Source organism: Cavia porcellus, unplaced genomic scaffold (genome assembly GCF_034190915.1).
Source record: "Cavia porcellus strain 051 isolate PalLab524CR breed Dunkin Hartley unplaced genomic scaffold, mCavPor4.1 scaffold_5, whole genome shotgun sequence".
NCBI classification, from domain to species: domain Eukaryota; kingdom Metazoa; phylum Chordata; class Mammalia; order Rodentia; family Caviidae; genus Cavia; species Cavia porcellus.
Window position 1 is genome coordinate 71,710,704 of NW_026947488.1, and position 144,179 is coordinate 71,854,882.

Here is a 144,179-nt window from a genome sequence, read left to right on the forward strand (position 1 = left end):
TGGCTGTGTCTAGGTGTGTATCATGGAACATGGTAAAGTTTGTGAGGGGTTTGCATTGAACTCAAATGTAGTACTTCAACAACCTGATTCTAGAATTTGGAGAGGAGATAGGGAAAATTTCTTCTTGGAAATAAGTCAATGGTGCAGATTCCAAGTACACTGCTTACCCAGGCTACAGGACTGGCCATTGTGGGAAACCCCTCACTTGCTGAAATTGCTGGCATCTGTAGTGAAGAATCCTATGGGGACTCTCTGTTCATTTTTTTTTTTTCCTAAACGAACAGCTTAGCTGATAATTTTTGAAGGTTTTGAGCTCCGCCCATCAGCGTGCAAAGCTCTGGTGTCATAGTTCAGGGATATGTCCTGGCTAGCCACATGGATGTTGGAGGATCAAAGTTCTGATCAGTGCAGCATTCCAGTGCAATTCATCAGCCACAAAGGTTCCACAAGAAAATGACAAAATGAAGGAGCAAGATGCAGTCTCAGTCCTCCAGCCCATGAAGAACAAACCCAAGAGGCATTAAAATGGTACACTGAAAAATCACACAACTGAATTTTCTGAAATGATAGCAACTGAAGTAAAGAAACATTCAATGAAAGTACTGAGGAAATCAGATCAGAAATAATCTCGCAGCAGGTAAAAAAATGAAATGATAAATATTATGAAATAAATGTTAGGTATATCTAAAGAAGATCTAGATAACAAAAGAGGAGCATAAGAAAATGATGGAAACCTTGAATGAACAATATAAGACAAAATTGGAATGCAGGAAACAGATTCAAAGGGATTCAGGAAATTAAAAACATTGTTGAAAGCCTGCAAAACTGCCTACATGAAGTTGAAGATAGACTGTTTTTGAAGACAGGATTGAAGCTTATGACCATGAAAGAAAAAAATCTCTTAAAAATAGTAAAGACCAGGAATTAACAATTAAACAGCTGCAAGATGATGCAAAAAGAAACAATATATGATTATATTGTCAACAAAAAAGCAGAGGTCAACATAAATGACATAAGAAGACTATTTATAGAAATAATCACAGAATTTTCTAAACATGAGAAAATGATGTGATATATAGATAAGAGAGGCATATAAATCCTAATTAGCCATAACAAAAATAAATTTTAACCCAGACATATAATAATTGGGATCTTAGAATTTCACCATGAGAACATAATACTAAAACTTTCAGGGAAAAATAGATCATGTATGAAGGAAAGCATATCAGAATCACGGCAAACTTCTTAACACAAATTTTCAAGTCAAGAAGAGCTTGGAGTGAAGTAGTAGTAGTTTGATGTTCCATGCAAAACTATTCTTGAAAACTGTTGGAGAAATAAAATATTTCTATGACAAAGTATAACTGAAGAAATTCATGACCAACAAACTAATGCTTCAAAGAGTATTGAAATATACTCTAGAAAGTGACAAAGATACCTGCAATTCTAAGAACAACAGCAAAAGGAAACCACTGAGCATGGCAAACAATTAAACATAAAAAGTAGAAAATCAACAACAGAAAGATAACGTAAGTGAATAGATAGCAGAAACCATCAACCAAGGCAAGAAATTCATCAGAGGAGAAATACAGGGAATCAACAGTGGGAAAATAACATGACAAAGACAAGTCAGTGCATCTCAGTTATTACCATCAATGTAATTGGTCTCAACTCACCAATAAAAAGAAGTAGACTGGCAGACTGGATTAAGAAACAAAATGCAATATTATGCTGTATACAAGAAACATATTTAAACAAAAAAGAAATTCATAGACTAAAAGTCAAAGGATGGAAAGCCATACTCATTGCAACAGGAACCCTCCCAAAACTGGCAGTAGCTACTCTGTTTGTAGGAATCTGAATTTTGAAGAACGATCAAAAGAGATAAAAAGGTCACTACATATTTGTGAGGAGAAAACTTGAAGAGGTAAAGATTACAATTATAAATATGTATGCACCAAGTATGGGAGCATCCAACTATGTAAGACAAAGAATAACAGACATGAAAAATCAAATAAGCAAAAGTACAGCTGTAATAGGGGACTTTAACACTCCATTGTCACAAAGAGAGAGAGAGATCAATCAAATACAAAATTAGCAAAGAAATAATAGAACTAAATCAAACTTATGAACCAATGGACCTTAATAGGTGTGTACCAAGTGTTCCACCCAACATCAGAATACACATTCTTCTCAGCCGCACAGAGGGCCATTCTCTGAAATAGAGCATTACTAGCCCACAGAACATGCTTACGTAAATGCGAAGGATTTCAAATAATCCTATGCATATTATCTGCCATAGTACAGTAAAATTAGAAATTAGTAAAAAGAAAAACTCAGTAAGAATCCCATAAGCATGAGAAAATTATATAACACTCTACTAAATAACTAATGGGTCACAGAAGAAATTAGAGAAGAAATTAAACGATGTCTACTACTGAACAAAAATGCAAATACAACTTACTGGAATCTCTGTGACACAAGAAAGCAGTACTCAGAGGGAAATTTATAGTGATAAACTCCCACATTAGGATAATGGAATGATCACAAATAAACAACCTAATGCTTCACCTCAAACCTCTAGAAAAAGGAGAGCAAGTCAAGCCAAAAGAAAAGAGGAAATTGTAAAGATCTAATGAGAAATCAGTGTGATTGAAACTAAGAAAACAATATAAATTAATGAATCAAAGAGTTTGTTCATTGCAAGAATACATAAAACTGATAGCTAGTCTTACCAAAGAGGAAGGAAAAAAACTCAAATCCACAACAAGAAGATATGAAAAGAGTAGATTCGGGGGCTGGGGATTTAGCTCAGCGGCATAAGCGCCTGCCTTGCAAGCAGGCAGTCGTGAGTTCGATCCCCGGTACCGATAAAAAGGAAAAAGACAAAAAAAAAAAAAAAAAAAAAAAAAAAAAAAAAAAAAAAGAAAAGAGTAGATTCACTATAGATCCTGTGGAAATACAGAAGATCATCAATACCTACTTTGCAAACCTTTACTTTCATAGGTTCAGTAACACAGAAGGAATGGACAGATTCCTAGACACATATGAATTACCAAAACTGAATCAAAAAGATGTAAAACTGCCAAATAATGCAATTTCAATTAATGATATGGAAACTGTAATTAGAACCTTACTGACAAAGAAAAGCACAGGTCTTGATGGATTCACTGCTGAATTCTACAAGAAATTTAGGGAAGACTTAATGCCAACACTCCTCAAACTCTTCAGGAAATTGAAAGGTATGTTATTCTCCCTAATTCATTTCTGGAAACAAGTATTAGCCTAATACCAAAACCAGAGAAAGACCCAATCAAAAGAGAGAATTGCAGGACAATCTCTCTAATGAACACCGGTGCAAAAGTCCTCAATAAAATACTGGCAAATAGAATGCAACAAATCAAGAAGATACCATGATCAAGTGGGATTCATCCCAGGAATGCAGGAATGGTTAAACATACACAAATCAATAAACACAATACACTATATCAACAGAGCCAAAGACAAGAATCACATGATATGTCAATAGATGGAGAAAAATCTCAACAAAAATCCAACACTGATTCATGACAAAACCCTATGGAAAATTGGAAGAGATGGTCTTCATATCAATCTGATAAAAGCCATATATGATAAACCAACAGCCAAAATGGAGAAAAACTGAAAACTTTCAACCCAAAATCAGAAACAAAACAAGGATGTCCATTATCACCACTTCTGTTCAACGTATTTGTGGAAACATTAGCCAGCGCAATTGGACAATTTAGAGAAATAAAAGGAATAAGGATAGGAAAGGAAGACATCAAATTATTATTTGCAGGTGATATGATATCCCACAAGGCAGACCCCCAATTGAATAACTTCTAGTTGTAATAGCCAAATTTAGTAATGTACCTGGGTATAAGGTCAACAGTCAAAAATCAATAGCATTCCTCCACACAAACTCACTGAAAGAAAAATAAGGGAAACAATACTTTTCACTATAGAATCTAAAAAATTGATATAGCTAGGAATCAGTCTAATGAAGGAAGTCAAAGATCCATATATTGAAAATTACATTACTCTGAGAAAAGAAATCAAAGTGGATTTCAGAAAATGGAATGTCATTACTTATTCATGGATAGAGAGAACAAACATTGTGAAAAAGGTCAATCTCTCAAAATTGTTATACAGATTTAATGCAATTCCAATCAAAATAACATTTGCATATGTCACAGACCTAGAGAAATATTTCCTAAATTCACCCGCAACCAGAAGAGACCTAGAATAGCAAAAGCAATCTAGGGCAGCAAAGGAAAGACAAGTGGCATTAGAATCCCCAACTTGAAATTATACTACAATGTTACTATGATCAAATCAGCATGGTACTGGAATAAAAACAGACCCAAAGATCAGTGGAATAGATTAGGAGATATAACCATGACTACAATCACACTTAGCTAACTCATCAAGAAAGATTGCCTCTTTAATAAGTGGTACTGGAAATACTGACCCAACACTAAAACTAGACCCATGTGTATCACCATGCACTAAAGTCAAAATGGATCAAAGATCTAAAGTAAAACAGGAACACTAAATCTGCTAGAAGACAAATTAAGTAAATATTTTGATGACATGGAGTAGGCAAAGAGTTCATAAGCAAAACTCAAACTGCATGGAAAATACTTCCCAGAATCGACAACTGGGATCACGTTCTATTAAAAGTTTTTGCATATCAAAAGAAATCTCTAACAGAATGAAAAGAAAACCCATGAATTGGGAAAATATCTTATCTAACTGTTTGTCATCCAAAGGGCTTCTATATAGGACATATAAAGAATTAAATACATACACACACACACATATATTCAATATATAAATCTCTCTATATATTAAAGATAGTTAAGATTATTATACTACTAATTTCTATCAGGTCATTGAAAGATAAGGTTTATGGTAATATTTTTGATCAGTTTTCATACCTGTATCTTGTAATCTGATCAGCTACTTTGAAGATAACAATATTCAACATATTAGCCACTGTTATTCTTACATTACTTTGTATTGAAATTTTGTTTCATTGTTTATATTGCTTTTTCTCTTTAAAATGAAGAAAAAACCATTCTGTCCAGAAGTCATAATATATACATTTTTATCATCACATTGAACATTCTGCAGGTTAAATAATATGAAACCACATAAGTTCAAACAAATTTTAATATTTGATGGTATATTATGTGTCATTTTTAGGCACAATGCAATAATGTTAGAAATTAATAACAAGAAAAAACTTAGAAAGCTGTACATAAATAGCAAGTTAACCACATGTATGAACAAGACATGAGTCAAAGAAGAGATCAAAGAATTTATCAGGAAAAATCTTCGAAAAATTTCTGGAAATATGCAAATGAATGAAATTCAAAAGTATAAGAAATAAATATAAATTGACAAATGGGATTCTTTGAATAAAAAGCTTTTATACTGCAAAAGAATCAGTTATCACAATATAGAAACAGGCTGCACAATGGGTAAAAAGTATTCTTAATGTATACATCTGAAAGGGAGTTTATAGCCATAAGTTACCAAAAAATCAATTGGTAAAAGAACAAAAAACCCAACTGGCATTGAGTAATAAATCTACATAGTGTTTCTCAAAAGGAAATATGCGAATGGTCATTAACATAGTAAAAATGTTCAACATCACTAGTCATTGAAAGACAGTGAAAATAAATGAAAAGAGACAAATTGCTTAGTCAGGTATTTAGACAACAAGCTATTAGCTAGGTAATTAGGGAAACTAAAACTTAAGGACATTCCTTGATCAAATACTGAAACCTAAAAATGAAGCTAGATGTGCGAAGCAAATACACACAAATGATTTTAAATGAAATTATGTAAGCAAAAATGAAATAACTTTTTAATTTAGATTAACACATAAAATACTTCCTATTGGCCCATTAGATTTCTTCTTTTAATTTGTAGATCATTTAAACTCAACAATGACTTCTCTTCACAGGATTATTATTTTTTAATGTCTCCTTTCCGTTTGAACTATGTGCAGTATAACATTTCTTAGTAGACAAGAAAATGAAAATCGGGCTGTTGTCTTTGACACTCTTTTCCTTTTTAGAATTGACTTCTGGAATGTAGTCTATTTTGGGATTTTCATCAGATCATGATTTTTCAGGTTTCTGTGATTGCTTCTCAAAAAAAAAATCAGTGTCTGAAGGTGATGACTACAATAAAATTAAAATGATTCAGGCTTTTAAGAAAATTATGTGTAAGTGAATCTGAAGCTCTTACATTTGAGGACATAATAGCCCTGCTTTCATCTAAGTGAATTTTCTATTCAGTTTCCTTCGAATCTCAATCTTTTTTTCTCCTTAAACCATGTATTACAACAACCACATTGTTAAGCTTGTGATTCATCTGTACTATTAGAAACTGCAGGAGAAAACTTTTTAAAATGGAAATAATTCACTGAACTCTCAACATTGAATTTTGTCAGAGTTGAATGGTGAAATATATTACCTTAGCATCCTCAACTTGCTTTTTTCCCTAGCTATTTATGTCCCTTACTTTCCGTGGACTCTAGTGTCTTGATAGCTTAGATATGTGCAGTTCATGAAACAATTTTTTTTTATATTTATTCATGTGTGACATGATATGGTACATTTCTACAAAGACGTATTCGATTAAAGAGTATTCCAAGTCATATGTAATGCTAAAGCCAAAAGGATAAGCTATTTCGCAGGGATTCTAAAGAACTTTCATGGCTTCTATAAAGACTCATTTTGCAATAGCATTATTAGATTCATTCTCCATTTAAACTACTATATTTTAATTGAAAATTATCAAAAAGACAATGTTGTGTAGAAGTGAGAAAAATATGGGCAATATGGTCCAATATATACAACTCTTTCTGAAGTAGTTTAAAAAATTTTAATAACCAGAATACATATTTTATTTATATTTGTATATATTTTATGTATTGTATTCACTATTGTATACCTAATTCTTTCTTCTAATAGTCTCAGCAACAGAAAACAACTTAATTCTCTTTGATGATCCTACTATTGATAGTATATCATTTTCTGGATGTACAATTTTATATTTCCTTCTTTAATGATAGAAATTTTTGCCGTAACAGATAATACTGTAATTAAATCTTGTACAGACATTTTGTATACATATATAAATACACTTAAATGTTTTAATTTTTATTATACTTGGTTGTACAAATCTGTTTCCTAAGAATTGTAATAAATTAGTATACAAACAACGATTTCTTTTGCAATTCCAGCTTTATGGTATTAAGGAAACAGATTTATTGTCTTTTTGAGACAGGGTCTTGTTATGCAGTTCAGATTGGCTTTGAACTCACTTTGTATCCCAGGTTGATCCCGACCTGCAAGGATCCTCTTGCTTCAGCCTCCCAACTGCTGGGATTACAGGCCTGTGCCACCATACCTGGCTCCTATAGTTTTTATAATGTTGATTAATTGACATTTATTGCAATTTGGTCACACATAAATTGGTAAATACTATATTTTTATTTATTATTGAAAAGAGTATGCTATCTCAAATTGCTTTATTTGGAGATTCATATAGGTCAATTAGAATAAATTTGTTTACTAAATTTTCAGAATTTTTTCTTCATTGCTTCATTGACAACTTTATCTATCAATAACTAAGAAATTTTTATTGAAATTTCCCTTTATGGAGATTGTAATAGAATTCTTCAGATAATCAGAAAGGTAAGAATATTCTAAAAGAAACTATAAACTATGGCTCTTTTTATACCTTACTATTAGACATCTAGCCTTTTGATTGTGAGAGAAATTTGCTATTTTAATTCATAAATTTTGTTGCATTTGTTTATATTAGCATCAGGGAACTAATGTTATTCTCTAAGAATTGAATATTAAGCTGTATTTTAGAGACATTATTACTATAGTATTTTATTTGAACTATGGAATTAGATATTAAGTAATATGCCTTCTGAGAGGGTTGCAATTTTTAGAAGTTTTATCTAATTGACTCATTTGATGGTGTTTTTTGTCCCAGGGATCGAACTCATGACTGTGCAGTTGCCAGGCAGGTGCTATGCCACTGAGCTAAATCCCCAGCATTTGATATGTTTTAATTTACTAAAGATTTTGATCATCTTTTTTTATTTTTTATTTGGGTCAAATCATAAAGAACTTAGAATATAAAAGTCTATATTTTTTATTTGTACATTATATTTACCATTATATATATAATATATGCATATATTTGTGTAATATATTATGTGTGTATGTTTGAATATGTATATGTATGATATGTAATGTGTTATACATGTATATATATATATATATGTATATGGAGAGAGAGAGAGAGAGAGAGAGAGAGAGAGAGAGAGAGAGAGAGAGAGAAAGAGAAAGAGAGAGACAGAGCCAGAGAAATAGTTTGCATGATTATGGTAGCTGATAAATGGAAAACCCAAAAGTACTGATCATCTAATTTCAGGCAGAAAACTGGCCCCTCTGAGACCCAGGAAGAGTCCGTGTTTCAGTATTAATCTGAGGGAAGGAAAAAAAATAAAAATGTTGATTCCAATCTTGAAGAAGTAAAGTTTTTCAGTAATTTGGTACTGTTGTCTCCGATTTTCAAAGCATAGAGAAATTAGTTTCTAACGTGACATTTAAGATTAACTCATAGAACAATATGTTAAAGTTCTCCGCATTCTTACCAACACTTGGCTGTATTAGGCTTATCAATTTTAGTCAAAATTACGGGTAGAAAATGCAATCTATTGTGGTCTTAAATTTATTTTCAAATATTTATTGACTCCACATTTTTCTATGAATTGTCTATTCATATTGTTTACTTTTGTTTTATTTTAATCTTTATCTTATAGGTTGGTTGTGTGTAGTTTTATTATATGTATTTTTATACTCTTACGATGATAGATACCTCTCCTCAGTAGATGATCTTTGAATTGCTTGGTATGGCATTCTCTGTCATGAATATTTACTTTATGCTTGTATATATTTAACAACATGTTTTTCATTACTAAGTCCTTGTAACAATGTTATCAAAAATTGTTTTTTATTCTGATGTTTTGAGTTGTTCTACAATGTTTTCTTCTAACAATTTACATCAGCATTTTACTCACATTTTTTAGCATTGTTCAATTTGCTTTTGTGATATAAAGATTTATTTGCATCCTTTCTTTAAAAATGTGTCTTTAGGAATAACAACCTCACTGAGAGAGAAACTAGGGATATACCTTTCACGATACCATAAAAGATCAATCTAATGGAGAAAATTTTTAAAAACCTTCTACATTAAAAAAAGACAGTGCCCTAAAAAGGAGATTTAAAGGATATCAGAGAGTGGAATGATATCCCTTGATCTTCTTTAAGTAAAGCAATATAGTGAAAATGACCATATTTCCAAAGTTGTCCTACAGATTTAATGCAATCCTGATCACAATTCTAATAGCATGTCTCACAGAATTAGAGACGCCACAGGTTACCTGTGTATAATCTTGATGATTTACTTTATCCCTTTTCCCAGTATCTTATTGTGGATTTTGTCACACTGGTCATTAGGAGGCTGGATAGTAGCTTTTTGTTGTTGTTTTTGTTGGGTCCTTCTCTGATTTTGGTATCAATAGCATTTATTTCCAGAAATAAGTTTTGGAATATTGGTTCTTTTTCAATTTTATTAAAGATTTTGAGGAGTAATGGCTTTCGGTCTTCTCTAAATTTCTGATAGAACTCAGCTGTGTGTCCAACAGGACTTGGGCTTTCCTTTGTTCATAATTTTCTAATTACATTTTGCATTTCTTGGAGTGATACTGTTTGGCTTTTAATTTTTATTTCTTTTTGATTCAGTATTATTAGTTTATAGGTATTCAGGAATCTATCTTTTTTATCAATGTTTTCCATTTTATTAGAATGCAGGTTCCAGAAGTAGATATTGATGATCTTGTAGATTTCTTCAGTATCTGTTGTGATTTCACCTTTTTAACTCCCAATTGCATGAATTTTAGTCTCTTCCTTTAGTTTTTTTGATAAAGTAGGCTGAGGGTTCGTCAATTTTATATAATCTTTCAATTAACTCCTTGATTCATTGATATTTATATTGTTTTCTTAGCCTAAATTGCATTAATTATTTTCAAATACATTTTATTCATAGATAAAAAGAAAGAAGCAATAAAATTACAAAACATGTCAGTTGGGGTAACAATGGTACATAAATTGTGCATTGTCATCCCCATATTATTCATCCAGAGCATGAGACATCTGCCTTCAGTTATCCAAACGATAGCAGTAGAAATCTTTCTCTTCAGTGAACTCAGAGAAATCAGTAGTATAACTTTCTTAACTATTTTTATGTACATATACATGTTTTTTCTTTCAGCTTATCGCACTAATGGAATAATGTATTTACACATATGTGTCTTATTTATTATATTAAAGAGTGTATTCTCAAGGTGCAACCTCTTTCCTATAATTGTCCAATTTATCATAATTCATGGTCAAGTAGTACTCCATTGTATAAAAATACCACATCTTTTTCATCCATCCCTCAGTCAATGGGTACCAAGATTGAGCTATTATAAACTGTGCTTCTATAAATATGGATAAGTTACATTAATCTTTATTTTGATCATTATAATAACTTTCCTTTTATGAGCGTTGGGTTTGACCTGTTCTTTTTCTAGAATTTTGAGGTGCAGTATTATGTTGCTTCTTTGAGCTCCTTCATCTTCCTGATATGGATATTCACTAGTATAAATTTTCCTCTCACGACTGCTTTGTGTCCCTTAAGTTCTGCTATGTCATATTGGCATTATCATTTAACTGTAGATTCTTTTTAATTTCCTCTTTAACTTCATCTGTGACTCATATGTTGCTCAGTAGAGTGTGATCCAATTTCTACATATTTATGGAGTTTTTGAGGTTTCTTTTGCTGCTGATTTTGTTTCACAGCGCTATGGTTAGATAATATTCGCGAAACAATTTCAATTGTATTGCATTCATTTAAATATTTTCATGGACTCGTATGTGACCTATTTTGAAGTGCATTGCATATGCAGCTGAGAAGGATGTGTATTTTGATGTGGAGTGGGATATTCTATAGACAACTACTAAATCCATTTGTTCAGAGGTTGGTTTAGTTCTGATATTTCTCTACTGACTTTTTTGTCAAATTGATCTATTTATGACAGTGAGGTGTTAAGACCATCCACTACCATTATGATAGTGCTCATTTGATTTTCCATGTCCCTTAACATTTGTTTTATACAGTTTGGCGGTCCTATATTTGGTAAATAGATTTTTATCATTATTTTCTCCTCTTGAAGTTTTCCCTTAACAAGAATGTAATTGTCTTCTTTATCTCTTTTGATCCATTTTGGTTTGAAGGTCACATTGTTTGAAAACAGCATAGCTACCTCAACTTTTTTTGAGGTTACCATTACATGGATTATTGCTTTTCATCCTTAGATGTTCAGGGTAGGTATTTATTTTTTAGTTAAATGTGTTCATAGTCTATTGTTCGATCTTGTTTCTTGATCCATTCTGGCAGTCTGTATCATTTCATTGGTGAATTGAGACCATCTTCATTGATGGCTATAACTGATATATATTGGTTTATCCTTATCATACTATTTTCTTGTTGTTGATATGCTGTCTTTTTCCTTTGTTAAACTGTGTGCCTTGCCCGTTGGTTCATTTTACTGGTATTCTTGGAATTGTGGTCTTCTTTATCTTTTTGTGAAATGTCTTTCAGAGCATTTTGGAGAGCTGATTTGGTGGTCACAAATTTCTTCAGTTGTTTTTTATCATAGAAGTAATTTATTTCTTCATTAATTCTGAAAAAGTGGTTTTTCAGGATACAGTAATCTGGGTTAGGAATTATTTTCTTTCAGGGCTTGGAATACTTCACTCTAAACTCTCCTTGATTTAAGGATTTGTGTTGAGAAGTCAGCTGTAGTTCGGACAGATTTTCTTTTATTGGTGATTTGTTTCTTTTCTCTAACAGCTTTTACTACTGTTTTTTTTTGTGCAGAATTTATGGAATCTTGATTATCATATGCCTTGTGTAGATTTATTTTTGTCAAGGCTAAATGGAGTGCTATATGCTTCACTTATCTGTATGTCAAAAACATTTTCCCCATACTTGGAAGTCTTCCTCCATTACTTCTGTGAAAAAAATTTTTAATGCCATTTTTACTTGCTCCTGATTTTTTTCATTGACTCCAATCTTTCTTACATTATTTTTTGTATCATCTGGAAGCTGTTGGATTGATTTCCATGTTTCTTTGTTATTTTTAAGTGATCTTTCTTTTTATGATCCCTAGTCACAAATCTTGTTTTGTTGATATGAAAGTCTGTCTTCTCTGTCATTTATGTAGTTTTGTTAAGTTCCAATTGAACTCTTAATTTCCTGGATATCTCTCTGAATCTGTTTCATGGATTTCATTTCTGTCCTACATTGGGCATTTAGTGCTTCCAACATTTCCCTATGCTCCTGGGTTTCATTTGTATCTACGCTAGATTTACTAGCGTAGTCCTTCATTGCGATCTTCATCTGTCTTTTTTTAAGCCTGGAATATTATTTATGATCTGATTTTTTCTGTACTCCTGTGCACTTGATTTTGCACTTTTGTGGCTATCACATCAGAAATTTCAGGTGGGTGACAAACACTTTATCTTTTTTTTTTTTTTTTGTCTTTTTCCTTTTTATCGGTACCAGGGATTGAACTCACGACTGCCTGCTTGCAAGGCAGGTGCTTACACCGCTGAGCTAAACCCCCAGCCCCCAAACACTTTATCTTTGACAATGGAGTCAAATACCTTCATTTGAAGAACAGCCTGTTCATTAAATGTGGCTAGAAAACTGGTTAGAAAAACTTCCAAAGACTTAAACTAGACTATATTTCACCATACATTAAACTAAAAATGAATCAAAGTTCTAAATACTAAAACAGAAGCACTAAATCTGTTGAGAAATATAACACATAAAATTCTTGAAGACACAGTTGTAGGCCAAGACTTTATCGATATATCACATTCGTATACGAGCTATCACAGAACATAAACAATTGGTATCTCATATTATTAAAAAGCTTTTGCACAGCAGAAGAAATCACCAATGAGTGAAGAGTAAATCCACCCTGTATGAAAAACCAAATGGGCTTCTGAGATGAATAGACTCTACTCAAAAAAATCACTGTCACAAGGCATTTGAGAGATACAAATTAAAAGAATAATGACATTTCATATAGATTCAGAAGGAAAAGTTATTATCAAGATGTCAGTCAATACAAAAGCTGTGTGCTGTGGGAAAAAAAAGGAAAACTTCTCCAGTGTGAGTTGCAGTGTAGACTGGTGCAAATACTGTGCAAATCAATGTGGGGCTTTCTCAAAAAAACTAAGACTAGAAGTCTCATTGGAGCTGGCTATTCTGTTTCTTGATATCTGTCTAATAGATTTAAAATCATCATACCATAATGATATATGCACACCCATATTTATAGTGGCAGAGTTTGTAATAGCTGTATCTGGAAGCAACACAAATGCCCATGAAATGAGGAATGGATGAAGAAGACTTTTTTATACAGTGGTTTACTACTCAGATATAAAAAAGGACAATCTTGAAATGTTTTTAGGTAAATGTATGCAACTTGAAAATAAATTCCTGAGTGAAATAAATTGAATAAACGTGAGTAAATAACACATTGTTTTTCTCCTGTGAGAAAACAAAAGTTTAAATAAGGACAGAAATATGTAACACATATTGTGAAATAGGAAGAAAACGTCCAAATGTGAAGGAGAACTATGGAGGAGGAGGGGGAACTGAAAGAAAGGAAAATAATGAGAAAACCCAAAACAAAATGGAAGCAAATCTTTTGTAAATAAGGAAAGAAAGAGTGTTTGAAGGAAGGGTAGAAAAATGAGGGAAAAAAAATCAAGACACATCTTTTGTAGATACAAATTTTCTATGATAAATGTAATAATTATGTATAGCTAAAATGTACAAATAAGTTTAATTAATTTTTAAATAGTATATTATCAGCTAATGAGGTCCTGGAGCTTGTAGAAGCTAGAAGAGAAAATGTGGATCCTCTCCTAAGATTTAGGAGAAACTCCTGCCCTTTTTACATCTTAATATCTTTCCTTTAGAATGTAAGAGAAAAATTTTGCTTTTATAATCCACCTAGTCAGTAGTATTTTTTATGCTACACAAGAAAACTCTTAGAAATGAATATTAGAATTGGATATTTTCTTAGTTTATTTTGTGTCTGAGGCAAAATACTCAGCATTCAAACTTAAGGGAGAGAAGGTTTATTTTACATATAGTTTGTAGAGATTTCAGTTCATAATCACTTGGATCCAAGGGCTAGGTGGCTTGGGAGAGAACAGTCATGACAGACAGAAAGTAGCAAGCAACAAATGGGGGCTGAGCCTCTTTTTATCGCTTATGTATTGTATCCAGAATGCTGGGATTAAGGTAGTACAAATACGATCAGTGGACAATTTATCAATCACACAACTTTATTTTTTATATGAATTAAATTTAATCAAAATTGAACATTTCTTGTTAAGTGAAGAACACCTAATTAAGATGCCAGTATAAAAGGGTAGAAGAAAATATTTGCAAAATTTAACTGGAATTAATAATTAGATTATACAAGAACTTCCTATAAATAAAAAATAAGAAGAGAAAAACCTCAATATAAAAATGAACACAAGAAAGGGACAGATAATTTTTAGCCATTACAAAAGCTAACTGGAAATTCATGGCCTCCTTGGAAACTAATTATATAACATTATGTAATACATATGAGGAGATGCTTAAAATAATTAGTAATCAAACGATGAAAATTAAAAATGTGAGACCCTAATTTGTACCAACTAGCCCAGTGAAAATATGATGTTTGATGATGCCAGGTCTTTTTGAGATTGTAGGAACATGTATATATTGCTATAGGGAGAGGGAAACTAGACTAGTCTTTCTGGAGAAAGCAGTCTGTTCCTACTGAGAAAGATGTAGTATGCGCATTGCCTATGACCCATCAGCTCTCTCATCATAAGGAGATTGCTCGTTACAGTGTTGCTTGTCTTGGCAAGGAGTTGAAAATGAACCTGGCTCCCCTTACCAGGGTGGTAGAGAAGTAAGACATGGTAGGGCACAGCAGGGGGTATTTTGCAATAATTATACCCAGCCAAATTACTATGACATAGCACTGTAGACAGATCTTGAAAATGTAACTTTCAATAAAAGAAGGAAGTTAGAGAAAGTGCTACAAAATACAATGCTACTCACAAAAATAAAATACAAGAATTGGGTATGAACCTGTAATCTCATCACTTAAGGAAACTGAGGCAGGATGATCACAAGTTCAAGGCCAGCTTGGACAACTTAATGAAACATTGTTTCAAAATACAAATTAAAAAGGGATGGGAACGTAGCTCAGTGTAAAGCCCTGGAGTTCAATCTTCAGTGTTAAAAAAAGGTGCAACCACACAAAACAACATGAATTTTACTGGAACTCATATAAGCCAAAAAAAAAAAATATATATATATATATATATATATATGGTTGCTCCTTGGCTCCTGATAAGACCATTGTTAGTTTGATAAAATAATAAATTTAAAATGCATTTGAAACAACTAGGCTCCTAAAACTTACAGCTTAGCATGCAGCAGCTTGTAGAGTTTGGCTGTTTTTGGAGTTTGTTGACAGGCAGGTGCGACTGGTTCATTTCTGTGCTCAAGATCAAGAGAAAGGATCGTGCTGCATTTTACTAGTTCAGAAAACATTAAAAAATCAAAGTACCGTTGCTACTGAATCTAAGTAAAAACCACAACCACAACCAAAACCAAAACAAAAACAAAACAACAACAAAAAAAAACGTAAGGCAAACCATCACAAGTTAGGGATCATTTGTACATGAAAAAGGTTGAAATATATTTGTCTAAGTGAGGAGAAGGATGAGATGGGCGAATGGGGATAAGGGTATACAGTTTTTTTTGCAAATTAATGCACAATTAAGCAAATTAAAAAATGTGTGGGACTCGTAACAGTTGACTTGAGTTCAATTCAATGGACACTTCGCAAATAAATTTCTTAGATTAGTCACGTCAGTTTTGATGAATTTTCTCCTTGCTAAGATTGAAAAAACCACCATCATTTCCAAATTTTTTCCAGCCGATCTCCATCAAATCACACAACTTTAATTGCAGTATCACACACCCTAGATTCAGCCAGCTATGAAAAAGCTGAAGACTGCTTGAGGCTTTGAAGGTACATCTAGACACAAACCATAACATTCTGTCCCCGGATCCCCAAAGACTCATGCAAATTCTTTATGAAAAAGGCATTTAGAGAGTTTCCAAAATCCAACAGTTTCAGCATTCCTAAAAAGTCCAAGACCAAAATATCCTCTGAGATTTAAGGTAAACTCTTACCTGCAAGCCCCTGTGCAAATGAAAAGAGAAGGAAACACTTCCAGCATTAAATAGCAAAAGCCAGACACTTCCATTCCAAAAACTGCAAACAGAGGATACAAAGGAATGAGACCCAAGCAAATCCAAAATCCAGGAGGGCAAATATTAAATTCTAACGTTTCATGTCTAGCATCTGAGGCAATCAGTGGCAAGGTGTGGACTGCAAAGATTTTGGGTGTCTCCACTGCTATAGCACTTCTGGTGATTGTAACTGCCGTAGCATTTCTCTTGAACCTGCTCTGATCTCTCTTTCACTTTTCCTCAAATCATCCACTTTCCTGGTTTGTCCAGACTTCTGGGATCTCCACTACACTTTTGGCTTCACATTCACAGCTTCACACATTTTCCTCTCAGGAGCCCACTACCTGGTCTCAAAGGCCTTCATCTGAAATCTGGGTGGAATACTTCATGAATCCATAGTACTTTCATTCTTCGATACACATAAAACCAGTGCCACAAACATGATGCCAAAGTCTGCTGCCAGGTTGAGTAATAGCAGTGCTTTTCTTTCTCATGGTTGTAGGGGTCAAGTGGTCTGTATCACTGAGCACTCTGAACCCAGTTCCAAAGAAAAATCCTCTAGGATGCCACCATGGTGCTCTTGAGGTTTCTTTTCAAATCTAAGTCTTTCACTTTTGTAATTTGAAATCTGTGGAAGGTGGAGTTCTGCTTCTTCTTGTGATGCCCTCATGCTTGTCTTTTAAATCCTGTTTTTCAGCAATCAAGATCTTCACTGCTCTATCTTTGGAGTCCATAACTTTACTAAAGCTTCTTTTCTGGAAAAACACAATATTTTAAGTCATTCTGTGCACCCTTTGCTCTTGATTCTCAACATAGTTCTGGTTAAAGCCCCCAACATTAGCCATTACACTTTCTCAATATTTGACTGCCTTGAAATTTCTTTTAACAGATGAATTAATTTGCTGCTCTTAATCTCAGTTTGTTGCAAGGTCTCTGAACACAAGCAAAATGCAGACAAATTGCTGCCAAGAAATAACACAAATCATCTGTGTTCCAGCAAATAACACAATCTTACTTCCCAGCAGAAACCTCCTGAGCCTAATATTTAGCAGCTTTCTAGTCTTCTGAGATCAGACCAGGATCCACCAAGTAGCATAGCCTAAGGCTTTCACTGGCTGCTCGTTCAGCTGGCATTTTCAAGCATTTCCAAATTCTTCCCAGTAACTAATTCCAAATGCTTCTTAACCACATTGTCAAGTATAATCACAGCAATGACTCCACTTCTCTGGTACCAAATTCTTTCTTAGCTATTTTTCTTGTTGCTGGAGGTCACAAAATATGTGACCCCCAAATTTAAAGAGAGGAAGATTTATTTAGCTCACCATTTGTAGAGATTTCACTCCATAATTGGTTGATCCCAATGTAGGATGGCATGGCAGAAGAGAACAGTCATAGTGGGTAGATTGTAGCAAAGAAGGAGAGGGGTCTGAGATTCTTTCTGTCCCTTGTATAGTGTATCTAGATTGGTGGGACTAGGGCTATGCTAAACCACTGCACTGATTTAGAAATCGTATACCTTTAATATCATCATCACACATGTTAGATTCAGCTACCTCTGAAAAAGCCAAGACTGCATGAGGCTTTGGGGGACAAACAGTAGCAGGTATTAAGAGATTTACATAGTTCAGCTACTTTCTCTTGCAATTTTTTTTGACAAATTAGATCTAATGTTTAAGAGAATGGTCCTTAGTTTTCTAGTTAATTGAGATAACTTTGGTCGGTTTTTAACTCTTTTTAATGTATTAATCATTATTATAGAAAGTATGACACAAAATTCTGTTTTTTATTTTATTTACTGCCTTAAAACTAATTTTGATCTTTGTAAGTATACAACAAATATATGTAATCACGTAATTGTGTGCATGTGTATATTAATCATGCTAAACTTTTAAAAGATCAATTGTGTCTTTGACATCTCCCTTTGGAACATTTCATTATTTCAACAGTTTGCACTGTCTCTTTTTCATTTTGTATATCTATATCTAGGTTCGTCTATTCAGTTGTGTTTTGGCAATTATACATTTCCTACTACAGTATTTATTATGCTTAGACGTTTTTAATTTTGGCACAACATGCTTTCTTTTACTATTCCTTCTCTTCAGAAACACCATTTTCTCCTCTCTGACATTTGGCTACATTATCTTTTTCCATTTACCTTTTATTAAGATAGCATATAGATGATCATAAAATATCTTCTTGGAGTTTTAATTGCTATTTTAATGAATTCATAGTTTAAATTCAAGAAATTAGTTTAGCATATAATTAAAATATATGCTATGATTAAAATATAGCATATGATTAAATATTTTAATCACTATATAGAAAATCTGTCAATATTAATTTTCTTTTATTTTGTCTTTCTTTTTCAGTGTTGAATATCCAATCAAAAGCATCATGCATGTTAGACAAGCACTCTACGACTGAGCATATTTAAACACATGCTGTCTTTCAATCAAGATTATTCTTGAAAATATGTACATTTTTTGCTCAGTTTTTATGTTTCTCATAGTTTTGATTGGTCTTGTAAATTGTATTACTTAAAATTTTTGCTTTCTTCATATTTTCTGATGGTATGAAATATATGTTGGTTAATCTAGATCAGCTTCACAGAGGCTCTTCTCATTTTAATCCTTATTTCTATTTTCTTTTGTTTTGATTCTGATGTATCTTCAGTAAATAATTATTTCTTCCTTTCTTATAGCATTTAACTATATTTTACATTTAATTATATTTGTCCACTTATTCAAAATGTTGAACAGAATGTTGATACTTTGAATCTTTGTTTTGTTGTAGTTTTTCAACAGAAAGCACTAAATGCTCAATTGTTAAGGTAACTCTATGGCAAATTATTGTATGTGTTACCTGATTATGAAAGTTCTTGATCTATGGATGTAGCTTAGTGATAGAGGATTTGTAGATCACATTCACTTAAAAGAAAATTCTTATCTAATTTTTAAATTGTGACTGTTTTTTACTTGGCTTTATTTTAATTACAACTGGTATTAAATTTTATCAAATATGTTTAAATGTTGTTTCATTGAGATAGCAATAATAATTTTATTTAGGCTATTCAGTATACTCAAATACTAGTTTTTCTAAGTTTTTTCAACTTTAGAACAATTCCTTCATTGTTGACTCCAGAAATGTGCACCTTGTAATATGATATTAATTGTTTTACTTTATTTACTGCTACTTTAGTTTGCCACTGAAATGTTTCATACAATTCCTTTTAATTTGAGTTCTTATTTCCTATGCAGTTAGTTTTGTTGTGTTATTTTTATGAATATTGTTCATTTTAGAAAATTATAATATATCAGCATTAGTTTTTCATAGTATATTTTAGTGTTTGAAATTTTTAACATATATCTTTGGTAATTCTTAAATTTGTTTTGTATTTTTTCCTCTATTTACTTACTCAGGAAATATACATTGCTATTAATCTTGTTTTCAACTTGATTGGATTGAGCATTACCAAGAAAATTAACAAGCATACTTTCAGATGTGTAGTTTTGTTATTTTTTCAGAGATGATTGACATGTGAGTCAGCATATGAGTATAAGAAGATCTTCTTTAAATGTGGGTAGCACCATCCAGTAAGTTGGTGAACCAGATTACAAAAAGGTACAAGAAGTTGAAAACTCATAAAGATGTGCATGTTTAATCCTTCTTGACTTGGTGCATTAATTTTGCTGTTTCCATCACTCATCAATAGTATGTTCCAGATTCTTTTGGCTTGGAACACATTTTTTCATCTGTAGTTCACCAGAGGGCTCCTAGATCTTCAGCCTCAGACTGATGTTATGTTGTTGAAGGTACTTGGATTGATACCTATTGATTTCTCCATCTCTCTAGCCTACACGTACTCACTGTTGGACTGTTCAGTCTCTAATGAGCTTATAATTGTACATGCAAGTACATATGGCTGGTAAGTTACTGATTATTATCTTATTGTTTTTATAATATTGTCAATAATATGTAACATTTCTCAACATATACATTACATCACATTGTTGCTTTCTTCTGTTAAAAACAATTAGTATCTATTTTCTTAATAAATTTCAAGTATATTCAAGATACAATACTATGCTATTCACTACAGTCACCAAACCAAGAGTATGCATTTTCTTTAGATGAGGGGAAACATTGGATGAATTTCATTACGAAGTGGGAGATCTCTAGATTGCTGTGGATTATGAGTTTCCTTCTTTACAAGATCTTAGATCATCAATTGTATACCCTGATTCTCACTAGACTCTTGATTTTTCTAAAATTCCAGTGACTATTTCTTGAAAGCATAGCATCTCTTCACTACCACTCATTAGTACCACGTTCTCTGCTTCTATAAAGCTTCATAAGACATGAATTTCATACATCCAACTAGGGAACCAAGACATGGTTATTCCAAGGGTATGTTTGTACGTGAGGGAGTGCTGTCTTACTGTGAAAGATTTTGTGCTTTGTCTATGTTCACAAAGGTGTACAACTTGCTCTGGATGTTGTACATCACCTAGCAAATATTTTTTCTCTTCATATATATATATATATATATATATATATATATATATATGTGTGTGTGTGTGTGTGTGTGTGTGTGTGTACAATAGAGAGACAGAGACAGAGAGAAAGAGAGAGAGAGAGAGAGAGAGAGAGAGAGAGAGAGAGAGAGAGAGAGAAAGTGCTTTTATATATGCTAGGTAAGCATGATACCACTGAGCTTTATTCCTAATCCCTGACAACAGAATGTTTTTTGCTTAAGTTACACAGCTATTTCTCTCTTGATATCCTGTGTCCTGCTCATTGTCATTAATCACAGAGAAAATGAATAACCCAGTACATTTTTAGGTACTCAAAAATTTTCATTTTTTGCCTTTGCTTTGATCAAAAAAATGTTTATTACATATACTCTATTTGAAATTCTTTAAAGTTTGAAACACCATATAATAAGTTAATTATCATCGGTTTCCTGGTAGAATTAAATCTATTGTGTTAGGATACTGATGATGATATCATTTAAATATCTTGTTAAGGTTCATATAAGAAAGCAATTCAACCAAACTGAATCCATCTGATTTTTCTTAACCACCTGCTGTTTTGGTCTGATCATGAATATGTATTTATTTATTCATTTTGGTACCAGGAATCAAACTCAGGACTTTGTGCTTGCCAAGGAGGTGCTGTGCCACTGAGCTATATCCCCAAACCCGATCACAAACATTTTAAAGGTCAGAATAAGTACAAGATATGATACGAATTGGTCTCCTATTTTAAAACAAAAAAGGAAGACCCATGGAGCAACGTAAAGCAATGAACAACTCAAAAAACAAAGAACATAAGCTCCACTCTGTTTTTGAATTTTTCCATTAAGCCAAAAAGTCAACAAATATATCATGCAGGAAGCACAAAATTAAGAAATAGATTTCTATTATGCACACATTGTTAGCAGTGTCTGCCTTCAACTGAACAAACTAGAACCAGAGTACTTCTTGTGGCATAAACTTATCAAGTTCCTGAAGTTTCTTAACTATGGTTTATGATCTTGGCTTTATTTCTTCAGTGGCATCTCGGTTGTGTTATTGGCCATGATTTACTCTTGGCCCTTTGATTTACGTTTCTACAATTCAGTGTCGTATTTGAATCTCTGTGTATGGAGAGAAATTTCTGTGGCTGACATCTTTTCCTCCCTCTGTGGTACCATAGATGATGTTAGAGCATGAATATTCTCTTTATACTGATATACAAACTATGGTTTGAACCTAGTTATTCATCACAAACTTACAAATATTCATATATCTTCATGCAATTCTTTTTCCCATTCTGCTCATTTACCTGCTTGTCTTCTTAATGATTTTCTAACTGGACCTTGTCAGTCATCTCTCTCCATCCAGGACAGGAAGCTGCTCTAACAATGTGGATACAATTAGAGCTTCTTGAGATTTAGTATATGAGAACAGAATGTATTACCAAGGCATCACTAAACATATTTCAACTATTGTCAGAATATAGCCCAGGTGCATCTGAGATAAGGAATGCATTTCTAAAAGTGCACCATTACTTTATATTTTAAAAAGCATGCTTTTCAAAGATTAACAGGGAATAACTGCATCTGCAGTGGTCCTAGGGATAAAACAATTCAACTTCATTTCAAGCTCCTCAACTTCTTTTTTTAAATTTTTATTAAAAAAATTAAAAGAAAGAAGGAGATTAAGATAAGCTCCTCAACTTCTAAAGGATATGTACACTGACTTTAAGTGATACTGTAGTCATACAAGCCTTCTCTTACATAAACTTATCTTTTAACACCAAAAAGAGCACCTTCCTATGAGATAGATCCCTATAGTCTTCAAGTAGCTTCAGAAACACTAGTGATTTTGCATCAACAGTTACAGTAACTGGGGAAGAATTATTGCTTCCTTAACTTTGTGGTTCTGTTGCTCGACAGAAAAAATAGCTAAAAAAATCAAAGCCAGATGGCCCTAGAGGAAATGCCTCTAACACTCCTGCTGTTGTTAAGACACCCTAGGAAAAGCTTTTTTATGGCTGGTCACCATGGCCTTGCTTTACTAGCCATCTGCTCTCTAGATCCTGCATAAGAGCACTCTTGATCTCTGTTAACTTGAACTGAGCAGCAGGAGTACATTTTTCTGGCTCTATGGGGACTAGTATTTTTGAAAAATGACTTTTGGGGCATAAATGAGGAAAAACTAGACAATAATATTTGAATATACCCGTAGACTAATAAGACTTTCGTTAAAACATAGGGAGGAATTTGAAACAAATTGGAGTATCATTCTTAAATCAGCATACTTATCTCCTATTTCTTCATTAGAGGTGATCTGTTGTCATACAGAAACCTGAAAGGTTATGAAAATTAATTTCCTTCTCCAGGGATCTACAAGAAACCATTGGTTATAATTTTACTCAACCACTCTCAAAAAAGTGATCAGGTAAGTGAATGACAGTCTATATATGATCCACCAATTCTTTCATTTCAATAAGGTTAATAGCATTGTAAAGAAATTACCACATCTAGTAAGCTTAGGGGTGTTTGGTATTCTCACTCTCTGAGGTGAGGCAAGAATCTGATTTACAGGTTCTGCTGAATTTTGTCCTATAAACTCTGGTTTATTTAAGTTTCCAAAGTTTGTAAAAACAGGCTTGTAAATATTTAAAATTTAGATATCAGAAGTTTAATTTAATTTGCTCCAGATTACCCCTAGATGTTTTGCAAATTCCTGGTACAGTAATGGCTTGTTGCAAGCTAGTTTTGAGGTAGCATAGGTTTCTCTAAGCACTTGATATGAAAAAATCTAATACACACAAAAAGCACGATATTTTCTGCAATGATATTGCAAACACACACACAGAAAAGGAATTTGCTTTGAGAGCTTCTACTGCTTTCCACAAATGGGTAAGAACATTGTTGTCTTATGTTACATAAGAATTCTCCTATAAAATTTCAGCATTTAAAGTAGCTTTGAGAAGTTAGGAAAAACTGAAATAGAGGGACACTATATAAAACTTAACAGAATATTCCTAAGGTTTACTTCTAAAATTTACAGTAGGAAACTGGATAATTTGACAACATAAATTGTTCTTTGTACTTTCAAATTCAGCAAATCGTCTTAGGATATTTCCACAAGCAATGGAATTTAAGCATAAACAAGTAGATACTTATGTAAATTTGGTACAGTTGGCATCAGATTGCCAAAAAGAGTGGCTGAAATAACAAGAACTGCAACTATGAAGCACATTAAAATGTTCAGATTCTTTAGATGGAAGACAGGGGTATGGTTCCAGACACCATAGAAATTTTATTTGTTTTTGGAAAAAATCTATGAAAATCACAATTCATATAATTAGCAAATACTACAACCACAAAAATAGGTATTATTTTTGCACTATAATGTTATATTGAAAAATTTAGAACCTGTTCTGTTGCAGTACAATTGATATTAAAAATGATTGAAAGGAGAATCAAGAGTTTTTAATATTAGTGGATGTGTTTTAGCTGCTTGGAACTCTGATTTGAAGTAGAACTAAAGCAATATCACAAATAAGCTGGAAAAACTTTTGAAGGAAAGTTTTTATAATTTGAATATTGAGCTACATTGCATTAACATAATATTGTGATGCATACATACCCATACACACATTTTATTTTCATTAACTCAGTGAAATTGCCTCTCTTCAAAAATTACCTTTAACTACCAGGTTCCTGGGTTCAAGTCTCAAATCTTTGGATTTTTTAAACTTCTCTGAAGATTAGTTGATTTATCTATAAATGTTTTATCATAACAGTACTTAGTACATAATGGTACTAGAAATTTAAGTAAGTTAATATATATTTAATAAAATTGTTCCATATATAAAACTCTGAAATTTTCTTTTCCTGAATTAATATTTCATTTACTTTGGCTGTTACCCTACTCTTCTATAAAACTACAAAGTAATACGCACTTGGCATGGATATCTACTAATATTTCCAATTATACACAGTGCTGAAATTATTCTAGCTTGATTTATTATGTAGCTCAGATTTTGATAGTTACATATAGTGCATATAATTTGAATATAAGTTGGCTATATCCAATCACAAATTAGCAATAAAAGGCATTTATTTACTGATTAACACTATACAAATTAAAAGTATATTTTTCTATTATACATTGATAACCACAATTTTAATTTTACTTTATGTATGTTTATTTTATATATATGAAATTTTTATGTTTGCTTATTATATATATATATATACATATATACATTTGTATGTATATTTGTTTAATCGACCCTGTTTTGAATACTGACACAGCCATAGGTTTTATCTTCCTGTAAATATGATCTACACAGTGGTAAAGACCAGGTCACTATTATAGGAATATATAGTGGAATATGGAAAACTAGTATCTCACTTTAGTAGCACTTACTTTTCCTAGAGGAAATGTTAAACAGCACTCAAGATATGATCTGATGGATCCAATTGATTCTCTGTAAATTATAGTAGGGCTTTATAATTACTATGACTTCTAGGAGAACTTGTAATTTGGATTCCTGGGGCCTTGGTTTCTGTCCCTTCTATAAATTACTGAACAGATTATTTGGTGAAACAATCATTGATGTTTATATACTGACTGGTTCTACAAAGCAAAACTAATAAACTTTCTAGGATGAAAGGAATTAGAAAAAGAAGACTGCCAAGAGGGTGTGTTTTTGACAAGAGTAAAAGGAACTAGAATGTGCATATGTTGAAGGCAATAACATACAGACCCTCTTCGTGGTTTCACAGGAAAAGGTGGCAAGCCGACCACAGCATGATAGCAACTATGTATAAAGAATAATGCATTCTCAACTTCAGTGTGATAGTGTTTATATTTTTAGGCACAGTGTGATTTTTAACTTTGTTGAGTTGATAATTAAAATTAAGGTAGGTGCATGAATAATGCATGATTAATGAAAATGCTATATGTAACAGGACACGACTAGTCAGGTACTGGAGAATTAAAAAAATTATTCTCATTTTTCAGATATTTATTACCTTCAGTGAAAAGTATTAAAAATAGCTTTTAGAGGCTAATCTAAGACTGTCTCTTGAAATATTTAGGGGTGGTTAAATTTCATCAACTCATGTATTCTTAGGACCTTCTCAGAGTAAAAAAGCAGTACTTAAGCACAGATCAAAACTAAATCCTGAGGTTATTTCATTTACTCTAAAGTGAAGAAGTATTTTAGAAGATATTGAATCATTTTAATGTCATTAATAAATTCTAGGTTGGTATAAACATATTTTTTGAAACTAAAAAATCTTCAGGTTAAAATTTTATTCTTTACTAAAAATGTATTGAACCATTGGAGTGATTTATATGAAACCAAACCCAGAAAATTACAGTTTACACAAGTCAAGTCCTTTCTGATCTATGGATGCCATAGCAAAAAAAAAAAAATTACTATAAAATGCTACAGAGCCCTCAAGTGGGTGGTTATGCAGGATTATTGTATCAACACTTCACCTGTTCCAACTGGATAAATAAATTAGTTTTGCTAAACTAAATATTTGGTACAGATACCATTGAACTAAGTGACATTAACAAAAAGAGTGATGATGATCTTGGTATCAATTCCACTGAAAAATGAAATATTTTGCTTGTATTATTTCATTTTATATAAAATATACAATTCATTTTGTGGACAGGAATGCTCAATGATTTGGCTTTTTACTTTGGAAAGGCTATGCACAAAGAGCCAAGAATTTCCCATCAAATAGATTTAACATCTCTTTATTGTGGTTGAGCTGCTACCACCTATAGACAGGACAATAAATCCTAAACTAGTCTGAAAACATTTATTTTTCCTGGACAGAAATGACAGCACAGACCCAACCCCTTGTCACTGGTGATACATCCCTCTATCTTTGTGATTGTAATGGAAAGTATCATACTCCTGGGCTTGAAGTTATATTACAAAGTTACAGTGATTAAAAACAGCATGGTACTGGCACAAAAACAGATGTAAGAATCAATGGAACAGAATAGAGCATAGAGAAACACTTTCAAGAATGGTCAATTATTTGATCTTTGACAAAGGTTTCAAAAAACACTGAAAAAAGATAGCCCCTTTAATAAATTGTGCTGGGGAAAATGGCTATCCCCATGAAGAAGATTAAATCTAGGCCCATATGTCTCACCTTCTACTAAATTAAAATAAAAAAGGATCAACTATCTAAATGTTTAAACAAAAAACCTATTGGAACATAAAATAGGAAATACTCTTGAAGCCACTGATGTAGTAAAGGACTTTCTGAACACAACTCCAATTGTACAGAATATCCACAAATGTGAACATATGAAATTAAAAAAAAATCCTGCACAGCAAAAGAAGCAACAAACAGAGTGAAAAGATCACCATCAAAAAAGAGTACACATGCCAGATATTCCTCAGAATTAATTCCTCAGGATTAATATCTAGAATATATAAAGAACTCAGTAAAATTTGACCCCTCAAATTAAAGACACAATCAAAAAATGGGCAAGTGAAATGAATGGACATGTCACAGAAGTAAAAATGATAAATAAATATATGAAGAAATGTTCAACATTGCTGACCATTTGAAAAATTCACATTTAAAGAAAACATTGAGAGGGCTGGGGATTTACCTCAGTGACCTAAACTCATGGCTGTCAAGCATGAGGTCGAGTTTGAACCTCAGTTTGAAACAAACAAACAGAGAAACAAAACCCGCTGAGATTCTAACATGACCACAATCAAGAAAACGAGTAACATAAATTTTGCAAGACATGTGTGGAAATCTTTCTTTTCTTATATTGTTGATGGTTATGTAAACTAGAACAACCTTGTTGGAAATCAGCGTGAAGATTTCTCAAAAAACTTAAAACTGGGGCTGGGGATTTAGCTGAGTGGCAAACGTGCCTGCCTGGCTTTTGTGAGATTGTTAGTTCAATCCTGGGTACGAACAAATTTTTAAAAATAAAAATAAAGAAGAAGTTTGGGAAGATGGTGGAACAGTAAGCAGCAAAGTAAACAGTACTCTGAGAGAAACAGCCCAGATGCTGGAATATAGCAATCTAGAGAAGACAAAAAGCAAAGAAATGGGTCCCCTTGACCCAGCAAAAAACTGTGAGAACTGAAGCACACACAAGAGAATTTAAAAAAAAGAAAAGAAAAGAAAGAAATGAAACAACAACTTAAAGAGAAGGTGGTAGCTGGTGGTGCTTTCACCAGAACTGGTTGCACTTTGAGAGAAATGCTATTGGATCCCAGAGACACATGATCACAGTGAAACTGGTGGCTGGCAAACCTGAAGGCCATGGTGTTGGGATGTGGTGGCAGAAGGGAACCATGGAACAGAGACTGCACCAGCTGGTGGTGAGTGTGGGGGTCTCAGTCCTTCAGCAGGAGTGATCGATTCGCCAGGCAGCATTTTGGGATCAGGCAGGATAAGCCCGGAACCAGAACAGCAGCCAGCTTTATCAGCCACTCCTGGCTCACAGCAGACTGGTGGAAATTGCTTGGACTGAGTCCTGCCACTGTGCGCTGTCCAATAGCTATCACCAAGCTTTCCCTAAAGCTCTTCCTAACCATCCCACCGACTGACACATATTAACATGGCGAAGACTCCTTGTGGTTAACCAGCTCAGAAGGGAAGCAAGAGACCAGCCTGCCCTGCCCCTGCTTACATTCCTGTAGTCACAAGCAGACGGGCAATTAGCAGCAAACCACAGAAATCCCTTACCAACATGCTTCAGAGTAATTGTAACCAATACAGGAAGTGCCGGTGATCCCGTTGTCCACTTGTCCAGAAGAAACCAAAAATGGTCTCTGGCCTCTAACCCAAGTAGTACTGGCCCAGGAGATGTAGCACTGAAGAGACTGTGAGTTGTACACCTGCAGTTTCTCAAGTAACAATAACCAAAACAAAGAAACAATGTCATGAAGTTATAGAAGAACTTAGAACAGAAATACTATTACAAGTAAAACAAGATATAAAAACCAAAATAAATGAATTGCTAACACCTCTAAATAAGACAGAGATGAAAGAATAGAGGAGCATAGATAAAGGAGGGAAACATTCAGTGAAGAATATAAAAAATTAGAATACATGAAACAGATTCAAAGAGATTACCAGGAAATTAAAAACTCCACTGAAAGCTGGCAAAATTGCTTAAAAGAACCTAAAGATAGACTATCAAACCTTGAAGACAGGTTTGCAGATTGCAATTACACAAGGAAAGAGTTTTAAAAATAACAAGGAATCAGGAAGGCTAGATTACAAGAGGAACTATAACTTAAGAATAAAAATATGAGTGAAGAACCAGGGATAAACACAAATGAAATACAAAGTCTATTTACAGAAATAATTAAAGAAAATTCCCTAAACATAGGAAAAGGAAATGAAATTCAGATAAATGTGGCATACAGAACTCCAACGAGCTATAATCAAAATAGATCTATACCCAGACACATAATAATCAAGATCCCAGAAATTCAACACAAGAACAGAATATTAAAAGCTGTCAGAGAAAACAAACAGATCACCTAATAAAGGAAAACCTATCAGAATCACGACAGACTTCTCAACACAAACCATCAAATCAAGAAGAGCTTGGAGTGATATATTCCAAGTCCTGAGAGAAAATAACCTCCAAACCAGATTGATGTACCCTGAAAAATTATCTCTCAAAATTAATGGAGAAATAAGATGCTTCCATGACAAAGAGGAACTAGGGGAGTTCGCAACCACCAATCCAACCCCTCAAAATATAATGAAGGACATTTTAGAGTGAGAGAAAAAAGACCATGGTTTCAGGAACAGCAGCAGAGAGGATTCATTGAATGGGGCAGTCAGGGAATGAAGGGGGAAAGTAGACAACCAATGGCAGGAAAATAGCATGGCAGAGATGAGGCAGAGAAGGTTGGTCATAATCACTAACATAGATGTCCTCAATTCACCAATAAAAAGAAACACAGACAGAGTGGATCAGGGGATAATGTCCATTAATATACTCTATACAAGGAATATAATTACCCTGGAAAATGGCTTATAAACTGAAATTCAATGATGATAAAACAACTTTTTATGTAACAGGGAACCAGAAAAAATGGGGATAGTTTTTCCATCAGCTGCAGATTGATTAGAAAGCCATGATACTTTTATACAATGGAAAACTACTCAGCTTTAAAGAAAGAAAACCTTGAGGCTATTTTAGGTAAATGGATACAAATTGAGATCATGCTCAGGGGTAAAAAGGTTTCAGAATCACTTAGGTGAATAGCAAGTTGCCTCTCTAATTTAAAAACTAAAGGAGTTAGTGGGATAAGAAATGTAAAATGAACCCTGTGAAAGTGAAAGGGGAGGAACTGTCTAATAAAGGGAAGACAGTGGCCATTGTTAATCTTGTATCATGATTTGAAACCCATATTGTTTTCATTGTTCAGTTTAGTTGGTTTTATTCTGATCCAGTTGTCTACTTGTAGTAGATTTGATGGCATGGACAGCTATTCCAAAGATAACAAGATATAGTATGATCGCCATTTTTGATTTTCTATTAACTTGATTTGACGCCCTGAATTGCTTTCACTGTCTTGTTTTGACTGATTTTATTCTATTCTGTTTTGTTTGATAGTATCAAATCTGAGGTCATAAGCAACTATTTTTGAAGACAATAAGATTCACTGTGATACCAGTTCTGGTTAGGCTATTACCTTCTTTCGAAGTTCTGTAGTGTCTCTGGTATTTTTTTTTCTTTTGGTGTCTTTCTGTAATGTTTTGTTCAATTTTATTATGCCTGATATGGGCAATTCTTTTGAAGATAACAAGATGCACTATGGTAACCACTGTATTTTGTTTGTTAAGTCATGCACTATGTCCATCTCTTTGTTTTGACTTATTCTATTTTTTTATGTCTTGTTTGGTTTTGTTCTCTTCAAAAATATTAAAAACAATAAAAATAAAAACTTAAACTGGAAATTGCATTTGGCTCAGCTATTTCCCCTTTCTCTCTAGATTTCTTTCCGAAAGGGTAATACACATATTACTTTGATACATGTATATCCATGTTTATAGAAACACAACTTATAATAAGTAAATCTTAGAAGTAGCCTATTTTTCCAACAAAAGATGAATGGGTAAAGATGTTACTTACAATGGAGTGGTACCCTGCCATACAGAAAGATGAGTCATTTGTAGGAAAATTGATGTACCTTCAGACTATAATGTTACATGAAATGCATTGGATGCATAAGCTCAAATACTGCTGTTTCTGCTTGTAATGAGAAACTCAAAATATAAACAAAGAGCAATATAAAAGGCATATAATAGGAATTACAGACATAGGTCTTTCTTAAATAGAAAGTGGATAAAGGAGGGAAAAGTAGGAGAGGGAAAGTAGATTAAAAAATAAAATGCATTATCTACATAGATATACCTGCTCCCATAAGAAATGTACAATTTGTACTAAAAATATGTACTAATGAACAAAAATTTTTAAATGTTATTACTTTTATTATATTGGATAGAAGGTCTTTAACTCAGCAAATTGTCAAATATCCTTAGAACATATTGAGGCACACCTCACCTTTTCACAAATGTTTAAAACAGTTAAGCAGATACAGGTAATCCAATCTATCCACTTTTGATTGAGAGAGAAGAGACATGGGGTTTGTGTATGGGCGGGTAATAAAAGACTAATTTTATCTAGAGTTAATGAATCTTTAAAACAAGGTATGGTTTCTGCATCTTAAAAGGCTTCCATGTTTTTTTCAAGGATGGAGATGAGGGTTAATTAACTCCTCAACATAGGAGTGAACCCAGTCTGAACTCTGGAGCACAGTGGCCTGCTGGAGCAGAATGACATTGCTGGTGAGACTAGAGCGCCCCCGGATAAAACAAAGAAGAAGGCAAGGCCAGCGAGCGAGGAGTGATGAGGGATACTGATGGTGAAAGTTTAAAGTGGAAACACAGAATTTATCAGTCAGCAAATATGCAGATTTTAGACAGCAAAGTGGAATTTGACCTCATTTTGTCTTTTGAATTAAAATGTCGTTGTTATTGTGGACCAAAGGCTGATTCAGGAAAGACCCACATAACAGTTGTGCAGACTGAAAACCACTGGAAAAGCAAGATGTAGAACATAGTATTCTGAGACTCAAGTAGAGGGTATTGGAAAAGCATGGGGTATGAATTTAAAGCCAGATAGCAATGGATATTCCAGGACTCAGTTGAGGAAGTTTAATCTGCTTTCTTTTCCATTGTTGCCACTTTAGTTTTTTATATCCTGGTCTAGAGTCCTGTACTGTGTATAGAGAATAAAAAATAAATCTGAGAAAAAATAAAGCTATTCTTATATGATAAATCATGTAATTCTTGTACTACTGATCCTTTAATTTGCATGCTTTTATAAGGGTGTTATCACTGTAAAGATTGGTGAGCAAATCGATGTCAGTTTAATCATGAGCTTAATTCCTTCATTGTCATAAGCTCAGAGTGCGATCTTCCCTGAAAGCCTGCTAGCTGATTTAGCAATGTATTTTTTAAAAGGAATTGATTACCATCTTTTAAATGTGTAAAATTAACAATGCTGAGTTTTTTTTATCTTAATTCAAACTGTTCCTCAATTCATTTTTTCAATATCAAAGATAGTATACTATATAAGTTTACATTATCATTCACCAATTAATAATCAAAGAAGGTAAATTTCAGAAAGAAAAATAGTACATACGGTGAAGGATATTCCAGACAGAGCTTTATTCTTGCACTGTTAATCATATGCAAATATGTACTAGAACTGTTGATACATTTGTCTCCATAATGCCTTTTCTGCTTGTTAAAGTGAAGTTTAAGAAGCTCCTGAAGGAGTAATATGCTGGATATAGTAGGTTAGGGAGTAAAAGTTTGGTTCTATATGCTTAATTAGTTTCTAATTTCTCTGTACTCACATCACGAGTCTCTACAGAAAATAATATTGACCATACATATAGTACAAGTGGGTGCTGGCATTTTAGATGCCAAGGGAACTCACTAAATTATTTACTAAGTCTAATGTACTACTAATTCAAATTAAACTTTACCTCCAGTATAATTACAAATTGAGTGAATAAATAGTACCATATAATTATTATAGGCTTATTATCAGAATTAAGTGAAATAAAGTACCCAGCAAAATGTTGGTTAATAAATAATTCAACACTGGACATATCACCTTATTCAATTTAAGAAACAGGAGTTCCTATCATAATTTATATTAAAGAAAGAAATAAAAGTACTGTACATACTGATGTAAATAAAAACAAAGCAAACAAACGACAATAATAACAAAAAAATTGGACTCATTCTCTCGAGTTCTAATTCCAAAATTAAAGCAATCTTTGAGATTTTCTTATTAGTCTCCAAATTCAAGACAAAATAAATGTATACTACTTTTGTGGTATTCATTTTTGGAGGTAGAGATTTTTGTTCAGTTGAAAATCATGAAATCGTAACTGACTTCAAGATCAATTACCAATTGTTAAAATAAATGTCTAGTTTTTTTTCTCTTAATTTTAAAAGCAAGTTCTGCTAAACTTGCAGCCCAATAAGATCATGCCTGAGATTAAATTTATTTTGTTTAATAAATGATTTTATTTCTGAGCCTGCTTTTGATACCTGGATTCTAGTAGATGCTCAATAACTTGCTTTAGTAATACTATTATAAGTTACTGACATGTATGTAGATATGTGTAGATGCACATCTACATTTTCTGAAATGAATATTTAGGCTCCCAAGTGTTTTTCTGGTCTTAGAACTATGAGATACTAGGTGGACAATTACACTTCAACCTTTGTTGTATGTTATACAAAGCAGCCATTTATAAAGTGTTTAGTAGGTTTTAACTTAGTATTCTTGTGTCTACTCTTTCAAGGAAAATGAAAAAATATCATTTCAATGAAAATGAATACTTAATGACACAAAACTAGATTCAGCTGAAATATTAGGAAAAAAACCCCGACAAATTTGAGTATATAACTAATATTTACTAATATTTATCCACTAAATACTATGTATAAATATAAAAACTACAAGACACATCAACCAATTTTAAACTGGCTTTACAGAAAAGATAACTCACAATAGACAATATATTTTGATGCAAACACATTGTTCCACATAGACTGTTCATTTATAACACTTCAATGATTCTAGACACGCTTAGGTAGCCCAGAACAACTATTGTTTATAAGACCTGGCTGACCCAGATGAGTGACACTAGGAACAATGCTGAAACCTTAACCAATCGACACACAGCACGTTCCCCCAGCAGTCCACCCTTCATTCTTGTAGGATTATGGTAAGAAATCAAAGAGATACTGAACAACCTTGAAGTAAGTCATCTGTCTTTTCTATATATAAAATGCTTTCTCAAGGTTTAGTTAGGCACATTTTCACATAATAATTCCCAGTGTACACCAAGCGTCTTATGATCTGATGGAAAATAAAACAAAATGAAATTGAAAAACTGTATGTGATGGTTTGGAAAGAGGTTCAGGGTAGTCATGGTGGCCTAGTATTGTTTAGGCACTGGGTTCAATACTTAGTTCTCAGTATAGAAAATAAATAAATAAATAAATAAATAATGCATGTCTGTTAACTTACAAGTGTTTTATCTAATAAAATAATAAAGTAATATATTCAAAAATGTAATGTATTACTGTTTGCATGTTTAATAATTACAAGTGCAATCATTAAATATTTATAATGTATAAATTGATATGCACACATTTTAGAACTTTACAGCTAATCTGCATGTGAGAAATGTTTCTTACTATGTTATTCATGAGGATAAACTTGGATGAAACAACTCATAGTTTCTAGAAGTTATATTTAACAAAAAAGCTACTCTTCCAATAGTTTTATCATTGAATTAAATATTTTTCCAAACTGAATGAAATTGTACCTATAATGACTTATTAGAATAAATACTATCCATTAATATTTCAGTATTAGTAATTAATATCATTGCAATGATTTATATTCTATTAATTAATGACATTTTTCTAAATATTAATTTTATCTCTCTTTTTTTCAAGAATAGTTTTTAGAATATGGATAGCAATACATAATTTTCACATGGAGACTGATAGACAAATGTACAATACAGTATATGAAAAGCAGTCAACATATGACAGCAGGTATTTATTCATTTATTAATTTTTCATTATAGCTGCTGACCTTGAACACACTTTGTAGTCCAGGCTGGTCTCAAAGTCGTAGCAGTCCTGCCTCAGTACCCTAAGTGCTTGATATGGACCATCAAGCTTGATTATAGCCGATATTTAAAGTCTTAAGTGTCTTAAAACTTTAAACCATCCTTCGTATATCTTAATACTCAACACGATTTTTTATCCTGCTTTCTATTATTTCCTACGTTACTTTGCAACCAAATATATTATTTCAGGAAATACTCAATATTTTGTACTCTTCCACATCATTTTGTACTCTTCCACATCATTTTCTTCAGGGAGTTAGGTCACATGAGGAAGGATGGAAAAGATTACACAGCACATGTGACATGAACCACATCCTGAACCGAGGATGGGAATTTGACCAGTTGCACAAAGGTCTCTACTGCCAGGCAAAATGGCTTGGAACTGACTTTCAAGGGCTTCAATTTTGTGAACGCTGCTTACTTCGTTTCTTTGGTTCAGAGGTCATTCTGAAATTAAAAAGACAGCTCAATCCAGCAGTTAGTAGATGGACCATAAGCAAAACAATCATATCTGCTATTTCTGGTTTCCATTTTGAGGGAGGCAAATGCTAAAAAATTAGTTCTAGGAAATTCTTTCCATAGTTCAAAATTAGCTTAAAGATTTAATAGTAAGTAGAAAATCAAACATCACTTCCTCACTTGCTACAAACAAAAGAAAACAAATCTTGTAGCCAGGACAGCAGGAACCTGGCTTTGTAAAACTGCAATCAAAGCTGCTCTGTTGATCAGCCAGCAATGGATCTCGAGTGGTAATCTGGGAGCATGCCACCACCACGATGCTTTCAACCCTAGTTAGCAAATGCCCCCTTCTAAGATGAAATCTGTCTCCTATGAGGAACCATCAGGGCCATAAGGTTGATAAGCCCCAATGAAAGCGTCTTTCTTGTCCAAATCCAGTTATAAATGAGACACATTTTGGAAACAAATATTGCAAGATGTTGCCTAGTTTAAATAAAATACAAAAAGCTTTTATAATCATATTTATAAACTGAAAAGTTATATATAGCATGGGATGTAAACTTCAATGTAAAAATGTATCGTGGTATACTTTTCATGTTTTCAAATGTAAAATGATGTATAGTTTCACAACTATAAAACTAAGCTGTTGGAAGTACACAGTAAAACACTGATACAGCTGAAGCTCTTGGTAAGAATATAAAGGAATAACAAAAAATTGAAAGAAAAATTAGAATGTAGCAAAAAGTATCAGTCATATTCGTTTTAGTTTACTTTTATACTTATAAAAAAGTAAATGTTATTTTTCTGAATATCTGAAAATATGATAATTCCCTTAATATATGATACAATATAATTTTCCAAAGTTTTAGAAGAATTTAGATTATCTAGAGACATATTTAGCTGAGTCAATTATTTTAAATTAAAATTAATTTATCAAATACTATTTTAGAATCCTATGTGAGATTTAAAAAAATTATAGTGTAGCTAATTTGGTCAGATTAAAAAGTTAGCAGAAGTTTTAAGTAATGATAAATCTAAAAGGAGGAAACATTTCAGTGCACATTGTATATATATATTTATTTTCCTTTCTCCTCCCTCTCAAAGAAATTTAATCACCACAGTCAAAGAATTGTAAAGTATACTTTTGACAAGTGTATCTAATTTAAAGAAAAATAATTAAGTTTTTACAAGTAAGCAAAGTTATTAGTTTTATAACACATGTTATTTATATACAGGATGCTCAATGAAAAAAAGTGATCTGTAGAGTTCTTACCTTTCCTTTTATGTGATGGAGTTTAAAAAGATGAAAGGCAAGCTTTTGTGTTTACATCTGGATTATAAAAGCAGCTCAGTATGAGAAAAGGACATTCCATGAAATACTATGTCAGAAACATTCTCCGTCAGAATTCCAGAAATAGCAAGATGTTAATAGATAATTAAAATGTCTTCAAGGTTTAAACCATAGGGACCTAGGGTTTTAATCATGCAGTATATATTCATCAGAAGTTTTAGCTTTTATCTTGATAAGATTTTGATGCTGTCTTTGGGGGACGAAAGACCAAGCTCTGTGCTTCTGAAATTCTTTGGTTTGATAGGATCTGATATTAGCATGCTTAACTCAAAATGCTATCATTTTATTAGATGGCTGGCAGAAGCCTTCAGCAATGCTGTCTTGCAGAAACATAATGGGCTTCTCCATTTCTGATGAAATTGGAAAGCTGTGGGAACTTCTGTGTCATGCCATAGGAACTGTGTTACCCAGGGTGTAAGAATTTTTTTCATGGAAAGAATTAGACAGAGGATTGCTACTAACCATAGCTTTAATTACAAAAAAAGATTTTATTCCAAATGATTTTTAAAATGTAATATAAATATAAGAGTATACATTTGTTTTGACATTTATTGGATATCTAATTGTCTGAAACATTTGTGTCATGAAAGACATACAACTTCGGAATTCACTAATGTGTATCTCTTTGGATATATGTTTTTCTTTAATCAAGATTCCTAAACAAACCATTATTCTACAGCAATGTAATATTACTTTCGTGTTAAAAGAGGTGTTTCTTAACGATAGATACAAAACTAACTTTGAAATACAAAACTATGTAGCTGTATTAGTGAAAGTGATTGTAAATTCACTAAATATTTTTCTATAGAAATTCATAACTCATGCTTTTGTCATATTAAAATATGATATATAATTTCAAATTATGGTCTCTCTCAATATATTATATTTGGAATAAAATATATTTCACTGAATTTTGGTGAGTAAACACATTCTAAATAAACTAAATATTTGTCAATATTCTGTCTAATGAAAAGGGAATTAAAATCATTGTAAAATAAGATGCTTCCGTAATTGAAACATTTAAAAACTCTAAATTGTATTAAAAATTACTTATCTCATTTATTTGTTACTTTGGATGAAAAACAAGAGGAAGAGAGAAACCACGTCAAAGGAAATGTTCTTATATACAAATGAGTCTCAAGTAATGAAACTGCAGATGCTGTTTATACTCTGGTCTAATTGCTTGAATACACTTGCAGGTAGAGAAAATGGTAACTTATGCCACTTAGGATGCTTGTTTGGTAGCAAAGCAGAATACTGTATCCATTTATAAAGAGAATTTGTAGAGTGCTATTAATCATTGAAGAAAATTAATTGAAGCTTTTAAAATTTTCAAAATGTTTCCATTTATAAAACAACACTAGGAAGTCAAATATAAAATTCTCTAATATACTCTACATAGTCTTTTTGTATATGTATTGTATAGATTTTTCTTCTTTATTATATATCGTTTGATGCATAGAATTATACTATATAAATATATAAGAATAAGAATATATAAGTATAAGAATAAGTACAATTGATCTTTAGATGAGAATGAGTTTAAATTTATCTGAAACTTTTAAAAATATCTAGACACATTAAGAAATTGTTTTTCTACTGACAGTATTAACTTTGAATTCAGTTTCAAATCTTGTCCATATTAAAGCTAAGATAGTAAAATTTATGGAATTTTAAAAACTGAGCTGCCATAGCAAAAGCATCAGGTAAGAGAAGAAGCTTTAAGAGGTAGGTTAATAATTAAATATGTACAATAAAATCAAATTTACCATACACAAAAACAATTTAATAAAAATCAGATTGAGAATAATTCATTTCAGTATTTACTATTTCCATTTTTAGGATTAATGATCGAATTTCATTGTTCCTGTGTGACATGGTTGCTGTATTTTCTTTACATATGTGAATTAGTAGCACTTCTAAAAATCTACTCTGGTTGTGGTGTAGTTTCCAGCACACACACAGTGACCCTGGCTGCCCTTTCCATGATTCTCTTAACAACTAATCTTCTAATTCCATCTCATATAGGAAAATGCTCGTCATCATATATAGTCCCATATCTAATTCCTAGAAATGTTTTAAGCTTTTTTACAAAATTTCACTCAACATGAGGTGAATCCGGATTTTTTCTAAATATATTCAATTGAATTTTTAAATCTTTTAGAAAAAATCATAATGTAAAATTTTTAACTGGAAGGAGAGTTGAAGTTGAATATTCTAAAGCAAATTAATTTAAAATATATTTGTTCGTATGTTTCCACTCCACTGAATTATTGGTCTCAGATGTTTAAGGCTATTTAAAGCCTGAGGCTGTTTTAAAATACACACACACACACACACACACACACACACACACTTCAAAAATATTCAATTGAATAAAGTAATATTGGGAAAATTTCATACTATGGCCAATTATATATCTAAATTTGACTTTTTGTGGCACTGAAAATGAAAACCAATGTTACTGTACATTGAGCTACATCCTAAGCATTTTTATTTAAATCCTTTTAAATTTGAGACTGGGTCTTGCTAAACCGCCCGGGCTGACTTGGAGTTTACAATCATCCTGTCTCACCCTACCCAATAGCTGGGATCAAAGACATATGCTACCAACTTTGACTTACATTTAAAGTGATTACTATACTAAGATTTAAAAATTGTAGCACAGTACATTTACAAATAAACAATCACAAAATATATTTTCTCATAAAATTATTGAGACACTTTATATTAGCAATTTACTATAATTCTAAATATATTTTTCTAATGTTAATGAAAATAAAATTAGATTATTACCCATCAACTCTTTACCTGAAATCAAGATTAAGGAAAAAGCTTGAATATTTAAAGAACAATCTGTTTGTATCAATCAGAAGTAATTTTTGTTTTGCCTTTTTGAGAAATGATCTAAATAATCATTTAGAAATAGAGATTATAATTAAAACACTATGCAATTTAATGTTAATCAGAAATTGCATGAGGTACAGTAGTAGGTAAAAAATTCAAATGACTTCCACATAACAGAAGTAAAACTAGAACAGTCTTTTAATAAAGGCCATTTTTCCTAGTAGGAAAAGATTGTTAGTTGTAAAAAGAAACCTTTTAAACTAATATGATGAGGTGCATGCAAAAATTAATATTATGCTCTAATGTTCTCTCTAGTGAGTAGCCTAGGTTGATTTATTCATTTAGGTAATTATGTTCAGCAATATTAGTAATTCACTGTTAAATTGAATTTGGAGAACACACAATAAATTGAAACTGTAGTCATATTTCTTTCTTACTGTGTAACAAACAGAGATGTATTGATGTAAGTTCTAGTATACCACATAAGTTAAATTCCCTAGACTGCAATTTGATCAAAAAGCTTTAGACATTTACTTGAGCTATATTAGATGGCTGCCATTGGATGGCAGTAAAATTCTACATCAATCACTTTAAGCAAAGTGAAGCTGGAAAAATAATGGGGCTTTTCTTTTATTATTTAACAGCAGAATGCTGATTTAAAAGAGAAAGCTCAGGGGGCTGTGTATAATGTAGCAATAGCAACTAATTTTATAACTGTTTTCTTTTCTCCTTCATTTAAAGGGAGATGCAATTCTGGAATAATCGTTTACAATGTTTAGTCACTCCAAGAGAGATGATAGTCTTGACTTTCTTTGATGTAATAAAATTCTTTTTATATTTTTAAAAGGAATTACTAAAGGCAAATTAACAAAGCAGTATTATTTGAACCTATCTTTTGTTTTCTGACTTTAAAGCATACATACACTTTTGTTAAGTCCTTTAAAGACTGCTTTATTGAAATCACAATGTGTAACGTTTATTTAAACATTGAAGCAAGAATAAACATTGCTAAACTGGTTTAGGAAGAGTTTCTGCTTGTTTTCAAAGAGATTTTGAAGTCTGTTCTTGCCTATTACTGAAAACAGATATTTTCTCTTGAGATTTTGAAGACATTAGGGAATATTTCTGACCTTGTATTAGGGTATATTTAGTGAAGAAAATTTCACAGAAGGACAAGTCTGAAGAAAAGCCTTGAGTTTGTTATGTTCATTACATGAAATCAACAGGAATAGATAGCACAGAGAGCAAGTAAAATGAGGTAGAGGCTAGATGCTCTGTCACATAAAGAAATGTGTTTTCTTTGTTTCCATTCATTTAGATTTTTATTTGCTTAGAAGCTGGTATCTTAAATTACAATTTATTTGGCAATAAAGGGAACCAATTGTTCCTAGGAAATATTTAGGTGGTCTACCACAATCTGAAGACTATTAATCAGGATTTCCTGGGATCAAACCGCAGACTTCACTATTTATCCTTTTGCTCACTTTATGTGTGAAGACTATTAAAAGTTTATAGTCTTCCAAAGATCATATTAGGCATTAAAATTCAGGCATCTTATTCTTGCCACAAAGATTGTTAGAAGAAAAGAAAATAAATGGGTTATCATGAATCCATTCTCATCATGAGGAGTATAAAAGCATGCACAGTGGAACAATATTCATTTATTTTTATGACAATGCTTGAGAAGAGGAAAGAGGAAGTGAAATAAACCTAGAGATACATAGTATTATTACTTCAATGCACAGGGAATTAAAAAAAATGGAGTGAATTACCTCTGCATGCTACAAGGCATATACTGAATGTATGTGTGTTTTGAAGGGTATGATCTTTGCAGATCTTACTTTTTGAGTTAATAAATTGATATCTGAGGAAACCTTTGAGTCAGTATTTATTTAAACATGTTCAGCAGCATTTTCAAAGTTCATACTACAACAATTGGCCAGAATAAAAACAGACATTTACACATTGTTCTAAGTGTGCCATTTCCAAAGAACACATGGATAAATAAATATAAAAGTTAAATAACAAGTATTTTCAGACATAGCAATTAAAAGGTAACATAACCAATTAAACATTTCAAGTTCACATATTTTACAATTATATGACAAAACTCTTTGTTTTGATAGAATACAAAATTGATTGGTATCCTAATCTTAAAACTGATTTGATCACTTATGTATATAGATTCTAACAATAAATGGATTATAACCTAAATTTAAAGAAAGTATTTGAAATATGTGCTGCTTATTGAAGGTAAATTTTGCCACATTACTGTCTTTTAATTCATCAACAGTTATCTTTGGAGGTATAATATTATTACATGAAGATATCTAGTTTAAGCACTGACAAGTGTCTCCTTACATTTAAAGATGAAAATTCTTTAAAATATCTTTTTATAAGTCTACAAATATGACAGAAAACCATATATTCATCCAGTTCCCTTTATAAAATAGAACTATTTTTAAAATATTGAAACGGTGCACAAAATTGCTTAAGTCTCTTAGACCACTCACAGTACGATTCACACTGTTTGGATGCATAATCATTCTATGCTCTTAGCCTGTACATAAGTGCACTGACTCTAGAGCTAAAATTCTTCAACTGTAATATTGCCCCGACACTAACTGTGCGACCTTGGGGAGTTTGTGTATTCAATCTGCATCTTCATTACCTTCTCTTTGCCTTAGTGAGATAAAGAAATTGTATACATTAATATAATATTATAGAAAAGCGTGATAGCTAAATGTAAATATTGCAATAGTTATGTGCCAAGAAAAGAAAAACACCAACTCTCTGCCATCAAGAAACCTATAAACTAGATAAGGAGATAGATTAGTGTTATGAGGTATTTGCATGATAGACCCAAGAAATACAAAGCTATTTAGTCCAGGATGCTCACAGACGTAAATAGGAGATATAATCATAATGCAATGCAGTTAAGTAAGTGAAAGAGCAGTTCCCTGGCTAAAATACAGCCCATAGATGGAAACAAACAGTTCAAACTACATGTGCACCATTAACAGAGGCTGGGTAACAGAGGCGCAAACCCAAAGAGGCACATTTTAACTGGGTCTGAAAGAACAGGATTCAGTGAAGGGAGGAAGAATATAAGAACAAATAAAAAATCTCAACAAAAATATCAAACACAAGTAACTATGTGTAATTCTCCACAATCAGGCATACAATGTGTATAAAAAATTAAATGTGATTCTTGCATTCTAAGAGATTTAATTTAATAAGAAAGAAGGAATCTCTACTGCTATATACAAGTATATATATATACATATATATATATGATTTTATGCTCAACAATAATTTGACTTCTATCTTGTATTTGCTATGCAGATTTTCCAATCAGGAAAATAAAACTGAGTATTTATAAAGCATTGCACCTAAATTTTAAATCTAAAAGAAAAACCAATAAAACATTACATGAATTATTCACCTCTTACAGATAGAAAAATTGTCTGTAGTAACACCAACTTTTAAGGCAGACACACCAACAATAATACATTTGATCCCCCATATTATCAATAAGACTGTGAAATTTTAAAATTTAACATTATAAAATGATTAAAAATTTGTATTAAACTTTTTACCAACAAACTATAAAATAGATATTGGGCCGGACAGACAGGTTGTATATAAGTTTATCACTCTGTTAAATTAAAAGTGTTACAAAACCAAAAATAAAGAACCAAAATAATAAAATTCTATTACCAAGGTTAAAACTAGAGTGAGAGAAAAACCATATTTGAAAAACAAAACAAAGAATAAGTGAAAGAATGAAACCTGCAAAGGCAAAATGAAATTTCTGTTTTGGTTGAAGAAATGTGTCATTTATATTAAACACACAATGAAAAATACCCCAAGCATTCTAAAATACCCCAGTACTGTAAGAAAATACCTTGGAAAAAGGAAGCAAATAAAGTAAGTTAAGAAAAAATAAAGAGAAAAATAGGAAACTGTTAAATGAATACATTAGCCTTAAAGAGAGCAATAATGATGCAGCATTCATTACAATAAGAACCAGAATAGCTATGACAATAAAGATTAAGATGCGACTAACTAAATATCAAATGTTTTGATATAGAAAAGGAAATTATTCAAGTGGAAAATGAAGGAAGTTAAGTTTATAAGGAAAGAGACAAACCTTACAGAATGACTTTTTGATATTTAGACTTTATAGAGTTTGCCCTTTGGCTGATGTGTGTGAAAAATATGTGCATTTACTTGCCATCAAAAAATTTCAATGCCATAATTTAGGAAAGCATTTTGAAGTAAAATTCAGTAGTTAGTATCACATGCTGACATTTTTGAAGAACACAGTGTCCATACACTAAGTATGCATATTGGTTATTTTGAATGCATAGAAAGTGCACTAAAAATAATTGCAGATTTCAAACTAATATGTTTATGATGAAAAACATTTTAAAAAATATAATCTTGATTAAACTGGAAAATTTACTCAAGCATGCAGCATAAATGCACAGGAATAGTTGAAGACATAGTATATACAGAAGTCCCATGAATCACCGATCTGGAACTTAAAAAAGCAAGAAGGCAGTGAATAAGGTAGATAAAAAAATACTTATTTTCATGATAAAAGATACCAGTTTTAAAAAGACAAATAGATTCAGTGTGAAATTTCAAAACAACTATAAAAAATCAATATTACAGAGAAAAGCAAACTAATACACACATACAGTAATACACACACATACAAAAGACAAGAACCACAATAACATCTAATATTTTATGTGCAAATTTGGATTGAGAAAGAAATGATGCATTATCTTCAAAGTTCTGAAGAACTATTATGAATTTAAATTTGCATGTTTTTGTAACTCTCTGTATATATGTATCTTTTTCTGTATTGGTAGTACATAGTGTCAACTTACGAAGTTTAACTTAGCGAGTGGTCAGGGCCTCACTTGAGCCCGTGCAAAAAGAGGGCAGAGAGATGATGTGGATGGTACACATATCATGGTGGGAGGTAGACAAAATAAAAGAGTAAAGAAGTTTTCTCTCTCTTTCTCTTTTGCTCTGTTGCTTTTGTGTCTTCTGCCACTTTGAAGCATTGCCTATGCCATGCCACCTTGCCTTTGAGTCAGATAATTATAGTCTGAAATCTCCACAAACTATGAGCTAAATAAACCTGCCTTTCCTTTATTTTGGCATTGAGTATTTTGTCTCAGCAATCAGAGAAAAGTAACCAAGACAGAATTTGGTACTAGGAAGGTGAGGTGGTTGCTGCCTATAACTGATGATGTGGTTTGAGAGCCTTGAGAATGGCTTATGGGAAAGGTTTGGAAAGATTTGAAGATATCACCTGAAAGAGCAACACTGGAGAACCTTAGGCTGCTCTGTCTGGGAGAGTCTTGTCAGAGCTCAGAAGACCATACTGGGGGCTTTCTACTGGGAAGCAGGACCGCAGTGGCTGTTGGACTCCAGAAAATGTGCTGTTATGGCTTGGCAGAAAGTTTGTCTGCATTTTGTTTGTGTCCAGAGACTTTGTCTGAGACCAAGATTAAGGGCAGTGGACTAATTAATCTGACAGAAGAAATTTCAACACATTCTAACAATGAGGCAGTGGAAAACTATTACTGGGGGATATGTTTTAGCCAGATTTATGTTGTAAATCAAGAACAAAGAGCCTAGTAGGATGATTTAAAATGTGTTAGGCCAGAAGGGAAGCGCCAGTAAACTATGGACTGCAGAGTTAGATCTGGGGAGATCTCAAATGCTGAGAAGGAACAGGAGAACATAAAATATGTCCTGAGGGCTTTACAAGAAGCAGCAAGTCACCACACTTTGCAGCCTCAAAAGTAAAAAATTTTGCTTTGGAAAGAAAGCCACGAATATCACATTCCAGGATGGTGTTGGCTGCACCATGTTCCACAATGGTACCAACATAAAAAATTTGTTCCTCAGAATTGGATTCAGAGTCCCTTCATTTCAGAAGTGCCTTGGAGACCAGACAGTGTGTCCCCAAGAAGGCAGTGTCTGAATCTGTGAATTTGAAGTGAAAGGTACACTGGAGACCCCAGAAGTCTGGAAAAGCCAGGAATGCGGATTATCTAATGAAAGTTTCTAGGAAGGAGCAAAGCAGGTCTAAGGGAGAAGCCATGGGAGATATAACCACACGAAGACACGAAGATGTTAATGACATAATCCTAAAGTGTTGTATGTACAGCTTTATGATGATTCTGATCACAGATCAATAGACCTACTGACAAGAATGAGGGCAGTAAAGCTCAGATTCATAATTTCAGTTGGGAGAAATGACTATGAATAATTTTACAAGAGGCTATTTATGTTATATTCATGAAATCATCCTCACTTTGCCCATGTCTTATGACACAGTGTGAGGCTGAATTTAAACACTAATTTATCTAATGGAGGAAATTTCGTAACAGCCCAGAGGTCACACTGTGATATGAATACCACTGACTACTTTCAGACTGATCAATAGTGAGATCTAGCAGCAAAAAGGAGAGAAGACAAATTTTAAAAACTTAAGTCACACCCAAAAGAAAACCAATAAAAAGCTCGTGCCAAAGGAGATGTAGTTGCTGAAGAGATTAGCAGCATTAAAAAGAAAGCAAATACACTAAATAAGGATTAGAAGAACATAGAGAGGGTCTCAGAAAGCAACAAAATGCCACAAACTTAGGCTTAAGGGTGCAAAAATGCTAAACTTTTAAGTGAGAAACAAGTCTGTGGGACTCTTCATCAAACAATAGCCTCATGGGATTTCTTTGTACTCAGTCATCCAGGCTTTCAGAGGCTGCTGCTACCATGTACAAGTGGACCCAGCTTCTGCTTGTAATGACAGAGGACCTTGGCATCATCCATGTGATGAAGTATTTTCCCTGGTACACATCATGCAACAGTTGTAGGGTAATAGAAATATACACCCAGATTCAACGGAATGCAGGGTATGTCTCTGGAAGACAATGTATGAATTTGAAGTTTAAAATACAGTAGAAACTTTAAGAAGTTTAGAGGTAAAAGAAATCTGGAAGGCCTACTGAGGAAAGCCACAGGTTGTAAGATGAGCCAACTTAAGAGGGAGGCCACGCAAGCTGAAAACTGAAAAGTATTGTGAGAAAAGCACAAAACCCTTCAGAACTCACATTTCACTACCACAAGCCACAGAGCCATATATGAACCTAGAGGATGTTATCTTTGTTGAGCTGAATTTCTGTAGTGATTCGATCGTATTCTTTTTCTATACTCCTGGCCTTCCTCTTGGAATGATGCTTACCCTGTGCTATTGTAGGTAAGTAATTTGCTTTTTTAGCTTTATGGTATTCCTTCAGTTTTAGAGTATGTCCTGAGTGTCAGAGGAGATGTAGGCTTGTACTTTTAAGAAATGTTGGAACAACTGAGACTTTGTGGAGTAAATTAGTGAATTTTCAGCTGTATGCAGCTCAGTTACAACAGGCTAGGCAGAATTATGTCTGTGTGATTGTCTGTGTTTGGGATTAAGTATGACAAATGATGTATTTATATATCAAGTTGACAAGGGGTGGAATGTAATATTCAATTGTCAACTTCACTGGATTAAAAGACTTCACTCTATGTGTTATTGGATCAATGAAACTCTACTAATTAATAATTAATCTGATGACTTTCATATTCTATTAGGAGGTAGGGTCCAGTCAAACGTTAGTCACATGGGGCATGGCTTTAGAGAGTATATCTCTTGTTTTTACTCTTCCTCTGTGCTCTACTTCTTGACTGCCATAAAGTGAATAGTTTGTCCCAGCATGCACTTCTTCTGTGATGTTTCTGCATGGAAGCCAACCAGCCAAGGACTGAATGCTCTGAAATCATGAGCCAAATAGCCAAATCCTATTTCAATTGTGGATCTCAATATTTTTTTTTCAGTAATTGGAAAACTGACCAATACAACCATAAATGATAGAAAAAAATGAGGTATTTTCAGGAAAATATTTGAAAAACATGAGACAAATTATCATACATAATTTTGAAAAAGTCAGAAAACATAACAGAAAACTACAACCAAAATTTTCAAAAGGGCAAATTCAAATATGACCAAGGCACAGAATAATGGGTCTGAAATAAAAACAATGTGTAGAACTCAATAAATGCAAGGATAATGCAATTGTAAATCAGTAAAACACTACTTTAATACTATTTGTAAAAATAAATTTAAAATTTTTGATGAATGATAAAATAACACTTTTTATAAAACAATATTATACATGAATATTTATAAGCATATTTATTTATATATATATTATATAAACACATATTGTTTGTTTTTTTATCTTGTGAATAAAACATAGGGGCTAGGGATTTAGCTCAGTGGCACAGACACCTTCCTGGCAAGCATGAGGTTGTGAATTCGATCTCCCATACAAAAAGAAAAATATATATATAAAAAAAAAGGTTTCACACAGTACACTAGGAGCATAATAATAATAATACATTGCACATTACTTGTCTTAAAGTAGTTATTCAGGTATGGGCACTAAAATTTTTTCTAATCAATATTAGCATAAACTTTCCTTTTCAAAGAACTAAGACATTTATAGTATAACTAACTGCATTTTATTCCCTTTTGCTTTCCATTCTTCCCCCTTTCCCTCATCTTAATTCTTATTTCCTTGGAACAGTTTCTTCCCATTGCACAATGTCCATTTTACATTTTAGATGTTATTTACTTTTTAGTTTCTCACACAAGGGAATCCATAAAATGTTTACATGTGAGAGTCTGATTTACTTCACTTACGAGTATGGTTTCAAGTTGCATCCATTTTGCTATGAAGGTCTCAAGTTTATCCTCTTTGTGACTGAACAGTGCTCCACTGTATAAACACACCACGTCTTTTTACCCATTCTTCAGCTGAGCATTTAGGTTGCTCCCAATTTTTAGCTATTAGGAATTCTGCTGCTATAAACATGGGTGCATATATTTCACTGCAGTAGAATGTTTTGATTATTCTGGTAAGATATCCAGAACGGGAATAGCTATGTCAAGTGGGATCTCTAACTCTAGTGTTTGGAGGAATCTCTACACTAATTTCCACAGTGGCTGCACCAGTCTGCACTGCCACCAACAATAGAAAATGGTCCCTGTTTTCCACAGGCCCCCTACCCCTAGCATTTGTTAGTGATTGATTTATTGACAATAGCCACACAGTGTTTTATACATGTCTTTTAGGTCCAGTTTGTCTAGGGAGAAATGTAGATTAAATCTTAGATATTTTGTCTTAAGTGACCAATAGTGTTTTAGAGGTATTGAGTAGTGAATGCTATTCTGTTAATAAATTACATAATTTGAAATTAATGCTAGGACAAAACAATGTCAAAGCATTTCACATTGGTCCCAAATTTTCATGTCTGAAAAAGAAACATTAGAAACTATCAAATTCTCCCTAGCCTTCCATGAATCTCTGAAATAGATAAAATTTCCAAATTATTTCTTGGTCCTACAGGTCTAACAAAAAAATTGATCAACATATATCGAATTTAAATTGTTCATGTATTCTTACTTAAACTATTCAATACACACAGAATCAAGAAACAGGAAATAAATTTAAAAGTACACAGATTTGTAGCTATGCATACTGGTTTTTTGTGGCTTGACATCATCATTTTGTTTTAGCTGTAATGGGAAAATCATATAAGCTTTCTAAAAACTCTAGATTTTCCTAAGAAGAATGTAAATATTAAAAAACTCCAGCATTGCTATAGTTATGCAAAACAAAGTACTTTTGATGGTTTGTGAAATTTAAGCTTGGAAATTTGTCATGTTTTCCCCAGTGGTCTAAGTGACAAAGGCTAATTATTATAACATTTGAAAATAAATAGTTATGTCTAAAACAAATTGATTTTTTTTCCAATTTGAATTATAACGATGAACTGCTTCTTGGCTTCAACATTCAAGTATTTAAATTTTTATATATAACATTTGCAAGTAGCAAGTTAAGCAGGCAGTGAATGAAAAGTATTATTTTTCAAGAATGAAAAATATTGTTTTTAAAAAAGTGACAAGGGTTTGGTGCTGAAGACCAACTTGCTGAGACAGAGCAGGCAATAACTAATATTAATAAATTGGCACAAGAATAAATCAGGAATCTGTCCTAGGCCCACTAGACTTGTGGCGAGACCTGCAGCTTCCTTAAGGACAGGTTATTCTTTCAGGCCATGAATGAGAGTGAGGCTAGCGAACTGTGTGAACTTCTGAGCCCTCAAAGCAAGATAACACGGCAGCTGAGGACTTGACTCAGGAGAATTCTTTCTGTTCAATCACTGCAGTTTCCAGACAGTCAGGTTCCTACTTAACCATGATCTGCTCCTGTGTGCTTTTCCAAAAATGCATTGTTTTTCAATTCTTGAACCTTGACCTCGTCAGTAGTTCACACCCACCACTTCCAGGCACAGGTCAGCTTGCCCCCTAATCAAGTTGTGCACTTAACAAAGGCCAAGGACACCTGTGCTTGAGGTCTTAATCCTTTACAGGCTTTGACGACTGTGGTGCCCCTTGTAAGTGAAATACACACTTTGTCTGCATTTTTTATTCTGTCGTTGTACCTCTGAGCAGATCAGTGGTCCTATGCCAGGCTCCTGATAGTTTGGACCTAAGTGCAATTCTTCAGGACTGGATGAAAATGAAAGTTGCACTTATGTTCATGTTTTATAACAATAATATCAGTACACGTGAGCCTGCAGACAATGTACACATATAATATGCTTTGTGCATCTAGTATTATGAATATATAAAATCTTTTTTTTAGTGTGAACTAATAATCTCTTTATATCTTAAGTTTTGTATTTTCTTCACGTATTTACATTTTTACATGTGTGTTATTTAACAAAAATTTACTTCTGTGTAGAATGTATATTAGTATATGCTAACATTTTTGTCAATGTAAATGTTACTTAGCATAATTCTTTGAATAATGGATCAAAAAATGTCAATAAGTTTCTATAAAACTTTTTTATATTTCACTTTACATTTGTCTTTCATGAATATATATTTTCTCTGTCAGTCCATCATGTCATGATTATATTAGTTTTTAACCAAATTTTAATTTACACTAGACCAAATCCTTGTTTGTATTCTTACTATACACATCTTGGAAATGTTTGCACTTTTATTCCTCTAAAATTTAAGGTAATTTTTTTTTTTGGTCTTTTTCATTTTTATCGGTACCGGGGTTCGAACTCACTACCGCCTGCTTGCAAGGCAGGTGCTTATGTCGCTGAGTTAAACCTCCAGCTCCTTAAGGTAATTTTTTTAATTGTGCAAATATCTTTTATTTCCATTGGAATTTTCATATACATGAATCTTATCTTGTATCTCTCCCCAGAACTAAGTACAATATTTTTGTTGAAAATATTAGTACTTAAAAATAGAAGCATGGTTCTCCTAAATACTTGTTTGATTGAAATGAACCAAAAGCAAATCAAACTGGAAAAACATTTGTACCAGAGGTTGTTCCAAGAAATGAGTGTAAATTACCACCATAAAGTTTGAAAATAATAGTAGAACTGAGTTACTGACACTACCTGGTTGTGGTGGCAAGCATCTGTAGCATCAGGACTCGAGGAAGACAGGAGGAAGACACTGTAGGTTTCAGGCCAGCCTGGGTTACAGTGTATGTTTGAAGCCAGCATAAACTCCATAATGACAGATTCTGTCTCAAATACAACACAAAACGAAACGAAACAGTGCAAAACAAAATGAAACGAAACACCAAAACTTGCAGTAAAATATAGCTACATTTTATTAAATGTTCAGTCTTAAAGGCTGCTGTGTGAATTAGACACATTATTTCCTAATCTTATTAGAATAATAGGAGGTGGATATATTAACAAGGAATATGGGTTAAGTGTGTTTGTGTTTAAGGAAATTTGTGTGCATATATTTGCAGAGAAGACATCAGGTTTCATGTGTAACTTTTGTGCTGTGAAATAGTCATACAGGGCAGAAGTGGGTGTCTCACTTCAGAAGCCTTACATTTTCATTCCGTTAAAGTTCTTACTGTAATAGTTGTTTTTGTAGAATGATTATATCATAGACACTTAAACAAGAGAAGGGATTGTGTGTGTGTGTGTGTGTATGATAGATAACTATGCTACTAATCTCTATTAGTTCATCAAAAAGAATTATTTGTGCTTTCACGGTTAATTATTTTTTCATGACTGTATCTTGTAATTGGAACAACTACTTTGAAGATAGAAATACGCAATATATTAACCATTGTTAATCTTCGGTTATTTTGTTTCCAAATTCTGTATCATTGTTTTTATTCTTTCCTCACTTTAAAATTAAAAAAAGAATTCGGAATTTTTATCAATCCTACATCCTTGCAGTTAACCAGCAACAAATGTGAAAAATCTAAAGGGAATCTCTAAGTTACAAAAATTTGAATTACCAAAAAACACATTGATTTAAAAAGTACTGAAACCATCTTTTAAGAAGGACTGAAATTCATTTTAGATAAAAGAGCTGTATCTATAACTTCGGGTAGGAAAACAGGGAACTTGTTTGAAGATGTGAAGAGAAAAGTGGAGAAATTTCAAGTAATGTGACCAAAAAAAGACATCTTTTAGGTGTCTTCATTATTTTTTCTTCTTATAATGTTTTCTTTGATCCCATATTTCATAAAAATTCTTCCTATTTAATGGAAGTTTCACTGAATTGGAAGCCATCGTTTTGTAGTATTTTCAAATGTCATAAGAAGAGTTCATTTATTATGTTTGAATTGCAATTTTGATAATTACAATTTTTTCAGACATTCATGTTAGGCTTTCTTCCAGCGCTTAATCTGTCTTGTTTCAATTTAATTTTATAAAGTTGCTGAATCTTAGAAAAACTTAAACATTAACTTGATTTCAGAAATATTTGTTTAATATCAGAATATTTTGAATCTTGATTGAATAAATTTTGGATGTTTTGCAATTTCGGAGAAAGTAAAATATGCAAAATTGTAAAGGACAATAATCTCTGAAGTTTTAAATCAAAGAAAATTGCCCTAATAAGAAACAGACAAATGCCTCTGATTAGAAAAATATTTCACTTAATGAAATGTCAAAAGTTGTCTTTTCTTCACGATGAGTATGAGGATGATAAGGGACTATTACTTTCTAACTTGACGTAGAAATCAAGAATAGTAGAAATAATAGTAACAATAATTTATCGTTTTATCAAACAACAGCAGCAAAACTCGAGAGTGCATTGGGCTTTTACTCTGCAGAGGAGAGCTAAAGAATCTAGAGGATTGAATTGAGTATCAGAAAAAAACCACACTGATGCTTCTGTCAACAGTGCCTGAATGGTTCCAAAACATGACAATGGAAACAGATTCTCCTTTGCCAGCATCTCTTCTCTGCATCTCTTCTCTGACCTCAGCTAACTCGGCGTTGACCAGTTAGCAGATGTGTCCTCCTCAGCAGCAAAGTCATATAAATTTGAATAGTGACATGGGATTTTTTTACTTTAACATCCATAATCATTTTGTCTGCATGTTTGTTTTGTTCTGTTATATGAAAATGTTCATTAGAACAATTAGAACTTTGGGTTACTAGTGAAAGGGTCCAAGTGAAGGGGACAGAAAAGTATTTGATTACGCATACTCATAGTGCAATATGTAACACATTTCTTCAGTTAAAAAATACTGCCTGGTTGGGAGAAATAGTTTTGAAAACAAAACAAGAAAGAAGCTCTCCAAATATATATGTATAAATGCTCCTGAAAAATCATCACTCACTCCATATGATTTCATTTAGCATATATAATCTGTTTTGTGGATACGACAGGGTATGTGGAACAGTTCCTTACCTAAGATTTATAGCAATATGGGAAGAGTGGAAGTGACTTCTGGTTGTATTTTTTAAAAAAATTTTTTGTTGTATTTTCCTATAGCATTTTTCAAAGATTCAAAAGTAAAAAAATTCAAAACACCATTTACAGTGTCATACAAATTATCCAATCTCCAGATAAAATACAAGATTTTTTACCAAAAAATCCAAGACTCATTATTTAGGTAAGTTTAAAATTATTTAAATGATAGGGGACTAGAAGAGTGGTTAACATGTTCATAGATTAGAAAATAATACTTCTAAGGACAATTTCTTCTCAATTTATCTATAGAATCAATGCATTCTAAATCAATATCTCTTCACTCATTCTATGGTATAATTTATTTTTAGATATGTCCCCAAAGCTTTGTGTGTTCAGTGAGATGGGAATTTTGGAAGATGAGTGGATTATGGTAGCACTACATCTGATTGGCTAGTAGAAGCTGATTGGAGATGGGGTACTGGGGGTGTCCCCTGCAAGGTTGTATCCCATTCAGCTCTTCCCTTCTTTCTCTCTGCTTTCTGGCCACGGTGACGTGGACAGCTTTCCTGTTCCCAGACCTTGCTGCTACACTGTTTTTTTTTTTTTTTTAAGTTGGACATGGATGGAAAGTTCTGAACTATGAACCAAAGTAAACCTCTCCTTCTTTAAATTGTGGGTGTCACATGTGTTGTTCCAGCAGCAAAAACAGTGATAAAAATAACCCACAAATTCTCAGTTTACCTCACTATTGAATATATATAACCCAAAAAAGCCTGTGTATAGATCTTAGAAATGGTCTATTTGTAATAGCAATATTTGTGGTAATAAAGATCTCAAGGTAAAGTAGCAGCCCAGCATGAAGAGAATGAATAAATTAAATGAGTAGATGAATTCTTCAGAAAAAATATGCATCATTTGGAAAAGTGAATTATAAATATTCTCAACAATATGAATATTAAAGGAGATACTAAAACCAAGTGCTGACAAAAATAAATAGAATGACTGATATAGAATAGATATACAGTGAAATACAATTTATATACTTTTAAGAGCATATACAAAATTAAATAATTTTCAAAACATGGAGTGATAGGCTAAGTATACTGCTCTTGAGAATTTAAAAATATTAGAACAGAGTAAATTGTTTCTGGGATTTGGAATTATACCACTTTAATGACCTTAAAGAGAATTGCAGAAAAGTGTCATGTCTACCATGATTCAATTCTCTCTATCTCTGGCCCCCTAAATTCACATTTTTCCCATGTACAGAATGCTTTCATCCCATTCCAACATCCTCAGATTTCTCAACCCTGTATAGTATCAACAGTAAATCCAAAATGTCATCAAAATATACCAGTCATCTTTTAAATTTTCTAAATCACATGTTTAAGGCCATCTAAGTTAGGTATGAGTGAGAATCTGGATATGATCCAATCTGAGTCAATATCATTCCCCATTTTTGGACCTGTGCAACTACAAGTTATCTATTCCAAAATTCCACAATGGGGCAAACAGAATACACAGTGTTATTTCAAAAGCAAGTAAATTGGGTAGGATGAAGGAGTCACCAGTTCAAGTAAAATAAAAATACAGCTGCAAAAATCTACTTTTAAGGCATGAGAATAATCCTTCATGGATGAAGGTTTTTCCTTTAAGGCTCATGACAACTCTGTCAGTGTGGCTGTCGCCTTGGCACCAACCCTAGGGGTCCGTGGGCCACTCATCCGAGCTTGGTCTGAGCTTCTCACCTCAGCTCCACCAGCTGCGGAGCCTTCTTTCCACAGAATTCTGCCATTGGAGCCTGCCTACCTTTCGGCCTGCTTGCTTGCTTTTTTCTCTCACCCTCCCATTATTGAGCCACCTTCATTTTAATAGTCCTTAGTTTAAAAATAATCTTTATCCAAACAATGTCACATACATAGATTGGAAGTCTTGGATACAAGTTATACTGTGTGGTGCAAGAAGGGATGGAGTAACATTTCAAATCAGTATGCACTTACCAGTTAAACACTTTTAATATGGGCAGTATATTAAAAACAAAGACTAACTTTTCCTCTATGTCACTGTGTATTTTGTAACATCAATGCACTTAGGAAATGCTTAGCTATTCAAAAAATCAGAAATTTCTTGTGACCTGTATTTAAAATTTTGCTAGACATTTGTTAAATAACAATATTCAGCTGATTTTTTTAAAAAAAAGTTACATCAGTAAAAAAATAATAATGTCATATCAAAGGATTTTACAGCCTTTAAAATGTGAATCTAGAATCTGCTTAACAAATTTTATTTGCTCCTATTAGCAAAATTCTAATTATATTGAAAACAAATAAGCCTGGGTATGATGTAAAATATTTTTATAGTAAAAATTGGTTGTAACTATTGGTAATCACAGATAAATATTGTTTATAAGCCTGTATTGGAATTAGTTCAATTTACTCCTATGGTCAATTACATAGCCAAATACATTCTTGAGGGGACTTGTGTAATGGGCCATCATTCATTCAAGAACAAATTTGTTTCCTATACTTGCAATTTGATAATAAGTAATAAACATGCAATATATCAACTTACAAAGTCAATTATATAATCACGAAGAGTGCCAACAGCAACAACTGAAATATTCTGTACTGTATTTACTTTCATATACTTCACATTCCCTAAGGCACCAGGCCTGGCATTTTTCCTACTTTCTCAATTTTCTTTGCATAATTTTCCACTTGGTGGAATGCCATTGTCAACAACAACACTCTTCAACTTCTGGGGGCTTGGTAAGAGCAGTTGAAGAGATGAGAACTGTGTTTAATTAAATTCTGGTTGCTGAATGTAAATGCAAAAGTGCTTAATTATTCAACATTGCTGGTGATGAAAGTCACAGAAGAGGCTCCAGAAGAAATTTGGTTCTCATGATCGCTGAGATACAAGCTTGAAAAAAATGTCACTTTCCTTTTTAATTCCTTTAAATTAAAAAGTGTTCAGAAAGGATTGCCAGAGGAAGAATGCATACACCATGAAAAATCATGCTAAATAATTAAAGCCACAGAAAAGATATATAATGCAACAACATATACAAATGTGTAATGTTATTTTATTATTATGTCTAGGATATATGTTAGGAAAACATCTACAGGATTTAGAATTCATATATATTTAATGTAAATATTTGAATATAACCAAAAGAACAAGAAGCAAGGTTAATTTAAATTTGAAGACAAGAAACTATTCCACATTAAAATTTGATTTTATGTTTCTTTCAAAAGTTGTTTACTTTTTAAATTTAAATTTCAAATTTATGTTAAACATAGATTGCAAGTATATGGAATTCATTCATTCAGTACTTATAATCACTACAGCAATTTGTGATTTTTTGAGTAAATATTAACTAAACATCCACTCTAAAAATTTGTTACTAAGTTAGTAACAAATATTAGTACATTATATTACACATCTACTATAGTATTAAATCATATTTCTTCAATTTTATACAATGATATTGGAATCTTTTGTTTTCTTACATGATTATATTGATTTTACTGGCAATATTTCTGTTAACATTTGGATAAGGTAGCATTTCAACTTTTGTCTCAGAGCAGGTAATCAGAAATTGATGAAATTTTATACAGATGTGAATATCCACAGATGTAGATATAGGAAAATCTTCATTTGCCTCCCAGTATTTATTCACTATACAAATCTCCTAGCACGTTCTTATATGTTATGTAAATAAGATGTGGAATTCCAATAGTGTATCAGTGTTATACAGCAGATGGTACACTGAGATTTACCACACCATTACGTTTAATGGGATTGAATTCATTCGGATTTCTTGATGTTCTCTCTGTCCTTCTCATAGCAGCAATGTTGCCAATGGTCCTGTTTATATATGATTTGAGAGAATGTTTAAAGAACATTTATTATAGAAATACGAGTATTTTATGTCAAAATTTAACGTGTATATGTATTGTATTTTGAGGATTTATAAGCCCTGAGAAGAAAAGTATATTTATTGAATATTCAACACAAGTATTTGCAATCATAACACTATAATATATTTTATAAAATAGAAATGCTCACTAAGTATTGTATGCTAGGCAGGAAAATTCATTTAAAAACCAAAAATAAAGTTTCAGTCTAGGTAATCATGAATAAAGTTATTTTAAAAATCTTTAAAAAGAGAATACAAATACTTAGGAAAGTATGCATCTTAGTTACATTACCTAAGGATGTTCATAACTATTTCTGTTAACAAAAATCTATATAGAGCTTAGTTCACAATCTTCTTTGGATTCATGAATAATATCCATCAAAGAGTTTTATTGATGAAGGATCAAATTAGAGATAACTGAAAATGACCATGTGAGCCATATGGATAATCTTTGAACTTGCTATATTTAGAATCCCAGTGAGTGTTGATATAGCTTTAATCAGTAACAGAAGGTCCCATGGATGGACATAAAATAGAACAAGAATAGTGAGCCCAATATTATGATGGTAATCTAAATCAATTTTTCTCAAAGAATCATCAAAATCATCTATGAAATATTCTTAAAATGAAGATGTCTGGTCTTTGTTCTAGACTCACTAGTGCCAAATCATCTACAGGAGTAGAACTTGAGTATCAAAACACTGAAAACAGACAAGCAAGGAAACAAGCATAAAAATGTGTGGTATTGATTACTGATCATTATACACACACACACAAAGATAAGGTCAATATGCATGCTCAATGTCAAAAATAGACTGCTTGATTTACATTAGACTTTTTCCCTCTCTAACTCTGTGATGATGAACTTGTTACTCTGACTTAGTTTCCTTAACAGGAAATGAGATTAACTTCACTATGTCACAAGATTTTTATCAGGATTATATGAGCTAATATTTGTAAAGCAATTAGTACTTAGCACATAGTGAACACACATACAAGTTTCAAAAATAACAAAAAATGAAAATATTTATTACTGGAATTGTCAGGTCATCATAATTTACAGGATTTTTATTAGAAAAGAAAATGATTTAGAAAACATTCAAACATTGACTATAGCATAAAATATTATTTACTATTCCAAAATAATTAATAGAAAACAATTTATTCCAGACATTTGCTTTCATCATCATTAAAACTGTGCAATAAATATTTGTAACATTTTCATAATCAGTTTCTGATGCTACTCTGGATAAAACATTCTTTAAGTCTTTTTCATCAGTGCCATGTAGTATCTAGTGATACGCACTCTTATGAATAGCAAAAATTCACTATTATTCACTAAAATAAGATAAAGTGTAAATGCAATTTCTTGGTGCATGCATGTGCATGCTATTTCCAGCAAATCATCTCAGTAATACAACTCAGCAGTCACTTTAAAGTGGCACTGCAGAGTATTCCAGGCACTTTGTTTTCAGTTCATTTGTGGGACATTCGACTCATTTGGCAGCAGTACTGAAGTCACATTCATTTAGAGGCACTTCAGAGGCATGCACACAACATCCCCTAATTGCATTGCAATGGCCTGCCCTTGCCATGTGTTTATTGATTCTTTGTTCTTCGAGGCCTTTTCAATTATTATCTGTAAACTCCTTAGATTTACAGTCATTTGTCAACATTGAGAAATACAAAAGCTGAGTGCCGAAGATAGATAGAACATAATTATATTTCTGTTGATTCCTACCTATCTTTTTATAATGAAAGTTAATTTCAGTAATGAGCTACATGTTTAAGGCATGATGATGCCACCATAGTTTTACCCACTTTAATGTTATGATCCTGAAGTTTACATACATCCATCAGAACCAGCTGACGAGTTCTTCTGTATTGGAAGCAGTATTTCTGGGCACTTCCCAATTGTACTTGCAGCATTATTCACGCAAGATTCCAGTAAGTCTAATTACTTCTTCAAATTGGCCTGAAAAACATTTAGACAGTGGGGCTTTCCATTGGCCCAGAAGTCATTTGATCTCTTTATGACTTCCTGGAGCCAACAGCAGCCATTGCAGATTGGCTCTGGCTGTGAAACAGGCAATGGTGCATCTGTTTTTTTGGTTTGTTTTTTAATGAGAAAAACACTTTCTAAGAAGGCAAACTTCGTATCCTTACTTATGTAAGAGTTATGTGCAGCCTTTTAAAATATCTAAATGAGTCTACTTCTGGGAATAACAAAAGTTTGTTGACTCTAATTTGGAAATTAATATCTTGTTCTCATATCCATTTCAATACCATAGTCTTTTAATTTTGGCATATGTACATATATAAAACAACAAAAATTCTAGCTTTTAATCAGACTGACATATGTAGAATTTAACATTAATTTTGGAAAGAATAAATCACATTTAATTAGTGATAAGTACAACTGAAATTTATGGTACAGGATATGATCTTTGTTTTCTTTACTCATCAAAAAAGTCACTCTACTTGGTTTAAATGAACAGATCAATGTGTTAACATCTTTATAAATGAAAATATTCCTAGATTGGAAGTACTTAAAGGAGTAAATATTTAACAAAAATTTATAATTTATTATTGTAAATCTTTATTGAATATATTAACCTCAGACAAAATTAAGACATATTTCTATGAAATTAAGAATGATTCAGTAGGGGCTGGGGATTTAGCTCAGTGGCATAAGCACCTGCCTTGCAAGCAGGCGGTCATGAGTTCGATCCCTGGTACCGATAAAAATGAAAAAGACAAAAAAAAAAAAAAAAAAAAAGAATGATTCAGTAATAGAATTGTAAAGATTTACAAAAATATTTTATGTAATTTTAATTATGTAATTTTTTTCCTAGTCTCACAACATAGAAAATACCATTTCACAAAATTTGTGAAGAACATTTACATAAAGGTTTATTATCAAGTGTGAATTCTATTTTCATTGAGATTTCATATAATAATTTTAATACTTCTTTAAAATACTTTGAAATTATCACTGAACCAGTGATAGGAACTTGGCTGTTCTAGTTTTCAGAGGAGCTTGGGACCTTGCTGTCACTAGGGGAGTTCTGGTCTTTATTTTGAGCATCACTTCCTGGCTCCAGAGAGGAAGATGTTATGTTGGTTCAATCCACTGGAGAAGCTTGTCATGCTGGCTTCCCAATATGAACGCAACAGTTCTCATTGTTGGAGGAACTTGGGACCTTCTTGTTGCTGAGGATGGTTGTGGTACTTTTTAGAATCCTCTGGTCCTTATTTTCAATGTGACTTCCTGGCTCTAGTGCAAATCCTTCAGTCAAATGGATCAGATCTTTCATCTCACAGGTGCAGACTTTTTACCTTCCATCACTGACCTTTGGGTCTTCCCAACACAGATTCATGAAACAGACATGCACGAGCCATTGTCATGGGCTCAAGGCTTCCAATTGGACTCATGGAGGGCATTATTGCAGGCTTTAGGTTTTCAGCTGGGCTCATGCAGCACATTGCCATGGAATCCAGGTCCTCAGTTGAATTCTTTGGGTCTTCCGTGTGTGGACAGATTTCCTGCACATTTTTGTGTTTGACTTTTTGTGTGACTATTATAAAGTAATTCTATAAATTATGTGTACTATATTAAATTGTTTACCTTGCAAACTCTGACTACAACATTACGCGTATAATTGGAATAATATTTTGAAATAGTCCTCAATTTACTCTTATTCATAAACCAATACACCTCCCTCCCTCTTTCCTTTCTTCCTTCTGTCCATCTGTCCTTCTTGTGCAGTATTAGGGACTGAACCTCCTGTGCCTTCCAGCAAAGCAACATTCCTAGCTGTTTCTGAGTTTAACTTGTTTAAAATTTGAGAGCGAATCTTCCTAAATCCATGAGATGGACTTGATTGGGCTCAAACTTGCAACTTCCTGGCTCAGCCAGTCAGAGTGCCAGAATTACAATCATGTGTCACAAGTCCTGGATAAGCTCTTGCTTTTGTACTATATCAACAATTAAGTCTTAAAATTAAAACAGATGGGAGAATGTTAAATAGAGTAAAAAAAAATTATGCTCATTCTATGCTGAAAAGTCATATGAATTGGAAGCATAAGACATAAGAACAGAGGAGAATGAGTAGATAGAGCTTGGTCACCCCTTACTCCCCCCCCACACTTTTTCTTTAGTTCTGAAGAGGAAAATCAGTACTATATTTAAAAGAAAAAACCGAGAAAAACAAAAAGGGAAGTAGTAAGATTTAGGCCCTTTTCCTTTACTATTACCTTCTCCTACTTCTTACTCTCCTAACCTATCTCTGCCTAAATTTGGAGTACAAATCTGGAGCAAGTGAGTTGGTACTGGGGCACAGATGAAGAAAAGAGCCAGTGGAAGACAATTTCATCTGCTCCATGGATGATACTCCGAGGTTCTCTGAGGCTCCTTGGAGACCAGTGTAGAGCAGAGAGCTGGAGACTTCCTGGGTACTGAGGAGGCTAAGGAGTGAGTCTGCTGGCAGTCAAACAAGGATTTGACAAATGCTAGGAACCAAAAGACGCTGTAATTCTGAACTCAAGAATTATACCCGTGAGTACGCACTGGAGAGTTTATCAGGATGAATGACTGGGGAGAAAACTAAAGTGGTCAACACATGCCACTAGGTAGGGACAACAGTAAGCTTTTTTTTTGTTTGTTTTTAACAAGTGCAGTCTCTTACATGTTGGATACTAACTTGACAAAAATAAGTGAAATGGGAAAATCAAAAATTTTGCTTCCAGGAAATATTTTCCTTATTGTATGAATCTAAAGCTACATCATTTCCTGAGATACTGAAAAGTCAAGAGGAAGTTCAAGCAGTTCAAGTATATAATAAAGAAGTTATTTTTTTCTTTACATATCTGACAGGGCACAAGTGAATATAAAGTTTTTGAAATCTCTATCTACTTGGCTTGTAGAAAATTTTATTTCCTTTTAAAAGCAGTGTCTACTTAATTTTTCTTCACTTTTATTACTATAGATTTGATTCTAAATGTCCTCCAAGGTTCCTGTTGATAGGATTATTTCCAAAAGATGAGAAGTATAAAACAAAAGAGGCCTTTATTCTGAGAACACAGAGAGAGATAACTGGCACTCCCGACTGCTGGAGTCTGGAGATCTCTCTGGCAGACACGTGGTGTTGGGGATATGTAAGTAGCCTCGGTTTGGGGTGGAACCTAAGGGGGCATCAGGGATGCACGGGTAGCCCATTGGTCCTAGTTTGGCACCATAGGTAAAATTCCCAGGGGCGGGAAGATGGCGTCACAGGTAAATTCCTAGGGGCGGGGGACATAGGAGCTTCCTGGTTCTGGTTGAGGCTTTCCTGGCTACAGAGTCCTGTCTGGGCCAAAACCCTTTCACTTGTGCTAAAGGCTTGGTCCCTAGCTGGCACTCCTGGGAAGGATTAGAGCTTTTGAGAGGCAGAAGCTGCTGGCAGGTATCAGGACACCAGCACAGACCACTCCAGGGGGATAAGGGACCTTGGTACTCCAGTCTTTCTCTCTTTGCTTCCTTACTATGAAGTGAACAGTTCTGCTTCACCTAAAACTTCCTTCAATTATGTGCTTTGTCACTCAAAGCAGGTCAACTAACTGTCGTACAAAACTTCTGAATCAATGTCAAAATACATGTTTCCTCTTATAATTTGATTATATGTCAGATATGTTTGCAGTGACAAAAACTAACACACTCAACCTCTGTACTATAAAACTTGATGAAGTGTAATTGGAAAGTGAAGCACAGAACAGAGTCACATGAAATATCAAATATTATAGAAGATGCAATACCATATAAAAAGTACCATATAAAAATTGTATATAAAATATTCATTTGACATGGTATTTTTGTTTAACTTTTCTTATCTGAATTAAAATAGAAAAAACCTTGAGCATTTAAAACTACAGTGGGAAAAATTTGGAGTATTGAAAAAATAAAGTTAAAGTTTTAAACCTTATTATTTGAAATGAAAGCAAGTATGTTTTTCTCAATGCAAAGGGCGGATGAGATGTTTAATTTGGAACATCTGTCATTTGTGAAAATTCTAATACATAATTTGAAATAAAACTGTATGTACTTGATGTACTGTATGTACATCTTGGTATTTTTTAAAGCATAATTTCTGTTCTGGGGATTAAAGGATTTTTCAGTCCATTTTATAAATATCATTTCAGAATAACACATTTTTAAACAGTTATGTGAATATATAGGTTAAGCAACATTCTAAATACAGCAAACTTTAGGAGAATAAACCATGATTTTACCATATGCTATGTTATTATTAGATTCAACTGCAGCTTTAGATAAAAGAAATATTCAAATATAAAATATTTTGAGGTTGATTAACTATAGCAGTATCCTAGAGACTCGACATCTTATTCCTTTTGTTCAGCAGGTGTATTCATGTGTCAGACAAGTGTAAGACAATTTAACTCTGATTGTGTTGATTAGATTGTTTAAATATGAGTTTTATATTATAAAGATAAGTTTTATGTATGTTGGCTGGGTACCTGTTTCTAAAAATTTCTGAGTCTTTCTTTCTTTTACATTGCTTGCATGTTTATTATGATTTAGAATAAGATATCAAGGTATTTCCCTAAAAATGTGAACAGATTAAAAAATAAGTTCTCCACCTCGCTTATGATAAATAAAGTAATATTTTGAGTCAACAAAATCAATATTCTTCTCATTTTGTTGTGAACTAAAAATGATTTCTATGCACAGTTTTTATTTGGGAAATGCATTTGTATTCATTTTTAAATTATATGAAGAGTAAATTCTTTTTTCATTAATAATAATAATTGCTATTAAAACTGAGATTCAGGATTATTTAATGAATTTCTATGTAATAATCTATTTATTATTCACAGAACAGTAAATCTGTGAGACAATTATGATGATTATTTCCTTGACTTACTCCTTTGTTTAATTGTGGTCTTCACTTTCTGTTTTTAATACAGTTTCAGAGCATTCTAGAGAGCTAGTTTGGTGGTCATGGATTTCTTTAGTTATTCTTTGTCATGGAAATGTCTTATTTCTCCATTGATTTTTGAAGGATTGTTTTGTGGGGTACATCAGTCAGGGCTGAAAATTGGAGTGAGGGCTTGAAATACTTCACTCCAAGCTCTCCTTGATTTGAGGATTTGCAATGAGAAGGCTGCTGTGATTCTGATGGGCTTTCCATTATGGGTAATTTTTTCTTTTTTCTAGTTGCTTTTAATATTTTATTCTTGTGCTGAATCTCCTGGGATCTTGATTATTATATGCCAGGGTGTGATTGGTATTTTTGATCCTGGGTATTTGGGTGTTCTATATGTTTTTTTAAATTTTCATGTCTAATTCTTTATCCATGTTTTTGAAGTGTTTGCTTATTATTTCTGTGAAGAGGTTTTCGATGGTTTTTGTGCTGTCTCTCACTTTCTCACAGACTCTGATCAATCTTACGTTGCCTTTTTTTGCTTTACTTTGTAACTGTTGGATTGATATTTTTGTGGTCTCTTGCTATACTTGAGATATCTTTGTTTTCCTTGTTGCTACTCACATTCCTGGCTGCTAGGTCTGATATTTTATCCTTGGTTTCAGTCAATCTGTTGTGTATACTGTTGATTTCTGTTTGGATCTGTTTCATTGATTTGATTTCTTTTTTATGTTGGGCATTCATTCATAGTTTCTATCATTTTCTTGAGCTCCTCTATTTTTTGTATCTCTGTATGCTTTAATGTCTTTCATTTTGATCATCATCTCTTTTTTGCACCTTAGAAATTATTTTTGATAGTTTCTTCCATTTATTTTTGCACTTCTGCTGCTATAATTTCAGAATGTTCTAATGGTTGCCTTCTAATTTCCTTTATCTTTTTTTTTTTTTTTTTTTGGCTCTGAACTAATCCTGTGTGGGCTGGGTCTTTGGGGTTGAAGTTTGTTTCCTCATTTTGTCATTATTTTCCATTTTTATTTATTTTGTTTTCTGTGTTGATACTTGAAGATTTCTTATTTTAGATAAGCTTTATCTCTAGTATCCAATTTTTCCTCAGGATGTCTTCTAGATGTAGATGATTTTTGTCTCTTGTTTCTACCCCAAGAACCTACCTTCCCAGTGTATTGAGTGTGATACTGCTATTTGACTAAAGTCCCATTCTTTTGGTAATGGACTATGACAATGGTTATGACCCCTTACAATTGCAGTGTTGTCCTAGAGGTGAAAAAAGTTATTATAACAGATATGATGTGGTTAATGTAGCACAGTTAGCAAGAGCATTAACTGAAGCACAGCCTGGATACTGGCAAACTGTGGTAACTATTATCCTGATATCAAAAATTATAGCAGCAGGTTCTACATTTATATAATATAGTCCAGTCTGTACCAGGAATGTACATGCTATGAGTTTCAATTCATTGAATGATTTTACCTTGTGTAGGGGGAGGTTAAGAGAGACAGGTGGTGGGATTGAGAGATGAATAAGGTTAAATAAAAATGAGAGGTAGAATTGAGAAATGAGCAAGGCTAAAAGGTAAAGGGTGATCATCCGAGTTCTGGGTAATTGTAGGATACAATAAGGAAAGGTTGGGAGAGAAAACCCCAGAGTATTGGTATGATTCTTAAGGAGAAGAGACAATGCTTATTCACAAAATCAAATGAGGTAATTGACAAAAGGGAGGAAGAGTTGGAGTAGAAGTGAACCAAAAGAAAATTTAGAGATCTAAGTCATGAAAGAAAGAGAAAAGAAGAGGTACCAAAAAAAAAAAAAAACCCAAAAACAAACAAACAAACAAACAAAAAAAACAGAGAACAAAAATAAGCAAACAGAGAAAAAATGAACAGGCAAATAAACATAGAGAAAGAAAAGCAAAATGGGACAAAATAGAACAGGATAAACAAAGAAAAAAAAAAAAAAAAGGAAGGTGGTGCTAACAGCCTGCTTCTATTTCACAGGTCTTTATGCCGAAGTGCTACAGTGGTTTGCCTAACTTACCAACTTTTGTATCACATCGTCACTGCTGCTTTAGACTTGTCCTGGTCACTAGTCCCACTTTCCCATCATGTGAAGCCCAGTCAGAGACTACTGTGTCACACAACCAGCCCTCCCAGGCCCACTGAATGGAGAGCAGAGTCACCCATCATCTATCTGGCCAGCCTGGGTTCTCCGAATGAAGAGAAGTGTCACTTGGTTATATTAGTGGCTTTCCTGAGCCCTCCAGATTGAGGGAGAGTTTTAATAGGTATTTACATAGATTGGGCTTCTTATTTTTCTTTAGAAGGAGTAGGAAAGAATAAAAGAGAGATAATGACGGTGCATTCATTGCTCTGTTTTCTATCAACTTCACATGTCAAAGGAAAGTTTTGATGTGACTCATTACCACTAGTTTCTGTTCCAGTTTCTGTACCTGGCATTACAATTCCAATATTCCTAGGTAGAAAAACCATTTTTACACTATTTAAATTAAACTAAGTTTTAAAAATAATCCCATAAGTATATGTATATGTGCAAGCAGAAATGCCATTTGTATGAGCATTCCTGTACACATACAACAAACTCACTGTTAGAGAAATAAGAGAAGACAGCTCTTCACAATAGCATCCAAAAAAATGAAATACTTAGGAATCAATCTAACAAAGGACATAAAAGATCTATTCAGTGAAATTATAATACTCTGAGGAGAGAAATTAAAGAGGATCCCAGAAAAAAGAAAAACATTGCTTGTTCATGAATAGGAAGAACAAACATTTTGAAAATGGCCATTTTCCCAAAATGTTATAGAGATTTCATGCAATTCCAATCAAAATATCATTAGTGTACCTCACAGATCTAGAGAAATCATTCCTAAAATTCATCTGGAACCAGAAGAGACCTAAAATAGCAAAGACAATTCTGGGCAACAAAGACAAGGCAGGAGGCATCACAATCCCTGACTTGAAACTATACTGTAAAGCTACTGGAATAAAAACAAACCTGAAGATCTATAAAACAGATTACAAAATACAGCCACAACTACAAACACACTCAGCTACCTTATTTTTGATAAAGGGACCAAACACTTTCACTGGAAGAAAGATAGCATCTTTAATAAGTGATGCTGGAAAAACTGGCTCTCCATTTGCAAAGACTAAAACTAGATAAACATGTCTATCACCATGCACAAAACTAAAGTCAAAATAGATCAAAGGTCTAAATATTAAAACATAAACACTAAATCTGCTAGAAGGCCAAAGTAGGTAAAAATCTTGAGGCCATAAGGGTACAAAGAGAATTCATTGACAAAAATAAAACTGCATGGAAAATACTTCCCAAAATCCATAACTGGAATTTCGTCTTATTAAAAAGTTTTTGCATGTCAAAAGAAATCTCCAACAGAGTGAAAAGAAAACCCACAATTTGGGAAAAAATCTTAGTCAACTGTTCCTCAGACAGATAACTTCTTTCTAGAACATGTAAAGATTAAAAAAAAATTAGACCCTTGAAAGACCCAATCCAAAAATGGGCATCTTAGATGAATACATATTTCTTAAAAGAAGAAATACAAATGGCAAATAAATACATGAAAAAAGTGTTCAGCATCATTGCTCATTAGAGAAATGCAAGTTAAAACCACACTGAGATTTCATCTCACTCCAGAAAGAATGGCCAGGATAAATAAAATACCAACAACAAATGCTGGAGAGGCTGCAGAGTAAAAGGAACTCTTTTTCCATGGCTGGTGGGAGTGTAGACTAGTGTAACCACCATGGAAATCAGTTGGGTGGTTCTGCAAAAAGCTGGGACTGGAAGTACCATTTGACCTATCATAACAGTACATTATAACAACACACTTTGTAATAGCCAGATCTTGGAAACAACCTAAGGGTTCATCATGTTAGGAACGGATAAAAATATGTGGTATTTTTATATAACGGAGTACTATTCTGCTATAAAGAAGGATCACATTGATGCTTTTATAGTTAAGTGGGTACCAAATTGTTTCCCTAGTTAAGAAACTGAAAAAGTAAATAAGATACAAAATCTTCCATAAATATTATGAAAGGGTAAGATACTTCTCAAAGGGAAAAAATCACTTAGGGAAAAGGAAAAAAAAAAAAGGAAGGGAGAAGAAAAAAAGATATGAATTTGTATCTACACACTTAAGATAGCTAAGATGATTGTGCTACTAATTCTATTAGTTCTTGAAACAAAACAGTTAACATTCATAGAACTGGATCAATTTTGCATATTTGTATCTGGTAACATGAGGAACTCCTTTGAAGATTGCTATGCTTAGTTATGTTTCAACCACCTTGTATTGAAAGCCTATATAGTCATTGTTTTGAACTCTTTGGTATTGTCTTTTTTGTTTCTTGTTTTTCTAGCAATTTGTTTTGTTTTGTTTTTCCCTCTAATGCAGAAAGTATAGATGTACATGTAGAGCCTTATACATGTCTAGAACTTCTAAACAGTGTATGAGAATTGATTGTAACATGCGTGAAGGTATGAGCAGCTATTTATGGCATCCCTTGCTGATTTCTTATTGTCAAGCTGTGAAATCCAGTAATGCTTGTATTCTTTGTGTAGAGTGGTTTTAGTCTATTTTGTATTACTTAATTTCAACATACACGAAGGTAAGGACAGCTACTTTGAAGAGAATAAGAGACATTACGGTAACTATTGTTGATTTTCCTTTTGTCTGGTTCTGAAGGCCTATACTGCCATTATTCTGTTTTGATCAGTTTTATACTATTTTGTTTTGTATGAATTCATTGGGTATAAAGATATGGACAACTGTTTAGAAGAAAACAAGAGACATTATGTTAGCTACTGTTGATCTCCTATTGTCTTGCTTTGAAATCCTGTGTCACTTGCATTGTTTTCTTCTGATCTGCTATGTTCTACTTTGTTATATTTTGTGTTTATCCTCTTTAAAATGAAAAACATTTCATTTTTATAGAAAAACAGAATATTTTATTAAGTATAATTTATCAAATTAATGTTGAATCCACTGGGAGTCACAGGAAGTTTGTATAGCATAGATGACAGGTGTCACATACAAAAAAAAGTACAATAAAGAGCAGAAAATTGAAAAATAACTCTAATAATATATATTAAATAATTGGAAAAAAATTAATGCTAGTTCAAAACATATCCAATTCAAAGATTCTTTTTTTCATAGTGCTTGTGTTTAAGTCTTTGTTTGACAAACTATAACCTTAGATAATAAAACCATAGGATTTTGAGAATTCTTTATAGTTAATCATTATATATTAATTATGAAATTACTAGAATTCCCAAAAGTATGAATAACCAGGTGCAAATGAAAATGTCAACTCTACTCTGACTCCCAATAGATTCAGCATAGTATACTCCTTCATTCATTTATTCCTCCATCCATTTATCCATTAAGTACTTACTATGAGTCAAGTACTTACAATTTAGGGTTATAAACCACAATGGTGAATATGACAAGCATGACTTTTGCTTGTATGCAGTTTGTATATAAGTGAAGTACAGAAATAAACAAGCATTCTAATGAAAAAAACTAGCTTCAGATTCTTTTCAATAACCAAGATGCTGTGGTAGATATACATGACTAAGATAGGGGAATATTTTTTAAATGTTTCAATAAAAATTTCAGCCCTTCTTCCTTTGGGAGATGAGTTTCAAACTGAGATTTAAGGGATGAGAAATGTGGTTTGCAAAATTACAGAAAAATAAAATGAAAAGAATTACATTTTGAATTGAGAATGAGCCTTTACTATATTGTGTGTGTATTTATGTTTGGTGAACAAGGGGGATAAAGTTGATGTGAGCCTAGAAAGTAGAACGTAGCAGGATACCAGACACTGCCAGTTGTGGGAGGGAGTTTGCCTTATTCTAAGTCAGAAGAAACATCTTTGAAGAATTTCAAATACTCTTTTGACACTGCCTGAGTTAAAGCTACATAAAAGTATTAGAATGAGGAAAATATTTGTGGGAGAATAACATAATACAGTAATGCCTTGGTTCATGAATGCTTCTGTTTTCAAACAATTTGGTTCACAAACAAAAGCCTTCAGCTAAATTTGACTTCCATTCACCAATTCTACATCGGGTGACAAACATTACTATGACCATCTTTGCCACACAAACACAAATACAAACATCTTCCTCAAAACTGTAAAACAGATTAAATTGATAAATCAAGGTACCACTGTATATTATTTGTCTTAGTTAACCCTTGTTAATATCTGAGATTCCAGTATTGAGAAAGTAGCCTATATGACTCAAATACAGATACAGACCAAGCTGTAAAGAAGACACAGAAGTAATATCTGAACAGGATTTTAGGTAGACCGAGCAATAAAGATAGACAGCTCTTAATGAGTCAGTGAAGCTGAGGGAAATAGGAGATTTTTTAAAAAAAAACAAAGAACAGCATATAGGCAGAGAAGTTTCCCATGACTTTTTGAAATCCCAAAGTCAGAGTGTGGAGTTAAATGAAGGAAAATGGTTTTTCCTACTTCCATTTCAGCTCTGAAAAGGTAATATCAAAGCAGGGCGTATGCAGCTGTAGGGATCAAACATGGCACAGAACAAGTGAGTATCAGGCAGTGTGAAATAGACAGGGCCTGAGGAATATTTAGAGCTGCACTTATACAGTGGGGCATTGGTGGGGAGCCAATGTGTTGATGTACACACTGGAAAAATGAAAGAAGCAAAACTTAGGGCCACAGGTCTTGCCCTTGCTATCTTGATGAGACAATCTTGGCACAGTGCAGAAGGCACGGTGTAAACCACCTCATCTTACTTAATGGAAGATGGTACTCAAAAATAACAAAACAGTTCAACCAAGTCTTGAAGCATCCAGAAGAAGCCACAAAATGTTGTGATCACTCAGAAGGTATTCCACAAAATCCTAGAAATCCAGCCTTCTTATACTCAAATCCAGGGAAGATCCAGGGGTCTCTGGAGTCAGTCCAGCTATAATGTATCTCTTCTGGATCATGGTGGCAAATCTGTAAAAGAAAGCATTTTCCTGAAAAAATATTGAGCAACAGTGTGGGATACTAGTAAGCAGTCAGCTAAAATCTCTACCATGACTCTGCTCCTATCTGGCGGGGTCAGGGCTCCTGAAGATTAGATTTATCAGAGTTCATCATGAACCTTCAATTATGTCATACATTGGAGCCATCCTTAAGTGTAAATTTGCAGTAATGCCGCAACACTTAGATTTAATCATTAGTTCATCAATTTCAGTTCACTGACTGCCCTTATGTAATATCATGCATTTAAAATTGCAACTTTATTAAAATATTGGTACTACTATTAATGAAATGTTCTGTAATAAAAAGTACTCTGAACCCAACTAAGAAATCATATCCTCTGTGCCTGATGCAGTCATTGCTGCAACTGTCTCTATAACCTGGGGCAAGTCATTTAATTTCTCTGGGCAGTAATTGTTTCTCAAAAATGAGGAGACTGGACTAAATCATTACTAAGGTCAAGTTTGATTTTTGATGTCTGTCATGTGAGTGCTAACACGGTGCCTGCTGAGATGATGGAGGTTAAATTTGCATTAATCAAGAAACAATGATAATAAGTGTAGAACCATTTAGCAAGTCCAGGCCAATTGCCTGGCACAAAGTAAGTCATTTTATATAGGTTGTTTTTAATCATCTAAATAAACACAAAAGTAAATGGTGGTTCAAAGGGGCTATAATTGCTTCTTGCTACACAGTTGGTAAGTGGAAAAGCCAGGCTTCCGACCATGTTTTCTCAAAATTGCTAAATCAGATACTAGGGTATGTCTTACCCATCTCTTTATATTATTTTATTTGCAAGGTGTATCTTCCAGGAATTACTGAAATTCTATATATCTTTTAAATTATTTACTCACTATAAAGCTGTTTTATAGAACTGAGGCAAGGCAGAATATCCCCTGAACCCTTGAAGAACATACTTTTAGTGATTTATTTAGCACCTACTGTCAAAGCAGATATGTTTCTGTAGTCCTCTGTATCTCCTATGCACCCACAATCAAACTTTAAATTTTCTATAGGATCATCAGAAAATGCTCTGGCACTCATGAAGAGTAATATTGTTTAAGAGTATTAAATTCTAAAAGTCTATGTCTCAGTGTCTATCAGTACAGAGAAACCTCAGCTCAGTCCTGGTCCAAAACAACACAGAACACCTTATTGGTGGTGGCTCACGCACTGGGATGAGCTGAAGTTCAGCCACATTACCCCTCAGCTATGATGGCTACTAAAGTCTCGCTGCCCATTAAGACCTCACATTATTCCTGGAGACACAGGCATGGAGGCCTTTTTCAACCTGATAGAATGAAAATTGGAGTCCAGAAAGGCAGAACAGAAGTTCCAAGAGAGAGATCACCTTCCTGGGAACCCACCCTTATACAATAGTGGGCCACTGCAGAGATGAAGCAAGGGCAACTGAGTAGATTTCTGCCCATGGAACGATTCCTTGGAGCTAAACCCTCTTATAAAGAGAAAAGTTCTGAAACAATTCCTATGAGTCCTTTCAAGCCTTGATGCATGTGTTAATCTGCTCAGGTTTCAATAAGAACTTGCTGTACCCTGGGTGACACCATATTTTCTCATGGTTCTGGAATCAAGAAGTCCAAGGCCAAGATGTGGGCAGGCAGGTCTGACTTTGGAAGCCTCTCTCTTGACTTGCAGACAGTCTCTCTCTGTCTTGCTCATTTCTCAGATGGTCTTTTTCCTGTGCTCACAGATGCCTAGTGACATGTTTTCTCTTTTTGTAAGGATATTTTAGGGCCTCGTTTTATCTTGGCCTGATTAAAGGCCTATCTCTGAAAAAGAATCACATTTTGAGGTAATGAGGAATTAGAACTTCGACATACAAATTTGGTTTGGAGAGGACAATTTAGCCCATTGTCCCTATTCATCAAGATAATTATAAACTGTCAAACAGGCAAATTTATTCATAGTGGTTAGTAGAATGCTGTATAAATGAATAGAATAGTATTTTATTTATTTTCACATGTTTCAAATTTTACTGCTAGCATTTAAACAAAAAATGCATGTTGAGTTACTGAAATTGAATAATAAATTCTTTTTTGTTCTCTTGGGTGGTCAGCATCGCATTATCTAAAACGCAAAACTTAAAACACTAGTTAAAAGTGTTCCTGAGATAAAAATTATTAAGTCATATTATCTTTATTTAAAAGTTAGTATTTTAATTAAACAGTCAAACTGAAGCAATGCTACAATGAAGTAGATAACGTTATTTAGCAAGATCACTCTCTTTTTTAGTAAATATATGCAACAATGTTTTTCTTAGGCTTTATAATTTATTAGTGTTAATCAGTCCTAATTGATATATTTAGACATGGATTGAACATGTTCCCATTAAAATTACCTTGATAATTAATCACTTTCAATCTGATGTTCTGACTTCAAGTTTTCATAAAGTGCTTGCTTCAGCAGCATGTATACTAAAATCGTTATCATGAAATAAAATACTATATTCAGTTCATCTATTCAAAAGACCCATGCATCATTAAAACATTTTAACTATTTATTTAAAACACTATGCAGAGTATGTATATTCGTTAGTTTTTACTCACTGCAATTTTAGCAACATACATCTTTGTGTTAACCAATAATTTTGGAGCTTTCCCGTTAGTTGTTCTGCTCTTACATTCCCCGATTCTTCCTTTTTAATTAGGTAGATTTTCTCCTTTTGCACATTACAGTATTACATTAATCAACCTAACTGAATGTTATTCTCCTCTTGACTCTTTAGAAAAACTAGTACATGTTTGCAGTACATGAAGTTTGCGATCCTCTTAGGCAGTGAGTACACATACATACTAAAACTTGTTTATTTTTAATCCCTCTTTTGTTCCCTGTTTCCTTCCACTTCCCTTTCCTCTTTCTCTTCTAATTTCCTTGTCCCTATTTTCATTCTTGCTGATAGTAATCTAAGCTCATGTTTACAGCATATAATTTTTATAAGCATTGTGGTTATTGGAACCCCTCCATTTGCAAAAAATCTCTGTCTCTTTCTACCCATGATTTATTAATCTCTTTGTACTTTGCCTTTTCTCAAATGAAAGATATCATAAGATATAAAGCTTGTTTGCCTGGTTGATTTCACTCCACATTATATTTTCCAATTTATTTTCATTTTCCTACAATTCATTTTCCTACAAATATCTCGAATTTGTCCTTCTGTAAAATCAAGTGGTATTCTCTTTGCATATATATCACATTTTCTTAGTCCTGTAATCTGTTGAAGGGTATACATACTGCTTCCAGGATGTAGTTATTACAAATTTGCTGCTATAAACATTGGTATCCATGTGTCACTATAGAATGATATATTAAGCTCTTTAGGGAAGATGCCTAGAAGAGGAATAGCTGGGTCACATGCCATTTTTTAATTTTGGTTCTTTGAGAAATTCCCATACTGACTTCCATAATGATTATACTAGTTTATATTCTCACCAACAATAGTGATTTTTGTTCTTTTTACACCACAGCCTTATCAGCAATTGTTACTTATTTATTTTTTTCTGGAGGAAGACAACATTTTTGCATTGGTTTATTGTTTTATTTGTTTGTATTTTTTGGCCACTTCTTCCTCCATGAATCTGCTCATTTCCACCTGACTTTTTAAAAATATTTCTACCAAATGACTGGGGAACCCATCATTTTTCAATTACTATAACAAAAACTGTTTTTAACTTGAAATTCACCTTGAACAATTTATTTTTTAACAAAAATTCACTAAGAGGTGAGCTCAGAGTGCAAGAAAATCTTTTCAAGAAACATTTGGGAAAATAACATACTTTTATTTATTAAATACGTTTTTACATGCTTTTTTACTTGAGAGACTTAGAGCATATAATAGCATATGGGAGTAAAGAATATTTTTCAATATAAAATATCACTTCTAACTGTTTTCATAAGATTAAAGCAGCATTTAGCAAATAAAGCTTATGTCAAGATTAAAAGACACAAAGGCATAAGCTCATGGATAGTAATACTTATTTCAACTTTTCATATTACAGGTAAAGAAACTAACGGCAAAGTTGAAGAATGTTGACGGAAATTTCATTTAGGGCTTCCATTTTCGGTAGGGCATTTTAGCCAGGACTATTGAGGAGCAAATAGGTAAGCTTGCAGATAAACACATTTGATGCTAAAATAGTTACTTTAATAGTGAAGAGGGCTGAGGGACTGGTGGGAGGATCTGAAATCAGTAGGAAATTGTATTACATACAGGAAGACAGTGAGTCAATTGAAAAATGGTAGCAAGCTCAATATGATTCTTATAGTTTGGATCTTGAATGACTGCTAAAGACCCCTGTGCTGAAAACTTGGTTCCAAACCCATAGCGCTATTTGAGATTGGGGGAAAAAAAAAGATTTGTAGTCAAGAAAAGAATAGAACAAGGGCCTCACTGGGTTTTCTGTATAATCCTGACTGGAAAGAATTAAAAATTCACTCCAGGAATTCCTGGGAATTCCTGGAACAATTTCAAGGACACAGGGAAAGAGAGAGGGAGGAAGGGAAGAAGAGAGAGATGGAGAGAGAGATAGAAAGACAGAGAGAGAGACAGAGACAGAGAAAGATATACAGACAGAGAGAATAGAGAGCGGCATAAGATAGAACCGAAGCATTGGGATTCAGAAAGAGTGGGGAGAAAACCAATTACAAGAAGCCAGGAAACCAAGACGGCCCTATCTGCATATAAAATGCAGGAAGATTAGTGGGGAGGGGAAGGCTCTTATTCAGTATATATATATATATATATATATATATATATATATATATATATTCACTCTAGTGTCACTATAATGCTAAAACAGATACGCATATGTCTACTTATTAACTCTAAGCTGACCTATGGACAGAATCTCTCTTAACCAATCAACTGCTTGTTCCATAAATAAGGCCCTGACAAGGACAAACAAATAGAAAGAAGTCACACAAAGCCCACCAAAAGACATGCTGATGTAGACAAGGGTGCTCAGTTTAATCCAAGGATAACTCAGAGAACAAATTAGGTTGGAAGGAGTTCTGCCTAGGGGAAAGAGTCTCTAGCACTTAATAAAAGAAGTTGGAAACAAAGGGCCCATGGGATATCCCTCTTTCCAAAGCCCCCTGCCTGCCTTTCTAGAGCAGTTTTTCCTCCTTGCACATAAAGTGTTTTCTATCTCTGTCTCTCTAATTCTTCATTGGTGCTGAGTTTATAATCCCAGTTAATAGCTCATCTGAGTAGAGCAGTGGTGCTCATGACACGGTAGTATATGGAGCCTAGTGGAAGGAAGTTGAGTCACGGGGGCACGACCCTGAAGGACATATCAGGACCCAGGCTCCTTCTTATTTGTATGTTTGCTTCCTGGAAGCCATGACATGAAAAATTCTATGATTTATTGTGCCATCTTAGACCCAAAGCAATAGGAAAAAGTGACTCTGGACTGAATCATCTGAAATCATAGGATCTAATAATCCTTTCCTTTTTATAAGTTTATTTCAGGTATTTTGTTATCCTGTATAGGGAGGTGCACAGTTATTTAATTATATAGAATGGAACAATGCCAACAATTCAGATGAATTGGTAAGAAAGCAATCCTGAAGACATGTGTGAGAAAATAACTGCATTTGAAAATAACTGATTTGAAAAATTGTCATCAAAGAGGTCAAAGACAACTGAGTAGAACTTGATGTTGTTTATCTGTGTTTGTGTATAGGGCAAATAAACTAAATGAATGCCATATTCATATTTCCATATTCATATTTCCTTGGTAGTTATGGCACAAAATTGTTTACAACTAAGAAACAATGGTGGCCTCTGTTTTCAAAAATAAACTCTAATATATATTTTAAATAGACCATATGCAAAGGACTTACACACATGTTGCCTTTTGTACTCCTTTTATGTAGATGGTCTCTAGGGGAGCTTGCAGTCTAGACTGAGAGTTGTTGTGTATCACAGCGCATACCCGCAGTGATGAAGAACGGGGAATAGATCTCTTTGTTTTCTCATATCCTTTATACCAAAGTCATTTGCAAACATAGAAAAGCTCCTTGTTTTTAGTTCCCAGTGGTGATTATAAGGAAGAGAGAGCGTACAGTTTCATAGTGTGCCTTACACATCTTTTAGATGTTCAGAAGACCTTCAGACAGGCAAAAAGCTCAAATTCCAAGCCCAGAGTCTAGCTTGGATATTTTCATGCCTTCTTTCTGTATTCCTCCTTTGCTCAGCCCCCTCATGTTTTCAATCCCAGAAGTGCACATAACAAAGCAAGCCTGAAACATCACCGGGACTAATGATATGTCTAATCCAAATTTTTCCATAACTGCAGAGCACTTTCTGAAAAGGAAATATATCACGATTAACAACCGGCAAATATCATGAAGAAGTAGATTAATTTGGTCTAGAAAAATAAATTCTTTGTGTTTTAAAGTGATTATTCCAAGGTGATTGTTGTAGTCAGGATTTAAAAATGACAACAAGACTATACAGACACTTAGTTTATAGTGTTATTTATAATGGTCACCCAAGAAGTTAAATACAAAGAAAGTGCCAAAAAACTCTTCACACACTGAAGACCTAGAAAATCCTAGTAGGGGCCTGGATCTCATGGTAATACCCTTAAGATCTAGAGCCCATGATAATGCCTTCTATCAGTCCAACTGGAGGCTTAGAGCCCATGACAAGGATGCATGCACGTATGTTTTACAGGTCTACAACTGAGAAGGCCCCAAGGTCAGTGGTGGAAGCTAGAAAGTCTGTGCCAGTGGGATGAAGGACCTGTGTAGTAGGCTGAGTGTTCTGCACTGGAGGCAGGAAACAATGCTCAAAGTAAGTACCTCAGCCACCCTTAGCAACAATGAAGTCCAGAGCACCTGCAATGATGGATATGAGTTCATATCAGGGAGCCAGAGTGACAAGCTTCTCCTGGAGTTTGAACAGCACAACATCTTCCCCTCTGGAGCCAGGAAGTGATACTTAAAGTAAAGACCAGAGCTCCCTCAGAGTGAACTGCACCCATTCTCAGTGATAACAAAGTCCTGAGCTCCTCTGACAATGAGAACAGCCAAGTTCATATCAGGTAAGAAGCTCGACAAGTCCCTCTAGAAGAACTCACAGCAGCAGGAGAAGCAAGAGCACCAAATAGCTAGAACGCTTCCTCTGAACATCTCCCTTTCATGCCGGCAACGATCCTCAGGTGGGCCATCTACACTCCACCCCATGCTGATTCAGTTCAGCTGATGTTTAAATTGACCATTGGTTTTCAATACACCACAGTGATAAAATGTGACAGCTTGCATGAATAAAAAATATTCTCATTTTTGTTTTTTTAACTTTGCCTTTAATTTTTAAATAGATTATTTGATCTGTAGAAATTAGTTTGTAACTTCCAAGAGTCATTCATTACTTCTTGGTAAGTGATGAAGTTATGTTTTTCAAAAGACTACATTGAAACTCTAATCCCAAGTATCTGTGAACATAACCTTGTTTGGAAATACAATTTTTTTGGAAGAGGCTACTAAATTAAGGTCACACTATATTAAGTGGTCCCTAAATGTAATAAGTGTTATCTTTACAAAGAAAGGGAAATTTAAAAACAGAGATACAAACAGAGGAAGACAGTCATGTGAAGACAGAGGTAGAAATGGCAGTGGCAGTTACAAAGAGAATGCCAAGGATTCTTGGCAACATAGAAACTAAGAAGAGGAAAGGAAGAATTTTTCTTCCAAGCTGTCAGAGGAAGCACGGTCCTACCATATCTTCCATCTCATTCATACTTTGAGCTTCCTGAAGTGTGAGGCAGTACATCTTTCTTGCATTAATTCATTCAATTTGTGATAATTTATCACTCTAGGAAACTAATATGACCTTTGAATGCTAATATTTCCCTGATTATAAATTATCTGCTCATTGTTATATCTTTTAACAATTTCTCATTATTAATAATCAAGTTCTAACTTTATATGGAGAAGATACTTAGATATCTTTAAAAAGTTCCAGAAGTCTTAGGGACCTCTGAGCAGAATATGTAAATTTGAAGGAAAGAATATTTCATCTTCTGAATGAAATCAATGCCAGTTGAGCCAAGACAAGTACCTTCACTCCATTGGCCACCTACAGTTGACCTCAGCCTCTTCCTGCAAGCTTCCTGTATTGTCATATTTCCACTATGATCACAATATGAAAACCTATGATCACCATATGACATTGATGATGACAGAGGTGAGATGATAAAGATTACTAGAAACAAGATGATTCATAATTTAAGTGTTAATTAGAATTTAAAATTTACTAAAATACTATATATATTATATATAAAATATGAATAATATATAATATAATATATATATCATTTAAAGTTTTAAATAAACATTATGTTTCTCTTTGCCTTAGTCTGAGTTTTACAGAAATAAGCCTGAGATAAAAGTACATATAAATATTTAACTATGGAACATGAGGTTTAAGAGAAGCAACATGCAGAAGAAAGAACATTTACTATAATTTTTTAAGTCCAATTGGCCCTCTGGGTCTTTTAGTTCTGGAGGTGAAATTTTCCTACATCCACAACAGTTTTAAATAATGTAACCTTCAGCCCTCTTGCTTAGAGTAACCCAGGTACTACCTGACGGCCACCGTTTCTCCTGTAGCACAGCCAGGTAGATGCTGTTTCCTCTCTGCTGGGCTTAAGTGAGTGGCCAGAATTAGCTTGGGGGGGGGGGTCTTCCTTGTACTCTCCAGGGTTATGTTCAGGGACAATCCTTCACATGTATGATCCCTTTTCTTTGATTATCACAATCATTCTACTCCAGTTCTTGCCAGTGAATACTGTTACTTCAGCAGTCTCACAAAGGATTCATGAAACATGCGAACTCTCAGTTTCTGAGTTTTCTAGCATCCATCAAAAACACAAGACACTCTCTATGCCCAACAGACCATGACAAAAGAAATACTGCCACTAACCTTGCGATCATTTGTAAGCAGATCTTCCCCTAGTGGGGCTGAAAATGACTAAACCAGACAGACCAATGTTGAGATATATGTCCTGGTCCGATGTACCCTGCAAGGTGTGCCGATTTTCCCGCCTCAGAGGAACCCTGAGATATTGTTGGTTTTGGTTCTGGAGATTGAACCTAGATCCTCGTACATACTGTGAATGTGCTCTATCACTGCACTATGCCTCCAGCTCCTCAATACCGTTCTTAATTTAGGTTTGATACAATTGTTACTCAATCATATATAAAATGTAATTTCTATAGAAAAAATAATTTTTTCTGTGACAACTGAATTTTGAAGTAAAAATTGGTGTTTTGTGATTAATTGGCAACAAAAATGAAGGTGCTTCAGAAGTAGGAGCAAAGCAAAAGAGAAAATAGCCGAGAAGAAACCATATGTAGCACTGAACACACGCTGTAACTCCTGTTTCTGTAAAAGTATTGCTGATGACATTGCCCACTTAGGCCACCTCTCAGGACCTGGTGTTCCAGCAAAATACATTGTAGGCAGCACGGTGCTAGTGGATTAATTGATCTCTCTTTTTGGCATATCTGAACAATTCAATAATACTTATTTTTCTCAACGCCACTCTTCATCTCCTCTAATTACGCAACATTTCATCTCATTTTTCTAATCCTACCAACACACGGTATTGGTCTTAAATCTTTCTTTGCCCACTTATTTGTCCTGTCACTTACATGAACTTGGATAATGATATTAAGAAAGGTATCATAATCTGAAAAGCCCAACTTTATGTAGTCACAAGATAATTATAAAAGTTACTGTGTTTAACATTTGTCCCTGCATAGTTTCATCCACTGTTTCCAAGCCCTTTGATTTTTCTATTAAATTTTATACTGAGATTGGCTTGCCCTGAAGTTTGAAGGTTTATATCAAGAATATCACTCCATAGTCTTATAAATCAATCAAGTTAGACACCAGTTTATTGATCTGATAGCATAAATTTGACACCAGACCAATCAGAGGCATCTGAAGAGCTTCCATGTTAGAGGAATTAATATGCATGAATTACTAAGTCTGTCAATGTCTCAGTTTACTCATCTGCAAGGGAAGAAGATAATCACGTTTACTTCATAGAGTGTTTGGGAGGACTAATGAATTAATTACTCAAATCATTCAGAACAGAGTCCGATATATAGACATTTAGGAATCAGATGTATATATCAAACAAATGTTGCAGAGGTAGGAAATTTAATTTCTCTAAAACATTTCCTGGTTTTTACATGCCTAATCTCACATAGTTATGGCAAGACACATGGAGGGCCAAACAGTAGTGGTGATTGAACCTACCGTACCAGATAAAAATGCAAAGCCTTGAAATTTTTAAACACTTAGTACAAAATCTCATTAAAGCCAAGGATAAAATTGGTATATAAATTTTCCTCTGAAAAGTTTTCTGAAAGTTTTTCTGACTATTTTTGTGGGGTCAGTCAGTGTCAACCTACTGTCTGATTATATAGGACAAAAACTCAATCGGTTGTAATTTTCCTAATCTCTCCAGTACACATCAGTCTTAGTATTTCTACTGGCAAGTAAGGTGTTAGCATGTGGTAGGTGGTGTGTGTGTGTGTGTGTGTGTGTGTGTGTGTGTGTGTGTGTATAATGGAGATTTAAGAAAGAGACTGAATATGAGTGTAATTGAGGAGGAAAAGAATTGCCACATGTGTCAACTACTTTGGGACAATTTTCATTTTATAGTTCATGAAACTTGAAACTATGTACTGCTAGAATTTTTGTTACTTTAACCAAATATTAATGCAGTAATTTATGTTATATTCAAGATAATGTAGTCATTGCTGGGAAAATGATGCTCAGGATAGAACTTTGCAGTTTTCCTTAGGAGTATAATTTTTATCTTCTGTTTGTTTTAATAGTTAGACAATGTGTAATCTCAACACTTGATAGAATGAAACAAAATCATAAAATCAAGTAAAATGTACATCTCATGTTTTTATAGCATTTAAATGGTGATTCTGTTTTTAACACAGGCCGTATATATTGCTCTTAGATGTGCAAAAATGCAATAACACAACAGAAATACTCATACTAATCGTAGTGATGAAGCCAAGTATTTATCAGTCTATCTAGCCTGTTAATTCCTCTTTTTTTCTTCCCCAATCCTATTTATGCATCATTGCCAGGAGTCGCAGATTTCAGACTTATAAAGTAGCAGAAGAATATAATGAAAAAATAACTAAAACCTGTTTTAATGTCTAGATTTAGTGTCTTTTTGTATTTTACTTTCTTATTTTTATAGGAACTCACTGTCAGCAGAGAGCTATCAGGTCGTAGTGTTTTATCTATAGCGCCGGCAAAAGCTCCTCCTGTCTACTTCTGGCTTGTGAGAGTTTCTTTCCTTTGGGGCAGTGGCTGGTGCCAGAATGAGAGGAAATATCATGCCCTCCGAGAGCGAAGAGCAGCTGGTGTAGTTGCCCTGGTGTTTATGGGATATTATAGACATAAAGACACATTTGGAACTGGTTGGGGAAAGAACTTAATGCTTCTTTCTTTTATCTCTGTAATCCACTTTCCAATCATGGACTACCCTGCCGTTCATGCTAAATATAGCAAATGTAGACTGAAGAAATTTTTTAAAAATTTAAAAAAAAACGTGTTGCCACAAGGTGCTCTGAGAATGCCATGCACGCGCTGGATAAATAGACTATCTTTTATCAAATGAAACAATAAAGAGACAAAAAACTTGTCCAAATTGTTTTGTTTTGTTTTTGAACAATGAAAGCCATTTTTGTAAGAATTAACCAGAGGGAGTTGTACATCTGGAGTGCAGTGAACATATAGTTTGTTTGGGAGAAAACTGGCATGATTGCCAAAAAATTATCCATCTGTAGTTTGATCCAAATATGTCAAGCTGGGAGTGTCAGGAAAAGGGATTTGCTACCAGAAATTTACTAGATGGCGTTTTTGTGATTTAGTTTCAGTGACATCTCTCTTTTCAGTGGGCAAAATTTTAACCGTGTATATTTTATGAAGAGCTTCAGAATGCTGATAAAGTCAAAACAGGGTCTAAGTGTCAGAGTAGTGATGTTTTTGCTGATTTTCTTAAATAACTCAGAATTCAGGCCCATTTTGGAAGTCAGAGAAATTATTCCTTAGTGTTTGTTGTCTGCTTTTTTTATACATTCATTCTTACCATTATCCTTTTCTGTTATTTATTTTTTCTGATCATACATGGCAGAACACTTTCGTGACTATTGCCTACTCTCAAGGAACATCTGCATGACAATTAATATAGGGTATGCAAGCATTATTCACCTAGTAAATAATTTAGCAAACAATTGAAGAGCATGTACAGCCCACAGACCTGGAGAGCCATTAGAATTACAAAAGTGAGTACACAGTTAATATCACAGAATGCACTTCTGCTCTAAATACTTTGAGAATGCTGTAAAAATAAAAATTGCTAAATATTGTATGATTAAGCTCAAAAATAAAAAGCAAACATAATGCTTTCATGTGCTAGAAATAAAGAGGACTCTAATGCCAATGCAGTCAGCTGCATCTGAGATCAAGTTGATTTAAGACTTTCCAGCACAAATTTAACTTTATAGAATTATGTAATGGGCTTTAATGCCTATATGAATGTCAAACAACTTCATGTCTTGAAAGACATGAAGGCTTCTTTAAACTTCAGAAACTATGAGACACATTCTGCTGATTCACATGCAAAATGGCAAAGAAAAATTCCGTCTTCCAGTAGAGATAGAATGTCCTGTTAGAATTAGAATCCAAGCTAATACACATATATTCAGAGATTGGAATTTTTATTCACTGTGTTGATAGTACATGTTGCCTCCTCTTGGGAGTAAACTTGAAAGTCATTACTGCCTTTGCATTAAAAAAAATGTTGCACTTGAGGAAGACAATGTTCAGTGGAAATAATCATACCATTAAAATCACCAAAAATTAGTTACCCCCAAGTCAAGAGATGCAGTTAAGATAAGGCAATTGGGATTCAATAATAATAATTATGCTTACAGTATTTAGAGAAATGTTTTAAATATTTGGACTAATGTTCTAATTTTGCTTTAAAAATATTCAAGATTTCTTAATTCTGCATAATTGGATCTCTTGGCTTACACTGAACTTCAAGTAAAGCAATGCTAAATTATGAAATTTGATAGGAGGATTCATGTATTATTGTTTATTCATATGCTCAAAAATATTTTTCAGTAACTACACTGTGCCAAACAGTACAACATAAAAATATATGTATTATTGACATGAGTGCAAAGCTAAAGCTTTGTAAAGAAGGAAATAAGTGTTTAGAAAAATATGGCCTAATTAACATGGCATACACTTCTCTTGGGCCAACCTAATTTTTATAATTCTGGAAACTTAATGGCCTTATCCTCATTACATTTTTAAAATGTAACATACTAGAAATATTTCTAAGGTACCCAAATGAAGTAAAAATTTATCATAATAGAAATCAGAAGTCAAATTAGCCCCAAATATCAATTTTAAAACCGATGCCCTAGAATACTTGTTCACGTCCATGGAACTCTTGGTAAACAAAGTTATAAGACTCCAAATTTCCTGCTTTTATATTTTTAATTTCACGAGAAATTGATAGGATAGAAATCACATACACCCACTATTGTGTTATACATTAAAAAAAGAAGTTAAAGTAAAGCACACTGATGTTTCGAAAGGGTCCAACTAAAAGAATAGGAAGTTTAGGTTATAAAAGAATGCAATTCAAAAATACATATTAATATAAAATAGTACACAATTCAAAAATAAATATAATAAAAATAAATTTAATATAATACCCAAATGTTAAAATCATTATTGGAAATGGGAAAATAGACTCTTTAAAATAAAATTAAGATGAATAATTAGGGATTTCATACAGTTTGGCTGATACCATAGTGATCTGGATAAAGGAGCACATTAGTAAAGTTAGCAAAAAAGAAGCTAAAAAGTGTGGTTGCTTGCTTTTTAAGAAATGTGTAATGTGCAGCTCTGTTCAACATAAAAAATACTATGACGTAGCTGTAAGATTTCTTTCAGCAAAAGATGGAATCAAGTTACTCCAAGGTCACACTTAAAAAATTATTTTTGAAAATTTGCAGAATGAAGGCCCTGTATTTATACATTTCAAACTTACTGAGACCATTTAAGACTGGTTGAATAATTTTCTTGAAATTGATCTAGTATGTGACAAAATGTTTATTTCATTTTAAAAAATAGTCTGTGATGTTAATGTTTGTGCATATCAAATCCATCAATAGATTGTCATTTCATGTGCAGTTTTTTTTCTGTGTTTTTGTTTAAGTCTTGCTACGGTTTTGATGAAGTCTTGCTGTACAGTTCGGACTAGCTTAGGACTGCCATTATTCCTCCTTAGTCTTCCAAGTGGTTGGGGTTCAAGGCATGTTCTACTGCACCCAGCACTTCTTGTGTATTTTACTAAAAAGTAGCACAGATGAATCTCAGAGTGCTCTGTAAATAGTACAAACATGCCCATCAATTCTGGAAGAAGATAATTGGAAGACTCAGTGGCCCAAATGATACAGATAAATGATTTTAAATAAATGGCCAGTTTTCCTCCTGAGAACAAGGGGAAATATTTATCAACCTATTCATGTATTATTTATTATATTCTTCATGCTTTGTTTACTAGAAAAGTCAAAAGACTTAAGAAGGTCAAACTTGTAATGGTGATTTGAATGGAATGTTACAGCAAAAAAAAAAAAAAAAGTAAAATAGTTCTGGAAAAAAACTCATCAGTGAGAAAATCAATGTAGGTCACACACCAGCCAATATAGGAACCAAAAGTTAAGTTTTTTCATCTTTTTTAAACAGCAGAGTCCAAATGATATGTATAACATGATAAAATAACTCGAGAATGAGCTATATTTTTAATTATAAACATAAAACTTAGGAAAACTAAACTTTTCTAGATACTTTTCAAATCACTATAAAACAGACCAATAGCAAAAGTATCAAAATGAAGAACAATAATGGGAAAATCTGAATGTATAAACACTAACACTATATTCCTTAACATTATAGTGAAGCACACTAAAATAATACTGAATCTACAGTTTGTTGAATTTACCTTACATGTACATTTCAGTAATAGATTTTTGGATGATACTTTCCCAGTTTTCTCTTCTTCTTTTATTAAGTTATGGTGACTGATCATATCTCATGCCTTTTCATTGAAATGTGAAGATATAATAAGTTATTACATTCAAATTAAACTCAACTTATTTCATTGCAATTTAACTTGTGTTGTAGAATGATTCAATCAGTTTTATTAAATTATATTTCGATTCTTAATAGTGTTTGTTATGATCAAATAGTATTTCTCAATTTTATAAAACCATATTGAGTATACATCTCTGTCAACGTTAAAATACCCAGGAAATATTTATTGAATATCAAGCATTTTTCTGGTCAATGCATTGGATTTCTTCTTTTCGTGAAAATATAATGAGATAGATACAAAGGAGCACTATCAGCTTCTAAAGTAAAGTGAGAAAAACTGGACAGAAAAGCACTCAGGTTCATTGAAAAAAAATCTGTTTTCAACTGACAGCAAATTGTGTCCAGAAGATGCATTAGAATGAGGTTGTGCAGTGGTTGTGTTCATCTTGCCTATTCCTTCCTGAGTGTATTGTTTTCTTTTGTCATAGAAACGCTTATACCTGTTCCCGGGGGGGCTAAGAAACACTCTCTTTTTTCACTTTCACAGTCGTAGCTACTTCTCCCGATGAGAGTCACGGGTCAAGAATCATATCCCCAGGGAAATTTGATTTTTCTAGTTCAAGAAATGTATTTTCCCTTCTATTCCATTTCATTTACTATACTTGATTAATACCTACCATCTTTCATCAGAATTAAGACAATGCTAAAGCTAAGATATACTTTCTGTATTATCACTAGGGAAATTAATTGGATGTTCCATAAGATTGAGAACTTTTATTCTCTAAACATTATTAACATCTAAGAATTCTTAGTCACTAACGTGAAAGACTATTAGTTTTTGACTTTCATCACTGATTGATTTTGCACCTTACATAAATGAAAAGGTAAAGCATGAAATATTTTGCATAAAGCTTCATTCATTCAATTTTTGCTTTGAGAGTCAGTAATATTTTGTCATGTAGGTGTTGTTCATTTAATGTCATTACTTTACTGCTTTGCACAGGATACATGTTTCTATTTTTGTTTCTGTTTTGTTTTATCTCATTTTGGTTTTTTAAGATACTAGGGATTGAACCCAGTACATAACACATATTAGCCAAGCACTCTAACACTAGCTCCATCCTCTCTTCTTTTTTCATTTTGAGAAAGGATTTTGCTCAATTGCCTAGGTGGTCTTCAAACTGACAATTCACCTACCTCAGCTGCCTGAGTAATTGGGTTTATAGGAATGCATAAAAATGGACAACAAATCTTGTGACTGTTATTCTCTGTGGTGTCACCTTGTCTTAATCATCATATATATTAGCTTCTCTCAACCCTACTTGTTAATTTTAGAATCACTGAAAACAAGACAATTAGGGCATCATTTTCTTTATTTAAAGAGAAAAAAGAAAAGAAATTAAAAAAAGCAGTAACAGGGTACAAATAATACAAAATTTCAAGAAAAAAATATACAGTAAGAAATCACTAGTTAATAGGTTACACATTGTCATTAGAAACAGTTGTCCAAATTATAAAATTAAAGCATATAAAGTGGACATTCATAAAGTGAGATTGCAGACAGTTCCATTCAATGATCCAACAAAAGTTCAGTAATATGGTTTTCCATCATACACACTCAAACATACATGCAGTTATATCCCTTAGACCACCTTCCTTTCCTCTCTTTTTAACAATAACAATTAGACTTTTTGGGGTTTTTTTACTCCCACAGTTCTTATTACTTTTTTTGAAGAGAATAAAACCTAACGTGACTAAACCAAACAGAGTTGGTTAGAACAGAAGGATGGGCATAGTACATGATGTAAAAATAGAATATCAGGTGATCAAAAATGGTAACCATTGTGCTTCTTGCTATTTTTAAAAAGAGTTGCCTATATCATCAGGTATAATAGAATTGATCAAAACAGTACAGAACAAAACCAATAAAACTTACACTGGACACCTTACAGGACTTCAAAAGAAGATAATAGTCAAACCATAATGGGCATCATAGTAAATCTTATTGCCTTCAAAGTGGTTGCCTATACCCTAAAACTTGATACTATCAAACAAATAGAATATAGTAAAATCAGACAAAACCAGACAGGGAGAGCAATACTGGGGTTCAAGTCAGGTAAATAGGAAAACAAAAAAAGTTACTATAATATATCCTGCTATTTTTAAATTTAGTTTTCCCTTAATTGAAAAAATAGATAAATTTTTTAAAAAGAGTGGAGATTGAGCTAAAAGAGGACATTGTAACAGAACCATACAGGTCAGAACAGAACAATTTAAGCATCATTGTATTTCATCCCCAGATAATCTCACATAATAGTAGTCACCATAGTGCCTCTTTCCTTGAATTATTTGAGTATAATTTCGTATACTATAGCATCAAGCATATCAAGACAGTGTGAAGCCATTCAAGAGAATGCAAGAATTACAGGGTATTTAGAAGCAGTTAACAGAAAATGAACAACAGTTTCTATATTATCTCTTTGCCTATAAATAATTTTATTTATACTATTGCATATAGTAAAATATAGTAAGATACAACATGTTAAAACCAGTGGAAACAGATGTACAACAGCTCAATAGGACTTCAAAACAAGATGATATTAAATCAGCACTAGCTTTTATGATGTGTTGTTTTCTTCAAAATAGCTATTTGTAGTATCACCGATACTAAAATCGAACAACCCAGGTTAAAACCCTTACAATTAATGAGTGAAAACATTATATGGCTTCAAACCAATATGATTGGGAATCATGATTACCACATACTTTCTGTATTCTTATCATTTCTTACACTAGGGAAACTATTCGGTATTTATACATGTGAGTTTGATTTATTTCACTTATGAGTATGGTCTCAACCTGTTTTCATTTATTTATAAATATCTCAATGTGATCATTCTTTATAGCTGAGTAGTATTCCATTGTATAAAAATACCACAACTTTTTATTCATTCCTCAGTTGATAGACACTAAGGTTGTTTCTATGATCTGGCTATTACAAATTGTGCTGCTATAAATATGGGTGCGCATATATCACTGTGGTATGATGCTTTCAGTTCTTCTGGGAATATGCCTAGAAGTGGAATAGCTGGATCAAATGGGGCTTCCAGTCCCAGCTTTCTGAGAAATCTCCAGACTGACCTCCACAATGGTTGTACTAGTCTACACTCCCACCTTGACCTAGCTTTGGCACTTCATATTCTTCTAGGAATCTATCTCTTCTGTGTTATCAAACCTTTGAGATTAGAGGTTTTCGAAATAGGTGTTGATGATCTTCTGTATTTCTTTAGGGTCTGTAGTGATTTCACCACTTTCATTCCTTATTGCATGAATTTGAGCTTTTTCTTCCCTTTTTAAAATAAGGTTGGCTAGGGGCTTGTTGATTTTATTTATTCTTTCAAAGAACCAACTCTTTGATTCCTTGATTTTTTGGATTTTTTTTTTAGTCTCTATTGCATTGATTTCTGCTCTGATTTTTATAATTTCTTCTCTTCTTTTGGCGTTGGGCTTGACTTGCTCTTTTTTTTCTAGATGTTTTAGGTGTAACATCAGGTTATTTATTTGTATTTGTTCTGTTTTCCTGATGTGGGAATTCAGTGCAATAAATTTTCCTATGAGGACAGCTTTCATTGCATCCCACAGATTCCAGTAAGTTGTATTTATGTTTTCATATGTTTGCAGGTATTGTTTCATTTCTTCTTTAATTTCCTCTGTGACCCACTGATTACTCAAGAGTGTGTTATTCAGTTTCCATGTGTTTGTGGGATTTTTGCAGTATCTTTTATCATTAATTTCTAATTTTATAGTGCTATGGTCTGATAGCATGCAAGGGATAATTTCAACCATTTTGCATTTATTTAAATATGTTCTGTGAATTAATATATGGTCTATTTTAGAGAATGACCCATGTACTGCTGAGAAAAATGTGTATTCTGTTGCTGTTGGGTGGAATATTCTCTACATGTCTATTAAGTCCATTTGTTCACAGGTGTGATTCAGTTCTTTTATTTCTTTGCTGATTTTCTGTCTGGTTGATCTGGCAATTGGTGTCAATGGTGTGTTAGATCTCCTGTTAGAATCGTGTTACTACTAATTTGGTTTTTCATTTCTGTTAGTACTTGTTTTATATAACTGGGTGCTCTGGAGTTTGGTGCATATATATTTAAGATAGTTACCTCTTCCTCTTTGAGTTTTCCCCTAACCAGTATGTAGTGACCTTCTTTATCCCTTCTGATCATTATTGGCTTGAAGTTCACATTGTCTGCAAACAGAATAGCTACCCCCACTATTTTTTGGGTTCCTGTTGCATGAAGTATTGTTTTCCATCCTTTGACTTTTAGTCTGTGAGTATCTTATTGGGTTAGATGGGTTTCTTGTAGATAGCATATGGTTGGATTTTGTTTCTTGATCCAATCTGCCAGTCTGTTTCTTTTAATTGGTACATTGAGACCATTTACATTAATGGTTATAACTGTTATATGTTGGTTTATGGTTGACATGTTATCTTTCTGCTGTTGCATCTTTATCTTTCTGCTCTGTTTAATTGTATGCTTTGTTTAGTGTTTTTTTTTTTTCCTAAATGTATCTAGGCTGTCTTTCAGTATTCTTTGCAGGGTTGGCTTGATGGTCATGAAGTTTGGCAGCTGTTCTTTGTCATGGAAGTATCTTATTTTTCCATTGATTTTGAAGGACAGTTTTGCAGGGTACATCAGCCTAGGTTGGAAATCATTTTCCTTTAGGATTTGAAATACATCACTCTATGCTCTTCTTGACTTTATTGTTTGTGATGAGAAGTCTGCTGTGATTCTGATAGGTTTTCCTTTATAGGTGATCTGTCTTTTCTCTTTGACAGCTTTTAATATTCTATTCTTTTGTTCAATTTCTAGGATAGTCATTATTATATGTCTCGGTGTAGTTTTATTTTGGTTATGACTATTTGGAGTTCTATATGCTTCACTGATCTTGATATCAGTTTCTAATCTCATGTTTGGGAAATTTTCAGCTATTACTTCTCTAAATATCCTCTTGACATCCCTTATGTTGTCCCCTTCTTTTTCATTTATCCCTATCAACCTTATGTTGTTCCTCTTTGTGTCCTCTTGCAGGTGTTGAATTGTTATTTCCTGATTTCTTGTTATTTTTAAAAGATCTTTCCTTTCCTGTTCACTGGCTGCAATCTTGTCTTCGAGGTCTGAGATTCTATCTTCACATTCACTGAGGCGGTTTTTACAACTTTCAATGGCATTTTTGATTTCCTGTATATCTCTTTGCATCTGCTTTATATATTGTTTGTTTCTTATATTGTTAATCCAGGGATTCTATCTTTTTGTTTAGTTCCTCCAATTTTTTAACTGTGTCTTCTTTAGATATGTTCAGCATCTCCTTCATTTCTTTTATCATTTCTTCTTTCATCTGAGAGATTATTTCTACTTTGAATTCCTTTAAGGCTTCCCAGAGTTGCTTCTTTATTTCAGTTAATATTATTTCAGGTATTCCAGGTATGTGGCATGTATTTTCTTCTATGCACATGGCTCCTTGGCTTTCCTGGGATGGGCTGGATTTTTGAGATTGCATTTTGGTCTTTTGTTTTATCATTTTCCTATGTTTTTGAGCTTCAAGTGTTTTTCCAAGTGAGGGACAGAGGACTGTCAGGCTGGGATGGGGTTCTGTGGCTTGGCTGGACTCACTGTTCCTGGCAGGAAGCCGAAGCCTGCCCCCAGTCCCACTCACTGATCTGCGGCCGGGCCCCCAGGTGAGGAAGAGAGTTCCCCCACACTGGGACAGTATTTCGTACCTTGTTTCCATTCACTGGAGCTGGCAGGCATTAGGGCATCATTTTGGCAATCATAATTGCTCCCTCATGTCATCAAGTAGGTGACTTCTGTCTGCTTTTTTTTTTTTTTTTTTTTTTTTTTTTGCTTTGATTTTTCTTTACCATTTTACTAATGATGTAGCTGAATACAAAAACAATTCTGGGGTAATAATAAGCTCAGCTTCTCTTTTTGTGCCTATTCAAAGGCAATTCAGAGCACAAAGCAAGTTTTACTTTTCCCCTTGTCCTAAATAAACTTGGAGAAGCAGGCAAGGCAATCGAGGCAGCCTGGTCCTACTTCCTATGTTGTATTGTTTTGAATAACTTCTCATTAAACAGACCTTATTCTTTTCTGTCCTCATCCAATTTATAAAATATTAACTACTTTATCATTACAGCAAAAGAAATTTTGACTAACAACCTTTTCTCAAAAGCAAAATTGTCCATTTTCAATGGATTCAGAGAGGAAGAGATAAATAAGAGTGCTATTTTTTGCTCTAATATTGGGTCAATATAGATACTACTGCACAGACAAAAATCTTCAGTCCTCTTGTTTTTCTCAAGCACAAAAGTCAAGCCAAATTTCACCTTTTATGAGATATCTGTGTGCTTACACTCATCGTATAGAACAATACACTTTAGTTATAGTGGGATCGTCTTCTGTGTTTATTTTCCTCTGTTAGAAAGTGCCTTGGCAGACTAACCCATTAACATTTTCTGCTTTCTCAAAGAAAAGATAATTTACCCGCTTAAAGATATTGGGATCCTGTGTATTGTTTTTCTCCACTTGGTATTCTCGATTTCTCCTTGGAACACTTGAGTGCTTGTAATCAGGAAAAGATGGCACTCGCTACTAACAATTGAACCTCTGCATCCACCATAAGTTCAGCTCCCTGATTACCCACCAGTGAGACCCAGCTCCATGGAAGAGTTTTTCTGTCATAGAGGCCAACCCTTGTACAGCTACTGCTGGTCCCCTTCCCCAAGGAAGCATGTGCTGTGAAGCACAACCCTGAATGAGCTGCGTAGAAAGTTGGGGCTATTTACCCTTGAAATCTGAGACCATCAAATCATACTGTTTGACTTATAATACTCAGACACAGCCATAATACTCAGACAACAATACTGAAATTCACAATAAGCAGTCCTTTTTCTTTTATTGAAGCTATATTTCCTGTGACAAAAATAGTTAAAAGTAACTACTGTGAGTTCTAAAAGACAAAATCTAGGTGATGAAAAAATAGAGTATTCTTTAATAAAATAAAGGTGATATGAGTGTAAAGACTGTCAGCTTTGGGGAAGCTGTGATGCTACATAAATTGGTTTGTTTTTATTTTTTGATTCTGTGCCTTTATCTTTAAGGTCAAGCATAACATATTTGATTTTTATTTTATATGAATTAAAAAATTCTTCCATCAAGGATCAAAGCACTATGTAATCCCCTTGCTATATTTATAGATAATACAGTAAGTCATACAATATAAATTTTTAACCAAAACAAAACATGATATAAGATGGGATTTTCTCCTTAAAAATGTGAACTCAGCTTTTGAGTCATGGGTTTCACTTCTTTAGGGAAGGCCATGTTGTTATGTTATGACTCAGTGGTAATCTCAGTTCTTTAAAAATTGGAACAGTATTATCTGAACACTTACGTGAGAATGTGGAGAGATTAGTCTATTTTTATGTTTTTAAAATGATCCATTTTCCTCCCTTTTATTCAGTAGTTCTAGTATATTATTGGCCTCACAAAATTCATTTTTGTTAATTGAATATTTTTTTCAAGTACTCTCCAACATACCTGATCATCCAAATGATACATCTTCTGAGAATAGTGAGCATCCCTCACTGAACCCATCAACCACCAATGCAGCACCAAAATATGCAGTAAATATGGACTAACTAAAAGAGTCATTAAAAGGAAGACTATTAGATTTTCTAAATGTTTTTCTAAAGCATTTCACTCATGAATATCAATTACTGTAACAACAAAATATGCTGGGCATATAAATAAAGTCAATTTTTATTAAAAATGAGAGTTTCTAATTCTGTTAGTTACTTTTCCCTTGTTGCCAAGACAAAATATCTTGATGCTTAAAATGAAGGAAGGAAAGGTTTATTTAGCTTATAGTCTGTGGTGGTTTCAGTCCACACTGCTGGCTGCAAGGCAGAGTGGCATTGCATGGCTGAGTGTCTACCATTCATGGCAGCTGGGCCAGATATCAAAAGTGACAAGGGCAAAACGGAGGAACGCTCCTCTTTTCCTCCCTTATATTGTAGGTAGGCTATGCCCCTCAGGTGAATGTAGCACTCACACTATCTCTGTGCCCTCCTCTTGTAAAGATTGATGATGTTATTAAGTAAGGACCCTGGTGGCTCACTGAGTTACTTAGTTAAGCTTCTAGGCTTCTCAAATTGATACAGTGTATCATTCATAACAATCCATCCCTTGTCAATTTGGCAACCAGACACATTTCTTTAAACCAGCTTCCAGATACAATGACATGCTTTTTCCTATCATTTCGATTTGGAACAACTTGGAACACTATAACACAGGTTTAACAATTTTTAAGAACCAGCATTAAGTCTATCAACATTATATTACATTAGAATCACGGCATTCTGCCCCTGGCACCCCCAAAAACTCATGTGCATGTAAAACATATTTAATGTAAAACATATTTAGTACATTTCTAAAAGTTACCAAAGTCCTAGTGTTTTCAGCATTGCTGAAAAGTCCAAATTCCAAGTCTACTTTAAGACGTAAGGTAAACTATTAGCTGTAACCACTTATACAAATGAAAACAAAGTTAAAACCTTTAAACATTCAATGGCACAAGATAAACATTTTCCTTCCAAAGGTTACAAACAGGGAGAATACAAGGGATTGTGACAATAGCAAGTCCAAAATCCAGCAGGACAAACATTAAATCCTGTAGCTCCATGTTTGATATCTGTAGCAATCTGGTTGTGAGGTCCAGTGGACTTGAGTGACTCCATCTGCAGGGTATTTACAGTGGTTATAGCTCCTACAGCTTCTCTCTTGGGCTAGTTTTGTCTCCTCCTCAAAGATTTCCTTAGATGATCCATGCTCCTGGTTTTGCCAGACTTCTGGGTTCTCCACTGCACTTTGGCTCACACTCACAGCTTCACATAACTGCTCTATCAAAGACACACTGCCCGGCCTCCCAAGCCTTCTGCAACTGGGGTTGAGGTCTTTTTAACTTTAAAACCCTTGCATTCTGTATGAAGCTAAAACCAGTGCCACACAGATGATGCTGAAGTCTACTGCCCGCTAGAGAAGTAGCCAGGCTTTCTGCTCTCTTGGGTGTAGGGGTGGAGTGCCTGAATCACTGGGCACTCTGATACTGATTCTGAGAAACAAATTCTCTGTGCTGCTGCCATTTTTTAACCTGGTGCAGCCCACCCCATTTTGGAACCATCATTCTGGAAAATAGTGGCTTGCTACCAATCGAGAACATGGTGCTCTATGGGTTTCTCTTCAAGGCAAAGTCTTTCTTTTGCAAATTTGAGACTACAAAGGGTGGAGACTTATAGCTCCTGGTGATACCCTGAGGCCATGTACTATATTGTCCTGTTCTGCCCTCAGCAATGGAGATCTCCTCAGCTCTATCTTTGCAATCCATAGCTTTGCTGGAGCTTCCTTTCAGGCCAAACTCACAACATTTTAAATCATCCTGCTAGCCTTTTGCTTAGTTAGCAATATAAGTCTGGTTAAAAGCTCCCAACAATAGCCTTGCCACTGCCCCAACATTAGACTGCATTGAAATTCCTTGTGCCAGATTAGTCTGTTGACCTTAATTTCAGTCTCAGGGAAAATCTCTGGACATGAGAAAAATACAGACAAACTTTTTGCTAAGCCATGATACACATCATGTGGATTCCCACAGCCAATGCAGTCTTCCCAGCGGAAACCTCCTGAGCCCAGTCTTTACCAGCAGGATTTCTGCCAAACTTCTAGTCCTCTGACCTCTGAGCAGAATCTCCCATATAGAACAGCCTAAGACCTTCCAGCACTACCTTTTCAAGTGACATCTCTGCAGCTTTCAAAACTCCTCCCACAAGCCATTCCCAAAATCTCTTGAGTCACTTGGTCAGGATAGTCATTGTAATGACTCCACTTTGTTGGTATCAAATTCTGTATTGGTTATTCTTCTCTCACTGATGGGATAAAATACTCAACACTCAAAGTTAAGGAAGGAAAGGTTTATTTAGCTGAAAATCTGTGGAGGTTTCAGTCCATAATCTGCTGGATTCAAGGCAGAGTGGCTCAAGGCAGAGAGCAACAGTTCATAGTGGTGGAAAACAGCAAAAGCAACAAGAGCCAAATGGGAGGAATGTGTGAACCTTTTTCTTTTCTTTATAATGGATGTAGACTACCTGCCCAGGGCAGGTAAACCACAACCATTCACACTCATGATCCTAACATTAGACTACGAATCAAGCAAAAAATCTAGAAACCTGCTTCCAAAATGTGACCCCCTGGCTGCATGAGTCTCTGCGGGAACATCCAGACACAAACCATGATACTAATTATTGTCATATAATAACCTGGACCCTTAAAAGTGGACAAATCTCTGTAATATGGTAAGAAAAAATTATATTTATCTGTGCTTTTCCACTTACTGTCTCACACGACAGGCAAAGTAGAGTTATCTTTTCTGTTATATCAAGCTGGACCATGTTAGTGCTGAACATTTGTTGACGTGGGTATTTTGTGGAGGATATTTATCTGTGAATGAAGCAGAAGTAGAGTAATGCAGAGCCTTTCTCCATTTTCTTCTTGAGCCCTTCCAACTTTCCTGTCTTTCAGATCATTTGTAATGCCTATCACCATGCTCAGAGCTGAAAAAAAAAACAAACAAACATGTGGAGCAGAAAAATAAAATATGTCTGTCTCTCTCTAGTGGGTAGCATTATGAGTATCACAAACATTTTTGGAGGCATTGATAATCTGCTTTCTCTACATTTGTTTTCTCTCCCTTTTACCCATTTTAATAGTACAAATTAGGTATGGAGCTCAGTGTTTATATTAACTTCATCATTATTTCTCAGAGGGAACAGTAGACTAACATATAAAGGGACTAGGACTTGTTTTGGGGACAACTAGAAAATAAAGATATAAACATCTTTGGGGACAAGACATAATATTAATTACTGGCATGTACTTCCTGTTCCCTTTGTAATACCCATATCAAGGACTTGTTAACCACTTCCAGGAAAGCCTGGAGGAGCTCTCATCACTCTGCAAGCAGAATTTGGCTGTAACTGCCACTTTCACATTAGAAAATCTTTTCAGCCACAGAAGGGCTCTTTGTGTGCAGAGTTCAGCACACAGGCTTTAGGTTTCCTGTGAGCATCAGCCAGGAAACACTGTGCCTGTGAGGTGACTCCAATCCCTGTACCCCTCCACAGATGATTACAAACACAGATCTGAGACCTGGGACTTTGAGATTTGCAGGATGGCATCAGTGAAGATAATGGCACCTCACAAATAGCAGAGCCCTCTCCAGGCAGCTCAATCCGACAATATGATTTATGTGTCTTTCATTTTTACAAGGTAATGATGAGACTGAAAATAAAAGGTTGCTAAAGAGAGAAGTCGCTGTGCAAAGCTTCTCTTAGGCAGGGGAAACTTTAAAGCAATGCAAATCCTGTTGTTTCCTTTGTTCTGTTAAATTTTGTCTAAAATATCAATGCCCACAAAGGAAGCATGATTGGGAGAGTATAAGTCAAGTTCTCTGTTTTTGCTTTTTCTCAATATTTGTAGGCTACAGATAATGTATTATATACTCAAAATATAGCAGTGAAACCAGGATTCAAGGGTTGTTAATCTCAAACATATTATGGGATTGCAGAGCAACTGAGGTACTGAGTGTCTCCGGTTTAATTACCAGGGCTGGCAGAGGAATCCAATTATGTTGCTGTGTCCTCCATATAACCCTTTCTCATTGTTCACTGCTTGCTTGTTCTACGCATGTTTTGATCACCTTTTTTTTGTTTATTTGTTTGTTGTGTTTTGGTTTCTACTATTCAGTTTTCCTGCTCTAATTAATTGGAGGTTTTATCTTCTTTGGATGAGTAATTCATCATCCTTTTTCCAGCATGGAATGTTTCATGTTAAGAAAATTTTTGTTTAATTTTATCATTCTCTAGTGGAACTGAGACAATGGGATGACTGAATTCCCCCATGTCCTAGACCACTGTGTGGATCTGATGGTAATAGGCAAGCATTATACAACTTAGAGCTCCTGGAATTGTAAGAAAATTTCAGATGAAGAGTATTGTTTTGCTCCACAGAAAAGCATAGTACTATATAAAAGAAAAAACATTAGAATTTCTCCTCCTAAATATATTTTAGCACACCAATATTCATAAAATGTTGGGGCTGAGTAAAAGTGAATTGAAATTTCAATTCACTTTGTTATCCCAATAGTTGGGCAGGGAAGTTATCTATATAGACAAAGGATAACACTTTTATAATAGACCTAAAATCACTGAATTATTTCCATTTGATCTTCCATGATCCCTGTAATCCGCCTTTCCTCCTCTTCCTTAGTATGACTTCCTACTGTACCATCATTATTTCATGTAAAATATTGTCATAATTTCCTGAGAAGTTCCTCTGCTTCTAGTCTCCCCTTGCTCTTCTTACTCCCACCTCTCCCTAAAAGACAAAAATGGTTCCCCAAAACTTACAAACATTCCCCAACACTTACAAAATGTCTTGCTACCTATAAAGAAATCATTCTAGTGCCTCATTTGACATTCAAATCATCTCTGACTGGAAACCAATCTAAACTTTTAATTTATAGTCTCATTTCTTTCATATTCTATACTTCCATCAAACTACATTTTTTATTTAACTTGAGTATGAAGTACATTTTTCCACCATGACTTTTCAAATATTTCCCACATTATATTATCATCTAAGAATTTTTCTTACTTTCATTTTCAGATATTTCAACCTAGCATTTCAGGATTGAGTCTAATTACTACTGTAGTTCCATTCACAAATAATGAGATCTTTACTGTAATAAATTTTGGAGTCCAGAATTTTATATTTATCTTCATTGTACATAAATTTATGCTTAATATACCATATGTCATAAAGAAGGTTTTATTTATTTTTGGTGTCTTTCATTGCCTTAATGATGCATTATTTACATAGGTGTTCATTCATTCATTCATTCATTCATTCAAAAAACAGCCCCTGAGATTCTCTTGACATCAGAGAGAAAAGTCCTAAAGAAGTACCAATGAATATAACATATCCATGCTCTTGGAGCACATATACTCTTGGAGGAAAAAATTAACAAAATAAATCAGAAAATATGTGCAGCCATGGGGAGAAACAAACTGGTAAAGGAAATATAAAAATTGAGGATGTTTGACTATCATTATAGACAAGGTATTCAATGGAGATGACATTTTAAAAAGCAAAAATTGAAAATGCCAGAAAATGTCATGGGACATCTGGGCAAAGGGCACTGCAGGCTGAGTAAATAGCAAGTGCAGAGGACTTGTGAAGTGGAGAGGAAAGTGAGAGGAATGGATAGAGTAGCCAGTAGATGGGGTGAAATTATGAAGTGAGTAAGGTATACATTAGTGGTCATTCATATTGGAGTTAAATGTAAGAAGATTCTTTTGCTATAAATAAAATGAGAGATATTGTAAGGTTTGAAATGAAAAAGGTGAATCATGCTTTAAAGCTCACACTAACTTTCTGAACTTAGAATATACTAAACGGGGCCAAACATTGACACAATGATGGAAATTACAATATTACAAAAACTTTGATCAAGATAATATAGTGGAGGTGGTGAGTTAAGTGGAAAATTGTATAAAACTCATATTCTAGAGAAGGCAGAAAGGCAAACAAACAAAAAACCTATATGTAAACTCCATGGATCCGGAAAACATCGTTATATGAAGTGACCTAAATCACAATGAGATGAAAAAAAAGGAGAAAGGAGAAGAGAAAGATAAGAGGAAAAAAAGAGGATGGAATAATGAGCTTCTCAAACTCTTGTCACACTGCCCCAGAATGCCCCTTCCCCAAGATGGGCACAGTTCATGACATGTTACAACTTCTTTAATTGAATGTTTTTTTTCCTATAATATCTTACCCTCAAATATTAGTATTTTAAAAATCAAATTACTTTGGTTTAATGTAAAATTTAATAATGTTCTGAAATATTTGGATATAAAAATCTTCTGTCATTTCCTGATCATCAGTTCTATCATATGTTGATTAAAAAAAACAAGATTTAATAAATACCTACTGCATAGAGGACATCATTCTGTGAATATAAAGCAAGTCTCACAGGAGATTTACTATGTGATTGGGAAGATTATTTTGTATATGTGTTCTAAATAGGGCTATGAACCAATAATAGTGAATAAAGAGAAAGCAAAAAATAAATAGTAGGCCAGATGTATAACAAATGGCACAGAGCCTGCCTGGCAAGTGTGAATTCAATTCCTAGTACACCCCTCAAAAATTAAAAAAAAAAAAAAAAAATATATATATATATATATATATATATATATATATATTTATAACCAATGGGTTGTGTCTTACAAGGAGAAAAGAAAACTAACCAGAAGTTGCAAATAAGAATTGCTTACTCCATGTTAATAATTTAGAGAAGAATTTATTGAAGAATGAGTAACAATTATTTGCAGAAAGAGGAGATATAGTTAGAATTATACAGAAATAAATGATTGGTAGAGGATCAATGGATTAGAATAAAATAGAACAAATTAAATAGGTAGAGATAGAATACAAATTGGACTGTAAAAAAGTTAACTTTAGTTGCAAAAAGTTGAAAAAAAACAACTGAATACATATGTATGCTTGTGGGATCGGGTGTGACATCGTCAATTGTTAGTCATTGTCCAGTCCATGAAGTCCTATTTTATAGCAGATTACAATCCAGCCATTGAAGATTCTCATGCAAAGAAGTGTGTGACAGATGACCTAGCAGCGTGGCTAGATATTTTGGATAGAGCTGGACAAGAAAAGTTTGAAACCATGAGAGCACAGTACATGAAGACCAGTGAAAGCTTCTTGTTATTCTCTTCAGTCACAGAGGCAATTTTGAAGAACTCTATAAGTTTCAAAGACAGATGCTCAGAATAAAGGATCATGATGAATTTCCAATGGTTTTATTTTATTTTTTTTTATTTTGAATAGAATAGACTAAATAAAACAAAGTAAAACAGAGCCAATCAAAACAATACAGTAAACATGAACAGGACTTCAAAACAATAGAAAATCAACAATGCTTACCATAATGCCTCTTGTTATCTTCAAAGTATCTGCTTATACCATCAGACATAATAAAATGAAACAGAACAAAACAAAACTGAAAAAAAAAAAACCAAACAAAACAGAACAATGAAAACATAGCTTCAAAATAAGACAATAGAAAATTAACAATGGTTACCACCTTCCTTTTCAGACACCTCCTCCACTTTCGCTTTCACAGTATCCATTAGGTATTTTGAAGCTCACTAAATCTCTCAGTCTCTTATACTAGGGAGACAACACAACGTTCATCCATGTAACTCTGAACCATTTCACGCATGAGCATGACCTCAAGTTACATTCATTTACCTACAAAAGCCTCTAGATTATCTTTCTTTTTTGCTGAGTAGCTTTCCATTGTATAAAAATGTCATATTTTTCTTATCCATTCTGTAGCTGATGAGCGAGCTATCCTTGCCTCTTCCTTATTCCCTGTGACATGAAGCATTGATTTTTCTAGTTTGACTTACAGTCTATGATTTTCCTTTCAAGTTAAATGTGTTTCTTGAACAAAGCATATTGATAGATCCCATCTCCCAATCTACTCTGCCCGGTCTGTTTTAATTGGTGAATTGGGCCTTCTGCATTAATGGTTATGGGCAACATGTACTGATTCATCTCTGCTTGCTATTTTCCTGCTGTTGGCTTCCAGGTTTCCCCTCCATTCAAATGCTTGCCCTGATTAACAGTTCCCCTCTGTTCCTGTTCCTGAAATCACGGTCGCTTTTATCTCTCTCTAGAATGTTCTTCAGTATTCTTAGTAGAGCTGCTTTGGTGGTCATGAGTTCCTTCAGGGGTTCTTTGTCATGGAAGTATCTTGTTTCTTCATTGATTCTGAAAGATAGTTCTGCAGTGTACATCAGTCTGGGCTGGAAATTGTTTTCTTTCAGGACTTGAAACATTTCAGTCTAACTTCTCCTTGACTTGATGGTTTGTGCTAAAAGTCGGTCATGATTCTGATGGGTTTTCCTTTGTAGGTGATCTGTTTGTGTTTTCTAAGAGCTTTAATATTGTTTTTGTGCTGAATTTCTGTGATCTTGATTATTATATGCCTCGTGTAGATTTATTTTGGTTATGGCTAATGCAGTTCTACATGCTTCATTTATCTATATGTCAGGTTATTTTTCCATGTTTAGAAAGTTTTCTGCTATTATTTCTGTAAATAGTCTTGTTATTTCATTGGCATTGACCCCTGCTTTTTCACTGATAGCTATCACTCTTACATTATTTTTCTTTGCATCATCTTGCAGCTATTGAGTTATTATTTCCTGGTTCCTTGTTATTTTTAAGAGATCATTCCTTTCATGGTCACTAGCTGCACGACTGTCTGAAAGTCTAAGTTTCTTTTGAGCAGTTTTGCCAACTTTCAATGGAGTTTTTAATTACTTGAACCTCTCTTTGAATCTGTTTCATGCATTCTATGTATCTCTTATATTCAAATTTCTCTCATTTTCCTATGCTTCTCTATTTTTTATCCATGTCTTCCTCAGATACACTCAGAAATTCTTTTATTATGTTTTTTATTTCTTCTTTTACTTAAGATAGAATTTCTGATCTGATTTCTATTATAGCCTCATAAAGTTGTTTCTTTATTTCAGTTGCCATCACTTCAGAAACTTCAGCATGCAACTTCCAATGTCTTCCATATTTATATCTATTGTACTTGCTTTGCTTGAGTTGAGGGCCACAGACTGACTTGATTTTTTGTCTTGATATTTTCCTGGGTTTTTCTGGACAAGCAGGTTGTGGAGCCCTAGGCACTTGCCATGTTGCCTGTCCACCCACAGTGTAGGGAATATGTCAGGCACACGAGCTTCTCTTATTCTAGGTTCCTATGGTGGCACTGGGGTGCAGGGCTGGTTTCTACAGACACAGCTACTTGAGGCTCCCCTCAATTGTGGCAGGTACACAGTAGCTTTGATGCCTGGTTCTCTCCACTGGAACTAGCCATTAGTCTTTGAAGACTGTTGATGGACTCATAGGGGCCTCTATATTCAGTTTCTTCTTTTGTTGTTTACAGTTCTGTGTTAATGTTCATGTTGCATCCAGGAGACACATTGGATATGGACCTGATTTTGTCTGCTGGATGTGGGGGCCGAGACTTGTCTTTTATTAGTGAAGTTCTCCAAAGTCCAACTGCTGACTCCTCACTGCTGCTTCAGATGCTTCCACAATATGGCTCTCACTGATTATTTTGCCCTCCCGAGGTATGTGTGGGTGCATCAGTGCACCAGGCTGTTGTCCTGAGTCTTGGGGTTCCCACCAGTCTTGCATTCTTATAGTTAATCTGCCCTCCAGGATGCAATAATGAGGCCCAGATCACAAGCTCACTCACTTCAAGCCAGCCTGCTCTCTGGGTTGGAATGGAGGGACTCAGAGCATGTACTCATTGTTTTCCAGCCAGGCTTCCCTGTGGGATGGAATCTTCCAATGATTTTATTGGAAATAAACCAGGCCTGGATCATCAAAAGCAGGTGACACAGGAGGAAGGACAACAATTAGCATAATAAGGTAACATACATGGAATTGTTGGCAAAGATTAAGATAAATGTAGGTCAGACTTTCCATGAGCTTGTTTGGGTTACAAGGAAATTTCAAAAGAAAAATGTTCCCTTTCCCCAGAAAAACACGGAAAGAAAAACACAAAAATGGCTGTCATTGGGTGATTTTCTCAGAATCCTTTAAATTTTAGTAACCAGCTGACAGAGAAGGTCCTCATCTCTTCCTTCTCTTCTCATGGTTTACATCACGTTGGGACCTTTCTAGCATTAAACAAATGATCACTGGGTTAACCTCAGATTGACAAGCTAGCTAATTCGTTCCCTAAAGCTAGCACAATGATCTATTCCAGATCAATTTAAAGGGAACACTAAGTCTCATTCAAAGATTATCTGATTTCTTTAAAATACTGTCTACATCCATAGACACATTCTTTTTTTTTTTTAAGGGCTTACATTTTATTAGAGATAAATCAGTTTTGGAACTGAAGTTATTTGCCAAGTCATAGATTGTGAAATATTCATTAACTTCCGGAATCATATTGGCCACTGTTACTCTAAATAGAAGCATAGGAGTTTTTTTTTTCTTTTTAAATGTTAATTTTTACCCATCCTTAAAAATTTTGATGTGAACTTTTAGATAAACTTAAATACACTGGTTAGAACCTACAAAAGTGAAATATCTCAGATCTTCCCTGATGTTACAACTTTTTTCTCCCCAGGGGCCAAAAATATTAAAATGTCGGTTGCATTTGTTTTAAACAATGCTTCTGAAGCCTTTGTTAGTATTCTTCCTCTTGAAAATGCTACTATTCTATGTGGCCACATGTTTGGATTCATTATGAACTTAAGCATTTTGCTGTAGCTGATTTCTCAATTTAACATTTTCTGTAGTTTTCCTAATGGTAAAAATGAGTAATTTCTATTTGTCCTCATTTTCAAGTATCTCTGATTAAGGGATTCAGAAAAATTAAAAGTTTTTTTTTGTTGTTGTAATATAAAACATGGAATTAATTTTCCAGGATCAGAGTTGATTAATGTTTTTGCCATATACTTTCATAGATTATTTCTTACCAAATTTATTAATGAGTATTTTATATGTTTATAAGAAAATATACTTTCACAGCGTACTGTATATAAATAAAGATAAATATTTAGTTTTGACTCATCATTTTAACTGAAAAATAAAGACAGTGGAAGCTACAAAAACTGTGATAGAAATTGGACTTGCTGATCTCATCTTGGTTATTCCCACCTTTGGCCAGCCACATCCCTACTAGAGAAACTTTTCCAGTAGAAAGTAACAGGATGAGACTCTGTCATCACTTTCAGTATCCCTCACTAGGTATTGATTGGTAGGTCAAGTATTGAATGTAAATTTTTGGACTGGCAATTTAGTATAATTGTGGAGGCTTTCTGATTTTTGTTTTTAATTCTGTGGATTTTGCTTACACAATTAAAAAGGTAAATTTTTGAAAATGAGATAGATACTAAGTGGTATCATATAAATGTCACTTTATTGAATGTTACAGTGGTCCTGTGAAATTTATAATGCCAACTTTGTATAGCTTCAGGTGTTAGAATTAAAATTTGTGTGTTGTCACAAAAAGGAAATTATAAAGATCAGAGCACAAATTAATGAAATTGAAGCTGAGAAAACAATACAAAGAATAAATGAATTGAAATTTGACTCCTAAAAAATGAAATAAAATTGATAAACTCCTATCAAACCTTATCAAAAACAGTAAAGATTCAAATTCATGCAATTGGGAGTGAAAAAGGTGAAATCAGAAGTCCTGCAGAAATCCAGAAGATCATCAAGAAATTTCACTTTAATAACATAGAAAATACAGAAGAAGTGGGTAATCCTTAGATACATAAGAAATAACAAAGTTTAATCTAGGAGATACAAAAATTCTAAATAACCTGATATGATCCAATAAAATTGAAAATATAATAAAAATTTAGCAACAAAGAAAAGTCCAGGTCATAATGGATTCACTGCTGAATTCTACAAGAAATTTAGAAAAGGAAGACCATTAGTCCTTCATATGTAACAAAACTGAAAGGGAAGCAGTACTCCCAAAATCATTCCTGAAGGCAAGTATTAACTTAATACTAAAACCAGAGATGAGCCTAACCAAAGAAAAGAACTCACAACCTATCTCTCCATGAACAGAGACACAAAAAGCCTCAAAAAGATACTGGAAAACAGAACACAGTAAGTCTTTAAGCTGATAATACTGTATGACAAAATGGGATTCATCCCAGGTATGCAGATATGGTTCAACAAATACAAATCAATAAATGTAATACACAATATCAACAGATTTAAGAACAAAATCATATCATCATCTCAATAGACACAGGAAAAAAATTCAAAAAAATCCAACATTTAGTCATGAGGTATGCCAAAGATATTTTGATTAGGATTGCATTGTCTGAATAACAATCTGTCTCAGTGAGTGTATATGTGTACAGAAATTAGGTAAACTATGTCTTTTATAATAGCACTGGAATAATTAAATACTTAGGAATCAAACTGACAAATGATAAAAAGATCTGTATTGATAAATACAATACCTTGAAAAAAGAAAATACCAGAAAACAAAAAGATATCACTTGCTCTTCGGTAGTAAGAACCAACAGTTAAAAATGGCTCTACTTTCCAAATTGTTATTCAGACTTAATGCAGTCCTAAACAAAATATCATTGGCATACCTCATAGAACTAGAAAAAAATACCAAAAATTCGTTTGGAACCAGAAGAAACCTATAATAGCAAAACAATTCTAGGCAACAAACGCAAAGCAGGAGGCATCACAATCCCTGACTTGAATTTATATTTCAGAGCTACTGTGGAAAAAGTAGCATAGTACGGAAAAAAACAGACCTAAAGATCAATGAAAAGGTTTAGAAAATGCAGAAACAACTCTAAATATACTCAGACACTGTATCTTTGAAAAAGGGGCCAAACACATTGGCTGGAAGAAAGGCAGCTTCATTAATAAATAGTGCTGAAAATCTGACCTTCCACATGCTGATAATGTACACATGTCCATCACTACACACTAAACTATAATCAAAATAGATTAAAACCTTCTAATGTCCATCACTATATAATAAGCTACAATCAAAACAGATGAAGATCTTCTAAAAGTTAAAACAGAAACACTAAGTCTACTGGAAGTCCAAATAAGGAGAACTCTTGAAGACATAGGTGTAGGCATAGACTTCATGAACCAAATCTAATTGAATGGGGAATACTGACAAGCATAAACAAATTGGATCCCACCTTAAAAGCTTTTGCACAGAAAAAAAAAATCACCATAGAGTGAAAAGACAACCCACTGAGTGGGAAAAATTCATAGTCAGTTTTTCCTCAAACAAAAGACTAATTTCAAAAATTTATAAAGAATTAAAAAAAGCAGACACCCAAATTTAAAGACCCAATCCAAAAATGAACCACTGAGATGAATAGATACTTCTTAGAAGAAGTACAAACAGCAGCTAAATATATGAAAAAATGTTCAACATCACTGGTCTTTTGAGAGATGCAAATTAAAACAACACTGAGATTTCTTCTTCATAACGAATTGTCATTATTAAGAAATAAAACATTAAGAAATGCTGCTGAGGCTGTGGGGGAAAAGGAACACTGCTTCTGTTGGTGGATATGTAGACTGATGCAACGACTGTGGAAATCAGTGTGGAGAATCCTCACTAACCTAGGACTAGAGGTCACCCTCGACCAGATAATCCCCTTCTTGGTATCATCCCAAAAGAATTAAATGCATCATACCACAGTAATATATGTGCAGCCATGTTTATAGTGGCACAGTTTGTATTAGCTAAATGTATAAATAAGCCAAATGCCCATTAACCAAAAAAAAACTATTAAAAATAATGATTCATAGAATGAAGTACTGCTCAGCCATAAAGAGAGATAAATTTGAGACATTTATAGTTAATTGAATGGACTTTGAGACCATACTCTTACGTGAAGTACAACAGATGCATGTGTAGCAATCATATTGTCTCTCTGATGTGAGACTGGAAGTGTAGGTAAGAAACAAAATTCACAGTAGTTATTTGTGCAGTAGGAAGAAATTGTCCAAAAGGAAAAGGAAAGAAAGAAAAGGAAAAGGAAAAATGATAATATGGAAACAAAGCTCAATAAATAAAGAAGGAGAGGTTGAAGGGAAAGGAAGCGGGGGAAGAAAGAGAAACTAAGATATATAACGTACAGGCACAAGTCCCCTATGATGAATGTGATCATGATGTATATGTAAATCGTAACAATGAATTTAATGGTTAAAAAAAGGAAAGCCAAACTATCTCAGCAACAATTTCCCATCTACAGCCTAGAGATTAAGGTCAGAGTTATATTGGTGAGATCATTTTTTAAAATGTGGAAATTTGTAGAAATCAAGTTTCTTACTGTAAGAATTCTTTTCCTGCAGGTGCTCCATCAGACAAATTCAGTAGCTCATGTATATTCTTGGAGAGATAAAGAGACTTTAGAATCATGAGAGAGACATTTGCTTTTTACTCTCAAGGGACTGGAACCCAAAAGTGCCCCAGGCTAGTATTCACGTGGAGAGAATTGTGTTATATTAGGAGAGCTTGATTTATGATAAACTGAAACTTTGGTGATAAACTGAAGCTTTAATCCCACATTGTAATCACTGGGTCTGAATGTACACATGGAGTACTCCTACACTGGTTGTGTAAAGGAAAAAAAATTGTCACAGAACAACCCAGGCTAATTTCTAAAACTGAACAAACAAGGAAGTGCCTATTCCTTTGAGTCAAATGGCTGCAGTGGGACCGGGGATTTAGCTCAGGTGGCACAGCACCTACCTGGCAAGCACAAGGTCCTGAATTTGATTCCCAGTACTCTCCCCACCCCAAAAGATAGCTGCTGTGGAATATGGGCACAGTAAAGGCGAAGGTCATACCAAGACTGTAGACCCAGGCACACCCCCTTACCACTAAACCAGGTAGTTTTCTACTGTGAGAACCTTGTGTAATATACTATTGCAGATTATTTTTTGGGCCAAAATGTCAACTTGAGCTTGTCACATCCTCATCAGAAAAATACACAATATTGGGGGAAAACCATAGGGTGGGGAGAGTAGAAACCCTTCTAGTGTTTGGATGTCTGATGTGAGCAATATCCAGTATCAATCAATAATTGACAATAATTCTGCCTAAGAAAAAGAACCTTTTTCTTGTCTCTTTTAAATTGTCTTCATGCTTTAATTCTTGGAAGAACCAAGAAAACAAAGAGGAAAAGTGGATATAACAGGGGAACAGGGCAATGACTTCACCATTAAATTTGTAAATTTGAACATCAGAGCCCTTTCCATTCATGGACTGTTGTGGGTGCCCTGAGTCAATTTTACCTTCATAATTTGTATTTCGTTTTCATAACGATTTTTCCTCCTATACTGTTTAAGCTTTAGGAGCCATAAAACCAGGTGTTATGATTTAGATCTAATGTATTTTTCAAAAGTTTCGTATTTTCTGAGATGAGGCTTCTGAGGATTGATTTGATTGTGGATACACTATACTCATCCCTAGATTAATTAGTTGATGGGTTCATATTAGAACGCACTATTAGAAGGTTGGAGGAGGCGGGTCACTGGGATGTGACCCGGAAAGGTATATTACTGTTTCAAGATCCTCTATTCTCTTTCTGCTTTTTGGATGCTATAGGTCTAGCTGCTTTATTCTGTGACACTCTGTACTCTTTCTGCATTCAGCCTGCCTACCACTGAATCTCTATAAAAATATGTTTGACAACTACTTGTTAATAAAAAAGTTTATTTTACATCAGTGGAAAATGAGGAAAAGTCCTCTAAACAGGGAAGATAAAACAACAGTTTGTTATATTATTGGCAGTAAAATTTAGCATATCATGTACCAAAAAAGCTTAGCTGAAATTAAAGCAGATAGAAAATCTTCAGGTTTACCGTGTAAGTTGTGTTATTTTATGTAGCTATAATGTTTTTTCTTATTATAATATCTGTGAACATATTATAAACCCCCTACTTCATATAATCAGCTCATCTTTTATGTGAGATATGCCATTGTTTTCTCCTAAGAAAATTGTGCCCTCCAGTCACATTTGTTATACTTCTGGTCCTATTGTAAACCTCTGGAATAGAGTACTATTGAATTCAGTTCCCATTTGGATTTCTTCCAGAGCCATTGCTTTGAGAGCAGCACATGAAATAACAAAATCACCACAGGCTGATTTAATTCTATAGCTAACCTTGTTGTTTCCTGTTGACGATAAGTGTGCACAGCTGAAAGTGTAGTATATAATGCTGATTTTCTATGCATCCATTATATTATATATAATTTAGCATTTATCTTAAGTTACATTCCAAAGCTTCACACATTTCTGTAAACATTGCTTTTAGGACTTATGATAGATAATTGATAACAATAAAGGACTGAAAATAAAGAAGCCAGAATGATAACACTTCTACTAGCGCACACCAGGCAACCTCAAATTTTTCTTTTAGAGTGATCACAATTTTCTGGCAAAGGCAGTAATGTAATATAAGAATTTAATATTCTTATATTACTATGATATCAAATAAGAGAAAGCATTTTTGAAACTGATATAACTTACAGGAAAAGAGACCACTAAGTAGGATTACAGTTTTTTTTTTTTTTATGAAGTATTTCAATATGTAGTTCAGGCTTGCCTTGAATTATGTCACCCAAGCTGGCCTTGAACTCCTATTTATCAGCTTGGCTCAGCCTCCAGATTTCTGGGATTCCAACAATGTAGCACCACACCTGAGAAGTGCCAGGATATCTTTTATAGAAGTGTGTAAGAACACTTTTTGAGATGTGTGATTTCATTTACTAAAGCAGTATTCTGGAATTATACTACTAAAGAAATATCAGAATTAGGCAAAAAAGAATTCCAAAAAAGTTTGATGTTCAAAAAATTTTGCCAATCATGTTTATTTATATAACTTAGACATCAGCCAATACCCCCTATATATTTTGAATTAAACAAAATCATACTTTTCCTTTTCCAGACTCCAAGCTTCTATATTTAGGTTTCAGGGTTTCTAGAAAGTTGTATCTTAGGTATTTGTTCTCACTGAATGGTGTTTTTAATTTCTTTTTTCTTGCTTAATTCTCCTGCTTCTAATGGACATACCTGGCCAGAGAGCCCCCTTTCAGTCCTGCACAGGCTATCCTGTAATCTGTTTTTTCCTCACTTTCATGTAAGGCCTCTTTTCTTTGGTTTCCTTTCTGGCATGACTTCCACAAAGAGTTTGAGATTGAGATACTTGGCTGAAGTTTTTGGGTCATAGGAGGAAATTGTTTTAAGTTATTTCATAGCAACAAGCAAAAGATAAATGATAAACACTATTGTTTTTATTTATTTGTTTCTAAAGTATTTACATTGTGATTTAGACCCCTTCTTTCACTCTACTAATCCATTCTTCCCTTCATCGCACGAGGTTTGCAGCATTCCATGAGACAAATAGATTCATGTTATTGCGCAGAAGGATTTGATCCCTTAAACTACATCTCTTTATTGACTTTTTTCATAAGCAGATATTCATCATTTGTTCTCATAAATAAGGTCATACTACTCCATTTCCAAAATTTTGCATTGTTCCTTAGTCCTTGCCAGTGGATGGAAGATGTTTAGAAAACGATTTTATAACTGATCGCAGCACTTTCCTGAGACTGAAGAATATTTACTGTTTTACCCAGAATATATAAGTTAATATATTCTGTTATACTTACATGAATTTTATTAGCATTCCACATTTGTAAAGTGCATTTAATTTGAGTGATTTGAATTAGGCTAAGCAATCTTGTATTTCTGGGTCCAATCTGAGAAAATCCATTTGCCTATCAGCTTGACAGTCTTCAATTAACAGTAGCAGTTCATTCATTCATTCATTCATTCAATCATTCATTCATTCAGGAGTTAATTTTAATGTATTTTATTCAGTATATATTAAGTATCCAATCTGGAAATTACAATAAACATGCAGACAACTTCTTATGAAAACCATACTTTAATCACACAAACAATGGGAGTTGGTTGATACATTAGATAATTTGCAATATTGATAAGTACTATAAAGGCAAATAAGTAGAATTATGGGGTAGGAATCAGCATTTGGTAAGATACGTAAGTGAGAGGTAATGGTTTGTGTAAAAACCACTATGCAAAAACAACTTATACGGGTTCAAAACAGAAAGAAGGTAATCACACATGAAATACAGTAATCATGTGTGCGGGGGGGGGTGTTTCAGGGGTGAGTGGAGAAGTCAAGTTAAAAAAGAAGCAAGATTCACATCAAGTAAGGTTTAAAAGTAACTAATGACTACATTTTAAGTTAATTTAAATGATTTGAGTGTTTTGAGGAGATGTGATATAGTCTGATTACTGTTTAATAGTGTAGAACAAGGTTATAACACTAAAATCCAGGGATGTGATATTCAGTAAGTAACCTGTTAAACTATTTTGGCTCATGAGATCCTGAAATATGAAATATTCAGGACATATGCATGCAAATCCTAAGTTGTATGGCTAACTTAATGTATCTTTAGCTACCAATAATTTATATTTTCTATGTGACATGTTCTCCACTTTCCTAATAGTTAATTTTACCTTATAGCACTTTTTAAAAAAATAAATGAACTAATACAAGTAAAAACATGTATTTCTTTAAAACACGGAAGGATTACCACGAAGGTAGAAGTCTGAAATTTGACAATGAGTCATACTACTAGCATCTTTTGTAACTTTAAACATTAATTATTTACTAAATTTTACAAGGCTTTCTACTGTATAACAAAGAAAATTTGTCAGATATTATAGTTATAACATTGAACTAGTGGGAAAATTCAAGTTTCTAAGCATACTCTTGTTTGAAAGGTGTGATTAAGTGATCATTCAGAATAGCTAAATAGTCTAATGATCTGTGTCTATATCCTTGAAATGATGCAGGCAGAACTAAAGAGTGTAATCTACTGCATTATCCCTGGTTATTTAGAAGAATTTTGAGCTATTCTTAAAGTTTAATAGAAAGTGTATTTTAAATGTTGGTGTACTAGTTTTTTTTTTTTAAGCCCTTTGTAACTTTCACCGCTGGAAAAATAAATCGGATACACTTTATTTTTACTAAATATAACAAATAACTTTGAACTTTATATGTAAAATAAACTTAAGTGGACTCTAAATATTGAGAGAAAAAGATAGACTTACTAGGAGTGTGCGAACCCCAGAGAAGATGATGGTAGGTTCTTGGCTCTTCTTTTTATTTTGTATATTCTAATGAAACAAACTGAAAACATATAAATGCCAATAGACACACACAAAACACTATTAGCAAGTCTAGTTTTTCATTTTCTTCTTTTCACCAATAAGCTAGGAAAAGGGATAGCGTGGCTATGAAGGATAAAAACACAGAAATTGTACTATGTGAATATGTGTGTGTATATTTGTGTGTGTGTGTGCACTTGCATGTTCAAGTTCACAGAACAATGCTTTCACAAACTTTAAAATCTGCAACGGATTAAACTTTTGTGCAAGTATCAATACATAGTTAATCTCTTTTGTAATTTCCAAGAATAAATACAAGATTAATATTTTTAAATAAAGACATTAATTTTGCAGTTGTCAAGAATCCTAATTGAGTTTTACAAGGCTTTTATTTGTAATTCTTGTGCATTGCTATGGAACTGGAATTAAAACCTTTGCTTGAGAATTTTCTTCCTTCCCCAAAGTAGGCTTCCTGAAAATATAATCTAATTTAATTATGAAATTGAATTACATGTCATATTACCAGCCTTTCATCTTAGAAACAAAATGAAAATGTTTTGTTCATTTACTAAAACTATATTATATAGCAGTTTTCAGTTATTTTCAAACAATTATTCAACTTGGCTTGTTCTGTATTATTGTCATATATGATGGAGAATATAATAAAAGAGAGGTCTAAAACTCAAAAGTTATTGATCAAATAACTGATAATATTAGAAGGCTTTCTGAACACTAGCTTTCTTTGCTTTTCTTCATGGAACCTTGTTGCAACCTTCCTGAAACTTCAGGAGCAAATTTAAATTAAAGCATTAAATAATTTTGATTGTTTATTGTTGTCTCCATTTTCAGTTTTTTTCTGAGACAGAAACAATTAAGATCTAGAAAGAAATTATGAGGCAGTAAAAATATCTTACTTGAAGTAATAAAATTGTGCACCTGGGATTTCAAGTAAGAAATTTAGCCCAAATTTTCACTTAGGGAAAATTTTTAATCCATTTTCCACATAAGACAGTGGCTGCTAAGAGATGTCAAAGTGATTTCAAGAACACTGCAAGGCACATTATACACATGGTTAATAATAGTTTAATGGATGTTTGATTGAATGATAAGTATTAAAATGGAGAATATAATCTAGATTTTTCTTCATTCCTATATTTCTTTGAACTTAATTGTTCATTAAGTAAAGTATAATGAACTCATAATGTCATTAAATTCCACTTACATTGCAGTTTTACATTTCTCATCAAAATTCTAAATTTTCCTTTTCTTTCTCTTTTACCAAAATGTGCAGAGAAAAATTGTAAGCCTGTGGAAACCAGGAAATTGTTCACTCCAACTATTCACTTAAATATATGATCTTTAATTCAGACCTTTCCTTGAAATACCATATTTGCATTCTTTTAAAATTATGTGTCAAATGAATGTAAGATATTTCTTTCATATTTTTGCACTTCAATATATCCATTCACATGAGCTTCTTAATTTAAAATCATATTGGTCTTATAAAACTTTGTTTTTGTTGGTTAACATATACATTTTACACTTAGGAACAGGTGTAAACTCTGACATCTGGAACATCCATCAGAAAAGAATGTCCCTGAGGCACTTACACATGAGGATATCAATACACAGTCACACAATGACATTTCAGACAGATAACTGCCCTTATATCAGGGCAGCAAATAAGAAAAATAGAAAGCACGAGCAAAGAGCACATAACATAAAATGAAATACATATGTAGAGGCTGACCACGTTTTCAGGGGTTAGGGCCTGATTCCATGGTGAAACTGAAGTCCATTTTACAATGGAAGATTTAACATTTAACAGCTAAACACATAAAAAGGAATTCGTAACAGAAAAAGCTACATCAATTGCAGTGACCTTTCTCAGAGATATCTTTTACACATCTTCCTTCTAGCAGTCTTTTTTTCCTTTGCTCTAGCCTAGACGTTTCTCAATAGGAATACTTTTTTCTTTCCTCATAGATAAAACTTATTTTACCATGTTTAATCTCATGATTCACTTTCCCCTGTAAAAAGCTTTGAGATGATATTTCTGCCCTGATGTCTGAAAACTTTGGGGGTGTCAGTCTCTCCATTTTATGTAGGCATCTTCTGTCAGTAAGTAGGTTCAATATATAGGGCAGAGTAGAGAAATGTGACAATTTGGCACCATTGATATCTGGAAATTTCCCCAAATCGTATTTTTGTCATTTTTCTTTATTTCATCACATTCGTATAGAATAAAGGATGCCTTTTACTAATTCTAACTCATGAGACCAAAGTAAGAACATAAGAAAAAATCATAAATTTAATATTAGAAAACTCTGCATGTGTTGGAAACACTTTCATCTTTATAGTAATAAATTTGATTAATATTCACATAACAGTGCATTAAATATCAAAGAAATTTCATATTTTTATTCTTTTGTAATTCTTATTCAGAATAATTATTTGTATGACACCAATAGGAATAATTTTGAAAAATTGCAGAAGTCAACTTTGTAATATTTAAATGTTAATTGAATGAACTTTTAAAACCATAAACATAAAGGATACAGCTTTTGTAAAAGGATATAAGAAAATACAATGCTCGGGCTTTTAGGATCGCCTCAGTTCTATCACTTAGGTATGCACTGAGGTAGCAACCATTTTGCCCTATCAGAGTAAGAACTGAATCCTTGACAAGATTCAGGGGACATCAAAGTAGGGGTTTCCAAAATTCTTAAACTTTAACTCTTAGTAACCTCAATAGTACATCAAGTATATACAATTCTTTGAAATTAGGAAACTTATGAACTGAAGTTCTAATTTCTTACTAAGCCATCATTACCTCACATGTGTATTTTTCAAATTTTTTTTTGTCTTTTTCCTTTTTTTTTTTTTTTTTTTTTTTTTTTCTTTTTATCGGTACCGGGGATCGAACTCAGGACTGCCTGCTTGCAAGGCAGGCGCTTATGCCGCTGAGCTAAATCCCCAGCCCCTCCACATGTGTATTTTTCACAGAATATATAACATTGAAAAGGCATCACCCAAGTGACTGGATGTGAAAATATGTAAAAATGAGTATTATAGACAGGTTCAAGGATTTAATACTCTTAGAAACCTGAAAAAACTTAAGACTTATTATAGCAAAACTTCATTTCTTAGAAAAATGAGTATGTGAGTAGATCATTACAAAGAGTCAAAAGAAAGTACCCAGTTCTTCCATTTCCACGGTGTCCTTGAGAACGGCCAATGTCGTTATTTTGGGGAATAACACTGATTCTTTCATGGAATCTCAGTCAGTCACTCTGGTGCTGTTCCATCCAAAATGAAATTGATAGGTCAGGTCTTCCTTATTTTTCTATTAGAAAGGCTAATCAGTCTCAAATGTATACTATGAGACCTCAGAGACAAATCCAATAAAATAACTCATTTGGATCCAATTCACTTGCTATTATATTTTAAATAATAAAGAAGGTAGCATGTTTTTAGGTAGAGCACTGTCACTGGAAATATGTATGCTTGCAGTAAAAGGATCATATTTTGAGAGGCTCAGTTGTATTCATATCAGAATTCAGATGTGCTTGAGCCAGTGTTACCAGATATGCTTGCATAAAGGACTACAGAACTCAATTTAGAAAATAATTTTCTTGGATAAAGAAAATAAATGGACGCAAAGTTGCTCAGAGTTTCATGAAAAGACAGAAATGTGGTTATTGATCACATTTCTTTCTTTCTTTGGGAAAAGGGATAAACATAGCTGCTTTCCTAAAATCTCTGTAATACATAAAAAATAGCAATCATAGGGTAGACGTTTATATAGCTGTGTGTAGTAATTTCCAAAACTTAGACAGTTGTTTATCTCTTGGTCACATTAGTAACACAACAAGCCAATCCAGCATCTGTGTAGAACAGGGAAAATATTATGCAGGAATATCGGAGTGTTAGGAGGAGAGAGAGATATCCTTCCAGGACAGGTTTAGGAGTCATGAGAACTTGGAGAACTTGCTGGTGTATCTAAGAATATGCAATAGGAAATCATACTCTGTATGACTGGAGCGGACTATTTTGACTATTTACACAGGTCAACTTTAAGTCTATTGGAAAAAATCAAAGGGAAAATGAAGCTCTTGAATTTTTTTGGAGTATGACAAAATCAGAGAAATAATACTTTATATTGTTATAACCTGTTATTTTACTCCTGGGATGGTCTATTTTGGAGAAATGTGGGTGACGAATACAAGTTTTTTGGGAATTTTTTCCTTTTAAGGTATTCATTTTTGTAATGATCTCATTTTGGAAAAGGCTGCAACAGAAGCCTGAATGATTGTTTTGATAGAAAGTACACTTCTGAGCAAATGACTTGAATAATTTTGCACTGTGAGTAAGAGCTGGCTAAAAATAAAATTTTGCTAATTAGGATTCATTTAACTCTCTAGTTAATATATGATAGTTGAGTTACTAATAAATATCTTATGACTGATCTTAAACAAATGAACAAAAATTGCCTGCATTCAGCACCCTCACTGGTTTTATCAGGTGAGAGGTACAGTGCAGGGCCTCAGCAACAGCAGGGTGTCATGTGCTTCTCTAATGGAGCTGTAGGACTGCGTGTGAGTCCTCTTGCTTTTTCTCTTGTCCAATCCACTGAAGTCAGAAGCTAAGAGATGAAGAGCTGAATTGTGGCTTTCTTAGTTGCCTTTGTTGATGCTTTTGCCTTTACTTCTTTTCTTTAGCCGTTCAGTTTCTAAATACTGTGCTTAAGTGAAATGGTACACAGTGATATCTTAGGGAGAATCAACGATTGCTTCAAATTTCTCTAATTCAAAGGAGTCACAGACACAAACACACACATATATGCATATTTACATATAAAAACACGTGTACAATTTTCATACCAAATTAACATGAAGGCAAAACAGAAAAATAATAATATTTTATTGACATATTTGGTAACTTCATGTTTTGCTTAGCTGCACTAAATTTTTGAGGAAAACGATGCGAATAACTTAGTCACTGGATCTGGAATCAAAACAAAAGTTTCCAATTAAGTTTCCTAGTATTGAGTAATTGCCATATACTTATGCTTATATTTACAAGAATATTTTATTATTCAATGTATAAAAATGATAGCAGATTGTCTCTGCTGATGCTTCTCCTACTGCATTTCATGGCAAAGGTTGTAATTTTTTGAATTGTGAATCAATTCATATTTATAACATAGAAAGATTCAAAAACGGAATTTAAAGAGAATTTTTTATTATATCCTGTTGTTATGTTCTATTCTAAACATGGAACACAAGGAGTTAAATAATTAATGTCAGTGTATCTGTGGCTTATAATATATGCACCAAGTAGAAATAACTCAAAAAAGTGAAAAAAAAAATAAAAATACTAGAAGTTTAGTTTTCAGTATCCCTAAAAATAATATTCTGTTTTCTCACAGATTTGGAATACCAGGTATGTAGCTTATATAGCATCATTTAAATATTAAATATAAATCACCAAACATGATTAAACACCATACTAATTTCACTAAGAACAGAAATAAGTACTTAATACAATACTTCTGAAGTATTCTGTTTCATGATGAAGAACTGATACCCTGATATTAACCATTGGTCACCTTCAAATGAATCCTTTGACCAAAAGTTTGATACATCAGTAAAAATTGATCCAGTTATAGAAAAAGTATTTTACTAGTAAGATTACATTCATTAATACGATGAATTACTTCACTGTCTATTTGGAAAAGACCATGTCTGGAACAGAGCCTTAAAGACAACAAATCTATTATTTTGTTTTCCTGCTTGTACTGGTTAAAAAAAAACAACAAATATTTTTATGTATCCACTATCATACCATGATTTATTGGCATGTAGCAACCATGATTTATTGGCATGTAATTACTATATATATATAGTCTCATTATGTAGTTCAGGCTGCCTTGAATTCACTATGTGGCCCATATTGGCCTTGAGTTCATGGCAATCATCCTCAGCCACCTGAGTAGTGGTATTAGAGGTGCATGCCGCCATACCTGGGCTGTAATTACTTTTGAGTAAATTTTCTATCAACACTGTTTCCCACTGTAACATCAGAAGTATGATTTTCCTCTGTTATGGATTAAAAACTGGCGGTCAACTTAACACCAGCTGAATTAGATCAGCATGGTGCTGATCTTAGATGTTGCACGTGAGGAAAGTTGCCAGCATAAACAGAGACATGGAGCAGAAGGAGAGAGGCATTGTGAATTTCTTTAAGTATTGCTGTTTGAGCTCCTGGAGGAGCTCATCATGACTGGCTTCTCTAGTGTGAGTTTGACCATTGTCATCAGAGGAGCTCGGGACCTTGTTCGTAAGAGTGGCGGTGCTTCACTTTGGGGAGCTCTGGTCCTTACATTGAGCATCACTTCCTGACTCTAGAAGGGAACACATGTGCTGTTTAATCTCCAGGACAAACTTGTCATGTTGGTTTCCTGGCACCTACTTGACTGTTCTTATTGGTGGAGGAGACAGGACTTCCATGTCACTGAGGATGTCTGTGGTGATTTTCAGGACAGCTCTCATGTATATTATGAGCGTGACTTTTTGGCTCCAGTGTAAAACCCTAGGCCTACTAACACAACTCCTTCACCCTGCTGGCACAGACTCTCTAGCTTTCCCCACTAACCTTTGGGCCTTCCCATCATGGATCTGTAAAACAGACTGGCATGAGTCCTTCTTGTGGGGTCTAGACCTCCAGTTGGACTCGTGGGAGGCAATGTCACAGGCTCAAGGTTTTCATCTGGCCTCATGCAGGACATTGCTGTGGGATCTAGGCCCTTGGCTAATATCCTGTCGTTAGTGTTATGGATAGATTTCCTTCACTTTCTCATGTTAACTCTGGGTGACCATCATAAAATAATATTATAAATTATGTGTCCTGATTCTAATTGTTCTCTGCAGACTTTGACTACAATACTGTCACATCTCCCCACAAAAAAAGAGAATATTTTAAAAACCTCAGTTATCCCTATAAAACAATACAAGTTTGCAAACAACTATGTTTACAAGATAAATTATAAAAATGCTTTTAATGTTAATTCAATAGGGCACATTTTAGTGTGAGTTCTGAGAGGTAAATTTTCTCATTGTTCTCTTAAGAAAAAAAAGAATACGATGTGTTAAGATTTCAAGTAAAGAATGTACTGATCCTAGAAGACTTTTACAAGGGCTTGGGGTATAATTCAGCGATATAACACTTGCCTGGCAAGTGCAAGGTCCTGAATTCGATTCCTGGAACTTTTGAGGAGGGAAACCTGGAAGACTTTCACTTTAATATCTTTTAATAAAGTTTAAACATCTCTGACATGTAATATAAAAGCTAATCTGGAGGTAATTCACCTGAAAAAAAGGATTAACTTGGTTTTTGAGAGATTTTATTTGACAATAGTCTCAACATTTTCCCTCCATAGAGAGTGTGACTGTCAGCAGATAGGTTTATTTATTTTTCAGTTTTGATTAACTTTACATGAGTACAGTGGGAAAAATAGAATTTTGTTCCCCTTTTTGTTAATCGGATAATCTTCCATACCCCTACTCAAGGGTTGTGAATGTTACTTGCTTCTCTTATGTGTGAAAACCACACGTGACAGCAGCACTCTGAGAGGCTTATTTTGCACAATGAAACATAATGTTGTCCTTCTTATTCCTATTGTGTTGTTCTTGTGTACTGATATTGGTACTGATAACAGTTGAGAAAAATCGTATACAGGAAAATTGTGAACTACCAGAATTTTGAGTGTTAGAGACTATATTTCTAGTTCATCAGTTTTCCTATTTTCTTTTTAGAATTATATAAATGTATGTTTGAATATTTATATACAAAAATTCATTTGTAAAATATAGAAACTGTAAACTGTCTTTGGTTTTTATCAATCTGATACAGTCCTAACAGAGTGTAATACAGAGATTTATAGCACAGAACTCTAGCTAAATGAACTATGTACATATAACCAGCATACAGATGGACTTTTATTTGGCAGAAATAAAAAGATAATTTGGAGACAGAGATCTCTTTCCCATCATAAAAGCATAAGTGAGAAAGTTCTAATACTCAGGAAGGAAAAGTAAGAAGATACCACATCAACTCAGCAGATATTCCCAGAATTTCAAATTTTGAGAGAGTGGTGAAAAAAATACAGGGTCCAGTTGAGATTATTCATAGCAGATGAGGTTGAGTAGCTGCATCACCAACTAATGTTACAGACGTTAGATGGCCTCAAACCATGATGTATCCTAAGTTGATAACTGTGATGTCTTGGCCTTCCAGGCTAAGCATACTTTTACAAGTCTTCCTAATTAATTCATGATGTGCTCTTCCAGGAAATTCCTTTTCTACTTAGCCACAGTAGATCTGTCTTTCACAGCCGAGATCTGGCTCATATATCACCTTCACTTCATACATGTTAGAAATTATCCATGATACTTTAGTAATAACATGGAAAAATGAGAGCATAAGCTTGTTATGCTTTTAGAATTAGTACCCACAGGAAAAGACATGTATTGAGCATTATTCATATAAAAACATTTGACAGATGTTTAATTTAAAATGAAGTGGCTTTCATTTTATTATTATAAACATTTGCTAGTGATTTCATGTGTCAGTTTAATAATGGGAACATCTCATTGAGTTGAATATCCCATTTCATGACACATTTTCAGTTTAAAAAGTACACAATAATGTTTTTCCATGTTAATAGTCTTATCGCCTAGATACTATTGTATATCTGTGATTGCCTATAAATCCTAAGAAGATTATCTTGACACAGATGGAAACTTTCATAAATACCAAAGAAATAAACCTCTACTATGATTTAATAAGATGACTTATTTTTAAAATGATATATGCATAAATATATTTTTCAATGAAAGCATTAATTTTAGAATACATCTTCAAAGAAATTACTGTGAAATTTTGGTACAACAAATAGTTATGACTCATTTTTCAGCCAACTCACAACAAATACTTAGAAACAAGTTATCATTAATTTTCAAAATCAAAATAGCTGATCTTTACCAAGTACCTATTATGCCTTAGGCAGCAGAAATTCCATTGATGTATATTATCTTCGTCCTCTTTGCAGCCCTATCAGAAGTACAGTCTCTTAATGTCTATTTAATAAATGAATTTTTAAATATTAAGAAGGTTTAGTAGTCTCCTGAGGACCACAGAGTAAACGGTGACATGAATGGATTGGTAACTGAAATCTGACTTTAAAACTCATGATTACAAACATTATTTTATAAATTTAACTGTCAATTTAGGTATTGGTGCTAATTACTAGATTAAAGAAAAATATATGAAGCACATTACATGGAAAACAGAATTGAAATACTTTCTCCTTTTTTCAATTTTTGATAATGGTGTTTGTATTACTGAGATTACTTTAAGCCCCTCCATTTTCTTCTAACATGTGCTTTTAATTTTTGGAATGATGTATATTACTTATCTCAGTCTTCTAGAAACTGACTGTGGCAATCCAGCTGTGCCATATTGTCAGCGTTTTTGTGAAATGTTAGTAAAATTGCCTGTATATTTCCCTGATTGCTAATGCATATGCTTTGCATTTGACAGTATGAAGAAGAAGGAAGTGGAGGGAGAGTATTTATGTTACATAAACTTCTGGTTGGTTTTCTGAGTTATGACATTATTCCCTTGTTTTGTGATTCTTACACCTCTAGTTTATTCCTCCTTATCCCACATAATCCAATACAACACCTATAATATTCCATTTGTGCCTTTATAAATTTATAGTAGCCACATTAAAACACAAAAATCAGCTCACAACTGGGTTATATAAGTTAATGCTTAGTCTAGGCTATTCATGATTACTAGAGAATTTAGCAATGCACTGTCCAGGAAAGATTAGATCAAGAGAAAATATGACAATATTAGTAGCTTTTTGTTTATGTCATCCATTTAACAACTTCTAGGATATTTAAGTCTCAGTTTTATCAACATTTTAAAATTCTAAACTCTTATTTGCAACCAAAAACTAAGTTTTTGCCCTGAAAATGTGTATCATTTATCAGGTAAATTAACTGATTAAAAATAATTTTAACCCAACACTACCTAATGTAGAGGAAGACAGAGTTGGTTATCACCTTTGTAATGTGGAAACCATCACTGTTACTAGCAGATTGTTGTGAGAAGGCAGTTGTCTCTAATAATTTTCTGCCATTAGGAGAATCAAACTTACATTGGCTGTTTGGTCAACAGGAAAAATATAGTAGGGAAATATACAAGAAAAATACTACAATGTAACATAAAATTAGAATTCCTTTCTATCATTTATCTAAGTAAAGCAATATAATAGAGAATATATTTTAAAAGACATTTTAAAGTCATAGAATGGCAACCTACAATTGATGCAAATTAGTAATATCATTTATTACTTCCTGAAAGTATTTCCAAAAATAAAAATATTATGTTATAAGATCATTGTTTCAATATTATCTGAGTGTTATTCTTTTTGTGTTTGTTCATGTGTGTGTGTTTGAATTTGTATGAAAAAAGGGGGAATTAGTGGGAATTGCTTTTCTTTTATAGTCAATCAGTCTTCATTAGGAAAAAATAGTTCTAGATTTTGAAGAAAATATTGACACCAGAAAAGATATGCATGCTGCCATTCAACACATATTCCATGAGTACCTAGAATATGTCAGATACATAATGTTACAAACAACATTGCTGGGCACAGCGGTGCACGCCTGTAATCACAGCACTCAGGAGGCTGAGGCAGGAGGATTGTCAAAAGTTTGAGACCAGCCTGAACTGCAAAGTGAGCGCAAGGCCAGCTTGAACATATAGTGAGACTCTATCTGAAAAAGCCAAAAAAAAAAAAAAAAAAAAGTAAAAAACAATGTTAAAATCTCTGCCCTGTGAAATTAATTCTTATGCAAAGGTAATAAATGATAAATAATAATATAAAATGTGTATCATGTTTAAATAAAAAAAACAAACCAAGTAGATGAATGATGTCTGTAGTACTCGGAGTCAGTTAGCAAGAATAGGCCTGATTTAGAAGGTAACATTAAAGAAACCCTTGAAAGTGCTAAGTACAATAGTCTTTAAAATGAACAGAAAGGGAATCAGATGGAAAGCTTCCTGAAATGAGAGTAGACATAGTGCAATCATACATTAAACAACACCGTCGAATAAATAAGCCTCAAATAGTGAGGAAGTCAGTATATTAGGATAACAAGATGAGAAGAGAATGAAAAGGAAGCTTACAGGAGCTAAGGTGAAGAGGGTACTAATGGGAATGAAACAGGTCACACACCGCAAGCAATGTGGATGTTATTTTGCATGAGAGTCATTGAAAGACTCTCCGAGCAGAGGAATTATGATATACATCACCAGTGTCGGTAAGAGAGCATTCTGTTCATAGTATTCAAAATAATGATACAAGATTACCTGGGAGACTGTATCGATAAATCCAGCAAAAAAATGATTGTGGTTTGGACCGTGATGATAGCAGAGATTGTGGTGAAAAGTGATCAAGTACCAGAAATATTACACAAGTCAATCAGACTGACAGATGTTGTATAAAGTGTATAAAAGAGTATTTTTGGAGAGGACTATGAGATTACAGAAGGTTACTATTTACATTACTAAGATAAAAAACTGTCTAAAGGAGGAAAATGAGAAGGAAATTCTATTTTGGATGCATCATATTTAAAATGTTCATTAGACGTACTGCCCAGCAGAAAATTGGATAAATGAGTCTGGAAAATACAGGGACTGATGGCTTAAATAGAGAAGCAGGTAGGAGAGAGATCCTTGTAATGGGTAAAATCTGAGTCTGGATGAGATCATAAAGGGAACGAAGATAGATAAAAGTGAGAAGTGAATGAATTACTGAGTTTGAGATTAAAAAGTTGGGGAAGAAGACACTAAACCAATATCCAGTTTGGAAGATAGAAATCACTGTAGTGTTTCTCAGTTTTGATATATGATTTTAATTTTTATGAGAAGACAGAAAAAACAAAAAGATGATAATTCCTCCACAGCAGCATAAACTGGTCTCTGCCTGTCATGTCCTCTGTAGCCACTCCATTAGGCCCCTTGCCTTCTCTGTATCACTGGTGACACTGAAGAAATAAAGGAGCCCTTCTATCTTGTTGATAGAAATGCAAACCAACACAGCCACTGTGGAAATTAGTATGGAAATTCCTCAAAAAACTAAAATGAGAAATTCTATTTGACTCACTTATTTCACTACTAGATGTAGTCTTCAAAAACTTAAAGATAGCCTGTGACAGCAAAAAATACACATCTGTATTAACAGTGGCATAGTTTGTAATATCTATATATTTGAAGCAATATTTATGTCCATCAACATATGAATGAACAAAGAAAATGTGATATTTATACATAACAAATTACATTAAAAAGCTTTTTGCCATAAAAAGTATAAATTCAAGTCATTTGGAAAGTAGATGCACTTTAGACCATAACATTTAAGTGAAATAAATCAGACATGAAGTTAAATATCACTTGATTTTTCTCATGTGAAGAACCAACAAATATATAAATAAAGTACAAAGCAAAAGATAGACTAAGAAGTATGGGATGTCTTTTCAAATGTGAAGGAAAACAAGGATGCAGGGGAGAGAAAAGAAAGGATAAAGGCATGAGAAAAAGAATAAAGAAATACATGTACATTATGTGTATGCCCCAAGTCCCCACAAAGATTATAAACATTATGTGATGCACACATGTATTTTAAAAATTTAAAATAAAATAATTTGTAATAGAAAAGAGAAATGAGTATGTTTGATATTCAGTTGTCTTCTTCAGCTCCATTTCATGATCTCTTTAGACTCAGTTGGCTAGAATTTCCCTAGGAGAAAGTTCTACAATTCTGAACCATGTTTCTAAAGGTCTAATCTCTAAGAAAATCCTTAATTTACTGGTTTTTATGTTTCTTCCCAATCAAAAATATTACTGAACATTAAAATGCTAAGGTAGATTCCAAATAAACCCCTGGGATTGATACATAGAGCACTTTCTCACCCTTAATAATTAGCAATCTATCACAACAGAGTACAGCAAGCCCACTTTTGCCAGGAAGAGCACAAAATGGCCAGGTGGTCACAACTTCTAGTTGAAAAGTCATTTCTCTCACTTATTGGAATTACTTGTCTCTGTGAATTAGAATTTTTAAGTGAGAAGATTCCAAGTTTCAGGACAGAAAACAAAACAAAAATTTGTAAAAGAGATACCAAGTTTACAAGAATGAGGGAATACAATCTCTATCATGTTAATTTCTGGGCCTACATATTCAGGTTATGTAAACCTGTTGGTTTAAAGCACACATTGAATTTTTATGATATTTTTAAGATTTTGTCTTTCAGGTTTTATCATCTCCTACAAATTATTTTATTGTGTTATCAATCTATAATGGCTACTTGCATTTGGTAGAATATTTGTAAGAATAATTAATATAATGGGCATAAGCCTATTGTTGCCTCTGTCTCTGTCTCCCTTTTTCTCCCTCTTTCTCTTCTTGCTGAATGAGTTTCTTAATGGGAAACAACATATAGGGAATTCAGAATGCCATTGTGGAGAATAAGATGTTTAGCATTAGTCATGGATGAAAGAATAAGTATCCATTTTTGGAGGATAAATCACAGCACTCCTCATGATGAAAGTTAGGTCATTTTGCCATCAGATGGACAGATGGTCCTCTAAATTCAGATATATTTAGCATCCAGCTGCAATGTTTGCTAGTGACCAGTTGAGCACACATTAGTGGTACTTGCCAGCCAAGGCTTATTGAATTAGAATACTGGTGCAGTTAGTCCACATCTTCCTTTTATACAATCACATGTCCCATAGGCAATTTGTACAAGCATCAAATATTGAGAGCACTAGGAAAGCAAAACCAATATCCACAAAACAAAAGATCAAAACATCGTCTCCTTATTGAGTCTTTTCTGTAGTAGGCATCCTTTTGTGGATGAAATCATAACATACAAATACTATTAATGCTCTACCCTTTCCAAAAGGTTGGTAGTACTACTCCATTTGGACTGTTATAATAAGAGTATCTAATGACTGTTTTGATAACTATGCAATTTATACATATCAGAAATTTATTTCTCTAAATTTTCTGGGACACAGAGAGCCCAGAAAAAAGGTACTGTTGTATCTAGTGAGACATTCTGCTACATAGTAATTCCTAGGTTTTCCCTTACAGTAGGGAAGAAGTAACTAGTAATCTGGAGTCTCTTTTATGAGGATAGCGATCTTATTTATGAAAGATACACCTTTAAAATGTAATCACCTCCTAAAGCGCTTACCCCCTTATACCTTTACCTTGGGATTTGAGTTTCGACATAATAATTTTGAAAGGGAACATACATTCAAAATAGCTCTTATGCACATTATTTTTCCTTTGTCACTAATTGGTCAATTTGTTTTAAAATTCCTTACCATTCATCTAGGTGAGAAAAATGAAGAATGTACTTTAAAAGAATATACTTTTAAATTAATTGATCCTACAAATATTTATCAACTGCCTATGTTTTGTATTCTTCCAAGAATTTATGATATCACTCTACTAAAACAACAAAGAAATCAAAAGGGACATTGTTCACAACAAACCTACTGTTTAGTAGAGAATATGCTAGTCAAATAATTATTCAAAATAAAAAGATCATGGCAAGGGCATTCAGTAGGTCTAATATAAAAGTCAGTGAAGTTTTACCCAAAGGAATAGTTAAGTCAATATTTTTTTAAAAAGATATGAGTCATGGGAGCTGAATTTGTGTGAGTTGAATCCTAGTGCATGGAGAAGCATTGGAATGTCATTTAATTTCATATCTACCAAACTAACCATAGAAAGAGTATTGAAAGACATGCTAGAAAGAGATAAAAGTGAGCACAGTCTCCAGAACAACAACAGTAAGAAACCACCAAACTGGACAAGAAAGTAAACAAAGGAGGAAAGCAGGAAACCAATAGCAGGAACATAATATGTCAGTCGAGCCAGTACATATCAATGATATTCATAAATGTAAATGGGTTCAATTCACCTGTCAAAAGAAGTACATTGACAGAATGGATCAAGAAACAAGACCCCACAATATTCTGTATACAAGAAACACATCTGACTCAAAACACACACACACACACACACACACACACACACACACACGCACAAAACCCTCATAGACTAAAAGTCAAAGGATGGGGGAAAAAGTGTTTCTATGTAACAGGAACCCAGAAAAAAGCAGAGGTAGCTGTTCTGTTTGCAGACTAAGTGAACTTCAAACCTAAAATGATTAAATGAGATAAAGAAAGCCACTACATACTTGTAAAAGTGGAAAACTATAGGAGGAAGAACTAACAATTATAAATACATATGCACCAATTACAGGAGCACCCAACTATATATGACATATACTAATGGACATGAAAAACCAAATGTACAAGAACACAATTGTAATAGGAGACCTTAATAACTTATGCCACAAAGAGATAAATCAACTAGACAAAAGTCAGCAAAGAAATAACAGAACTGAATCACACCTGTGAACAAATGGACTTAGTAGATGTTTACAGAGTGTTCCACCTAACCACATCAGAATATACATTCTTCTCAGCTTCACATGGGATATTTTCCAAAATAGACCATGTATTCACTCATAAAACATTCTTAAGTAAATGCAAAGCTACTGAAATAATCCCATGTGTAATATCTGGTCACAGTGCACTAAAATTGGAAATCAATGGCAAAAAAACCTACAAAACCTGCACAAATACATTGAAATTAAATAACAACCTTCTCAACAACCAGTGGGTTACAGATGAAATTAAGGAAGAAGTAAAACAACATCTACAATACAATAGAAATGCAGACACAAAATACTGTATCCTATGGGATGCAATGAAGACAGTCCTAAGAAGAAAATATATATCAATAAATAGTCACATCAAGAAAATGGAATGAGCACAAATAAATAACCTAATGCTACATCTCTAGCTCCTAGAAAGGGAAAAGCAAGTCCAACCCAAAGCTCATAAAAGAGAGGAAATTATAAAGATTAGAGCAGAAACTAATGCAATTGAAATCAACAATACAAAGAATTAATGAATCACAGAGCTGGATTTTTGGAAAAATAAGCAAAATTGATAAACCTCTAACCAACCATATCAAGAAAAAGAAAGAAAAAACTCAAAACCATACAATAAAGACTGAAAAGAGGAAAATTACTACAGATACCATGAAAATTCAAAAGATCATGAACACACACTTTGAAAATCTCTTCTCACATAAAGTGGAAAACACGGAGGAAATGGAAAGATTTCTAGAAACATATGAACTATCAAAGCTCAATCAAGAAGATATAACAATTTTGAACAACCCAATATCAGCTACTGAAATAAAAAATGTGATAAAAAATGTAGCAACAAAGAAAAGCCCAGGTTCTGATGGATTCACAGCTGAATTCTATAAGAAATTTAGAGATTTAATGCCAACACTCCTTAAGCTCTTCAATGAAATTGAAAGAAAATCAGTCCCCCCTAAATCATTCTTGGAGGCAAGTATTACCCTGATACCAAAATCAGAGAAAGACCCAACCAAAAAGGAAAACTATAGACCAGTCTCACTAATGAACATTGATTCAAAGATTCTCAATAAAATACTGGCAAATAGAATGCAGCAAATCATCAAGAACATTATACACCACGAACAAGTGGGATTTATTCCAGGAATGCAGGGATACTTCAACATATACAAATCAATAAATGTAATACACTACATCAATAGGCAAAAACAAAAATCACATAATCATCTCAATAGATGCAGAAAAAGCTTTTGATAAAATCCAACATCTGTTCATGATAAAAACTCTACAGAAACTCAGAATAGATGGTATGTACCTCTATCTCACAAAGGCCATTTATGACAGTCCAACAGCCAACATTATACTAAATGGACAAAAACTGAAAGCCTTCAAACTAAAATCAGGAACAAGACAACAATGTCCACAATCAGCACTCCTATTCAATATAGTTCTAGAAATATTAGCCAGAGCAATCAGACAAGAGGGAGAAATAAAAGGAATAAAAATAGGAAAAGAAGTTAAATTATCATTTGCAGATAACATAATACTGAATATAGAGTACCCCCAAAACTCCATTAAAATACTACTAGAGGTAATAAACAAATTCAGCAGCATAGCTGGATACAAAGTCAACACTCAAAAACCAATAGCACTCCTGTACACAAACAAAAAAACTCACCGAGAGAGAAATTATGGAAATATCACCTTTCACAATAGCAACAGATACTTAGGAATCAACCTAACCAAGAGTATAAAAGATCTATATGCTTAAATTATAATACTCTTTTTTTTTTTGGTCTTTTTCCTTTTTATTGGTACCAGGGATTGAACTCACGACTACCTGCTTGCAAGGCAGGTGCTTATGCCACTGAGCTAAATCCCCAGCCCCCAATTATACTATTCTTAAAAAGGAGATTGAAGAAGATATCAGAAAATGGAAGCATATTCCTTGTTCTTGGTTAGGAAGAATCAACACTGTGAAAATAGTCATACTCCCAAAACTCTTATAGAGATTCAATGCAATCCCAATCAAAATACCATCAACATACCTTACAGATCTAGAGAAAATAATCCTAAAATTCATTTGGAAACATAAGAACCCTAGAATAGCAAAAGCAATTTTGAGCAACAAAAGCAAGACAGTAGGCATCTCAATTCCTGACCTGAAGCTATACTAAAAAGCCACAGTAATAAAATCAGCACGATACTGGCAAAGACATAGATCTAGGATGAATGGAACAGATTAGAAGATACAAACACTACTACAAAGACACTTAGCTATCTTATATTTGACAAAAGGGCTAAATATGTTCACTGGAAAAAAGATAGCCTCTTTAATAAATGGTGTTGGAAAAATTGGCTTTCCACATGCCACAGACTGAAAATAGACCCATGCCTGTCACCATACACTAAAATAAAGTCAAAATGGATCAAGGATCTAAACATTAAAACAGAAACACTAAATCTACTGAAGGACAAGTTAGATCCTTGCAGGACAAGGCAAACTGTATGGGAAATACTTCAAAAAATCAACAGCTGGGATCTCATATTAAGAAAAAGTTTCTGCACTTCAAAAGAAATCACCAACAAAGTGAAAATAAAACACACAGAATGGGAAAGAATTATAGCCAGCAACCCCTCAGACAAAGAACTTATATCTAGAACATATAAAGAACTGAAAAACATCAACCCCCCCAAATTCAATGACCCTCTTCAAAAGTGGACATTGGAGATGGACATACAGTTCTCAGATGAAGATATACAAATAACAAATGAATATGTGAAAAAATGTTCACCATCACTAGCTGTTCAAAAAATGCAAATTAAAATAGCATTGAGATTTCAACTTATCCTGGAAAGAATGGTTACTATCAAGAAAATAACTGATAACAAATGTTGGCGAGGATGCAGGGAAAAAGAAACACTTCTTCACTGTTGGTGGGAGTGCAGACTGGTGCAACCAGTGGAAATCAGTATGGAGATTCCTCAAAAAACTAGAATTGGAAGTTCCATTCAATCCAGCTATTTGTTTCCTGGCTATTTTCCCAGAAAAATTAAAAAGATACTGACACAGAGATATATGTGTACCCATGTTCATTGCAGCACAATTTGTGATAGCTAAATCTTAGAAACAACCAAAATGCCCATCATCTGCAGAGTGGATAAAAAAATGGAGTACTTTTATATAATGCAATACTACTCAGCTATGAAAAAGGATGATATTGAGGCCTTTATAGATAAATGGAGGCAACTTGAAAAGAGCCTTATTAGTAATATAAACAAGACTCATATTAGTAATAATTACATTGTCTCTCGAGTGTAAAAAATAATGAAAACTGACAGAGTAATTTGATCCAAAACGTATAATAGATATTGTGAAAGTGTAAGGGAAGGAAAGAGCTCTAAAGAGTATAACAATATGTATAGTGTGCAAGAGAGATGATCATATTACTGAATTTCTGTTGGTACATTGAACAGAAGGATTTTCACTGTCAATGTTTGATTGTCTGGTCACTATTTATGCTTTGATTTTTTTTATTTTGGCAACTATTTTTTAAGATGACAATGAGTACTGTGTCAACTAGCAACTCTATGGTGTTAATTTTTTTTTGGAATTCAGTATTGTTCTACCCTTCCTTTCTGTTTTTCTGTTTTCTTTAAATTTCTTTTTGTCTTTGAAAAAAGAGAACAATATGCAATATAACACCATTGTTAAATTTCTTTCATTCTGTTTTGAAAATCTATATTGTTATTTTGATTTTGCTGTTGTTATTTATGTCTTTTGCTCTTTGATTTTCTTTGCTGACTTTTCTAATTTTAAAATTAAAAATGGCAAAAAAAGAACCCAATATTAAATGTTGCTAGAGAGAAGAGGCAGATCACCTATAAAGGAAAGCCTATGAGAATCACAGCAGACTTCTCAACACAGTAAAGGCAAGAAGAGCATGGAGTGAAGTATTTCAGATCCCAAAGGAAAATGACTTTCAACCGAGACTGATGTACCCTGAAAAACTATCCTTCAAAATGAATGGAAAAATAAGATACTTCCATAACAAAGAACAGCTGAAGAACTTCATGACCACCAAACCAACCCTGAAAAGAATATATAAAGATATTCTAAACATAGGAAATAACCACTAAGCAAGGCAAACAATTAAACAGAATGGAAAGATAAGGAATCAATAGCAGAAAGTTAACATGTCAAACATACCCAATATACATCAGTTATAACCATCAATGTAAATAGCCTCAATTCACCAAATAAAAGAAACAGACTGGAAGAATGCATAAAGAAACAAAATCCAACCATATCCTGTATACAAGAAACCCATCTAACCCAAAAAGAAGCTAATAGACTGAAAGTCAAAGGATGGAAAACAACACTCCATGCAACAGGATCTCAAAAAAGGGGGAAAGGTAGCTTTTATGTTTGCAGACAATGTGAACTTCAAACCAAGAATGATCCAAAGTGATAAAGAAGGTCACTGCATACTATTTAGGGGGAAACTTTAGGAGGAAGTGACAACAATATTAAATATATATGTGCCAAATTCAGGAGCACTCAGATATACAAAGCAAGAATTAACAGAAATAATAAATCAAATAAGCAATAACACAATTATAACAGGAGACCTTAACACACGATTGACACAAAAGGACAGATCAACCAGACAGAAAAATTAGAAATTAAAAAAAAAAAAAAGAACTGAATCACAGCTGTGAACAAATGGATTGCTGGACGTATACAGAGTGTTCCATATAACAACATCAGTATATACATTCTCCTCAGCAGCACATAGAATGTTCTGTAAAATAGACCATATGCCAGTCCACAGAACATGCTTAAGTAAATGCAAAAGAACTGAAATTATCCCATACATGTTATCAGAACATAGCACCATGAAACTATAAACTAATGAAAAAAGAAATTGAAAAAACCCACAAACACATGAAAATTGAATAATACACTCCTGAGCAATCAGTGGGTCACAGAAGAAATTAAAGAAGAAATTAAACAATGTCTAAAAGCAAACAAAAATACAAATACATCTTATTGGAACCTGTGTGATGCAATAAAAGCAGTCCTCTGAGGAAAATTTATTGTGGTGAATTCTCACATCAGGAAAACAGAATGAACACAAATAAACAAACTAATGCTACATCTCAAACATCTAGAAAAAGAAGAGCAAGTCAAGCCCAAAACCAAAAAAAGGAGGATATTATAAAGGTAAGAGCAGATACCAATGCAAAAGAGACTAAGAAAACAATACAATGAATCAACGAATCAAAGAGTTGGTTCTTTGAATGAATAAATAAAGTTGATAAACCCCTAACCAACATTATTTTAAAAAAGGAAAGAAAGAACTCAAATTCGTGCAATAAGGAATGAAAAGGCTGAAATCACTACAGACTCTGTGGAAATACAGATGATCATCACTGTCTATTTTGAAAACCTTTACTCTCATAGTCTTGATAACACAGAAGAAATGTACAGATACCTAGAAACATATGAATTGCCAAAACTTGGTCAAGAAAATGTAAAGCTGGTGATTAACCCAATTTCAATTTAGCAAACTTGAAAATGTAATTAAATCCTTACCATCAAAAAAAAGTTCAGGTCCACACAGATACATTGTGGAATTCTACAAGCAATTCTAAGAAAATTTAATGCCGACACTCCTCAAACTCTTCAATGAAATTGAAAGAGAAACAATTCTCCCTAACTCATTGCTGGAAGCAAATATTACTCTAATAACAAAATCTGAGAAAGACTCAAGGAAAAAAGAGAACTACAGGCCAGTCTCCCTAATGCACATAGATGCAAACATTCTCAATAAAATATTGGCAGAATGCAGCAACTCATCAAGAAGTTTACACAACAACCAAGTGGGATTCATCCCAAGAATGCAGGGATGGTTTAAGATATGCAAACTAATAAATGTAATCCACCATATCATAGAGTCAAAAATAAGAACCACATGATCATTTCTGTAGATGCACAAAAATATTTTGATAAGGCTTACCACTTATTCATGATAAGAAACTTACAGTAAATTGGAATAGATGGTCTTTACCTCGCCATGATACAAGCCATGTATGACAAACCAACAGCCAGCATCATATTAAATGACCAAAAACAGAAAACCTTTATACTAAAATAGGCACAAGACAAGGATGTGCATTATTACCACTCCTATCCAATATAGTGCTGGAAATACTAGCCAGAGCAATTAGACAAAGAAAGAGAAATAAATGGAGTAAGGATAGGAAAAGAAGTTAAATTATTATTTGCAGATGACATGATACTCTACATAGAAGACCCCCAAAACTCCATTGAAAGACTCATACATATAATAAATAAACTCAGTAATGTGGCTGGATACAAAGTCAACACTCAAAAATCAATAGCATTCCTATCCACTAACAACAAAATCACTGAGAGAGAAATAAGAGAATACACACACTTCACCATAGCAACCAAAAAAGAATTAGTTAGGAGTCAGTCTAACAAAAGAAGTGAACAATCTATTCAGAGAAAATCATAATACTCTGAAAAAAGAAATCAAAGAGGACCTCAGAAAATGAAAATACATCCCATGATCATGGATAGGAGGAATAAACATTGTGAAAATAGCCATTCTCCCAAAACTTTTATACAGATTTAATGCGATCCCAATCAAATGCCCCTAGCATATCTCACAGATCTAGAGAAATCACTCCTAAAATTCACCTGGAACCAGAATAGATCTAGAATAGGCAAGGCGATTCTAAGCAACAAAGGCAAGGCAGAAAGCATCACCACCCCTGACTTTAAGTTACAAAGCCACTGTAATAAAATCAGCATGATACTGGAATAAAAACAGACCTGAAGATCAATGGAATAGATTAGAAGATACAGCTACAACTACAAACACACTCAATCACCTTATCTTTGATAAAGGGTCCAAACACATCCACTGGAAGAAAGATAGCCTCTTGAATAAATGGTGCTGGAAAAACTGGCTCTCCACATGCAGATGGTTTTGGAGGGCAGGAGGAAGAGGGAGCATTATTCTGGTAAGTCTCTGAAAAACCTGGTCATACTTGGCATTATGTCTGTGGGGAAATGTAAAGGATTAAATAATATGAATTATTTTATCTGTAGCCATCCACTAAAATTTACTTTTAGAAGAATAATCCATAAACAACATGCCCTCCATAACTCATAAACAATATTGTACAAGGTATCTTCAGATCTGTCACAAGAACTGCAAATTGATAAATAAAAGCTTTGTAGGATGTAAGAAATCAAATAATTTCACATATCTTTTGCTGCAGAACAAACATCTTTATACTGAAGGAAAAATATCCTTCTAATATAAAAATTTTGGGTAAGTATTTACCCTAAGCACATAATTATACATTGAAATTATTCATTTTAGTGAGTGGGTGAGATGCTGTAAAAGTAGCAGCCCTTTATAGTGTGTGTCAGATTGAACCTCAAGAAGAAAAATTCCTCCAGAAAAAATTTTCAAATTTTATATTTTATTAGTACATTTTTGCAGTATACAGTGATCATGTTCCTTGTGAGGAACTGGTACACATACATAACACATCTTAAGTCTTTTCCCATCCCTTCTTTCTTCTCCCTTCCTCTCCCATCTCTTGGACCCCTTCCCATTTGCAAAAGATCTATCTCCATATTTCCTGTTATCTGTCATTCATTTGTCCGTTTATTTTTTATTTTGGATTTCTCATATAAAAGAAACCATGCAATACTTAAACTTGTGTTTCTAATTTATTTCACTTATCATTATGGTTTCAAAATGCGTCCATTTCCTTACAAATAACTGAAATTTATACTTTTAAGGGCACAGTAGTTCTCCATTGCATATAACTACTACAGTTTCTTTATTCATCAGTTAATAATTATAATTCCATTCCATTTGTGTTATATTAACAAAAGGCCAGCTCAACCTCAGTACTTAGAGTTTTCCCAGACATTACTTATCATTTCTGAAAGATTTTTCTTTAAGGTATATTCTTGGAACTATTCTACCTCATGTTTGAGGGTTAGTTTTCCTTAAACAACATTATAGGCATCCTTAGTAATGTATCAATAGACTTGACGAAATAGAAAGACAAAGTAGATGTGTTTTAGTTAGTTTGGTTTTGTGTTTTAGTTAGAAACTAATTTTACATATGAATTTCCAACAGAGTCCTTTGATTTATTACAAGTAATCCAGAAACGTATGCTACTTTTCCTAAGAAGAGTGTCTCTCAGGCTTAGCCATGCATTTTGAGTTTTGCCCTAAACATTTTGATTTAATTAATCTAGAGACCAAATATCACAGCTGAGTTGAAATCTTCTTATTAAATACTTAGTAGCATTATTTTAAGGTCTGGGTTAAGAACTGCAGAAATGAGAACCTTGATGAGTTTGGTAACAGAAGGGAAAAAGAGTTTACACACCCAAGTGCTGAATTACAAACTTAAGTAACTCCTACAGCCTGGACAAGGGATACATTTCCTAGGGTGAATTATGCAGTTTTGTATCCTAGGTTAATTCACAGTAACTTTTATCTTTTTTGTAAAACTGCAACAATTCATTCACATAGACAAAGCATCTTAATGTGTATTTATTAACTCAATCAGTCCTTCAAGTATTATTAGTCTTTCACTCTTCAATCATCTCAGAATAGTTTGAATTTTTAAACACATGAATTTTCTCTGGATATTTTTTAGTTTGTCTAAGATTTTGAAGTTTTAAAATGAAACATGATCTCCATTTAAAAAAAAATTAATGGTTAATGGGTGGAGGATGAACTTCAGTGGTATAATGCTTGCCTAATACGTACAATACTCTGGATTCTATTCCTAATATCACAAAAATTATGTTTGATGTCATTTTCAATATTCTAGGTATAGAAAGAACATTTTATAACGATTTTTAAAAAATTCTTCACTGCTTGATTCAGAATTTTTATAATGTATGTTAGAAATAAAGAAAGAAATATATTTAGTGCTAAGTATGAGTTATATTTTTGAACAATTTTTCGTTGTCCTTATCTTGCTTTATTTTTTTTTCATTACCTAATGCTATATATTTACCTAATTCTATATATTCTTTGAAGACTGTTATCTAAAACTACATATGTTCTCCAAGGGAAAATGACTGTCAAACAAGACTAAGAGAATGCTTTAATTGTAAGACCAGTTCTCCTTTGATCTGCAAGGTTGATTTGCCTTAGTTCCTTAGCTACATGTAACATGAGCCATTCTTTAACCTTCCCCAGAGCGATCATAGTAACTGCAATGGCAAAGGACAACCACAGTAGCTTTTATTAACTTTCATGTACTGGTTGAAAAAAATCACTTTTGTGAGCAATTAGTCAAAAATTTTAACAATCTTAAGGGCAGTGGAATTGAATAGTAAATTACTCTCACACACAGTTCTCTGTGACCTAAGATCTACTCTGGATATTTCTGTATTTCCTTAATTCCTTGGTTGAGCCACTTTCACAGCACATAGCAGAATCCCCATACTATCTCCCTGGTACATGGTGTAAGGACTAGCAAGTATGAAGCAAAATCAGTGCTATTGGTCTTCCCTATCCCTGTCAGAACAATAATTCAAACACTATAACTCAAAAGTTATGATTACAAGAATGGAAGATGGAAGTTTGCAGATTCCTGTCACATTCAGATATCAATTTGGCCTGCTAAAAGCATTTGCTGATGCCAAGAGAAATGGTGGATTATTGAGAATTTATTCAGGATAAGATTCTCATGCCTCATTTATTTCTGATGGGGCTTGTTAGTAACAAAAATGATATGTTCCTGGTTTGGAGCACAATAAACTGTCATACAGTTTATTGTGATGTCACACAGCACAATAAACTTGTACTCCTCATCATATACAAAACTTAGTCACATCTTAGAGGCTCAGCATCACAAATGTTACCTTTGGAGACTGCAAGTATGCCCTGCCTCTAGCTCAGCTGTCCTAACGTTCCAGATGATCTCACACTGGTACTTGTATTCATGTAATGGAGATCATATTATTTAAAGAGTAGGAATTAGTGAGTATATTATATTTTTGTAAATAAATGAGAAGTAAATTCAGAGAAAATAGAAAACGGCATATCATAGAATATTTCTTAGACTAAGTGGTCCAGAATATATAAGAAAAATACCTATCTGTACTTAAGGATAAGCATTATGCTTTGTGTCCTCAACTACTGAGCGAAAGACACTCAATGCACGATGAATTCTTGTATTTTACTACAACATGTATTGAGTGTTCTTTCTTAACTCTTTTACCAAGTTCTATAAGGTTTAGTAGAGCCTAGAGCAGTGATGTTGAACCTGTGACATGCATTCCTCAGCGGGCTGTTTGTATCATTGAAAGTTCTGAAAGGTTTGCCATCACTGGCCCAGAAGAAATATGTAATATAGTAATCTGAACCACATTTGGAGCAGCTGTGCCACTAATTTCTTCAGTGCGCTGAGGTAGCACTGCTGAAAGCATATGGAGATACTTGACAGATCATGCAAAAAGCCCCGACAGAGTAGTCATTAGTCCATTAGAATTTTGCAGGTAAGCCATGAAAGCTAACACAAATTATTAAGTCCTATTTGAGAATAACCTGTGGCTCTGGTGGGAAAGGGCTTGGGAGATCAGCAGAACAGATGATCTAAGTCATCCATGGTGACTTGGATGCTATGTGAACCAACCAACGACAAACTGGAGGATCTAACCTGAGCAGGTGTGGCAGATCCAGGCATGTCTTGACAATGCTGTTCACATTCCTGGAATATCTTTTGCTGCTATTGTATTATCTGTCTCTTATTCAATACCAAAGGTCTGGTGGAAGTTGCCCTTCAGCTTTAAAAAACAAAAATCTCTAAACTAAGTGTCACTCACTAAAAATGGTTGTTATTGTATCCCATTCTCACACCCTAAACAAGGGTATAATAACTTGAAGTAGTATATTTCACTCTTTTAGCTAGGATGATAAACACTAACTCCCCCGGGTAAATGATGTGGCATCAAATAGTGACAGCAGTGATACTGGAATAGCAGGGACTAGAATGTGTAAACCTAATGTAGGAAGTTCCCTTTGCATACCCTACAGTGTCTTCTATGGGAAGGACCTTTATGGTTTTGAATATTTGGGAATAATGATTTGAATCATTCTAACAGATAAGACCCTTGATGATCAGAGACAGTCAACAAGGATACTATAGAACATTTCATGAAGGAATTAAGTCAGATAGTTCAGTTCTTCCTTTCTAGAGATTTACAATGATTACGAATATAATCAGTTCCTTGCTTGTTGATTATACAATGTACAAAATATCGTTTTTTTTCCTATGCAAGAACAACAAAAAACAGTAAAAATTCATACCACCCAGACATATTGGATCCAGAGTACAGTGGGGTTTTTGTGATAAAATATTTATTTATACTTTTACATCTTTAATATTTAAAGAATTTTTATTAATACATGTTTTTAGTATATAATGATTATATTTATTGTGAGGAGTTGTACAGGAACATAACATATCTCAATGCTGATATTTTTGGTCTCCAGCCTCCTCCACTTCCTGTTCCTTTCAACTCTTAGTTTCCTTCCCATTTGCTAATGTTCCATTTTCATTTTTTTCTTTTTCAATTCTTTTTTTATATCCTTTTCCCTCTTTTCAACTTCCTTTGTCTGATATTCTCTCATCCATTTGAAAAAGATTTTCCTACTTCCTGTTTATTTATATTCTATTTTACTCTTTTTCTCTCTCTATCTCTCTCTCAGCATATATAAATCAAAGTTATTTTACACTGATAAAAATAAGCCTATTTGAGCTAATTTGTGGGGAATTATTTGATTTTTTTTTAAATCATATATTTAGAATAAAAGTAAGTTGTGAAAATTATTTCATTTCCCTCTTTTTAAAAACCAGTTACTATCCCTCAGATCACTCAGGTAAGAAAAGTTCCAATAAATGTCCTTAATCCTTGAAGTTTTAGTATTAATTAGAGATTCACTGGGATGAAGGACAATAGACATGATAATGAGAAACCAAATGAAAAATCGCGTTTTTATTCATGAGACAAGGTAGCTCTATACCTGTGTTTTTACCAAAACTTTTAACTTTTTGCTTAGATTTTGTGAGCTACCCCATTATCCTTCAAAACTCTCTTTTTCCATCTTTCCTCCCTCCCCCTCTCTCCAGTTTAAGTAAATACTCTTAAGTTATACAGAAATAGAGTTTAAACAGTGGTCTATGAAGCTGTAAGAATTTCAAATGGATTTTTGGATGAAGCAAAACAGCACAGACTCCTAACCAGGTTCAGATTTATGACCGCCACACTCAGCAGGTAAAAATCTTAAAGCAACAACAAATGGTGGCTGACTGGAACCTGGGCCTCCAGAAAATGAATTCTAAAGAGCAGGTGGCTGTTGCCATAGGTCCATTTAAAGAGAATAAGAAATGGTAGCACACCAAGTAGAATCTCTATGTCCAATGGTGCTAGTAATGAAATTAGATAAAGTAAAGCTTCGCCTTCAGGTTCTTTAAAGAGAAGAAAACTAGAACTCTTGTGTTAATGTACAGAAGTCACTTCCTGTGGTTATACCACTAGGCATTCTAAAAACTAATTTTAGATATGCATCTGTTATGGATTAAGAACTGGTAGTCAACTTAACACCAGCTGGATTACATCAGCATGGTATTGAGTGAAGGTGCTCCACCTGAGGAAAGTTGCCAGGATAAATAGGTGGAGAAGAAGGGAGGTGTTGAGGTTTGAGGCATTAAGGAGGCATTGTGGGTTCTCCTACGAGTTGCTGTCTGAGCTGTTGGTTTTCCTGAAGAAGCTTTGGTCCTCACATTGAGCATTGCTTCCTGGCTCCGGAGGGGAAGACATATGCTGCTTGGTCTCCAGGATGAACTCGTCACGCTGCTTCCTGACACATACGGGACTGTGCTTGTCGTTGGAGGAGCTCGGGGCCTCCGTGTCACTGAGAACAGCTGTGGTGCCTTTCGGGACAGCCCTGATCTTTGTTGTAAGTGTGACTTCTCGGCTCCAGCGTAGAACCATCATCCCACTAGCACAGCTCCTTCATCCTGCTGGCATAGACTTTCTGGCTTCCACTGCTGACCCTTGGGGCTTCCCCACACGGATCCATAAAAGAGACTGGCATGAGTCCTTCTTGTGGGCTCTGGGCCTCTAGTTGGACTCGTGGGAGGCAATGTCCTGAGCTCTGGGTTTTTATCTAGACTCATGTGGGAAATGTGCTGTGAGGTTTAGGCTCTTGACTAAATAATCTAATTATTTGGTGTTGCAGAGAGATTTCCTGCATTTTCCTGTGTTAACTTCCAGTGACCATTATAAAAATATTACAAACTCCATGTCCTGAACTTAATTGTTCTCTGTGTACAACCCCTGACTACAACAGGATCATATATATTTCTGATGTTTAATACTAGTTAAATTCCCAAACTCTTCAGATCATGTAGGTGAAAGGTAGATATTAAGAGATTAATTTTAGTGAAATATCATAGCAAAGTTCTGGTATCCAATTTTCTGGGTTTGCATTCTATCTGTGCCATAAATAACTGATATTGAATGTTGGATTTCATTATCTTATATTGTTCAGGGATTATAAATAATATAACAAATTATTTAATGATTAAATAAATTCACAATTAAGCACTATAGATTTATCATACACTCTACCAGACACATTTCATCTTTAAAGAAATTTAAAGCATATTTTCATGATCAGGGAGACTAATTATTCTGGTGAGGCTTACATAAAATGTGAAAATTTAAATGACAAAATAGGAAATTAATAGAAAATGTAGCGAGACAAGAAATCACAAGCTTTTACAAGATATATAACATTGTATGTTTTTGTAAAAATTAACATTATCTTAAATGTCATCTTTTAAAGTGATTTTTTGATTAAGTCAAATAGATAAATCCAAACCTATCTGTTTTGTCTTCTTTGATATCCTATTGCAGGATAGGTTACATGTAAATACTTGTTAGAGAACTTCACACTTTGGGTTTTGATATTTTCTTTCAAATTTCTAAACTACCAATAAATCTTAAAATCTGAAAGACAACCCAGCAAAACTGAATGGAAAATGCTTTGAAAGCTCCTAGTAGTCTACAGTAAAGATTTTATTAATGACAACTGTTCTCACATGATGAATGTATTTGCCGTGATACCTGTGGGCTTATTCTGTTACTATTAGTGTTTCCTGGGGCAGTTCCCTAAGTGGCCATATATAATTTAATACACCTAGTCTCTCCAAACATGCTGTCTTGTGGATTTGCCAGTAGTGCCATTTTTCTTAATGAGAAAAGTGTCCTTAAATCAAATGTGAACTACTTTTTTGGAAACAATTTAACTATAGTTATAGCTCACTTTAAAATACATTATTTTGTGTTACATGTGTTAAAAATATGAGCTAAATCATATTTCAATTTCTTTACCATTGTATCAGAGATGCATCCTTATGGTAAGCTTGACACAAGATGAATAAATTATCAGTTCAGAAATGTAGACTGCTTTAGATTACTTATCTATAAGGAAAATATTTCATTAAAATAATAAGATAATAATAATATACAATATAATGAAATAATAATATAACATCAGTAAAAGTTATATTTGTAAAATTTTCTACACTCCTACATGTAACTTATGATAATAATGGCTGAATTACATAGTCTTTGCCAGAAACAATTAAATAAGATAAATGCTATAAATTCCATATATTCC

At 33.6% G+C, this 144,179-nt stretch overlaps 1 pseudogene; it reads left to right on the forward strand.

Moving 5' to 3' along the window:
• The first annotated feature begins 28,293 nt into the window (after positions 1-28,293).
• LOC100713493 (ras-related protein R-Ras2-like) lies at positions 28,294-104,676 on the forward strand (annotated as a pseudogene).
• Positions 104,677-144,179: the final 39,503 nt, after the last annotated feature.